The sequence below is a fragment of the Apteryx rowi genome, unplaced genomic scaffold (assembly GCF_003343035.1).
Source record: "Apteryx rowi isolate R43461 unplaced genomic scaffold, aptRow1 scaffold_595, whole genome shotgun sequence".
Classification (NCBI taxonomy): Eukaryota; Metazoa; Chordata; class Aves; order Apterygiformes; family Apterygidae; genus Apteryx; species Apteryx rowi.
Window position 1 is genome coordinate 30,855 of NW_020450866.1, and position 102,668 is coordinate 133,522.

Consider the following 102,668-nt stretch of genomic DNA (forward strand, 5'->3'; position numbering starts at 1 on the left):
GAGCTTCGGCATTCCGGCGGCGAGGGAGAGAGGAGGAGCCCGGCCGGCGTCGTAACCCTGCGCCGGCGGCTGTGGGCGGGTGCCCATCGCTCGGCGGCCGTCAGGAGGAGACAGCCCCGCGGCGGCGGGGGGCGGTCCCTCGGGCGGGCGAGGAGGTGGCGGCCGTGCGGCTTCTTCCGCTCGCCACCACAGTGCGGCGGCAGGGGGAGCGGCCCCCCGGGCTGGGCCGGGCCCGCGGCCCCCCGGGCGTGCGCGGCGCGGCCCGGCTGTTCCCTAGCGCGCCGCGCCGGTGCCCGCAGTCCCGTGAGGGCTGTCCCGCGCATTGCTGATAACCCCCCCGCCCCAAAAGTGATGGGCTAAGGCCACCCGCCGGAGTTGTGGCATTGGCCCAAGGATGATGGGGTTACAGAACATGGTAAAAACTGGGGGCTTTTCTTGTTTGCCGTGTAGGACTTTGTTTTTTATTTATTTCTTCTCAGGAGGTCTCAAGGTATGCTCAAGCTTTGCTCACCGCCCCTGAAAGCTGGAAAATGTTTTTTGGTAAGTGAAAGGTAGAGAGACTCGTTGGTGTAAGGAGATGGTGTGCTAAGAAAAGTCCTTTAAGTTTCAGAGTGAAATCGGAAAAGGTTGGAAGTTCCCCCAGAAGGATGGGGGAGAGGGCGTTTTAGTTTTAGAGCAAATATCTAAAATTACCAATACAGAAATTAGGGCTTGTTGTCTTTCCAAACTCAGGGCCCGGTTAGGTACTGAGGCAGTTTATTTTCTAACTTCTAAATGAGTGTGTCTGAGCTCTGCAAGAACTCTGTGCACTGCTTTAGCCACCAGTCTGTTGTCTAACACCACTACTTATGGGGCATCTTACCAGGTGGTGTCTGTACCATTGACTCAGCCAGTTATTTCATGTTTGCACTATGTTTCCATTTTATCTCTTGTAGTCTGTTGCCCTTTGCCATAATGCCAGATCCAGATCTTCAGGTTCTTAATACTACTAAAGTGGCTGCACTGTTACTCAGCATTGGCAGTCTATATCAAGTCTGCTAACTCCGTATCAAACTCCTATCATTATAGTTTGGAGGGGATTTAATTGCATATAGAAACTCTGAACAAATTCTTTCTACCAGGGAAATCACTCCTGATGACAGTGCAGAAATCCACTCAGTTTTGTTCATAACCATGTTTTACTGACCAGACACAGTTAAAGTTCTGTATATCATTTATTGGTTTGCTTAAGGCAACTTTTAAGAACTTAACTAAGAACTTATAGTTCTGTAGCCATTTTGTAATATTGTAATCTTGTAATATTAACAAAAGCTTTTTGGCTTTTAGAGCCCAAAAAATCCAGGGGCATAATAAATAAATAACTTTTTCCTCACTTTTTAATGCATGAATGCCCATTCTGCCACTCAGATAAGATCTACATATGAGCTTATAGCCTGCTCCTTGCTTTCCAGGTGCAGACAGGTAGCAGGCTGCAAGCCATATGAATGATTCTGGTGGCCCACAGCTTTTTTGACACCTGTTTTCTTGCGTAATACAAATGTGGGGGAGAAAAGGGTATTTTAGTGATGTGGTGGCACAAACATGCTATCATGTTACAGAATGCACAGTCTTTCCTCCTGTAAGCCAATGTATATACACTGTGCTTCCATATGCATTAGACTCATGATGGGATATATCAGTATTCTAGCCATGTGACTGACATATCTAATGATATCTGATAGAGCTGAGGCTTAGCGTCCATCAGTGGCTTCATAATAAACTAAGTAGCTTATCCCTGAAGAAAGGTTAGACACCAGTGCTCTAGTTCATCAGTAGATGAACATCAGTATGGAGTTTGAACTGTGAGGCTACATCTTCCCTGAAAATAATACACCTTTATAACAGATCACATGTGACATGTATCATACCTCATATTCTCTCTACGCATTCTCAGCTATTAGGGGCTAACAAAATGTACTCCAAATAATGCCACATATTGTGTGGACTGACTTAGCAAGGCTTAGTTGTGCTTGATGCAGTTTTCCAATGGTCAGTTTCAGCTTATTCTATTTTTTCCATAGCAGGTAAGCCTCTGGGATAGGTACAAAAATTCTGGCTAGATTTCTTCCTTTTACTATAGCAAGCAAGGTGTTCCTGTTATCATCTTGCAGTCAGGGCTTTTGCCAGTCCATTGTTTAGCAATCAAGATTTAGTTAGCTCAGAATAGTGCCCCTGTATTAATGGAATACTTTCAGGAACAAATCTAGAATTTATGAAACATAGTAATGAAAACTTTTCTCTGACAGTCTTAGGTAACTTAATAATATAAATAATTCACCCATAAAAGACAGAGCTGTCTCTGAAGTGCTGGTTATCTATTGTTTCTTTCTGGTTGATATGAAATATGAACTAGTACTTAACCAATGTAGTCACACATTCCTACTCTGTCGTATCTAGCTTAGTACTTGTAGGTCAGTGGATTGCTATGTCTGCACTCCTGAAATTACGTGCCATATAACTAGGCATAAATTTTTTCAGAGATAGTCTTCTATTAAGCTGAGATTTCTAAGTTACAGCTGGGGTAATGAGTATTTATATCCATAGGTTTTCATTAACTTTCAGTTTCTGGGTATTTCACTGTTATCAAACCTTTCAATCTAGTATTCCTGAGTAAAACTGTGCAAACATTAAAAATGTCAAAAATCTTATTTTGCTCAAAAAAGAGCAAATCTTATCTTGTCTCAGTAGAATTTAACTATATTATTGACTATAATAGTGGAGTTTTCACCAAATTTAAGCCTAACATGGAGAATTTATAAATCAAAGTAAATCTACATCGGGTTTGGTAGTTTATTCATATTCCTATTTTCTTGTTCTTCTGAACTACCACAGTGTGTGAGACACATTCATTTGTAAGTAATGGCATGTCATCTTAAATATAAAAGTGGCATCTCCCATCCTAGGGAGAATAACTTTTCTAAAATATTCTTTAAAGATCGTGAATTATATAGTATAATGCCATGTGTCACTTCTTTTGCAAATCTCAAATCCATTGCCATTGGATAGGTTGAGCAATTTAGATCTTTCTACTCCTTGCCTGTCAGAACTGCAGAATCACATTTTGTGGGATTTTATGGTAGGTTCTGGATTTAATACAGAATTCTGCAATAGTTTTTGGTTCAGATATTTTATTTTCTGTGCTTGTTTAACAGTTATGTCATGGTTGTTTCCTTAAGAATTAATATAGACAGCCCTGCTAGTCTCTGCATAGAAAATTGTTTATACTGAACAATACACACAATTTCCCCTTAAGCTGATGTCATTGCCATACACTTCTACTTGTTCAGTAACATGTAACGATAGAATTGAGCTTCCAAGTGGATGAACAGAACGGATTTCTTTAAGTACTGTTTACATGCAGCCCTGTCTGTGAATTACTCAAAATATTCAACTGATGAAAAGTTTTCATATAAATGTGAAGGGTCAGTTAGTTTGTTGGGAAATAACTTAATAGCTGGTTGATGGCTGGGATATTCTGACTAGAAGCTTCAGATAGTTATGATCTTTTAACCAGATCCTGAAGCTTTCCATGAAGAATGGGTTCTTATCTGCTACTAAGCAGGCAGCTTGGGGATTTAGTGGGGAGAAATAAAAGCAAAAAATACTAAAGAAACAAAACCAACATACTTTGCAAGTTTCTTTTCTGCCCTTTGCGAAGTAAGAGTAGTGGTTGCTGCAGGAACCTATTTCTGAGCTGTTTGCATTGCATGGGTTTTCCTAGGTAGGTGAGACCAAATCTTATCTGTTTCCACAGTGTAGTTACTGTGCACAGTTTATTCTCTCTAAATAGGCAAAAAACAACTGTTCATTACAGTGCACTGCTTGTGATCAATCTCTTATGAAATATCATGATAAAATGTGACCCAACTATCCTGGAATTAGTTTTGAAATGTGTTTTCCTCAGACTTGATGCAAGTTTAGCACAAGTGAGATACAGAAGGTCAAATGTACTAAACAGCTGATCCAAATGGTTAAACAGCTCTGTCTCCTCTGAGTTGAAATTGGTTTAACAGTGTCACACATGATACAATATACTCTTATTCTTGAGAAAGGGCATTCACAGAAGCATGCCATGTATATACCAGGTCCTTCCCCTCTCTTTTCCTTCACATAAAGACAAGGAATATTTTTCTGAGCACAGAAACTTTCCTTGATAGATCTCATTTCTCATGTCTGCTAATTTTAATGTTTGGCTAAAAGGTGTTAGAGTATTTGCTTTATTTAACTATCAAAAATGAGGAAACTAATAGCATGAAAATTCATTTTGTTCGCAAGAGAAGTGCGACAAAGAATTGTTAATGCTTTAGCTTAGAAGCACGTGGATCAGGCATTTTACATGCAAATAAAACAAAGTCCATTCTGATAAGGGATGCTATAAGGGCCACTGCCTCTGGCAGCTCTGGGATTCAGGGATTCTTCCTGCCTGGCTGCCAGAGTCTAGCCCGGTGGGCCCAGAGACCTGGGGAGGAGGGTCTCCCTGTCATGCTGCTTTCTGATTTTCAGGTTCAACCAGTAGTATGACCGAGTGTGTAACACACACGCACGTGCAGCTACACAGGCTTCTAAAAACAAGGCACTGTCTTCAGCAACACCTGCGTATAGCACCACCAGAACTCACGTAAAACATAAATACAGATAGCCAAGTCCCCTTCTTCCTCTCAGCTGATCAGATTTGAAGTTCACTAGTGAAAGCACACATCCTCACTCTCTAGATTCACAAACATGCACATACACAGATATGTCAAATATCAGTATGGCCCTTCTGTCCATCTAATATCCCTGCCCAGATCCTGGGCTCTCTTACCCGCTGTATGGATCTCCTTGCTGGCTAGTCCAGCTTGATGCTTGTGAGCAAACAGATGCACACACTCGCCCACTTGTTTCATAGGCACCCCCACACTCTCAGTTCCCTTGAATATCAGTACACACCCTCTGCCCATCTAATAGCCCTGTCTAGACCTTGGGCCTCCTACTCACTGGCTAGTCCAGCTTGAAGTTTGCTAGTGATTCATGCACACATACACCTATGTGCATCAGGTTAGATGAAAATATAAACATTATGGAGCACCCCACCACCTCCCCTGTAGCTGGCACCCATCACATGGGCCCTATGACCTGTGGTCCCCACTCTAGCTGCTGACACTGAGCTCCTCACTTTCCTTGTCCCTGTTTCCCCAGTAGCTGGCACTGTAAACTCCACATGCGAAATCCCTCGATACTTCATTATCAGCTTACCACTCTTGCTTTTGAGATTTCCCCTTCGATTTACTGTCAAGAAGTTGCATTAAATTCATCTACTTTGAAATAAAGTTTGAGTTTGACCCTGTGTAGGAGGAACTTACATTTTAAAGATCCTATAATAGATGCTTCATACTTGAGGATTAACTGTAAATCGCTATAAACAATACAAGAATATAAGGAAGCAAGAGGTATTTAACAGACTTATATTACAGGCTGAAACTTTACAATGACAGTAAAAACTGGTAGTATATTATGACTAAACTTTCTATTTTACTTTATTATTATGAGGAAACTTCCTATTTTTATTGTGCTCTAGTAATGACGGCCCTTTTTTCCATTCCAGTTGAATATTCCCATTCATTTAGTCCAATAAATTCAAACTACTCTGCAGTACCACTGATCTGGAAAATGTTCCTTGTCAGTTTGTAGAGACCGCATTTCACAAAGAGACAAAAAGAAAGGGACAGCACTAGGGTCAACATGAAAAAGACTAAGGTTAAGGTGCTGTTTGGGAAATGCCAGAATTCTGCAATGTCTCTTTCTCTCTTGATTGTTGTAAGAGCTACATTACTTGGAGATGAATATGTGTGAGTTTTTGCACATACTGTAATTTCAAAAGATTCAGGGACTACAGAACAGTGATGTATATAAAAGCTTTCTGTCCAGATTAGTATCTTTTTCTGCGTGATAACTGTATGATATTCACTGGATGTACATGGGCCATGGTCCAGTATTGGATATTTCTGGGGAAAATGGTATTGACAAAACACCTATTTAGAAAATTAATGAATGATCATAGTGAGGGGTAGAAACAAAAAACAACAAAGTGAGTAATTTTGTATATTTAATACAATAAGAATACTATTAATTTATTTAACAATACAATGAAAATGAGTATTTAATATGGAGTTGAGTACAAAGACAATGTATAATTTCATTATTTTTCATTACAGCTTCTGAGGCTAATGAAAGAGAAACAGCAATCTGATGAGGTAAGACGACATTCAACAAAACCTCAACGTTTTCAGACACCTTTGAGAAGAGCCACTGTTGTGCTTGAAAATTTAATATTATCTGCAGCACAATTTTAATCTTATTTTAAACTTGACTTTCGCTTTCTCCCCCTCTTTGCTGAATAATGAAAACTAAGTGTTAAAGATACTGCTACACTATAAGTAATTACTCTAGAAATGTAATGCTTTTTAGATGCACGTGTTTGTGTTTGGGATATTTGGCCAAGGATGAAAACAATGATCTGATTGCTTGCATGCTTACAGTGATATGCACAAGTCTGATGGATTAAAGGATTTTCTGAGGCCAGGACTAATATCCATATCTACTCAGTCTTTGTTTTTAAGCTGAGCTTTGTTTTTAGCATCCAAGCAGTGAAGGTTTCAATAGCTTTATAAAGACTTTAAGGATATTTAAATGCAAATTTTTAAATTGTCAGCAAATCTAGAAGACTAGATTTCTGATACTGAAGAATACATTATTGTAAAGCACACTCTATAAAGATTTTACAGGACTTAAAGGACACATGTTTTAGATGTTTTTTTTTCTGTGATAAAATAAGATCAGGAAAATAGTGAATATGTTCTGATTCCCAAAACAGTCTTTGCTCTCGGTATACTTGTTTTTCTACCACTTTCAACCTTTGTATATTGTATTAAGTTTATGCAACCTTAAAAAAACCTCAGAATATAAGTCTTTGCAAACAGTTGATAGCATTGCATGCGAAAATAAGGTATTTCTCTTTGCTATTATGAAACATGGAATTGGAGCATTTGAAAAACAACAATTCTAATTAAAATCCACATTCAGCTTCCTTTCTTCAGTGAACTGTTGTTGTAACAGTCTTTCCTTAGTATCTGCAAAAAATAAATATGATGCTAAAAAGAACTTTTTCTGACAGTGAAGTATTTGAAAATCATAACTGATTGCTGCACATCAGTAACTTCACTGATCTGGGATGGTGCTTTTAAATGCACTCTTTTAGTCTCTACACAAGAAATGTATACAATAACAAATGAATGAAACACACTACTAATTATCTCCTGGTAATAAACAAAGAAAAAGCAAATAGTAAAGCAAAAAGAAGGACCTCAGTGTTGAAATATTCTAGATGGATTTGGAACAGGTCTGGGTAGGCTTTCTGCTGTAGGATGAATTTGTTTTGTTTTTTATCTTGAGTCATTATTAAGAAAAATTGAACATTTTTGGTTAGTGTGTGTTTTCCTAAGTATCCATTCATTTCCTTCGGCTCCTCCAAAACAGGAAGGATATTAGTGAAAATGAGGATTTAAAAAAAAATACATTTTAACTAAATATTGTTTATGAGCATAACTTTAATTCTTATTTCAAAGAAAGTCTGTTAGTGCTGTCATTATAATAGTTTCTGACAACTCATTTTGTGCAGATTACAGGATTTAGTTGCAGAAGAGTCCAGAGCACCATAGGAAAAGTAAAAATTATATATTTTTAGAGCTTGAATAGGATTACTCAGTTAACAAAGTAAATGTGTCAGGTATACGTGTAACTGAATCTCTCACGGTATGTCTAAATGCTGACCAAATTAGTTATTTTAGGCTTACTTTAAAATATATTTAAATATATTTAAATATTTAGATTTATAATTTAAAAAATTATTATTAGAAGGAATTCACTTTGGGTGAATTGACTTCGTGAATTTAAGGACAAACCTTTTGTCATATTCCTAATTCAGCATGGCTTAAAATGACCTGCAAGGAGAGGAACAGTCTCCTCTTAAGCCTTACCTAAGATTCCCACTAAGGATGACATTCCAGAACTGTCTTTTGGAACTTGAAGTTGAACCAGTATTAAGAAAAGTATCAAGCATTTATGTACTGTCTTTATTTTTCACCTTTCCGTAGTTCAGATTTGAATGTAAAAATTCTTTTAGTTCTTAGTTTATCTTAGTTTTAGTTTTCTTTAGTTATGAGTCCTCATAAGTTAAGAGATGAGTTAATTGCATACGGAATTTGGGATGGAAAGTTCTCCCTAAAATAAATACAGTAATAGAAGTTTATCTTCTTTGCTTTCATGCGTTAGGTGAAAGGACTGCTTCTGGTGACCGAATACTAAACTAGATTAATACTGATTGCTTTTAGGATTTTATTACTTGACTGGTACATGTAGCAATATTGGAATTGTTAGTTGTATCATAACAAAATATTTTCTTGTAGCTTCCTTCTATTAAATGGCTTTAAAACCGTAAGTAGAATGATTACTTCCCATGCTGAATATTAATTCTAAGAACGGTGATATGAGTGATAAGCTGATGGGCTTTTGAAAACCTGAAGAACAAGAATCTGCCAGAGAGGCTAGATGAGACTAAGCAAAAATTTACAAGTTACATTGCTGCTATAAAAAATAAACAAGAGATGCTAGCTTCTGTTAATTTAGTTTCTCTTCATTGCAAAAACACATCATTGATCCAAAACTTAATAGCAGTGTTTCATTAAAGCCAGTGGAGGGCAGACTTGAACTGGGAGCTATTTTGGTTACTCTCAATTACATGAATTTAAAGTACCAGATAATCCGTCGAGCTCAAAGCTGGTGGCAATCTCACCAGTCCTTTACTATTCTAATTACACTTGTGCTGTATAAAAGCTTCTTTACAATTGCTGCTTTGAGAAAATGAGTGTTTTGCTATGTCACAGTAAGAACAGTGAATGTTTAAATAAAGATGCTAATATGGAAGTGGATGAGTCAGTGTATTAACAACTGTGTGTTATTCAAAGGAGAGAATCCACACTGCTTAATAGTTTATCATGTATATCTTAAAACAGTTTTTAAAAGCTAGTGAATATCATTATGCCCATTTTGTAAATGAAGAAACTGAGGAGTAGAGAGGTAGACTGGCAAGTTACCTATCTCAATGACCTGCAGAGGCAAGAACAAAATCCAGATTTCTGAGATCTAGGCCAATATTCAAGCATATCTTTTGCAAAAATAACCTACGACAGGCCTGACTCTCACAAATGTTATGGAAATAATCACTAACAGCCCAAATTGCTGCAGCTGAGGCGCTTACTCTAGTGAAATAGATAAAGTCTCTCGGGTAGGTCGTAGAGTTCAGGAAACCATTGGCTGAGCCTGTCCTGAAATGAGAATATTCTCCTCAAGAAGTTGAGTGATAATCAGATCAGATGGCCAAGGATCTTCATTAAAATAGTATTTTATTATTAAAACAAGTATTCTGCATTGTATATTCTGCATATATTTGTCATTCTTTTAGTTAAGTAACACTCTCTTCAAGGAATGAAAAGCCTGTCTTTGTAGACCTTTAAAACTGTTCCAATCACAGTACTAGGAAATGTATGGTTAAAAAACCAGTTTGCATACAGATGAAGGATTAAGATGCCCTAATAGACTGTTCTCCCTTCCCCTCATCATTAATTACTAGGATTTCAAATTACGAGAGGAACATTAGGCTTCTTGTAAATGGAAATGCACCAAGGCCACCCTATTTACTGTACTTACTGTCAGTAGCATTCATGGGATTCATGTGACTCATCGTTAAATACCCTCCTTCATTGACACTAAGTTGAATAGCTAAATATAGCTACTGTAATTTTATTTTATAAATATATCTATTCTGTTTTCTTTCTGTACTGCTTATGAGGTCAGTACCCATTCTAGCGGCTTTTTAAATTATAAAAATACACCAATTTTTATGTATAAGCTCTAGTCTAAATTGTTCTTTCTGTTTCTAGGAAAGACTGGAGGCATGTTGTTATGAAGCCTCCCGTGCCTAAGAATTCTATAAAGTATACCACAGAATGGTGGTATATATTGGTGTTACATATTAAAAACCCCATTCGTAGAGTGAGTGAGCACATTGCACAATGCATTTTGTGCTTTTTTTCTTATTGCTGATTTGCAGTGAACATCTTGGTTGACAGTGTGAATTAGTCATCAATGCATATGACTCCAATGAAAAGGACCACATTTAAAACCATAAGTTAAAATATGAATGAGTGGGCACTTAAAATTTGGACTTAAAAATACTGCATAACTACTACTGTGTTATTCATTTTTGGTATATTTCCAGATAAATCATGTTAAAATAGGAGTCAGAAATATCTGTCAGTGATTTAAAGTAAATTAAAGCAATGTGGCAGTTACCCCAAAACTTATTACTGTAAACTCAAGAAATTCATTCAAGATTAACCTTCAATGAAAGAAATCCAGAGAGAGAGGTTTGCAAGGATGACATTCAGAGAAGCTTTACTATGACCTGTCATTGACTCTTCAACTTGATTTATATTTAAATTTTCCTAAGTATTGTGAGAAGGTATGTAGGAATTAGTTACAAAGAGTACGTTTCAAATTCCTTTAAGATTTTTGATGACTTCTCCTTGTACTTCTTTATAATTTTACACCTCAGTCATCACAAATATTGACATATTCCAAATATTTATCACATCCATAGTTGTCAGAGGCCTGAAGATGCAATTATCTCAAAAGGGAAGAGAGATTCATTAAACTTTCTGCATAAGGTCTCCTCTTCTCAAAATGACCACTAATTGAAGACATTTATTTATGGTTATAGTAAACCACTGTATATCCCTTTGCTCAAGAAGAAGCACAGAAGATAAGCATTTCATTTACTAAAACTGTTGCTTGAAGAAATGTGACTCCCAGTGTCAGACTTCTTTAATTAATTCCTAACTATAAATTACTACCTGAAAATTTCCAAAAAATTATTTCATACTCCCAGGACAAATGATATAATTTTGGGGAGGATGCATATTATATAACATAGTTTAAGTCTAAAACTTAACCTTAATTTCAGAATAGCACCAATGTCTTCCATTCTGTATTTTCTAGATTTGTTGTATTTCAGTGTAAGGAGGCTTTAGCGCTTTTGTGTAATTCCATCTCTCAGTCCCTTGCAGCAATACTAACATTCTCCTCCTTCTCATTGCAATAGTACAGTATTTGGAAGAACTAGCACATTCAACAGCAAGAGGACAGCATCCATTTCCCCACCAGGTAAATCCAAGACCATCTTCCCAGCTTACAGGTGGCTTTTTTTACCTTTTGCTCCATGCTAAAAAATGACAAACTCTCCTTGGTAAAATTCTCTTTGTTAAAACCATAGATAAATCCATTCTGCACTCCTGAATTAAAGTTTTCTTAACTTGTAAGCTATAAACATATTTATATATTGTGTACAAATAAAAAACAGTGTTGGTAAAGCAATTATGTGAAATAAGATGTGTATGAAATTAATGTTAAAAATGTCCTGAATGTGGGGAAAAAATGAGTGGATAGTTGCACTGCATCACTTTCATTAGTTTAGTACACTGAGTGAAAGGAGAATTTTCCTTTGTAATTGTTATCTGATTATGTCTTTCAGTTAAAACAGTTAACAGTTATTTAGTGCAGATAAGCCAGTGCTTTCTGGGAATGGAAGGTGAAGTTTTTCTTGCTGTAAGCTTCACAGGCTTTACTGAATGGCACCACCTCCATGCTGATCTTTTCTTATAAAGATCCTAGCTGGTGTATCTTCTCCTTCTCTTGTACCCAACTCTCCCTTTTATTTGTAATATATAAATGAAATGTTCCCAAAAAATTGTGGTTTAAGTGTAGTGATATTACTACCTCAGAAGCTTAAGATGTCATTGCTATGTACACTCGTGTTTTTTCTGCTGAGCAAGCCCAACTCAATTGCATAGGGAGTTGCAGTTAATGCAAAACAATTGTCTTAGAGCAGTAGCTACTGCTGTAGGCAGATATCGCTGTGTGCCTGTGACAAAAACTAAAATAGTATTTCATTGGCAAAGTAGTATACTTAGTTTTGGATAAGCAGCACCTAAAGAAAAAAAGTTCAAAGGAATCTAAATATACCATGCATAAAGCTTGTACAATCATACTTGATCAAAATCAGTTACTTTAGTATTTTTGAATATGGGAGTTTTAATGACAGTGAAAAGATGCTTCTACAACTCTTGAAATGAAAACCTGCTACTATGAAGATGCCAGCATCCTTAAATAGGTCTTCAAGCTTCCTTCTTCCTTTTAGGAAATTAACCATGTTTATACTTACTGTAACATCTAGCAGGAAAACACCAGTGATTTCATCCATGTTTAGAACTTTGTCTACTAAGTGTGAATAGACTCTGCTTAAATTATCTTAAAATAATAAACACTAGTCTCGTTCTTGACATGCTTAAGCATCCAACAGTCCACTACAACTTCTGTTATACCTTCTGAGCCTCTATATATAGGAGTTTTTTTCCTCCCAGTTGGCTCCAAGCCAAAGGTATATCCATTTGCACAAATGCTTCTTAACCTTGTTCACAGAGCCTTTTTTTTTTTTGATAGTTTCTGCTTCTTTGTCTGTTGTATGCTTTTATAGTACATTTAGTAGTTGTGGACTTTCCTGCATAATAAACCTCAACATTAGAAAAGAAACACAAATTCTAGTTTGTGCAACATTATGGTTATATCCAACTTGGATAAACCCTGTGGATCCATTACATAGATCTCTACTACTTGCCTACAGACCAAGTGATAGATTAATAAATTGTTTTTATTTTTAAGAAGTTGACAGAGGGAAGCCATTTAAATAGCACTTTCTTGATATATTGTAAAGACTTAAGGTTCCTGACTTCAGTTCTCGGTTCTGCAGGGTAGCTTCTTCTAACTGTTAAAGACATGTTTTACAAATTTTGTGATATCAGATGTCACCTATAAAATTTTCTCATTATACTCACAGACAAGATTTTACTGAGTGGGTCTGAGACTGGTGCACTAGTTGTGTCCAAAGAAGGCCTTATGTTTGGCTGTGTTTTGCCTTCCTTCTAACCAAACAGGCTTACTGAGGCTGCCACTGCAGTATCACTCTTGGTGCAGCCCTGTCTACCTTATGCTCAGTGCAAGTCAAGCCTTAGGAGACTAAGGAAACTCTATGGCATATTTGCAAAAAAAAAAAAAAAAAAGAAAGAAAGAAAAGAAAATTTGGAGAATTTTTCCAATGTGAAAGGCAATTCCTATCACTGTAATGCTGCATGTCAAATTCCATGCTTCAAAAGCACAGAAACACTGGAAACTCAAATGACTTCTTTTTTCCAATCCATTTGTTAACTTATTTTCTCCTACGTTTGTTCTGAGAAATAGGTTAAATAGTGTAGATGGAACACTATCTGACTTTTAACTAAACGTATTTTTAATATAGTTGTCTTTAACACTGCAAATTTTAACTAGTTTAATATCGACCATAGTCTAGTTTTCACATCACTTTTCTTGTCATACAGGTCCAGAGTTGTAATTTCTATGTAATCAGAACTGTGCATTCAGTAGAATTAAAACATTTGTCTGCTTTATTCTGCTTCTTCTAGAATTAGTTAGGATTTCACAGCCACAGTTTACCTAAAATGCTGTTCTGATATCATGTATCATTAGCAGAGTCCTGCTTGTTTCTTTTTGTGTATTAGCCCTTCTGAAGGCAACTGTCAAAAAACATAAAACATAGTTTGTTTTTACTTGCACTGGAGGCAATGTGCTGAAGTACATTAATCTACAGACATAAATAACAGAATTAGCAACTTTTCTGATGAGAGTAGATTTTACTAGTATAACCAGGGAGCAGATATCTTACCAAAAAGCACCACTAGCACAGAGTACTGCTTGTATTACAAAACACATTTAGTTTAACACATTTTTATCAAAAAGTCAGCTTTTTATACCAGGTTTTCTGTATTTCAGATTTAAAAAATAATAATCTGAAATCATACATTACTTTAAAAGAGAGTGAGCAGTTATACAGGATGCTTTTCCTAAGGGATACAGAGTCACTCATGGGCAAGAGGCATTGAGAGAGAAGCCTGGTGATAAGTCCTTTGGGGTGTCCAAATACCTGTCTCAGGAAGACATTACTCTGGATAGAAGCAGTGGAATAAACTGTTAGATTAGTGCAGGTTTGTTCACTTTAAGGTATTGCATCATGCATTTGCAATTTTTTTCTCCCTCAGGCAGCTGGGGTTTTCAGGATATCCTGTTCATCTGCATCTCTGTCTTATGTCAGCAACATAAGAAAAACTTCTTAGCCTCAATATCACAAATGAATCCAGTTGCAGGAGGAAGAACAAGACTGCTAAAAGAACAGATTTCAAAATTCCACTTGCAATACTGAATAGCTAAAATAGGTCTAAGAGCCAGGAATTTACAGGCTCCTACATGTCAGTGTTTGGATAATCACCATTTTTTATAATAGCTAACCACTAAAGACTAATTAGTCACTTTACTGTGCTATCTTATATTTCAAAGTGCCTGATACTACCAAGTAGTAGTATGTTCTTACACTGGCTGCTAAATGCAGACTCACCCCTCTTGGCTCCGTACCCAGTGATTAGCACTAGCAAATCTCAGATTCAGGATTTAAGGTAAAGTCAAGATGTAGTCTCCTGTCAGTGTATAAATTCCATTGTTGGGCACAACCATATGCAGTAAGACAAGAACTGACCTCAGGAAAACCAGTAAAACATGAAAGTGGTGCGTGGATATACAGTATCCTCTTACATACCCTTTTGTAGGAATAAAAGTGTCAGCGAATGCATGTATCAGGCTGCTCTTCCCTGACTTTCAGAAAGTCTGGCAGCCCCCTGTCCTAATGGTGAATTAGATGCACCAAATAAGCAGATGAGATAAATGAGAATGCCCTATGCCAGAAGACCTCTACTGCAGACAAATATATTCATTAATCTTTAAAACTGCTCAAAAAGATGTTAAACAATGGATAGTTCCCTTTTCTCCCACTTACAATAAATTTAGAGTAGCAGCTTCCACTAATCCCAGTAGTAGTGGTGTGTTCAAATCTTCCAGCACACATCTTAGGAAATAAATGGTGTCAGTTTTCCATTTGTTTTTCTGGCAGTTGTAATTTTGTTATTTTTCTAGCCATTTATATGAGCCACCTCAGTGTTTTAATTATTTTATATGTACTTCATCATTTTAATAAGTCTGTGCTTCAACAAACATGAGGGGGTGGAGCCCCCAAAATTTTAGTTTTCTTTCACTAAGTATAATACTTATCTTGACATTGACAAGCTTCAATTACATTTCAACAGAGCATTCTTCTGCATGCTGTCAAAGACTTTACAACTGTGTGGCATTAAATGACATATTCTAGAGAGAATATAGCTCCTAATAAAAGGTGATCAAGAATCCAAGAATGAATCTACAGTTTTAGAGATTTGTAATAGAAATATTAAAGCTGGTATGAGTAAAGTATGAAAGGAGATGTGTGTAAGCACCAGAAGGAACAGCAGAATAGTGGGTTAAAAGAATGGCCTGTATTGGTAACAAAGGAGACTATTCCCAGCAGTAAAATCAAGGAACTGTTCTGTTTATATCAAGACCAACAGATGTGCACTGTGAAAAGGTCACGACACAGATGACCTGTCAGCAAAAGACTCTGCAACCAAACACCAAAAGGATGGCAAAAACATTGCAGCATGTCAGATATGCCTTTCCTTTCCTGTTAGCCAGTCACAAAAACACACATTGAAAACGAGGGGAAACAGACAATGGGTGCGAGTGAATGAATTCTATGAGAATGAGTGTGAGTGAGTAAAATCAACTTGCTTAAATAAAGATTTTGCAGTTACATGTCACCTTCCCCTTCCATAAGATCTGGCAGTGAACTTTGTCACACTGATTTCTGTACATGTTACAGTAATGTCCCATTGTTATACTATTGAACAGCCACTCATATTGAGGTCTGTATCATAACTCCCCCATAGAAGGGCAGAGATTTTCATGACTTGATCCATTCTTCTAAATGTTGTATTAATTCCCAATTGTGGCAGAATAATAAAACTGTATGGAAGTCTATATGCAAGTATATAGATGATCATTTCCTTGTCTCCTGAAATTTTTCTAATTGCCTGTTTTGCTTTACAAACAGGGATTTTGTACAGCATCTCATTCTGTGGGGTTAAAGCTTCCCTGAGGACCCCCATGTACTACTGTAGTAAAATAATCATAAAATCATCATTTAGTAGTTATTGGTAAAGAAGAGTTATTTCGTGGAAAAACACACAAAAAACAAAGGATTGGAGGGAAAAGGGAAGGATAAAGAATTTAAAAATATGGTTTAAATCCTTAAATATTATGTGCACATGAGGAAATAAAGTGCTGGCCTGACACAGGTATGGTATAGACTTGGCACAAGTTGCAGTACAACTCCAAGTTGGTAAAACCCTTGAATATTAGCTTCCAGCAACGCACACCAATCCAGATCCACAGCTCTAGAGAAAGAGACTGCTAGAAAGGTTCAGTTACAATGAGGCTGTGCTGTAACATGCAGAAGTGGAAATCTGGATGTGTCATTTCCTTCATTATCTTTGACAGGGTCCATATCAAGTCCTCTAAATGACATGGCTAAGGCAACAAACTACACTGCTTTTTGAGCTCCCCAGTAAAAATCTGGCAGAGAAGCAAGTATCATTGTCCTTCGCTGTCATTGCCGTAACATTAAAAGAAGCTATATAATATATATCTTGTTCTCTTGAACTGGTCGCCCGGAAGTCAGTGAGGTTCACAACCTTGTAATGTCTAAGTACTACGAAAGCCATCCTCTGAGAGGACTAAACATTAGATGTTACTTAGGAGCTAGCTTTATTTGATCTTAGACACTAATCACAGAAAGAGCTTAGAAGTTTTTTCCTACACAATTACGTATTCTTTCAAATTTAGCTTGGGCTTTTGCAGAAAGCGGAAAGACTTGGTAGCTCACCAGCCAGTTGGCCTCTGCTGTCCCAGAGACTACCATGAACCACTTTCTCTTAAGTGTTTATTGACAGCACTGCACTTAGAAGGCTTGCCACAACTGGTAACATGATTACCACTACATAACAGACTGCCTTACAGCAAATGAAGGAAAAGAGGGCAGATGCTAAGGAATCAATGCTACTTAGAAATTGATGCCAGGCAGTATTAAACAAAAAGGCCTGATAAATGTGAAAGCTTTCAAATTCAAATTAACTTTGGGGCTAAACACTCAAATGCTTTGCTATTGACATCAAAATATGAATTCTCTACCCAAGTAAGATGTCTTAAATCCAGAACAATCTCAAAATTGTCTTCTCTGGAGTTCCTCTAGATTTACAGAGATCAAAAGCAACAGCAGAACTTCACTCCGTATTTGTTCCTTTTCAGTCAAAGTTAGAAGGCTTGCCAAATTTATGCCTTGATATCTATTTGGCACATATTTTATCTCAATTCAAAAGGTGAACTAGGGGAAAAAGAAGCTGCTAAAAGAGCCTGGTTTGCCCAGAACCATGTCTGCCAGAGATTGTACATTATAAATTTGGTGGGGGGGATGGGAGTAATGTGCCAAAACAGCTTTAAACCTCTTTTGCCCCCTCACACAGCTGGACCTTTTATCATCAGGCTAGGTGACCCAAGGGATACTCGGACTCATGGTGGCCACCAGCAGTTGCCAGAAGTAGGACATGACCTGTCTACAAGGGAACACCAGAGGTACAGCCTAGCCTGGGTGACTACAGAAGCTGATCCCCTGGCTGTGCATCAGCTCAGGACTTACCATGCTCCTTTTGATCTCTTACAGCCAACCACAAGAGTTTTTGTGCTGCTTTGCCAAAGCAGATTATAGCAGCCCAGCACAGAGAAGAATCCACTTCCTAGATCATCACCAAGGATAAGGAGTCTTAATTCAGACATTACTAATTTACAGAGCTTGAGAATTACATTGTTAAAGTTTAATGAAGCTGTGAAAGTGGCCAAACGCTCACAGCCATGTCATATGTGCTTATTCTCAAATCTGTGTGAGCTCCTCAACATCTGCAGTAGGTAGCAAAGCAATAATAAGGAGTTGGAATGAGAGGCATTGCATAGGCAACTACCAAGCTGTGTAGATCTCATCCAGCTGTGTAACAGCTTTGTTTTAAAGTCATCAAAAAGGGGGTTGTTTAAAAACAAACAAGCACATCTGACAAACCCGATCAACTTCCTGAAGGCCCCATGAAACTGCCAGTGTAACCATATGATGTAAAAGAGAAGCTGGCCCGGGTGCCAGTTTGCAAGTGAAGCTCATAACTGTCAAAACTCCAATAGAAGCACATGCTGAGGAGAAGAGTGAAGAGGTTTGGGGTTTTGCTCTAGCAGTAGAGGAAAGGGCACTTTATCACCTGCTGATACATACAGGTTAAATATAGTTTGGCCACTTCAGCTGCAAGAGATGAATCTGAGAGAAGCTAATTGGAAGACAGGTGCCACTTAACAATTCTGTTTTGAAGTTCTTGTGAAGCAGTGATGCAAAAAAACATCAGATCTTTGTTCACAGGGGCAAGAATTCAGTTACATTCACAGACATCTTAAGGAGCTGACAAGACTGACCAGGAGATGGAACAGGAGATGCTACAGATGAGCAGCACAAAAAATTTATGTTCCTCAAGGAGAATTATCTAATAGGTAAAATACATCTGGGTTCTGCTATGATTTTGCTTTAGTAAATGCATTTAGAACTGCTGTAGTCACTCAAAACAATTTTCAGGAACCAGTTTTCCATCAAAAAATGTTATTTGTCAAAATCAACCCATTCAACAGGAAAAGATACATACTAGTGCTTCTGACATAATTTTTCTTACAAAAGTCCCAGTAAGGAATAAAGCAATTCAAAATGCTGGCATTTCTGTGGAAGAGAAGTTCATGCTCTCCAACAGCCCTGTGTAGAAGGTGAGTGTTTCTCAGATTGCAAGATCATGATCGGTTCTGGCAAGTAAAATACAGAACGTAAGAAAAAGCAGCGCTGGTCAGCAGCAAGACACTGCTTCCTGTGAGAAGGCCAGTGAGAAGAAACTGCAGTTATTGAATCTATGTCTTGACCTTAAAACTATGGAATACATTTAATTAGTGGGAGCAGTTTCATCCCTCTAGAGTAAGGTTTATACCACAATCAGAAATTGCAGTTTGTTGTCGTTTGCCTTACGGCAACATTTTGTACTAACTCAGAGGGAAAGCAACGAATTTGATAAACACTGTTAAAAGACTACAGTTTCTGAAAGCTTGCAGTCTGTCATGTGATGAGAAGAAATAAATTCCTTTTATGTCAAGCCTTAACACTGTGACTTCCATGTGAATTTTCGGTAGCATTAGTACTTGTCTTGCACTTTTTTTTAACCTGTTCACTTGGGATATTGCATGTCCCTTCTGAAATTCAGAGGAAAATCTGATAATATATTCTCGTGTATATTCTTTATTGTCCTTTTTAAATATTCTAGTAGCTACTCCATTATCTCTTGTTCACAGCATCTGCAAATTGCTGCTTCGGGCTGTCGCTGCAGAAAATTGGCCTCTCAAGTTTAGAGCCTCATCTTCATTCTCACACACATTTGTCATAGCTGTATCTGCACAGACCAGTCCTCAGACCTGAAAATGCATCAGGAGAGGTGGAGGAATAACTCCTATATAACACTAAAAGGGCACATTTGAAACATTTAGTTGCTAAGCAGCATTTTAAATCAGACACAAACATATTACCAAATAGAGAACAAACTTGTGAGAAAAGCAGACCTTCAAACAACGCATTTTGCCCATTTTTCAGTAAGCAACAAAAATTGCAAAGATTACAGATTAAAAGTAGCCAATTTCCAGATACCTGGAGAAATCAGCTCAATTTGGGATGGCTCTGCTTAAATAAAATAAGTATACAGAAGAATTGCACTTGGCAACAGCTCTTTTCCCAGTAATTCTGCTCTTGCTCCTGGTGGATATTTCTGCCACTTCATGTATTTTCTTTTACAGTAAGTAGCAATAGTTTAAAAAAAAAAATTTTTTACACACTAATATAATGCACTATATGTTAGATTCTGGTAGGAGATCAAGCCTAATTGTAATTCCTATATTTTGAATGAGGACTACTTTTATGTAACCCTGAAAACCAATCAGACTTCTGTAATGTATTTAACGCTTGGCTATACAGTTTTCAGATATAGCTTGTGCAGTGATCAATAACTTGACACGTTATTGTTGCGCAAGAGCAAGTGACATATAGCCAAGTATCTACACAGTATAATTAACCACTAATTTACAACAGAAAGAAGATAGACTATTGCATTAAATTAGCTAGACTTCTTTTTGACTGGCAGATGGCTAAGTGCTGAGTACTTAATATACTTTTTGTAGATTTTGTTCTCCACAAACATAATTACTGTAATTAACACAGATCAACCATGACAGCAAAGCTATCATTTCATTTATCAATACAGTAGCATATAAAAAGTAGGGATTTATCAGTTTTATTAGGCAGCTAACCAACACTTCCCTTTCATCATGCCTTACTTCATTAGTCAACATCCACTTACAGTACTTTTAGCAGAAGGACCAAAATTTTCATGTAGTTCCATATAATTTTATTCAGTTAATTCTGTCACTGTCTACATAACAGAACAAGAAATTTTCCCCAAGAAATAAAAATTGTGATGAGATCAATTCATGAAACTTCTATGTACACCTGCCAACAGGTACAGCAGTATGCAAAAAGTGATATACAGGTGTTTTATGTTTGCTGTTGAAGGAGAGACAGTATTTTTGTCACATGCTGTTTCTGAGGGCATTTGCTGCATATTAGTCCATAGGAAACAGACTGTGTGAGCACCCTGACCCTCCTTTTTGACTTTTTTCTGTTCTCCATATGAAAGCCCGCTATTGTAGATGCTCAGTATTTTATTTGACTTGACATTTTGATTTGCATGTAGTGTAGACTAAAAGAGGTGACTTTGACAAGGCTAGGAGAGCTTATGCTAGCTAAAAACTTGTCCACTGTGTGAGCTGATTTGCAGAGAACTTTAACAAATGTGGTCAAATTGGATCACTATGAGGCATCTTCCTTCTGACTGTTAGAGGGACACACACACACACACACACACAGTGACTTGAGGTGGAGTCACAAGTGATCCAGACCTTTGGATTGTAACCCTACCATGCTTCACATTGTGCATCCAAGTAATGAAAGCTGCCAAAATTAAAGTTTAATGCAAGTACTTGCTTACAGCACAGCATAGCAAAAAAGATGGATGCTTCCATTAGGTTTGGGTGAAGCCTCAAGGAAATTTAATCTGTTGTGATAATTGAAAGCTTAAAGGAGATTAGCCACTGACCTTGTGCTTCACTGCATTGTTGTTCTTTGTATAGGAGTCCACTATATTCAGACCACGTACCACGGCATCTAAATTAACCTATGGAGGTTACTCTGGTGTCTGTGGTGGAGAACGATAAACTGTTTAGACTGCATACTACCCAGGACTGCCTGCCCTTTCACTATCAATACAGAGAAGCAGTTGTGACACTAACTGCAGGGTTGTATCCTTACCATACATTTTGCTTTGGCCTTTGAAAGTACATTGCTATGTCCTTTTTCTGGCTGACCAAGGGATGGCAATGTCAACCTTCTTCAGAACTATGGAAAAACATTTTCTTATGGTTGCTAGTCTTGACCCCCCCTTTTCTGCACCTTCCCCTTTGTTCTTTTCTCTCTCTCTCTCTCTCTCAGCATCTCTCTCTCTCTCTAGCTAAGGAATCTTAACATGTATTTTAATTTCCTATGCAAAAGTTGAAATCAGTTTTGTCCTCTGGTAATTCAGTCCATCCCAAAGACTTTTTGATCCCACTAGATTTCACACTGGTTCCTTCATTCACAGGCACAAACTGAAACACAGGAAGTTCCATCTGAACATGAGAAAAAAACTTCACTGTGAGGGTGACAGAGCACTGGAACAGGTTGCCCAGAGAGGTTGTGGAGTCTCCTTCTCTGGAGATATTCAAAACCCACCTGGACATGATCCTGTGCAACGTGCTCTAGGTGACCCTGCTTGAGCAGGGGGGGTTGGACTAAATGATCTCCAGAGGTCCCTTCCAGCCTCAACCATTCTGTGATTCTGTGATTCAGTTCCTTACAGGCTCTCAATCCATAGGCTTTCAGTATGGTTTTTAAGATAGTTATATGCCCAATGCCAGCTTTGCATACAAGATTTCTCCCCTTCTTAAAATGCAAATTCTAGATACTCTGCCCCTTTGCATAAAGTTTCTTTGAATATTAGTTCTCCTGCTTTCTCTCAAGACAATAACCTTCACTGTCCAGCCATCTTCATTTTCAAAGATTACGCTTTGGAAATAAAAAGTCCTTTCATTCCAAGTCTATTTTTTATCATTCTGTTTATTTAAAAAAGAAACAGGTTATTTTCTATAACCATAGATTTGTAAGTGTTTGGTGCTTACTACATAACAGATGTGATACAGTGGCATGTTGTGTAGAAATACCAGAGCCCCATCTGAACAAGGTGGCTTACATACCAGAAGCACACTCACATCAGCATAGTGCCCAGCTAGGGCTAACTTCTTTTTCCAATTTTGGGAATCTACTTTGCTTGGCAGTATGCAACATAAAATTGCCCAAAGTCTAAAGTAGCACCCCCTATTCTTGGTTCAGGGATATTTTGTTGAAATCTGTCAGCTGTGACTTCCAGCAATAAGGACCTACAATTTTTGACAGAGTTTGCCTTCCAATCTATATCAAAAAAATTTAGTCTCTCCTAATGACAATTCATGTTAGTAATCCTCTGCCAAGATTACAAATCTCTGTCCATATTTATACCCTCAAAGGCTTAGAGCAGACCTGTAACACTATCCTGCTAAAATGTTTTTTTACAACCCTTTACCCAAGAGATTTTAGCCCAAAGACCATATTGTCATTTCTTATTCGTTTAATCAGCCACACCGTTAGCGTACAACACTGTTTCACCAACCTTGCCTTTATCAGTGCCTTTCCTCAGTGCCTCTCCATACCCCCGCTCCATTTATAAAAGCTATTCCATTGTGTTACTTCTGCAGTAAACAGCTTCATGTGAAGTGGTCTCAGTTACTTTGTCCTGGTATGCAATCTGCTGGCATTCCTGAAAAAAAAGAACTTCTAAGCAGCATCACTCTGGCCAAACCAGTGAGGCAATCTGCAATTTTTTCTATCACGACCTTTCTGAGAGTCAGATCTGCACCTCACTCTCGCTCTGGGTGGATAGATCACCTACACTACTGCCACAACGGACAGCTCTGCTTTGTAAGTTCTCCATCATGCCAGGCCTGCCCTTTCCACGTACCCTGTGAACCACGGCTTCCTGACTCTTCTCCTCGATTGATAACCACAAATCTTGAGATGCCTCCACAGCCTCCAATCCTCCATCCTTATTGACTCCACCTTCATATCAGACCTTTATGAGGTCAGATCTGATCAAAAGCCTTTGCACTCTCTTCCGTAAATTCTCTGGGATATCCACCTCATGGCTAATACATTCTCAGGGTTCTCTTAATACCATTGTTTCTTCCAGTTCAAGAGGCACATCAATAGCCAGCCTACTGGCCACCCCTTTAAGAAAGCAAACATTCTTCAAACTCCCACATTTGCTGCCCTTTTTTTGTTTAATCCTCTGACAGAAACATTCCAAAAGTTCTTGACATTTTGGCACCAGGTAGCAGTTATGTTTTTCTTGACATCAAAGCATGACAAGAAAATCATCAAGGCTTAAACATATAGAGCAGAACACAGCTGTCAATACTGCCCATACCTGCCCTTCTAGTCCCATGTTCAGTTATTTCAAAATTAATTTCCTATATTTGTTAGTGAGGTATGTAACAGCACTCAGGATCCTCTCCAAGGAGACAGAGAGAGAGATTTAGATGGAGGGAAGGGGCAGAGCTGTCTGATGGGAAGTTGCCTGCCTTTATAAGTCAGGCAGGAGTAATGGGAGAAAAGTTTTCCTCCAAATGCTCTAGTAAGTTCTCAGCTTTGTAGTCTCTTTCATTTGCTCAGCTGCTGCATTCATTCAAGACTGCCTACAGAGACAAACAGATACCGAGGAAGTGTACTAGACATTTTGAACTGCTTTTAAAGCTTCTGTTCTATTCTCCCATTCACCTTGTTTCCCACAGCTGAGTACAAAATGTGCTTTATACAGTGTTCCTTTTTTCAAACATGAAACAAAACTGTCCCTCAGCACTTGTACTGTACAGTGCCTGCTCTTATTAGAGTAGGAAGGAATAATTACAGGGATTATGAATTTGGTACTGAATGTCAAGGCGTATTAAAGCTGTTCAATGTCTCAAAATAGAATAAAGATTCTATACCCAGGACACTGTTTTTCCACCTTAAACTAAATTATGTCATCAAATGCTTTGTAAGTGGATCCACCTAGCAACTAATTTTGATAGCATATATAAGAAGTTACTCATCTCACAGTTACCAGAATGCTTCAAAACTCTGTACTCATAGGCATCACAGAGTTTTTTGTCCAATACTGCTCTCAATGCATAAAAACACTCTGTCATTCATTGAGAACAGAATTCACATATCATGCTGCAGTATGTACAGTGCAGGCCAAGGTTCAAGAAAAAGATGGATGACACGCTATGGGATTTTAGAGAACTGCATTGTCCAGTAATTTTTTCTTCAAGTTATTTGTCCATATGCACAGTTTATTTTGGGTAACATCAAAGCAGTGGATTAGTCCATTTAGAAGTAGGCTGTCAGTGTTTCAGGAGATCAGCAGCTGAAACCTTGCTTGGGCTCAATACAGTGACCAATCTGAGACTTCTGAAATTGTCTCTCCAGCTGGCCTTTTTAGAGATGTATCCAGCCTCGTGCTTTTCAATGCCACAGAGGTCTGTCCATGCAAAGGCAGGCTGTTTGTGAAATCCTGAGTTGGAGATGATTGCTGTGTCCTCCATCCTCACTGCTACAGCTGCACGTAGAACTTGCTGCAGTACAAATACTTCAGTATTAGCCTGTGGGCATTACAGTGCATTTGAACCTTGTCAGGAAGCTTGTTTCAAGCAAAGACTGAAGAAGCGATGAAAAGCTCTCCTGTCATTCACTGAGCAGGGGAGTACTTGAACGCCTGAAAGACATCAAGTTTGTGCTAGATTCAAGAACAATGTTTTTGTAGCTAGGTTTCCTATGTTAGTCGCAAGAAAAAGTAAGTTTTCATGGATAACTGAAAAATTTTAAAGATATAAATTTGATGCAGTGTGCAAGGCAGACAAGAAGCTCCTTCCCAGGCTGAGTAGTTAAGAACCAAGCCTCAGATTTGTCAGAGGATTCAGCTGGAGCACAAATAGGGATGTTTTAACGATGTTGCTGATGCTCTACCTTTAACCATTAAGCTGTTAAAGATATTGCATACTTTTAAGCGGGATTCTGAAGAAAGAATAGTAGAAATAGGAATTCTAGAAAGGGATTTGTGCTTTCCTTCTTCCCTGGTTTAGATATTTAGAAATGCAGCTATTTCATGTTTACTCAAATAATCCAAACAGATTCTGTTTAAATTGTAGCTCCTAGCATCTGTCCCCATTATTTCAGGCTGATCTTTAAATCCTAGCCAGCAGAACTATTAAATCGGAATCTATTCTTCCTAGACTTCTCCTTCCTGCTTGGAAGGCTTTTAATAAAAATAGGACAACTACTGACATTATTCAGAGCTATGATCTAAAACTTTTTTTGTGTGTATTTTGGCCCAGAACAGAGAGAAGTGGGATGTACAGATTCTGTTTAATAGGAAACAGTAACAAGGATGTAATGCTAAGCTAGTTGTTCAGAATAAGAGGAAAGTGAGAAATGGGATGAATACTTTTCAGGTGCCAGACAGGATCTTCCTATTTCAGAATGTGCTGAATCACTCTTTGAAAGTGTCTGTCTTTCTTTATTCAATATACAGGGAGCTGAAATGAGTAGCTTATATAATTAAGTATTTTGTTTTAAACAGCTGAATTGAGGAATATAAATCCCAACAAACTAACAAGGAAACAGTCTTTTGGGGAATATCAATGGCTGTTACCTTGCTAGAGTTTTTCTATTTTGCAATTTATAATTGCAGAATAGTCTGCTGAAAGCTGACATATGGTGTGACTGTTGGCTGTCACTTGATCCCAAACTGTTATCATATGTAATGATGTCCCAATTCAACTATTCAACCCCAATTATTAGCAGAGTCTGGACCACAAGTTATAAACAATAATGAAACCATAATGCATTTTAACACCAAAAATCAAAAGAAAAAATAATATTCTATCATGATACTTTTTGTCAACTTATTTAAGGAATAAAAGTGTGAGATCCCTTACCATTTATAATCAAACCAGTTTACTCTTTATAAATAATATCACTAGGAAAATACACTGATAATAGTACAACTTCTTAGTGCCTAACCACATTTTTTTAAATAGCATCATAGGTCATTGTCAACAGTGCCAGGCCAGATCTTTGTCAGCTCCAACAGTCTCTCCCATAGTTCTACGACCTCCATATTTTGGCTGAAGAGGAAACTGTATCTATAGATACAGATAATCTCTATCTATATATATAGATATACTTAAACAAGTCACTGTTCTGTTCCTACTTCAATAGAAATCAAAGATGATGATATTCAAGTTTCATGCATGAGCAAAGCATCTTTTCAGTGTAAACACTGAATGTTTGCTCACTATTTGGTTCCATATTTGTATTGCAGTAACATCAGAAAATCCCAGCCAAATTGAGGACTCCCTTATGCCAATACTTGACACCATTTACTTTGTTGTGCATAGCTGAGGTAAAAGCTGGTATGTCTTCTCACTTCATCAGAAATCTATCTATCTTTTCAAACTAGAAGGATCTACCATTAAAATCTGGACCCAGAAACTATATATGGAGGATTGCCTCTGTTAGTCAGCATTAATGACAGTTACAGTACTGTGTGACTCAATCTAACTAACTTCCACAGTCCGCAAGTTTTTCTATACTGTTAAATTTCAGAGGAGTCAAGCTAATGAATCAAACACCATGCAATGTAAAGGCTTGTTGTTACACAGCGATTTCTAGAGTCACTGTGACATTTTTTTCACTATCCTGAAATAGCCAGAAGCAGCCTGAAGTGCCTGGCAGCTACTTGTCATGAGAAGATCTGTATATTGAAGCTAAATGCAAAGTTTGTAGAAACAAGTGTCATTTCCATATCTGTTTCCTAATTGCTTATATTTCCTTCAAACATCCTTTTCAGTAAGAATTGCCTAGCAGACAGGCTTTTAGTTATTCTCATCCTCCTCTCAGGGCTGTTTTGGGGGTACCATTACATTCTTTTGTACTCCCTAGCACATTTCAGGATGAGAAGGGGTATTAATGATTATTAATGACTATTCCTACCCAAAACCATGTAAGATCCCATCCCAAGCATTCTCTTTCGTCCACTGTAACTGGAATAGCAAGTCTTATGTGCTCCCTGGACAATCATAGGAGCAAGGCCAATTCATATTTGTCAGAAAAAAAAATTCTTACCATGTTCAAGTGAAATGTTAAAAATCTGATATCTTCTTTTTCACCCATTCATATGAAGGGAATTGAGTTTTGCCCATTCAAAAGGATGGGTTAAAGTTTGACATTTGAGCTGAGAAAATGAAAAAATACGTAGAGTTCCCAAAACTTAAGATCTCCCACTGCTAGCATCTAATACAGCTCTTCTGTTCATACTTGTTTCTTTGCACCTTTACACCAGTCATTATGCTTAAAGGGGGAAGGGAAAGGAACCTTGAACAACATACAGGTCAACCCCTAGACTTCAGGGGAGCAGGCTTTGGCCTGCTCAGGGATCTCCTTGGAAGAAATCCATGGGAGACTGCCCCGGAGAGAAGAGGGTCCAGGAGAGCTGGCTGATTTTCAAGCATCACCTCCTCCAAGCTCAAAAGTGATCCATCCTGACAAGCAGGAAATCAAGCAAAGGTGGCACAGAGCCTGCCTGGATGAACAGGGAGCTCCTGACTAAACTCAGATACAATAAGGAAGCAAACAAGAGGTAGAAGCAGGGACAGGAGACCTGTGAGGAGGGTAGGGACACTGTCCAAGCGTGCAGGGATGGGGTTAGGAAAAACAATGCCCACTTGGGCATCAGATCTGACAAGGAGCGTGAACTGCACCAGGAAGGCCTCTGCAGGTATATCAGCAGCAAAAGGGAGGCCAGGGAAGACGCGGGCCCACTGCTGAATGGGGCAGGGGCCTAGGTGACAAAGGACACAGGAAAGGCCGAGGTCCTCAATGCTGTCTTCACCTGGTAAGACTGGCCTTCAGGAATCCCAGGCCCCGGGACCAGAGGGGAAGCCTGGAGCAAGGAAGACTTACCCTTGGTGGAAGAGGATCAGGTTAGGGAACATTTACACAGACTCCACATACACAAGAGGATGGGATGTTATGGGACACACCCACGAGTGCTGAAGGAGCTGCCCCATGTCATTGCAAGGCCACTCTCTATTACAAGGTCATGGAGATTGGGGGACCTTCCTGAGGACTGGAAGAAAGCAAATGTCACTCCTATCTTCGAGAAGGAGGATCCAGGGAACTACGAGCCAGGCAGGCTTACTTCTACCCTGGGAAGGTGAGGGAGCACCTGCAAACCATTTCCAAACATATGAAGGACAAGAAGGGAACTGCGAGCAGCAAGCAGGGATTTACAGACAGGAAGTCATGCCTGACCAACCCAATAGCCTACTATGATGTGATGTCTGGCTTGCTGGGTGAGGAGAAAGCAGTGGACATGCTTTAGCCTTAGTTTAGCTTTAGACTGTCTCCCATAACATTCTCAACAACAACACACTGATGAAATAGGGGCAAATAAGCAGGCAGCATGGTGGGTTGAAAACTGGGTGAACTGCCACACTCAGAGGGTTGTGATCAGCAGCACAGAGTCCAGCTGGAGGCTGGTCACTAGTGGTGTACCCCAGGGGGCAATACTTGGGGTAATACTGGTGCCATTCAGAGGGACCTCAACAGGCTGGAGAAACAGGCAGGGAGGAACCTCGCAGAGTTCAGAGGGCAATGCAAAGTCCTGCCCCTGGGGAAGAATAACCCCATGCACCAGCACACATTGGGAGGCAACCAGCTGGAGAGCAGCTTTGCAGAGAGGACCCTCCCTGGGGGATCCTGCTGAACAACAAGTTGGACACAGGCCAGCAATGTGCCCTTGTGGAAAAGGTGGCAACAGCCTCCTGGTCTCCAACAGGTTGAGGGAAGTGATCCTTCCCCTCTGCTCAGCCCTGGTGAGGCCACAGCTGGAGGGCTGTGTCCAGGTCTGCGCTTCCCAGTACAAGAGAGTCATGGACTCACTGGAGTGAGTCCAGCAAATCACCTTGAACATGATCAAGGGAGTCATATGAGGAGAGACTGAGAAAGCAGGATTGCTTAGCCTGGAAAAGACAAGGCTTAGAGGGGATCTTATCAATGTGTACAAGTAGCTGATGGGAGGGTGTAAAGGAGATGAACCCAGACTCTTCTCAGTGGTGTCAAGAGGCAATGGGCACAAACTGAAATACAGGAAATTACGTTTAAACATAAGGAAGAAACTCTTTCAGTGTAAGGATGACTGAGCACTGGAACAGGTTGCCTGGAAAGGTTGTAGAGGCTCCAGCCTTGGAGATGCTCAGAACCCGCCAAGACACAGTTCTGAGCAACCCGCTCTAGTTGACCCTGCTCTGAGCAGGACATTTGGACTAGACCGTGTGATGCTGTGAAAAGGGAACCCTAGTGTTAGAGAATATCGGACTAAGCTGTCTAGAATTAATTGCTTAGCATAACTTGCTTAGCATTAGTAGCTAAATTTGCTGAAGCCTTAGGCTTCAGGCTGTGAACTTTTACTTAGATAAGTAAAAGGGGGCCCCAGAGCCGGTTCAAGCTGGAGGGATAAAGAAGTTACATGGACAGCAGGAGTAGCAAACCTTGAAGATAAGAAAAGAAGCAGCCTACCTAGAGACAATGAAGGGGCCCAAGGAAGAAGGGGAAGAACCCAGACCTAACTATTACTGTTGGTCTAAATTATCGCTTAAGGGGTGGGGAATTTAGATTGTAAGGCTATAATTGCCCAGGGATTTCTTTGTTCGGGGTCCCTCTTCGGAGGCACCCAGCTCGAGCTGTAATTACCGCACGTCTATCATTAAATTTTATTTCTCTCCAATCTGACTTCGAACTTCTCCCTCAGCAGGAACCTAGGGTCGGACCCTGTTATGGAGGCCGGTGAGCCTAATAGTTTCCATAACACTAGCACCATTTCCATAATGTCAAGGTTGAGGGGACAATATGCTTTCTTCTTGTGCAACACTGAAAGAAAAACACTTATAGATCCAGTAGTAAAACCCTGGAAGGGGAGCCAGTGCTGAGTTCCTGCCGATCGCATCATTCATCAGCATCATGGACTACTTCATCACATCATTCACATTAAAGACTATTTTTTGCAGCTGTCCTTGTGGACATGTCAAACATAATAGAAACTGCTGGATAGGAGCACTAATGAAAATATAGCACAGATTATTGCTGTGTAAACTATCAAAAATAAAAATACTGTTATATTAAGACCATCATCACAACTATCAGAATTATACAAGCAGTGACGCATTACTGACAGCACAGTCCACTTCTGACATCAGCCAGTTTACAATTCACCTGTTTATAGATACCTGTGAGCCAGTAAGTGTTTATCAGCTGAGAGGTTTAGTCACGGTGTCTTAATTGACAAGGCTGTATTAGCAGAGCCTGTGTAAAACATGGGTATCCAGCATGTTTTAAGTAACGTGATCAATCTTCAGTGACTTCTAGATGTGTATAGTGAAAGCTGAACAAATGTATTGCTACCTAATGTGTATTTCAGCAAAACCTGTAAAAAAGAGGCAGAGTTTGCTACTGTACAAAGTATTTACAAAAGTATACAACTTCAGAAAAAATCCAGTTTATTTCATCAGCCAAAGTTTTAAACACAAAACACCACAAGTTTGTAGTTTATACACTAGGAATGTAAGTTTTCATGTATAATTAAAAAGAGGTTTTACTCTGTAAAAAAGTGAAATACTGCATTACTAAAAGTCTCACACACACTGCAGAACATGAGAAAGTGTAGCACATTCATTTAAACTCAGGCTCTCAGGTGAAGACTAACAACTATAAACTGATGCAGCTATTTCAGAGACTTTGGTGAATGTTAAGAAATGTACACATCTATTCAGCTGTCTTAGAAGTATAATTATACAAATACAAAAGGCAATATATTACACATCTATATATAGCATTGTAAGCCTCAAACATTGACAAAAGATGCCAGATAATTTAGAAATTTCTAAAATCATCAGAGAAGTCAGAAGAGACCTCCTTAGATAGAGAGAAACAGGGCTAAAATAGTAATATATTTCTGTACTTGTCAAATCTGTCAGGTATTGAATGACATTTTTCCCCCCCTCAGAAAAGCCATCGCAGCCCCAGAGGAAATGGTGAGAAGACATACACTCTTTGCACAAATGTTACAGGTTCTCAAAATGAAAGTAGTTCTACTCAGCTTTCAATACAGTTTTGCTAATGGTGCTGTTCAAAGCCATCACTGGAAACAGTTCTCTGATTTAAAAACAGTAAGGTCAGTTTTAAATGTCAGCATTAAACAGCTTCTCTTTTATTATAATTTGAGATGATTCACTCCTATTTAACATTTTTTCTGCAGAATGTTGCAACTATGTATGACATTTGGAACATATTTATCACAACTACCTACTATGGGGTAGCACAGAATATGTAATGTCTTAAGATAGTTTCCTTACACCTTTAAAAGGCCCCTACTTAATATACACCTTTCATTAATCAGTCTAAAATGATCAGATAATGCTCAAAAACCAAGAGCTTCACAATTTTATAAGTAGCAGGAAAGAATTGCCACCACTGCTTCCCTTCCCACCTCCACTCCAATCCTACACTAGAAACAGTGCAACACTCATCTTCTGGAAGTTGATGGGTATTTGGACAAAATAAATAATTCTGACCTCCCTCTCTGCCTGCCTCTTTCTTTTTTTTTTTTTTTTTGTAAGAAAAGAAAGAAGTATAGTTGAAAGTTCATTACTTACATCAGTAAAGAAATTCTTGGGACTCAATTAGTATCAACATGTGATGTCAGTTCATAAAAACATACCCATTGTATAAGTTGATCCAGAGACTAACGCACAGATATTTACATGAAGCCACACATGTATACAAGCAGCAGCCTTTAGTACCAATAAACTTTCCTTTTATCGTTTTATAAAAAGGTATGAAGCCTCATGTAATTTCAGCTATTATTTTGGATTCAAGCCAGACCAAGATTAGAATAATTAGCTATATAAAATAAAGGGTAAGCTAACTGTACTTTAATACTGTCTGACTTGAAGCCAACAGCACTGTAAACATTATGTTACATCTCTGTATTTTATGGCATTTTAGATACTTCAGAAAGCTAATGATTTATAGCTAAGTGGCTAGATCTTCCAAGTATTATAAATATCTTTTACACCAACACCCAGTCTGAAAGTGTCCACTGTGGAGATAATCGTGATCTAAAAAACCCAGTAAAACTACTTAGAAATAATAGTTCCTTAACACTAGCTCATGATTAATACTGTCACAAACATTTGTCAACTGTAATTTTATTTTTTATTCTAATTTTTTTCAATATAAGTTACTGTAAGGTATTTCAAAGTATTCTTAAATACTTTACTGCAAGAGCAGATCAGGAAGCAGTTTAAGTTCTGCAGGTTATTTCATCATAACATCTACAACAAATCTTAAGGAAAGGAAAAGCTCTACATTCAGAATAGTGTGTAGTACTAGGCAATGTCTGCTACCAGCTGCCTGAAACTCTTCCATTGCCTGGGGTTACGCACACTCCAGAGACTATTTGTATTAGTCTATTTTCAGTAACAACTTGTTTAACACCATCAATTACACCTTCCCATCCATTTTCATTAATTAATTCAAGAAGCTATAAGCTGCTAGTATAACATGAGCTGCTTAAGTCACTTGTGCTTCAGTTTAAATAAAAAAGGAATATCTAAACTTACCCCCAGGCAAATAAGAAAGTCTACTAAAATTTCACTGTTTGCTCTTTTACAAGGCCTTCTTATATTCTTGACAATAAGGGATTGCTACCTGTGGAAATCTGGTCACTTAGGAATGAACACGCATTGCATCTTCATCCTGTTTCTCCACTCATAATAAATGGTCTGTTTGTCAGATGGTCACTGCCACTGAAGTGCTTTTGTCAGCTGTTGCTTCTCCAAATCTCTGCATAAGCAGTTTTAATGCTGATTTTCAGTTATAAACCCAAGGTTGCAGAAGTTAGTAACAAATGAGGTCATCAGACTACATGAAGGTTTGAAGTTAAGTAACCTTAAACAGGCTTCTATTTTAGAATTTCAAATTAGAAAAATAAGAGGTATAAGAGATTAGCAATTATAATGCTAGTTATATTTATATTATATTTTCCCTTTGTGCTTGCAAGTTATTAGAAGTACACATCCTTTGGTAGTTACTTGAGACTAAGAGAATACAAGTTCATGTTAAACACATTCACACTCCTGATTTGCTTGATTCAGTGCAAAGCGTTCATACTTTATTTTCTACATGATACCACTACACAAGCACATTTCTTTCCCATTAATAGAAATATTGATGACAGTGACTTTTCACCAAGTAGCTTTGTGCCCAATATTTAAGAATCTGAAAGAAATAGAGACTGTCAGACTATTGGTAGCCTGAGAAGTGACTACTACAGCAATTCATGAGAACTCCCACCCACAAGTACTGCTACTGTGTGACTTTTGGCCCATTTTCAAAGGTGTATATACAAACTATAATGTATCTATAATGCAGACCCATAAGTATACAAAAGCATGAGTATTGCCACATGTACTAACTACTGTTACAAAAGCTGCCATAACAAACACTGAACTGGTGCTTCTAGTTTTAACCTTACACGTAAATGCAGCTTTCTTATGACTAACACAAGAAAGCGTTATGTTGTTACAATGCTGTTCCAAAATTTCATGCCCACACCACAAGGCTCCTACTAAATAACCTCTGCAGTTTCGCTTATGCCAGCTGGTAGCAAAGAGTAAAATCTCGCAAAGGGGATCTATTTGTTCCCATACTGTGCATTTGTAGAAAGCCGCACATCTTGGTCAGTGGCTAAACAACCAATTGATGCTTGTTAAATTGGTGTTACATGAAGCTGTAAACAATCAGGGGTATAAATAAAGTAAGAAGTCAAAGAGGTATTTTCCAAGCTATTAGAAGTTGATGCAAAATAATTGCAACTGTGTCTACTCATTCTTACTGTCAAATGGGAGCCAAAACATAAAAATTTATGGGCTTCAGGTTTAAGGTGGTAATATATAGCATATTAAGGAGCTTAATGCATGGTACCCACATCAGCATAAAGCCCTCAGATTTATTTTTCATACTGGCCAATTTAACAATGTCAATCTGTTGATAAAGTTATACTGATACTAGGAGGTCGCTGCTGATTGGGTTGTTTACTTGAAACGGGAAGATCTGTTCTTTCTGCTCCATATATCAGTTTTTCCTCCTGAAGACTACAAGCTGAGAACCTGTTTGCCTCTGTACCAGATACACCACCACGATTATTTGGAACTGTGACACCACTGACCTGTTCAAAAGATTTACTAAAAACAGTAGTGGTAGTTCTGGCCAAACTATGGCTGCCAGGTTTAGGCAGGGATTGGCTAGTCGTCAGTGTCAGTCTCTTCAAAGAGACAAGCTCTAGGTTCTCACTCATGGCTCTCTGAGTCTGTTTTCGTGACAAGTATTCTCTGCAGGTTTCCCCTTCTTTTTCTTTCCCTCCAGCTTTGCTTCCTCCAGATCTTCGCTGGCTCTTCCCTAAAAGGCTCTTGCTGCTGGTGTTGCTGCTGTTCGATAAGGCAGACTGACTTGTGCTAGAAGTAGCCCTAGAGTAAAATCCTTCATCAGTTTCAGATACTTCTATCAGTTCTTCTTGAATTGCTAAATCGGTATTACCTGCATGGTAGAATAAGAAAAAAATTAACATTTGACTTTCTCACATTTAATGATTTTATGATTACTAGATTTTGATATTTATAAGCATGAAGCTTTAAAGCAACAGAACAGAGAGCAAACAGAAGACAGAGCACTTACCTATTAAATTACATTTCGGAATACAATTCATTAGGATATAAAATTACAGCAAATAATGCTGCATTAATTCAATCAAGAAGCATGCCCACAATCTCATTTTGTAGTCATTTTGAAAAAAAAGAAAAGAAAAGAAATGCAGTCTTGTTAATTCATGCAAGGGATTAGAAACATATCAGAAGTTATTACACAAAACTAAAAAAAGTGTAAATCTTGTTTTGAGCAAGTGCTCCCATATACTATTTTGCAAAGCTCATTAATTATAAAGATATGTGATCAATGCCCCAGAACACCTAATACGGCACCTGCACAATTAGCAACCCAAAAATGCTTTAGGACTGAAAGGTCACCTTCTGCATCATAGGTCTGATGGTACGAGTTGGAAACTCGAGCACAGTGGAACATGAAAACTCAAGCACACAATGAAAAGTGAAATTTGGGGAAATCTGATATACACAGCAAGATGCTTTTCATGTCCATTTGGATAGCTTTCTTCATTCCATTGATCACTGGATTTTGTGAACCCAATAAATATGCTTAATAAACTCAAAATAATGTTGAATCTCACAGTGTAGTTGCTCCAAATTATCTACTTGTAAGTACATCATCATTGTCTGTGGCACAGACAAATCTGTGTGCAATACATGCATCTGTGTTATTACACATGCAAATATATTAACTGCATACTTTAATTCTCCAAACATGCAGCAGTGACCCTTTCAATCAACAGCGGTACCTTAGAGTGCAGCTACAAGTGCTCTGCTAAAACTGCACTCTGCCAGATGAGTTTATTCCATCCTCCATCATTTTTCTTACAGATTTTTGCCTCCTGATTTCTGGTATGCCTTTGCTGTCAGTTCTAGGATCTGTAGCTGTTTCCTGTACACCCTGTAAATGCTGAATATCATTCTCTGCTAGTGCTCTGCTTTTTTCCCCATTCCCGGTTCTCTCTCCAGCCACATTTGTGACACTAATCTCAGGTATGATAAAGTTGCCCAATTCAGCAGCATCATTACCATTCTCTGGTTGTTCTAGAATTGAAGATGAATAAGAAACAAAAAACAAACAAACAAAAAGATGTCTGAAACAAAACATGAAACAAAACCCCATAGAAATAGATGACTAAAGCATTATGAATTAAAGCAGATGTTCACATATTAACCTCTTGTTAATTAGCAACATTAGCAAGTATGGAATTTTACTTAATTTTTAAACTATGAACTTCAGTCTTCCAATTATTGGCCTGCACCCACATACTGGAAGTCCCACACTTGATCTTTCAAAATTAAAAGCTTTGAGTATCATCATAAAACAAACATTCACAGAATTTCAAATATCAAAGAACTCTCCGTAATTATGACTATCTTCTCAGCATCAACGTGCTAGAACAAAACTGTCTCTAAAGTTGTTATTTTTACAATGAAGTGGTATATCAACTTCATGTGTTATCACTTTAGACCAGAAATTCCACTTTCAGTCCACATGCAGTGTTGCAATGCTGCACAATGGTTAGCCTGATAACTAATACCTGAATCACCAGGCCAGCTCAAGCACACTTAAATTCCTTTTTTTTTTCATTTCAAAATCATTTTTAACCAGAAAAATATTTAAAATTAGGAAGTCTCTCCAGTTACTAAAATTAACTTGCTCAGATAAAATTTATGGAGTTTTACTCAAGTGTTTTGCCACTGCTAATATTATACCATAGATATTGATCTTCTCAGCCTTTCTAAACCTCTTACATGATCTTACAACTACCTTAATTTGCAATAAATTTATCTGTGTCACACAAGTCAGTTACTAAGCAACTCAGGGGAGAGGAGGGAAACAACGCAACTTTCTGCAGTGCTGGGGAAAAAAGGAAATTAAAGTAAAAACAACACAACTTGGTTCTAAGATTACTCCTTTTCACCTGAGGAAGTCAACAGCAGAAAATATACAAATGCTAAGCCTGGCTAAAAAAACGTTTTAAGACATTCTGAGATTCCTGCAGATGTGGCCAAAAAAATAAAATAAATAAATCACACTGCTACTCAAAGAGCAAGAATGACGACTACATGTAAGCCCAAGATTTTTAACAATAATGATGATGATAATGCAGTAGTTCCTATGAGGTCCTGTTAAAACAAATCCTGATCCAAGATCACTGTCTAAATTAGATGAAGACAGGTTTGAGAAAGATAAACTGGGGGGGGGGGGGAAGACCTTGTGGGAATTCCTAGTATATGCAAGTAACAAGTTACAATCCTAGCAAGCTGTCAGCTTCACAGTGTTTGAAGTATTTTAAGTGTCTGAAGATCTTTTAAAAAAGTACTCAGAATTGCTTTATCAGCACTAGCTCTACAACCACAAAACTGCATTTGATGACCTGGAGAAGAAAAAGAGAAGCCATCAGTTACAGGTAGTCACTGCACATCCTCCATGAAGATGTATACCACAGAAATACAAGCAAAGTAGAAGAAAACTATACACTATATACACTACATGTGTTATATACATAATTTATATACAAATGCTAGGGCAACAAATCTGACAAGACTGAAAGTGAACTAAAAACACAGCTCGGGCTAAAGCTCAAGTGAAACCCAGTGTTTTATCCATAACACAAGTCTTTCACAACTGAGGATTAAGGAAGGAACTTTAAGACTAGACTGTCAGTTTGCTTTGCAGATGACAGGAGTTTTCAGTACAGACATTTAATTGCCTATATGAAGTACAAAAATAAAGGAATTTATGATGAGATGATTTTACACAGCAGCAGCTCTAATGCTTTTCAGCTGGAGGGGAATCCCCTGCAGTGAGGACAGCTGTGCGGGCACAGTGTACTTCCAGTTCCAGCACGCTGCGCTGCTTGGCTTTTTGCTGGCCTCTGTGCTTCTCTTGGTTATTCTGCTGGGGATGGACACCATTGTCCCCCCAGTGCAAGAGCCATCCCCAATTTTACCTGCAAATGGTAAATATTACGATTCTTTAACTATTCAGTCACTAATGAAAATATCTATTTAATAAGTTGTACTATCTAATGGAAATGACATTAAAGTAGCTAACAGCAGCAATTAACTTCCTGATATTTGGCACCAAATTTAGAAGAGTTAAGAGTTTCCAATTTCTCTTCCTGCTAACAGCATCTTCTGCAGAAGTCTTTTACAGTAACAAAGGTAGCAATTGAGCACTGAACTGCAGCAGTAGAGACATTAGAAAGCTTTATGCTCTGCAATAACTAGTCACTAAAAAAACCCTTCAAAACTCCTCTAGGAAAGTTGCACTGCTGACACATGCACAATAATATAAAACTCATTTTACAGTTACCTATCACTAAAATGCAGCCAGTATCATTTGAATATTAGATATGATCAAAGTAGTATCATAATATCAAATACAGCTATATATTTATTTATTTATTTATACACACAGATACTTTTTTTAAACATAGGAGCAGAGGTTTAGTGAGGAGGGAAGACTGACCCTCTAGGTAAAGTGGTTGCATCTCACTGGGGTGAGGTACCTGTACTTCTGTGGCAACCTTCAAACCCCCTCCTGTTACCCCATCTGTCTGGCTATAGGCACCTTAGTTCAGCAGGTCTTCCCAGGATCCATATCCCCACATGCACAAGTTTACTCTACTAGAAAGAGTGTTTAGAGCAAGGAGCCCACACAGAAGAGTGGGCAGAAGAGAGTTTGCTTTCAGTTCCTACTTCTACCCAGAAAGGGCAAAAAAGCATTAATTAGTAGTGCCCAGCTCCAAAGAAGAGCGATGGAGGGTGCACAAAATCAAAGGCACAGCAGAGACTGAAGGAACAAAGGAATATATACATATTTTTATAGATATATATATATATTTTTTTTAAGAAGTTACAGATTTCATGGTAATAGCAATAATTATTTTGTTTGGTATCATGCATTTCTAGTTGCAATATCAGATTCTGATACTAGTACCTCAGCCATCACTGCTGTATTCCCACAGCTCTGTAACCAATCAACTGGAAAACTACTGAGGAGTTTTACTCAATACAATTATGTTTAATCTTTTAGTTAAGAGTTATTAACTACTTTTAATGAAAGGGAATACACTTTTCTCAGAGTTTAACACTGAGCTACAGGAAGAAGTCAACCAGAAATAGGATACAGGGTATCTCATCCCCAATTAACACTGTCTACCATAGCATCTACAGTCCTGCCCTGTGGCAGCGCTAAGACTATGCAATCCATGTCCTTCACAGATGCATCCCATCCTTATTTTTAAAAGTTTTAAAAATACCCCAAACAAACCTTCAGCTTCAGAGGATTTCTTTTTCAAGATAATACTGCTTCAGACTAGACAACTCTTGGGGCTTATTCTTCTGAGAAAGAGATATTAACATGCAGTGCTCAAGGCAATGTAGCAAAAGAGAAAACACCAAAAGACACTGCTAAATAGCGTATAGACAAAACTGAATAAATATGTCACCTTGAAAGCTACTGTAAATATGGTATAACATTTGAAGAAAAACACATTTGGAGTCAAGTTCTAGATGTGTTGTGTAGTACAACCAACTTTGGTAAACATATTTAATGATTACCAGCTGCTAAAAATTAATTCAAAAGATATTTCAATCATAATCTACCTTATTATTATGAGTGCCTCCAAACAAGCAAACTCTTCATCTAGATTGTAATTGAATTTTAACCACCACAAGCTCAAGCTGCATCTCTTCTACAGCCATGTCAGCATTTTGCATTTTGAATGATTTACAGAAGTATCAAGCTTATATCCCAAAATTATCATTCATTCTGAATTCCTAGAAAAAAAAAGTTATAACTATTTCAGGAGCCAACACTGTTTAAAAAAATAAAAATAAAAAAATCTCTCCATAGAGTCTCAAAGACTAATATCTCTAAACCTTGTGCAGTACTTGAATGTCAATCATTGTAATGGGGAAAAAATAACATTTAGTCATTCTTCTCTAGTCAATATCATCTTTTTTGCTATGTATCTACCCAGCATCTGCTCAGTTCTTTTTACTCAGTCACTTATGTCAGAGTATTTGTCTTACATGCATTATCTCTAAACACAGGAGTTTTTCCAGTAGCTCTTTTCTGGGCAGTGTCATACAAATTTTACATTAGTAAGGAAAGCATTACTAGAGCTTGCTTTATTTTTTTGTCCTTGCTTCTATAAATAACCACTCATTTAAGTGTTTATGTGCTTTACATACTGCACGATTTTCCTGGTTTTTCCTCCACTTGTGAATGGAAACAGAGGAGCCACTCAGAGCTTGTTTTTAAAATATGAACACTACAAAAATTGATGCCCAATCAAATCCTCTTTTTTAGGTTTACGATTTAGAAGCAAAACAATTCAACAGCACAAAATAATTTGCAGATAAGTGGTGGATAATATCAACTGACTCTATAAATCCCATTCATTTGTGAGTAGATGGATCCATTTTGCAAATGACCATTCCATTTACTATGTCTGTCAGAAGTTCAAATTCACAATACCAACTTGACTTTAAAAAATGTCTAAGTAACAGCTCGAATGAAAGGGTTACATGCAGGGTTGAGTATGACAGTAAGATTAAACAGTAAGTTGACGTTTTCCCAGAACAGACTTTGGTGGAGATTTTTAGCAAAGGTTAGCAAGATCTAGTGTCTGCAAATGGAAGTAGTTTTAAAAAATTACTAGAAAGAAAGCACACGCTTCTCAGCTGGAAATGCAATTAGCCTGTTGTAATCTGCAGTGTATTTGGTTTTTTACAAACAGTGATGGAAAATGCTTCCATCACTGGGGATTTTTTGCTTCAGGAAGTCTTGTGGTCCATGTAATGCAGAAGATCAAACTTAACCACACATAACCACCAACTTCATCTCCCCACCCACCCACACTCTAGGAGAGAGAACAATGATCAGGAGTGACAAGGTTTGTCACCTGATTTCTACCAACTCCAATACTCATTTTAATTCAAACAAGCATCTCTAAACACAAACCTCATTATTCTATCTGTATGCCTACCCTAAAGTTCTTTCTTTCATCAGGATTGTTGGGCATGGAAGCTTGTTATTAGGAATTTTGAAATCATGATACAATTCATTCACTTTAAAAGACTTCTTTTAAGTCATAAACAACAATTTTGTTAGTATTTTATAACAACATTTTTGAGGAGGCTATCTGAAGTGGTACAATACATGGAACATGCGCCATTTAAATCAAAACAAATTGGTGGTCAGTCAGTCAAAAATAACATAGGTTCAGTTTTAGCCTTTAAACTACCCTGTTTCCACAGCCTTCAAATTTACAACTACTCACACAAATTTTTTCCCCTGTCACTACACCAAATGATTTTTCCCCAACTAAATCCTGTGTGCTACCACTGAGGCAAGTCCAAAGTTTTCTCAATAACCCAAATAAAGTGTTGACAAGAGATTAAGAGTCCTTAATCTTGCAAACCTAACACTTCCTAAACACTGACCACTCCTTGCTTCAGTCATACTGACTAGAACTAGATTACACCACTGTTTCTCTTGACTTGTCCTGCTTTATATGAGGTTCCCATAAAACCCACCATTCTCCCCCATCTCTATAAATTCTACTGTTATTCTCATTTCTTTCACCTTACTGTTATCTGCTGCAGTGCACAATTGTCCTACCCATTTTCTCTTGAACTTCAAGTATCACCTTTACAAGAAGGCAATACTAGATCACCGGTTTTCGTAAAAACTCCCAGATCTCAGTATTTGCTAAAAAATCTGCATTCTCAGAAGGATGGCTCCAATACTGATTCTGTAACATTTTTTGTATTACATTTTTCTGTACTAACAAGAGCAAGGGGACACTTATTTTAACATGCCTCCGTTTCCTTTGGATAAGCAACATTCAACATCACTGATCCGTGTTCCCCTCTGTCACCTAGTCTGAATGAACATCAGAACCACCCAAAAAATAATAGCAGGCAAAATTGCTAGACTACAAAGGGCGTTTCTCCATTTAAAAGCTGATCTATCATACAGATTTTTGGCACTTAGCTAATACTCCTTGCTTAAGAACTGTCAGCCTGAAGAAAGGAAAATAAACACTAAAGGCTAAAATTCTCCTTAGAGTCTTAACATTTCAGTAATGAATTGCTATGGGACCTCACTCAGGTTAAAGATGCTAATATTTTAGCTCTTCAACTGTGTCTGACAGTTTTAAGCAGTTTTTAACCAAAATTATTTTCAGTTGATTATTTTAAGTTGCTTTGACCCTGGGCACCTTACTATTGGTACTACAACCAGTGGGTATCATTACTGCTCAGAAAGCTCAGTCATTATTTTAAAGACATTTTCTACCAGTATATGTATATGTATATGTATGTATATAAATAATTTTCAACACTTGGCTGAAGTATTGCTAGGTGCTTTATGACAAGGAATTTCATAGTATTTTTCTAAATACATTGCCTATACACAATAAAAGTTTATAGTGTGCATTATACAAGAAGTTTTTATGATTCAGCTTTAAAAGGCAGAATATTCTTTTAATAAGTTCAGTATAAATGTTCACTCACTTCCTTAACCTGTGATCAGAATTACTAGCTCAGGAGAGCAAACAATGAGAAGTTTCGATCTCTGGTTGATCTGCTGTTCTTCATCTGAAGCAGGTAGAAGTGGAATAGAATGTTTCTTTTTGCAGTACATTCAGCACCATCTTTTTTCACTTTTCACCACAGACCTGTGTCCAACTTGTTAGAATCTCTTATGCTAATCTGCCCTAAAAATAAAAATTTATCTGACTATATTTAAGTCCCAATTTTATTTACGTAATTTCAGACAGATGAGGTTTTGTGGTAAGAATACTAAATATAATAGTAAAGCTGTTACAAATATATTGGTTTTGCTTCAGGTACCATACATTATTGTTCAGAAGAAAACAGGAACATCAGCTTCTTTAAAGATTCAGTGATTTTGGAGAATTCCCTTGAATAGAAGTTGGTTAACAACAAACAAAAAACAAACATGGTCAAAGAAAGAAATAGAGAAAATAATGTCTGAACTGTATTAAGATTTCCATTCACCAGTTAAGAAAATAAACTCCAAACTGCTGTTTGCTTACTAGCAGCAGCAGAATGGCACATCCCACTTCATATATAATCGGTTTTATCACTGCCTCAAACCCATATTAAAAATCTGAATAATTCTCTTTAGAAAAGCAATCTCAATCTAAAGAGAACTAATGTATAATATTCACTCACTGAAGGCATTTTAATTAACAATGAAGATGTGCAAAACCCAAAACCTCAATATTATTTTAAATAGGATTAAAAAGCTCGGAATTCATTGCAAATAATGTTTCTTACCATGTCTTTTCCATCTATGCCCTCGGATAGACATGCTAGTCACAGCATTTCTTGATATTCTAGATGAAGTAGGTGTAATTTCAACCTGAATGCATCTTGTACCTTCTTTACTAGATTTCATGGCACTCTGAGGCAGTGAAGCTTTAATTGCATTAGCAACCTAGAACAGAATAAATGCAGATAAATTCTTAACAAAAAGATCCAAATTTTAGGAGAATTATGTAAGGGGATTCTTATTACTCCAAGAAGAGTACTCTGTATAATTCCAGTTTAAGTTCAAATAACCACACTAACATTTTGCTAACCACACTAACATTACACAGAGMWKSTWAAAAAAAAAAAAAAAAAARMCAGCTGCAATWGMCYGTCTCACAACKAAGTTRTATTTAAAATCCAKMACRCTATTTAAAGYAAAGTTYCTRGTTTYWATATGCAGYTATTACTCAACATKAACTTMRGCATGTTTCTGCATCTTTTAAACCTCCAAGACTTGGAAGTCTTCTAGTGTAAATGGCTTGTACACTAGGGAATATGGTAAAATAAAGAGCATGTTAAAAATGTGTCTGTCTATATACTTATAGGTCTAGCTATTCAGTTAAGCACAACTACATAGACCTTGTGGGCTTTAAGTTCCTGGCATGATGTTGCATCAGGGTGTGCATTCATCAGAAAAATTTAGTGGACTAAAAATTCTGCTCAAAGTTGAAATACAGCACCTACCAGCAGAGGTTCTGGATACAGTTCCAGCTGTGCTCTATACAAAATATCATCCATAGCTTTACGAGCCAGATCCCATTCTCCATTATAACTACAAAAATAAATTTATACATAAAAATTAGCACCCATCAACTGATGATCCTTCTGGGTCACATGACATCCACAGATTCAGTATTTCTTAAAGCTCAGTTTAGAAGTTAAACTGATTATTTCCTATTATGCCTGCTATCTAGAAGACTTGTTCTGAAGAGGTGTCCAAGGAGGAACAAGTTTTACTTTCATCGACTACCAGCAGTTAAAAAAAAAGACACAATCAGTTGTTGATCAACTAGTCATGATGTTTTCTGAACTTCAAACAGGATTGTTCTAACATTAGCAACACAGGAACATTTAAAAGATGGAAGTTTTAACATTTATTTCAGTTAATAAGAGAGCTTCACACATCAACATGACTATCAAAGTGTGAATGATATCAGCACTTCAAAGAAGCAATGGTAAGATTTTTTTTTTGCTTAACTAGACTGATGTCAAAACTATGCATGTAGAAATGTAGGCAGTAGACAACAATTGGAAGGTTATTCAAAGACTTTCACATCACCAGTTACACCGTTATGTGCTGTTCCATCCCTCTTTCTCCAATATTACATGGGTTAGTTCTGCAACTAGTTAGCTGAAGTATGTTCTCTTCTTGATGACCATACTACTAGACATACTCCTATTCACTAGGAAACAAAACATCTGAAAGGTGGTATGCCTACATGAATGTACAAATTAGGCTGACATTTCTTTATTTTATATGCGTATATAAAGAAAAAAAACTCACAAGGCATAATAAATCCCCGTTAGCATTTGCACCATAAATTCAGAAGAAACTGGAATCCTGCTATTTACTCCCTTGTACTTTCTCACTTGTTGGCGAGGATATCCACAGACACAGATTCTAAAGAAATCATTCATTTGTCATTAGTAAATAATGTAGAACCACCTTTCTATACAACATTACAAAGCCAAGTGTTTAATATACATTTTAATTACAATAGACCCACAGAAAGGTATTCAGCAACAACAGAACTAGACTACTACTCATTATGGAAGAAAGATATGCCCTCTACCGGCAGAGTTCAAACCCTTCAAAATACAACAGACAGAAGACGTCCTAGTCACTCATGTTACTTTTATACTGCAATTGAATAAGAAAAAAAATTGCCAGTAAGTAATTCTGAATTAAAAGCATTTGCTGCTGAACAGGAAAAAAAAAATTGTATTTAAGTAAATGAAAGTAGACTATCAATTATTATTACTCATAGACATTAGCATGTCATTCCATATAAAGCAAAGTCGCACACAAGTTTCAGAGCAAAGAGACCAAAGTATCATATTTATAAAATTATTATAAAATCCAGTGAAAGTCAGCTTTAGAGACTAGTTTTGAACCAAATTCCACATCAGGTTCTGTAGTCAAAACAGACTGGAAACCAAAGATACTGAGGGGTTTAGTATTCAATTCATTGACTTTTCAAAACAGCCAGCTTCATATTACTGAACTTCTGGAAAGATCTTTAATGATATTAATCAAAATATTCTCTTCTCCAAAGCATAGACTAAAAAGTTTAGTATCAGAAAGCTTCTTGGGGCACTGCTCTTAGATTTTTCTTTCGCCAGAAACAAAAAAAAATTTTTTGAGTTCTTCTTGTAAGATTGTATTGCAGTATCTTTCAAATTACATTTGTAACAGAGATTTCAGGATTCCCCCCATCTTTTTTTAAATGAATACTTTGCCACTAACTTAGCGTGCATGCATTTTTCTTCTCCCTCTCTATTCTGCAACTCATCTTCTGCTTTAGGTATTTACAATAAACAAACAAACCCCCCAGATCTGCAAGGTTCAGCAACCCTCCCAGTATGTACTTGGCACCTAGTACAACCTCGATTTGACTCTTCACACTCATTTCGCCGTATCTCCAAACGGACAAACAATTAAGACTTCATCAAGAAAGGCAGGGAGCCATGTCAGTAACAACATGCAAGGAAACAAGAACACTGCGTATTGTTTCTGAAGGAGTAAGATACCTACTTCACTGTATACACATCTGTTATTGAAGACTAATTCCCTAAGTCCTAGGCTTGTGCTGCCACTTATCAAGTTGGTCAACTGCTGCTCTGAGCATCAGTATTCAGTTAAAATTGTTACTGATACCTACAATCTTAGGTATGAATTTCTCAGACTGGCACAAAATGAAATTTAAGTGATTGAATGCAACCATTTAAAGCCATGTTTCTGAAAAACAGTTCATCTTGCTTTTGAATTTTGATTTTCCAGAATGGCCAAACACTTCAATTTGTAAATAAATGCAAGTTTTCCCTCTAAATTAGATACTGTTGCTGGCCAGAAACATACACTATTTAAGTACTTCCTGCATAATCATTCAGATTAACAACTCCTATTTTGTTACTGTTAGGGAAGGAATATACTACTTCAGATTATATTGTGACTTGTGTCAAACTACTCAAATAACTTAAAATTTTAAATTTTTAGAGACTAGAATGCAAATATACAAAGTTCATCTGCACAGTATTTTGACAGCTAGGCAAAACAAAAATGTTATCTCCAGTTAGTGAATCAAACTGGTTCTTCTGATAAATATTTTTAAGATGCTAGAACCACCACAGTTCATGCTCTCACATTTTTTTTTGTCCGTATATGGTAAAAATTGAAGCACAAAAGCTCCTATCTAATTCTCAGATGACATGAGCTAGTTACCAAAATTAACTAAGTTGAACAACCAAAAATAAATAAATAAATAAACATACATACATACTTTTTTTTTTTTTTTTTTTTTTTAAGGTATGCATCTCCCATCCCATATTCAACCTATTTTTGGGGAAAAAAAAAAAAAAAAATAAAAAAAAAAAAAAAAAAAAGACAACATTTTAGTTTCGGATATTCCATAATTTCTACCAATGGTTTGGCTCAAAGACTACTGTTATAGTCCACTAAAATAATATGCATTTCAGCATTAGGTAAAGCTGGGGGATGGAGGGAGGAGTCTAGTTTAAACAAATGTTTCTCTAGACATGAGTCTCTAGTTTAAACAAAAATGCTAATTTAGATTAAAAAAATCTAACTAGGTCATTTTTTTTAATGCAGATGTATGTATTTATGCATTTGCTAGATGCGATAGTGTAAGCATACAATAAATATTTTGGGAAAAATAGTGAACTCCCAGTAGGAATGTGATCAGTTACACCGATAAGGTTACAGAAAAGATCTTAATATAGCTACTCTATTAACACCAATATTGATCAATTTTAAAAAGCCTACTCTAGCCTGACTTACTTCCTATAAAAAGGCTTCAATGACACCAGCAGAACTGCTTCACCTTCCATCAGAGTAAGATAATTTTATGAAAACAGAGACTATCACTGAAAGTACCCAAATGCAGAAATCTGGATTTACAATACTTGAGATTAGCTCAAAGTATTTTGGGCTGCAATTGTTATCACACAGTAAGTTTAACCTTTGTAAATAAAATAAAAAGTACTAGAAGTTTGTGCTTCTTTAAAAAAGTATGGGTTGTAAAAAACTGAACTGGACTTTTCTAGAAGAATGCACCTTCACTGTACATTACTTCTTTTATAAAAAGAGATCTTCCAAAAAGAAACCTATAATCAGTATGGCTCAAAGCAATTAAAGAGTTATTCTACAGATTCTTCTGAGAATTTTGTCAGCTCCACATCCAAATAAGATAATGAGACATTTTTATTCTCTGACGCATTCTCTTGAATCCCTAAATTGCTGTCAGGTAGGAGATTTTCCAGTGAGTAGAGAAGCATGGATGCCAAAACAAGCAGGGAATGAAGAACTAAGATAACAAAAGTGAAATATTATAATATCAAATCATTCAGTATCCAAAGCTTCAACAGTTCTAACTAGAAAAAGGCTTGTCTGCACCTACGAGGAAGCTGTTTGGATTTTTTTGGAGGTTTCTTTAAATTATTGATGCCAAATATAATCCAAAGCTAGTCAAGCAGAATAAGCAACATCAGTCTCCTGTCTACAGTCCCTAGCTGTGAAATAATTCTCTACCTTAAATTTTAGATGACCGGTCTAACAAATTTCTTCCTGGAAAGACTCTTATAAATATTCACATGTTCTCCAGTACTCTCTCATCTCCTCCAGAGAGGAAAGAATCTTACAAGCATCCATTACCATTTTATGTTTGTGTGAGGAATCTGGGACCTTGGAGTTACGACTGAAAGCTACTGTAGTTGATTTCTGACTCTATCTTGGTTTTCCTGGGCTAACAAAAACATTCTAATGTTTTCCCTAACCCAAAGTCCACTTCCAAAATTCTAGAGATAGACATGTTCAGTACCATTTCTCCTTTTAAAAAAAGAAACAGATCAAAAGTAGACATTACAGTTAAAGCAGAGGTAATTTGTAAATATCCAAAATACATGCAAAAATGAACTTATTTCAAGATCCACCATACTTTCAAGTGAGTTTCAACTTGCACAGCATCCAAATATTTTTAATAAGCTTGCAATGCAAGATTTACCAAGATTTTAGAAAATATTTCTGATTTTATTTCATTAAAACACCTACCGCTACTATAATTAAAAACAGACATAATTCCCTCGATTTGATTTCTTTTACCATTTGACAGCACTGCATGTAAGTCACATTATGTCTTCCCTATTTTGAGATCTCAACTCAAAGTCACATAAGAGGTACTTTAAACAGAAATAATGCAACTGTAAACACGAAAAAAGTCAAGTTTACAAGCAGCTTTTGGGAACCTGAACTTTTTTTTTTTTTTAAACAAACTCAACCTGATTACATTTCAAGTTGGCAATGCCATTTTAAGTATAATCAGCCTACAGAAATTACCTTGAACAAATTTGACACAATGACTGAAGAGAAACTGCAGGCATGTAGCTTAAGGCAGCATTGTAACAGAGCAGAAGGAACGTCAGTACTTCGAACCTGGAGTTTACAAGGAACATTAGCGATTAGATGGCCAATTTTACTTTTTTAAAAGAAACAAAACAAGTTTACACAGAAATTTGCAAGAGTTTTATTTGAACAGACTCAGTACTGTATTTCAATAGTTATTGATAATTGAGTAGTTTGGGTCTGTAAGTTTTCTTCCCTTCATGTAGTAATATGTGCTCCTATTCTTTATGCATCCACAATTAAATGTGTTTAAAAAAAAAAACAGCATACACCTTAAGTCTGACTATACAAGTTGTTAAAATTCATTAATGATTCTCAAGCAAAATCTTACTATACAGTTTCACCTGTTCTGTGCTGTTAACATCTCCCTCTGAGGATGAGGTCCACTGTATACAACCCTAGACAAACCATGCTGGGATAAAGCTCCTTCAGTGAGAGCCATGGAGCCAATGCTGGAAGGCTAAAGAAAAAAGGTCATTCAGAACCTGAAGCCTTGCTACAATGCAAGTTAAAAACAGACAACTGATCATCACCGTATTAGTATATAAATTTTCAAGGGGTTTATGGTTATCTGACTACTTATTAGTCTTGGGTTTGAGAGATGATTTTACACCAAACAGGGTAAAAGGCTTTGGAAAAGAAACAAACAAACAAAATACTGGTGCATGGATATTATGCAGTTATTACTATTCAGACTTGAAAAGGCCTCAGAGATACCAGTCAGCAGTAATCAATTACATTACTATGTCATCATGCGAAATGTCAAACTAATTTTCACTTTTATTCCTAAAGAACAGGCCCCCAAAAGCATACTGTGTTTCACAATCAGTAACAACTTCATGTTTTAAAAGTCACTTACTTCATGATAGACTGAAGGTTTGGACAGAGACGGAATTGTGAAACTCAGCACTTTGCTATGACCCTGCTTGTCAACTATCTCCTGCAAAAGACAAGAGGCATCAAGGGTTACACAGTACTGCAGAAACCAGGCGTTCAGAAGTGTTAAATACTGGAAAAGAGCAAATGGATAAGGAAAACAAACCAATTATTATAGAATAGACAGGGATACTATCACAATCTGAATTACAAACTAGAAATTATCTCTTCATTTGCTTCCTAACACAGTGGTTTAGTTTTGTTTCTGAAAAATAACTGCAATACATTTGCTTTTAATATTCAAATGACTTAGCAAAGGGCACATGCATTTGCATAGCTATTGGCTACCTTAAAAGAGACTAACTGGAAATCAACAAATTTAAACTGTGTTACCATATTTTTAATTATACACTACTTGCTATTTGTGAAGGTTAATGCTCAATAATTCTGTTCCGAAAACTATTCACCCACAGAACAATGGTTCTATAAGCCATTTTTGGGGAAAACATTTTAGTTCTAAAACAAGTGCAGCCTCATACGGTTTGATAATAGCAGACATCAAAATATTTGCAAAAACCCAAGTTTAATAATTATATATTTAGACAGAGAAGAAAAAAGGAACCTAGGAAAAAAAGAATGGATGCAAAGCTTTAGGGAAGCCACTTTGCCGAAAGATACCACCACAATAGTAGATTGGCAGACTTCTCACTCCTAAAGTGAGTGGAAGACTAAAGGGTAAGGCCAAAAAGATTTGCCAGGGTATCACAGAAGAGCACTGAAGTACTTTAGAGCAAAAGCTTCAGAAATAAGAAGTTCTGAACTTCCAAACCAAAACACATGCAAGAACACTTTGCAACACTATTAGGATATACAAGAGAGAGGAATAGCAATTACCACAGCTATAGCAAAGAGTAGTATTAGTAACTACTGTCAAGAAGGCAATGGTATGTAGAGAAGGCAACATTCCAGTTTGTGGGAAGGATTATTGGCTGCACCTTGAAGGTTTGGCTTGCAGTTAACCTAACTTCCCCATCAAGCATACACTCAGGATCTCGAGGATGTCAACCAGTCTCTCATAAAGATCCTGATATTCAGAAAGAGATATCCTGTACAGTGTTTATTTAGATAGTATATTCCCTTTTTGACTCTCCCTTTCTGACTCCCCCTCTATCTTCTAGTACTGAGTTATTTATTAGTGTTTCCAAGGTTCCGCAATGCAGTTTTGTATTCCTAATGTTATCATCCAACGTTTTTTGTTTCAGCAACAGATTTCATGCATCCAAAAGGTGGAGATTGGAGAGGAGCTTCAATAAAGTGCCTCTTAACAACCCCTTCTCAGAAGTCACTAGGTTGAAGACTAACTTCACATACTAGTTATTAAAACCCATGTCTTAAAGTGGAATACAAAGTGTTAAAGGAATACTGAGAAGTATCAAAATGGCCTAGAGAGCTGTTCAGTCTGAACAGTCATACAGCTCCTCCGCTCTCCACATAAACCACTTACCCTTTAACGTAGCATTAGTGTGGAAAACAGTTTCCTGAACATTTGGAAGGGAAAAGAAGCTGGCTACATTCAAACTTTAAAATATTGACATGTCAAAATATTGACATTTCATTTTAATCTGATTTATAATTAAGTTTCAGGAGTAAATTTCAAGATCTGAAGTACATTAGAAAAACTGATACCTGCAGCCAGGAAAGCTAAAAGTCAACTGCATACACTACCTGCCTCTGTGAAGCCTGTTCTTCAGTTACATCTCCAAGTTGAAAGTAGAACAAACCAATTTGTGAACTTAACTTCAGCAGCAATAATTCCATATCCCCGACAATGTAGTGAATTTACAATTATTCTGAGCAATATTAAATTTTTCAACTTGCTTCAGAAAGAAACTGCAGAACTCAGTTCAGGATCTTAATTCCCCTCAGATTCCAAGAGATCACTGTACTTATTTACAGAAGAGTTAATATTTGTATCTAATAAAATAAGTATCTAAGCAGATCACCTATTACCTTTGGAATCTGGTATACTGAAGAACAGTACCATCCATATGTACCATCCAACCAGTATCACATTGTTTAAATTGTAAGTATTATATAACATTAACAGGGGCAAAGAAATCAGCATCAGTAACTTGGCACTACTTTAGCATACGCTTTCACTATGTGTTAGAGCAGAACAGGGAAAAATAATCATTTCCAAAAGTCCCAGTCTACAGCTTCCCACAGAAGCTTGCCGTAAAATTCCTCTGACCCCAAGCAACAGGAGATGGATGGCTATGGCAATAACTGATGAAGAAACTGCTCAGAGCTAAGAGAAGAGGTTACTGGACTGGTTTCAAGCTTAACTGCTTTATCCTAGAAGATATTACAAGCAATTATAGACATATCTGTTTTAACCATTTTAGATGCCTTTGTCAGGGAAATAAAGGAGTGAATCAGCTCTAGGCATAAGATGCACCATATGCTTTCCAGGAATGTTTTTCTTCTCAGCTATAATCAAGAATACAAAAAGCATGTATAGCCTGTATTCTGCCAATGCAGAATTGAGTATAAGGGTTCGGGTCTTTTTAAGTAGGCTCCTGGATGAAAATGTTTTCTTTAGCTTTGCACAAAGACATTTGAGGTTGTTCTGAGAAGAGGGATGGGGGATGATGCCTTCTCCCAATTTTCAGAATGGGAAGAGGAGACTTCAAATTTCATCATTGTTTCACTTCCCAAAAGGTCTTTCTAACACATCCAGAACACTCAAACTGCACCAAAAAGAATCCCAAAAGACATAACACTAAGCTTTTCATAATAGCCATAGAAAGATTAAAGGCATTTGGCCTTTAATAACTAAAATATGGTGCTCTTAAAGGTTCCATCATAATTCTGTTCTTCAAAGTCATAATTTAATACAAAACAGTATCTTTTCATATAAATATGAAAAAGATCTCACGTCAAGGTTATTAACAAAATGAAAAGAGACCTTTAAGTTCTCAAATCTGAACAATCTGTTCAAAAATCAAGGACAAAAAATTTGCTGAAAGCAGCATTTTGCAATTCCTCTAATAGTCAAGATACCTCAGAATACGGGCAACTACTTCAAAAGCAGTTCCTCTAAAAAGTCTCAAACAGCATGTATGTTTAACCACAATGTGTAGAAAAACAATTTTGTTTAAAGTCTGGCCCCTTCAGCTATTAGTGCATTACACTTCCCAAGAACCAGAAAAAGAGCAAAGAAAATATTCACCAAGATGAAAAAATCTAAAGTTCATGTTGTAGATTTCAGACTAGGGCATCACCTTCAAAAAACAAACTTTGCAAAAGTGCATAAGACAGTTCCCTCTATAGATACCTAATCACTTCATTTCAGTTCTGAAAAAAAAAAACTTCTCATTATTCCCCAGCAAAATACTCTATACAGCAACCCCAAAAAGCACACTAGTATTTTTAGGCCTGAATAATTATGTGCAAATACAAACCAAGTTGTAAACTCCTAGGAGAAGAGCCTCTATGCAACCACTGCTCTGCAAATCTCTGCTGGCTGAGACAGCAAGATAACACCACATCAATTCTGGTAGAAACTGCAATGTAAACCGTAGTAGTTGTTCCTCACCACTGCGATAGAACTCAAAGAGCTGATGGCAAACTGGCTCCAGAAGCTGAAATATAAATTACAATTGTTAAGGCATAAAACATTACAAGAAACTGCATATTGTGTGGAAGCAAAACCAATGAATCCTTTGGACAAAACTGTAAGGCTATAAGCATTACATTTTAGCTATTTGGAAGTGACTGATGCAGCAACTGCCCAAGCCGCACGTTACACACTTTTCATCCCTTATAACATACTTCCAGATGATGAAAGTGGAGTCTTCCATCCCATCTGAAGGAAGAATACCAACAGCTCCTTCCTCTCATTTTTGGCTCACTTCCTCCAGCCCCAAAGGGATAAATAGAGGATACTGGTTAGGACCATAGCTCATACTAGGCACTCAATATGTAAAACACAAGAAAAGTATCTGAACAGAAACTCTCATTACTCTAGAGCTCAAAAAGTGTACGCAAAAAAATGCTACACACTTTTACCTACCAAGTGAAAACAGCATAACACCCATGTTCAAAGTGTTACAACTAGCTAATTCTTAAATCTGCTTGAACTGTATAGTCAATCTTCATATTCATATTTAAATCTTTCAGAAACTTCTAACTATTTCTAGGTTTGAGACAGACAATGGAAAACCTGAAGAATTCTAAAAAATATTCTAAATCATGTATCTGCAAATAATAACAAATACGAGGACCCTATCATCTAAGAATTTTTTTTAAAGAGAATCTAAAGTCTTGATGCATTTGTATTATCAAACTTCACAAAATGAAAATCTGAGATTCCAGATGCTTCTAACTTTTTTTAAACCAACTCCAGCTAGTATTTTTAATAAATAATTTTTAAAAAGTCATTACACAAAATGTGACATTTCCAAGCTACAAATCTCTGAAGGACAGAAGGATTCAAATGTAACAGACCTAAAAAAAACGAACAAAAAACCCTAATCATTTAAGTAGTAGAACTTTGGGACAATCACAAACACAGCATTTTTTAATCTTTCAACATATGTAACTTGTCTTTGGAATATCATTTATGAAAATCTACAAAAGAAAAAAAAGCAAGCCAGGCTAAATGACTTGCCAGTTTAAAAGCAGAATATCAGCAATCCTTCTGGAAAACTTTACCAGTGCAAGTGCTTTCCTCCTTCAGCTTTTATTTTTCAGATAATTTGCGTGTTTCATTTAATGAAGCATCAGTTCAGAATGATGTGGTTGAACTTTAAAAAGGACAGAAATAGCTATGACAGGTATCCATGTTCACATCGTTATCTCAGTTCAGACAGCTTTAAGTCAGCGAGTTTAAATATGTAGTTAGTACAGAAACAGCTTTTCTTCCTCAAAACGCCATCACAACATGATAAAACCTAATATCAAAACACACTGATGAGTTGTTGCCCTTTCAAAATACAGTTTTACACTAGATCAATCGTAAAAGATATGAAAACCAGACTGAGACACAAGTTTTAATGCTAGAACAGAAGAACATCCTAGCAATTTCATCCTTGCTCCTTTTAAGTTGCATCCAAGTATGTTAGACAATCCAAACACTCATTCAGGCATTTGCATTAGGAAATAGAAAGGGTATTATCTAAAAGCACAACAACAGTGCTTTATGTATAAAACAACAAAAATATCTCGACTTTCTAAAGAAACAAACTTCCTCAAAAAAATGTAATGTTGGACTTAAGTGTCTATCCAATGAAGAAGTATCTTAAATTTTCATACCTACTGGAGATGCTGCTTGTATCAAATTACATTTTTCTCCATCATTTATGGCCCAACAATCTCAAAGCTTACTAACAAAGCTACTATGAATTGGCTGTAGCATACATAAGCAGTTCATTTTCTCTTAAATGTATTAATAAACCTTTGGAAATGCATACAAAAAAGCATATGAAAAGCAAACATGCTTTTGGAAAATGCACAATCATGAATGCAAAGACACATTGTTACTCTTCAAATGCTAATAAACAAATTAAACCCCCCAAAGGTGAGATTAAACACAATTTTAAGGTACAGATAATTGTCATATTAGAAGTACATATATTCAAACGTATCAAAAATGGGGGTGGAGGGTTGCTTGTCTGTTTTTATCTCAGCAGTATTTGTAGGGTTCATGCATTGATCCTGTCCCTTGGCATAACATGCACGAGATAAGAAAAGACAGCACATGTCCTAAACTACAATGCAGGTTATACAATGCAGGTAATAGATCTTAAAAGAACAGTTGAAAGGAAAGAAATTACTCATCTTTTTAAAAGTTTGCTTTTTGGTATTTTCACAATGTAGAAAGTTTCAAGCAGTGCTTTCTATAAAAATGTCAGATATTCAAGAGAACGGCCCAAATAAAGATTTTAGGACTGTTCTCTCAGGGCCTCACAACATTTTCACATGTTAGCACTGACTTTTCATTTCAATTCAAAGTTTCACTTAACAGGGAATTCTTTGATACCTTGCCCCAGAATTATCCCAAGAATCTCTTGAGCAGAATTATCAGGGCCTTGGCCACTCTGCTACTAAGGTCCATAAGAAACTTGATCATAGCCAAAAGTAGTAAGAAATCAAAGAATATATGTAAGTACCAACTGAAGGCTATCAACAGGGAGACTTCTCAAGATTCAATTACATGGTCACGTGTATTCTGAAGACCAGGCAGGCTTGAGTCAGAAGTTGGAATGACCCAGAATGCCTTTCTGAGCAACACAAAGAAAAGTAGTGGCATTTCTTCTCTACTGGAAAAGCTGGGAGTTTCTCTACCAGCAGCCCCTCTAAAAATGTACCTGTACAGGAAGTATTTTACCCTCTGCCCACTATTTGAAATTATCACAAATTTTCACAAGGTTCCTTATGCTATGTCTTTTCAGAAGAGGAATGAAGGACTTGAAAATTGTTTTAAGTAACACTGTTTTCAAATAATATTGAGGTTTTTGAGCATGCCTTTTCAACTCATATGCAAAGGTTTGTTAGATGGTAGAAAGGGAGACAATACAGTTACCAAGATCCAAGCAAAACCAGCTTAATCTGTTCTCATCTCACCTAGACACATTAAAAGAATTGCAGTCATGGAGTATGGACTATCCCTTGCACACGTGCAGAGCAAACCCACCCCCCAAGAAATTTCTGAGGAAGTGAAAGGGGTTTCTTTTGCCATCACTTCAGCAAATGTACATCTGTTGAATGGAGGCATAAATTTACCAGTGCTTAGAACAACAAAAAGCCCTAACACCTACACAATAACTTGAAAGGATTGCAAAACTACCTAACATCATCCTCTTGGGTTATCATAGATAAGCTTCTGATAGTTATAGATTCCCATTCAAGAGATGCTGAATTACAGAAAGAATTCAGTCTCAAACATCTTCTTAATTCTTTAACGTACTCCTCAATTCTGTACGCGAGTCCTGAAGCTTTTAAGTGTGATCCACAAGCTTAGCTATGATCTGTATGTAACAAAACTGATAAAGAGTTTCCGTCATACTGTCGTTGCTAAGAACGCATCCCAATAAAATTAGAGGGAAAAGCATTTTGTAGTAGTAGTTCTGAAACAACTAGTTGGAACACGATTAAGTAGCATACAAAGTCTTTTTTATTCTGCTGCCATTACATCAGACATGTCTTATATCAGAGACATCTGATATATTCACCTCACTTTGTGGTTCCTGAATTACTTTGTAAAGAGATGAAACCAGAGCACTCTTGTCCTTCAAGTTTGTAGCATAACTGGATATGGATGCTTCTGGCAGCGTCTGGAATAAAAATATTTATTATAACTATTAGAAAAGCAATTTTAGCATTAAAATATAACAGCTATTTCAACAATAATTTCCCATCACAAGTTTCTATTATCAGAGTTTATTATAAAAGTAAACTTGTTTCACAAAGAAATACTCAGTATAGAAATCACCATGTTTTCAAGACAACAAAATTGCCAGAAGACATGTTACATTTTATCATCATTCTGCAGGCAGTTCCATACAGAAGGTAATTAAATTGGATGGGAAATAGATGAAGAGCAACAGTTTCAGATGTGCAATCCTGCTGAACATACATAAAAATAATATATTGGCAAAACCAGAAAAAACTTCCCACTCCATTTTTGCTAATTTCAGGGGGCACACATGCACCTATTGTAAAAATTGAGTACTGATTTGCAAACTGCTAAGGAGTTTTCTCAAGTCTGACTGTACAGAGCCAGTGAGCATTATTACAGGATACATTGGCCACAATTTCAGGCTGACATAAACAGCTCTTCTCTAGCACTAAATTGGGTTCTTTCTGCCTGTACCTAAAAGGTTAAAGAAGCTGTACATTTAAACTTATTATTCCTAGCTCTTGTAATACTTTTTATCTGCAGGCCTTCAAAGAAGATCATACTCCATTATACAGATAGAAAAATAGAGAGTGATTTCCCAGTGTATCTGAACAGACCAGGAGTAAAAGTTACAGTCACGTCCCAGTCTTTACTCTAACCAAAACCCCTATATGCCATCCCTCTTCCAAAACACAACCAACATTAGGAGAAGTAAAGAATGGAACAAAACACCAGTGTGCAAGGTTTGAAATATAAAAAATAATAAAAAAAAAAAATCCATCATACTACCAGAATTTTCACAAATGGGATTTGGGTTTTGGTTTTTTTTTGTTTGTTTTGTTTTTTTAAAAGGTGCCCAACTTTCAACCCATTATATGAATTTGTAATTATTCATCAGCAAGATCGTTACTGGACAGAATGCTGAGGACTCATAAGACACTTCAACAGTAGCTTGAGACAATTGAGGAATTTTCTAATAATTCAAGACAAATTCTAGTATAGAGAAATAAGATTGGACTAGAATCCACATGGATCCATAATAAAGTACATTGAGTATGCTGTATAATTGTAGAGAAAAATGCAAAGTGTTCTTCCTGATACACAGACAGTATATGAATCTTCTAATCTAGGAGTTTCAAGACCACAGTTTGACCATGACCAAAAGTTATGGTTTAGTAGGCTAGAGTTACAAGGTTAAGCTTTAATTTCTATTTGTCAATTTTTTTAAAACTATTAAATCTAGGTGTTACATAAATCCACTTTTTCAGCTGTCAGCCAGAGTCCTAAGAGCAAGGCTTAGAGTACAACTCAGTAGAACAGGGCTGTATGACTCATCCCCTATTGAAGGCAGGGCCTATTTAGTAATTGTACTCAGAAACTTGTACCAAGTTTCAGATAGAAAATACTGAAGTACACCACATTAGAATAATGACACAAATTTACTATTTCTAATTTGCAACATTTTCCAAGCTAAGTAGCAGCATTTACATACTGATATCATGCTGGGAAGGTTGCTCTGAAGTAACAGACTACAGAAATTCTGGTTCCTTGCAGCTAGCTTATCCATCTGCCATTGTAGTTGCCAGACAGCAGCCTGACCAAGTTACTCATCAGGGCATGGTAAAATGACAGTTCCTTACTTCAAAGTTGTCTTCAGTACTGCTAAAGAAAGAACTCAGAAAATAATCAATACTGAAAAATATCTAGCTACTGTTTGGTGTATCCAGATGTTTTTCTTGCAGTAAAGGCAGACAGAGAAGACAAATGGTACCTGTAGTCTGCTTTATTTTTGAAGTCTTGTCTTATATTGTTTTTGCCCTCCTTAGAGCCAGGCCTGGTCTAACACAACAATGCAACAGCTGGCAAATGCAAGCTGCAAGGGAATTAAATTAGCATCTGCCTGTAAATGGTGTTTTGAATGCAAAAAAAAGAGTGATCAAAGTCAGAATAGGATATAAGAGAAGTCACAGTATTTCATTGACTAAGGTGAATGGTAACTATCACACAGAGTTAATTTTGAATGATAAAATTTAAAGAAGGCACTCTGGAAAGAATGAGAATGAATAACTTGTATATTCTGTAAAAGGTAAATGGCACACAAGTATCTGACAGACCAGTATTTTGGGTACAACTTGATAGCCTATAGTTCTTCATTCTCAGCAAAAAGTTGAAATAAAGCAAAAGGTTTCTGTGACAAAAATTATTTTACCATAGCCCATTGAAGAGTCCCCCCATTCATCCACAACATACATTTTCACTGTTCTGTTACAGTATGTAATCCCCAAGGGGACAAGAAAAAAGAATCCTTTCAAGCACAGATTTGTATATTTAATGTCATCTCAACAAAACCCAAGGTTAACATTTGTCTTCATTTTCTACAGCAATCAAGCACTCTTGCATCCTTTTCCAGCAGCAACTCAAATACTGCTACTGAATATCTGATATTACCTTGAACTCTGATAACCACTCCTCCACAACCCCTGTATCCACAGCTAACATCTTCCAACATCTGTTCCAAAACCTTTAGCCTGAAAGAATAAACAAAAACAATTTGTAAAAACTATGGAATTACTGCATTAAACAGAGCTGAACAAGATCAGGTTACTGTGAACATTTAAGGAATCTTATCTTGCCTTCACTTCTTAACATTTCACATGTTGACATTACTTTGAACTTTTATTCTACCTCACTTAGGCAAGCTGCTGGAAGCATTGAGCATAGGAATTTTCACATATAGCAGCTAAATTCCAAATATGTATTACGTAGGAAGCTCAATAAGTCAAAGATCTGCAGAAATGGCATTTTAGAAATGGAAAATATTACCTTCTCATTCTCAATTTATTTTTCAGCAGGACTCATGAGAAAATTGTATTAATTCAAAGAGAAATCATGGTTTAGGTTCCTGCTCCTCCTGACTTGGAAAGGGACACTGAAATAAAAGACTGAAGGAATGCCTTTCATTCCTCCCCAATCATGGTACATGCAAGACAACTAACCTGCTGCCTCAGCATGGAGCCCAAGATGGATACACTGGCCTAACAGTCCACAAAACCTCAGAAAAAGCAAGATCATCAGTACTAAACTTGAACACCACAGATTTCAAGTGGCTTTTGAAACCCATTTCTGATCTCCTTTAATATTCCCCTTAGTATTTTTAAAAACACTTTTAAAAATAACTGTTCTTTGGAACAGCTTATTTTGAAACAAAGAACAGCATATCATCAAGATACAAAGCCATTAAAGGTCAAAAAGGGCAGGCCATGGGGAAGGCTCCAGGGATATGTAAACTAATCAACACCACACATTGATTTACCCAAATTGTGATGAGGGATTTCAAACAAACAAGGATGAAATTAAATACTCAGCTGGGAAGGGACGGACACACTTGAAGTGTTCAATCACGTTAGATACCCCACCAAGTTTTGTTTTGCTAGTTTAAAATTAGTTATGAAATAGTGATACCCAAGTATGGAGTTTGTTCAGGAATGACAAGCAACAAGAGGGGAAGGGAAGAATTGCCTTGTATACATCACAAATACAAGCTTTTGCTTTGAGGTCCAGACTGCAATGGAATATATCCAGAGAATTTTAAGAAGTGTAAATAAAGGGAAAAGAACCAGACATGACTATGGTGAGAGCTCGCTGTCAGCCCTCCAAAGCAAGGGGGGGGGGGGGAATCAGCGAAGTGAGGCTTTACTTAAGGAGAAAGCTACTGAAATCTTTCGAGGCATTTGATGGTGAGGAAATAACTATTCAGATATGCACTGGAAAAGGAATAAAACAGGACAGGCTGTCCTGCAACTTCTTGAAACATGTTAGTACACAGTAATACAAGTAAGCAGCAATAGACTTCCCTGCTCACTAGCACTTTCTACCAGTTCTTTCTTCTGAAGTGGAAAGCAGCTTACATTACATAGCAGATTAATGATTATTCAAAAAAGGAAAAAAAAACAGCGGAATAAGAATAGTAAGACTTTAAGAGAAAATAAAGCAGGCTTCAAACTCTCCTAAGGTTTTAAGCAAGATTTCATGGCCAGTGATTATATGAAAAGCGTAGTTCAGGGAGCCTGACAGTTTCCTCAAGAAACAGTCATGAGAGAACAAGCACAGATTATTCCAATGAAAAGGGAGAGAAAAGAAAAAAACCCAAATGATAGCTTAATCATGAGTTCAAGTTATGAGCTCTTCAAATGATCTGAAATTCAATAAAGCAGCATACAGAAAGCTAGAACCATCTTAAGTTATTTAGAAGTACAAAATAGCTATGACCTATATGGACATAAGTTAGAAAGGCAAGCACACAAGATGAAACAACTAAGAACACACACAAAAAATATGAAGGAAATAATTTTGAGAGCAATCAGCAAACCACTCTTTATTCCCTCCTTCAGATTGAAAACTTCTTTGGAAAATAACATACCAAAGATTTGCTTCTGTTTTGGGGGTTCCGTGGTTTGTTATTTTAACCGAAAACACAAGAAAAAAGCTTATTGCAATTAGAAAACTGATATGGGTACTATGAGCAAGAGTAAGAACTCTCAGTATTACTGGGAAAGAATTTACACTACTAACTTTTTCACATGATCTCAGCCAAGTAAAACCTGAAGTCCTTGAGGAACTGACTAGGGCAATCTTCTCTTGCAACTCCTGAAAGATTTACAAGTCTGCACTAAGCCTAGGAGGAAAGTGATTTCTGACTATGAAAAAGGGGAACAAAGACAGACTAAGCAATTAAAAGCCAAATAGTACCGCATTTAATTTCTGGAAAAAAACAACAGTAGTAGCTATAAACACCTGTAAGATACAATGAAGTAGCAGTTCTATAAAAAGGTTTCTCCTCAGCAGGTAGAAGGTTGGGGCAGTTCAACCAAAAGGATTCAAGGAACATCCCACAGTCAAGTGAGGAAGGGGTGGACTGGGTTGGCAAGCAGAGGGTACACAGTGACATGGACAAGACAGACCTCAAACAGCAAAGCAGGGCTGAAAGGGGCCCACTTTAAATGTAAACATATAAATAAGGAAGTGCCTATAGAACAGCATTGTGGGAAAAGCTCTCCTACCTTTCCTGTGCAATCAGCATGCCAGGGTGCCTCTCTAAAGTGCCTGTACGTACCCAGCACGGGGAACAAACAGGAGGAATTCACAGGCCTGTGTGCAGCTGCAGGGCTCTGATCTCACTGTGATCAGAAATGTGGTGGAATAATTCACACAACTGGAGTGCTGCCATGGCTGGATCTTTAGGAAGGACAGACAGGGATGGGGAGGACAGTCAGATGCCTTTTATGTGAGAGAGCAGTGGGAGAGCATGGAGCTCTGCCAAGGGACAGATGACGAACCAACTGAGAGTTGGTCAGGATTAGTGGGCAGACTAGCACGGGTGATGTTGTTGTGGGTGACTGCTACAGACTGCCTCATCAAGATGAAGCAGATGGAGCTTTTTTCAGACAACTGCAGAAGCATCACGTTGGCAGGCCTTGGTCCTTATGGGGGACATTAATCTCCCTGGTATCTCCTGAAAGGGCACAAGCAATCCACCAGGAGGTTTCTGAAGTACATTTAGGACAACCTCCTAACACAGCTGATGAAGAAACTTATGAGGGCAGGCACTCTGCTGGACCTCACACCTGCAAACAAGGAAGAACTGGCTGAGGATGTGACTGTCAGGCACCATCACGGCTCCACTGATCAAGAGATGGTAGAGGATCCTGCGAAGAGGGAACAAGGCAAAAAGGGGATCAAAATCCTAGACTTCAGGAGGGCAGGCTTTGGCCTGCTCAGGGATCTCCTTGGAAGAAATCCATGGGAGACTGCCCCGGAGAGAAGAGGGTCCAGGAGAGCTGGCTGATTTTCAAGCATCACCTCCTCCAAGCTCAAAAGTGATCCATCCTGACAAGCAGGAAATCAAGCAAAGGTGGCACAGAGCCTGCCTGGATGAACAGGGAGCTCCTGACTAAACTCAGATACAATAAGGAAGCAAACAAGAGGTAGAAGCAGGGACAGGAGACCTGTGAGGAGGGTAGGGACACTGTCCAAGCGTGCAGGGATGGGGTTAGGAAAAACAATGCCCACTTGGGCATCAGATCTGACAAGGAGCGTGAACTGCACCAGGAAGGCCTCTGCAGGTATATCAGCAGCAAAAGGGAGGCCAGGGAAGACGCGGGCCCACTGCTGAATGGGGCAGGGGCCTAGGTGACAAAGGACACAGGAAAGGCCGAGGTCCTCAATGCTGTCTTCACCTGGTAAGACTGGCCTTCAGGAATCCCAGGCCCCGGGACCAGAGGGGAAGCCTGGAGCAAGGAAGACTTACCCTTGGTGGAAGAGGATCAGGTTAGGGAACATTTACACAGACTCCACATACACAAGAGGATGGGATGTTATGGGACACACCCACGAGTGCTGAAGGAGCTGCCCCATGTCATTGCAAGGCCACTCTCTATTACAAGGTCATGGAGATTGGGGGACCTTCCTGAGGACTGGAAGAAAGCAAATGTCACTCCTATCTTCGAGAAGGAGGATCCAGGGAACTACGAGCCAGGCAGGCTTACTTCTACCCTGGGAAGGTGAGGGAGCACCTGCAAACCATTTCCAAACATATGAAGGACAAGAAGGGAACTGCGAGCAGCAAGCAGGGATTTACAGACAGGAAGTCATGCCTGACCAACCCAATAGCCTACTATGATGTGATGTCTGGCTTGCTGGGTGAGGAGAAAGCAGTGGACATGCTTTAGCCTTAGTTTAGCTTTAGACTGTCTCCCATAACATTCTCAACAACAACACACTGATGAAATAGGGGCAAATAAGCAGGCAGCATGGTGGGTTGAAAACTGGGTGAACTGCCACACTCAGAGGGTTGTGATCAGCAGCACAGAGTCCAGCTGGAGGCTGGTCACTAGTGGTGTACCCCAGGGGGCAATACTTGGGGTAATACTGGTGCCATTCAGAGGGACCTCAACAGGCTGGAGAAACAGGCAGGGAGGAACCTCGCAGAGTTCAGAGGGCAATGCAAAGTCCTGCCCCTGGGGAAGAATAACCCCATGCACCAGCACACATTGGGAGGCAACCAGCTGGAGAGCAGCTTTGCAGAGAGGACCCTCCCTGGGGGATCCTGCTGAACAACAAGTTGGACACAGGCCAGCAATGTGCCCTTGTGGAAAAGGTGGCAACAGCCTCCTGGTCTCCAACAGGTTGAGGGAAGTGATCCTTCCCCTCTGCTCAGCCCTGGTGAGGCCACAGCTGGAGGGCTGTGTCCAGGTCTGCGCTTCCCAGTACAAGAGAGTCATGGACTCACTGGAGTGAGTCCAGCAAATCACCTTGAACATGATCAAGGGAGTCATATGAGGAGAGACTGAGAAAGCAGGATTGCTTAGCCTGGAAAAGACAAGGCTTAGAGGGGATCTTATCAATGTGTACAAGTAGCTGATGGGAGGGTGTAAAGGAGATGAACCCAGACTCTTCTCAGTGGTGTCAAGAGGCAATGGGCACAAACTGAAATACAGGAAATTACGTTTAAACATAAGGAAGAAACTCTTTCAGTGTAAGGATGACTGAGCACTGGAACAGGTTGCCTGGAAAGGTTGTAGAGGCTCCAGCCTTGGAGATGCTCAGAACCCGCCAAGACACAGTTCTGAGCAACCCGCTCTAGTTGACCCTGCTCTGAGCAGGACATTTGGACTAGACCACCTCCAGAGGTGCCTTCTAAACTCACCTGCTCTGTGATTTGGTATGGCTAAAGAACAACTAGGATTCTCAAGAAGGAAACCCATCTAGCTAAATGGTACCTCTTTCTAAGCAGCTCTGATTATCTCTAAAGGTATAACTGAAGATATGGATAAGTGGCCTCTAAATGGCATAGGCTTTGTGTCAAACCCTGAGATGAAGTGAGGCTTTCAAGCATAACACTAAGTGCTAACAACCACAAAAGCCAGTCCTGCTGCAGTTACTGAAGCAACAACCCCATCAGTTCCTACAGTATCACAAGATCTACTAGTTCTATTTCCATTCCTGTGAAGTAGGACCCTTGCCCTGCTACAATGCTTTTGCATTGCCCCATGCTTCAGCACGGTTGACAATAGTAACCATTCCCTACTAAGCCCCATTACAAGCACAGATGCCCGTTAATATTGAGCATTCAAAGCAAGAAACCCATGATTAAGATGTCCAGAGGAGTCCTGGATACGTGGATACGTGGATCCATAACTGGCATCATATTTACCAAACTGATAAATTAATTTTCACTTAGTTCTACTGACCCATTAAGTATTATTTTCAGATTAAAGACTTCCAGAGAACACAGGATTCATTTGATCAGCAGAAGTAATAAAAGCATCCTTGGCTGGCATTATCTACTGCACAAAGAACAACGCTTGAAGCTTTAATTATATATTTTAAAGCAAGTCTCTTTCTGGCATGCCAGGCAAAAGCATGAACATTGGACGTGAAAAGCTATAAAAAGACGAACCAAAATAAACAGGAATAAGTTTTGCTGATCAGGTCTTTGATTTTTAAAGCAGCTGAAACATTCCATCAAGAGTTAAGATAGCTGAGATATACAGAAGACACAGACTGCCCTTATTTTTATGCCCTTCACACATAAAAATGCATATACCCTTTTCAAGGCACTGTTTAACTTCAAGCACAAATACATTCACAGCAATACGCATATACTAGTGTCACAAATGAGAAATCTAATTTTATAATTCTTTTCCTTGAAGAGAGAGAGTAAGATTCTCTGCTAGACTGTTCTCTCCCTGGGACACACACACACACACACACACACACACACAAAATTCTAAACATATCGGGTATGTGTGGTCTATTAAAATGGGCTAACAATCTACTGTTTTGTTGAGAACTGCTGCATTTTGTGCTAGTTAAATAATAAACCAAGCTAAACTACAACAATGTATAGACCATTCTAGCAAGCGGACTGTTCTAAAGGCAGGATTAACAAGTTTCCATGTAGTTTTTCTGAAGTCTCTACAAAGTTCACGTACATACAAAAAATTAACTTAAATTGATTTTTGAAAATTAAGCAGGTCAATATAGGGCCTAAATTATAGCATCTGTTAGCATTTTATGGAACAAATTCCAACAGGATTAGAAGAAATGCATGCCTGGATTACACTTCCACTTGAGTGAATTCAACTGCAAGATATAGGCCAGAATAAGCATTAAGTGCCCCAGTCACTATAGAACAAAGCAGTAAGAAGTGAATAAAGTGGATACACACTACTAAAAGTGACCATACTTGAAAATTATATTGAGAGTGTACTTTGTAAATACATGACTACCAAAACCGTAACTAAAATTCAAACAATACAGCAAGCACTACACAGCATCTTCCCAAAAAGAGAGTCTGGTTTCAAGCTACATCAGCAAATAACTCCCTTTGAATAAACTGGCTTTTTCCCTGGCCTCTTCCTGTTGGTCTCCTGTGGGGAGTTCAGATGAATGGAGCTTGAGAATTAAGTGAAAAACAAATTGCTTTTGTCCATATACTCCCCACAAATCAAACAGCACTGACTGAAATTCATCTGCAGCTGTGAACATCCCCACACTCCTCATTCCAAGAGTTTAAGAGGCAGAGGCATTTTGATGCTGTAACAGTCTTCCCTTAGGGCAAAGAGGAGCAAGTCTCAAAGATCCAAATGATACCACAAAATTATCTGTGATGAGTTTCAGTAACAGATTATCACACATCCGTCTAACTTTTTTTAAAGACATCTGTATACATTCTTAGCTTATATCATATATGAGGTAAAGCAGCTTTAGGCAACCCTCTTTCATTACAGGTTATATCACATTACTTCCCATTTACCCTATGATGAAAGCATGCGTAGCTACTGCAGCCCAGCTAACACATGCCAAATCCATTCATGTGTTTTAGCCTCATGCGTTAAAAGCACTTTGGAGTATTTTCACAAGAATCTCACTTGGATTAGCAGCAAGAAAGAGGATTTACATTAAACAGTAAGTAACAAAACAGCTTCCCTAATGGATCACTTATTTAATGTAAACATACAAGCCATACAGCCCTTACTAATCTCTAATATTGGAACTAGAACACACTGTGGATGCAACTTTGAGCTCTAACATTAACAAGAATAAATCTAACTTATTATTATCTTCCACTCAAAGTCTACAATCCATTTTGATACAGCTTGAGGTAAGACTGTTCTCTGGATCTGTTCCCAAAGTAATAAGCAGCCTTGGAGAGCTGTAAATCGATCTTGTTCTATTCTAATACTATAATAAAACTCTAACATAGGAGATATCAATTCTTGCCTCATTTCAAGATGAGTGGTACATCTGGAATAACATATCAAGCAAGCGTATCTGAAAAGTGAGTCTTGTTTAGAAGAGATTTCTACCAAGTCTCTATAACTTTTTTTTCTTCCCTCCATTGCAGCACAAATACACCAGTAACTTACTGAACTTGTTGTGTTCAGTATAGAGAAAATATCTGTAATGCATCAAGCTTATGAAGGTGAAGCCAAGGTGAATGGCAAACTTACTAATGGATCCATCTACTTAAATGACTTCAGCTTTCCATACCAGTCACTTGAGGTTTTCTTTTTCTTTTTTTTTTATGTAATAGTATCAAACTGTAGCCTAGAATGAAACCACACCCAACACCACACACAGGTTGTTCTTTAAAAATAAATTCTCACTATAGGCGTCTTACCTGTTCTCTAGTAAAGCTACCTAACCTTTGCAAAATTTATCCACAGAACATGCGTGCAGATGAAATCTGGATCAAGTACCAGGAGGCTGGACTTGGATGAAGAACTAACTTAGAGTTCTGTGAAACTGCTTCACAGTATTAAGCATTAGTTAGTGGAAGTCAGAAAGATGGAGGAGAAAAAAAACACCACCCTAGGAGCCAAGAACAGCTCAAGTCCTGTCCTCTGGGAACCACCAAAAAGGAGGAAAAGCATACATTCTGACCTTATCTAATCTGAAAAGCATCTGCTTGAAAGTTTGTCCTATTTGCCCCCCCCCCAAAAAAAGACATTTTTTCCTTTGTCTTTGGTAAAATAAATCCAAGGGAAGTTTGGGGCAGAACATTATGATTTTTATGAACCACCAGTCAAATTTGTCAACTCATCCCAGAAATAAAAGTTTACTTTGCTTGTAAGGTGAACTCGTGAGCATTCTGTTACGATGCTCCAGGCCCATAAGAGACCAAATCCCTAGTACATGTGACTTGATCTCGTATTCTGCAATAGCTCATTAAAAAAGTAGGGAACGGTTAACTAGTACTCAACTTCTCCTACCCTTTGAAGTGGTAAAAAAAACTTTCAGTACAATTGTACCAGCTCTGCATTAAGCATCATGTCCACTTAAGGACTACAGTCTATGCTAATTCATGTTGCTGAACCCCTTCCCCTCCCAGCTGCTTTTGGAGGCAAAGGCCCTGATAGGCCTCAGAAAGTGGAACAGCACTCGGACAAATGTATTCTTGACTGAACTACCAAAGAAGAGAACATATTTTCCTGATGTTAATATTGATAGGTTAATATGTTTCCTGACAACAATGTTATTATATTTTAATGACAGTAATTTGTCCATTTATTATATATTTTCAAATAGGGTTCAACCTGTACTGTTCAAGCAGATACTGACTGCAGATCAACTTGTAGGTCCGTAACGGATAGCAAATTATTCAGTCTCTTGAGAAAAGAAACTGATGCTGCTCTGGACTCCAGAAACCACTCTGACAGGTTTTAGGAACAACAAAAGCCAGGTCTGATTTCCTGACATTCTTCAAGCTTGCACAAAGAAAGAAACCAAAAACCCATTGATCAAAGTCTGACAGTCACATGCTCTATTCAAATATATGATGCAAGCAGTGCTCAAGGACTCAGTATCAAATATTCTTTTCTAATTGCTACCTTAAGTGTAAAAGCAGGCAGTGTCAACAAGACAGCTATAGGTGCACTAAGCATCACTGACTCAGGCTCAAACAAATTCTTAAAATGACAAGATACAGCTGCTCAATGTCTCCCAACAGAAGAACTAACACACATTAGATGAAGCTATAGGTAATAGGCTCAAAACAAACAGAAGAAGTTACCAAAAATGTAATGTGTGTTGAGTCCCATGTCAGGGTCTGATGTCCCACAAGAAGTTAACATGAATGCACCTAATAAAGAAGCCCGGACACATTCAAGAAAATAGCATTCATCCACAACTGTTAAGTGTAAAAGCAGTTCCTCTAGTTCAGGAAGTCCAAGCCAGAAGTTGCTCCCCCAGAATACTCTCCCAACTTCCTATATCACTATACATCCTGTTTTTCTCCCTAGGCATCTATCAACAGCCACAATTAGACAGAGAAGCTTAAGAAACTTTGGTCTGATCCACAATGGTCAGTTTTACTGAAGTCTTCTTCACATCTAGGGTAGTGAACCTCTACCAAGAAATCAGGTTTGAACATGTTTGTTTCCACTGGTTTGTAAAAGTTACCGAGTCTTAGGAACCGAAATTGCAGTCAATTTGAATCTCGTGTTGCCAAGGGTGTTTTTCTGTTTTGCTTTGTTTTTTTCTTCCAGTCCATCAGAGCTAGAAGAAACCAGCTGATTTGCAGCTTGCAGTTTAGATGAGAACATGGAACACTAGCCTTGAAAAGTCAGAGGTCAACAGCCTTTTCCGTGACATACACTTAAAAAAGATTTCTCGACCTTGTGCATTTATGCTTCTTGAAAGATTTATACTTGGGATATGACAAAGTGATAGATACCCACCCATCAAATGGAAAAACTCCTCCTAAATGATATCCAAAATAAGTTTTTAAGATCACAGGGCTAACAAAGACAATACTCCTCAATTTCAGTTTTGTCAACAGCTTGTCTAACAAGCAAACAAAGAAAACAGTTATACTAAAGAAAACCTGTACATTAGCTAGACCATATACACACACTAAAAACAAAACCAAAAAACCTTAAATGCAGTTATTTCTTAGCACTACAGAATACTAATGCTTTGCAGCCCAGAAACCTACATGCACAAATACTTGGCATATCCAGCTATAACTCAGCCTTCTACATCTTCCAGCTCTGTCAGTAGGAAAAAAAAAAAAAAAAAAAAAGCAACAGTTGAGGTCACAACTCTATTTACAGTTCTGCTAAACAGTCGTTTGGGCACACATGATCCAAAACATTCCTGGTGAAAGCTTTCTGAGATCTGAAGCAGAGGGTGGGAGCCATATAAGCATACACTTCAGAATATTTTAATCCTGTTCTTTGACTCCTGGCAGCTACATTTGCTTAACTTCAGATTAGCAAGCAATAATTATAAACCACCTTTGTACACAACTGACCTTGTACTTACCCTTTACCAGCCAGCAGATAACTCTTCAAAGACAACCAAAGGAATCATGCCAACTGAACAACTCAGCGAGGTACAGAAATGATATTTCACATTGGTACATTCACTTGCATTTATACAAGTAATAGATTTGTATTGTTAAAGCTGTACAAAAGCAGCTAAGGCTTAGTACAGTGCCAAACTGGAGTAAGGAGACAGCTCAGAAAACTTCTACTTTTTCAGTCCTACTTTACCATGTCTTCTTTGCTTCCTTGTGCACAGAAGCACAGGACTGCCACACTGGGTAACTGCAAGGTCAATTAAAACTGACTACCTGTAAGGCAACTTAGCCTGGTTACATCCCGTTCTCCAGCTTTCAGAAGCCCCAGCCTGTTTCAAGGTATTTCACTTGCAGTAGATCAAGCGAATGTTATTTTTTCTATTGTCTGTAATATATCAATAGTTACATTTATTATAGGAAACTAAAATAAGAGCTACTAATTTTAAAACACCTGTTCTCAGCAGCTGAAATATTTGCTTCCTCTTTTGTTTTAGCCCATGCAAACACTCATTTACATCTTATTATATCTGTCATTCCTTAAAAATTTAAACCAGCTACTCTCAGATAAACAAAAAGATGCCTGATTGAAAAATCTTGTCTTAAAATATGTTTTTAGTTATACAAGACTAATTTAGCTAAGAGTTTAACATAAGCAAAGAAAATGAAAGTAAAAAGCTGTAACTACATGCATCATGAGGAAATAGGATTTAAATTACAGCAACATTAAAGGGACTACATCCACAAGCTTAACCAAACATAGCCGAAATGAAACAGAGAAATGTGTGAAAGCAAACAGTGTGCTAATACTACTCAAGTGGCCTCATACACACAGGTTTTTCAGTTTTTGCTTTAGCAGCAAAGTTACATACTATTAAGATAAAGGCATTTTCTTTGTACTGTGATAAGAAAGAACTAAAAAGCTTTAGTAAAAACTGTTTTGTATATATCAGCACTCCTATAACTTGTGTCAAGAGTGTCTGAGAGCAGCCAATACCACAGCATATGACACAGTGCTCTTAACACTTTTATAAGAGAACATGGTGCTGCAGAGGTTATCCACTTTCAAGTAATTCTGTATAAGCTTCCAAAGCAAACTATACTTACTGTTCTCATACTCTCTAGTTCCGCTAAGCCCAAAGTATGCTATATCATTATGAAGTTGAGAAGTTTTACTAAAACCCAGAAGATGATCTAAATTTAAAATAAGGAAGTAGAATAAATTATGGAGGAAGAATAATTAGTTGCAGCTTTTTTTTTTTTTTTTTTTAAACAGTGTTGCCTTGAATCAGCTGTCTTATCAAGAGAAAAAAAATAATATTTTTGTAGCAAGGCCATGAAGTCTAGTCTTTGCCTTGCCTCCTCAAACTTCAGTGCTATGACAGAATAGCTTTACTAGCAGTTATCAGGGAAATTCATTTAATCTAGTGTTTGTGAAGTCCATTTTCTGCAAGCTAACTTTAAAAACAAGGAAATTGCAAGTCTTCAAGTTAAGAGTTTTTTTGCCAAAAGTTTCAGCCACATATCAAAAAGAAAGGTGTCAAATAAGTCAGCAGTTGGCAAGACTGACAGTATAAAGCATGCATAAGTAGATGCTGCACCACGGCTTAAGAACAGCACCTAAGAAAAGCATGCAGAGAATTGAGAAGAGACTGTACTTCACCTCTGAGCATCAGCTACTAAAGGCACAAGACCTATGCCTTCTTCTTTTACAACATGCAGTTTTGACTAGAGCAAGTGGAACAGTCTTCATCTGGCAAATAGTTCACGAGTGACTTGTACCAGAAGGAAAAAGACTCAGCTCACAACGTAGGGACAGGAGTTTGAGCAGGCTCTTCACCTTCCAAGCATTTTTTAGCAGCAACCTTAAGAATGCAACACTGGGCCAAAACTTCCCAACTCCACTGATTTAGAATAACATTTCAGGAAATTCTGCCTATTTCCTACTCCCATTCTAGGTATCTGCTCCATACTTGGAGAGGCAGAGATGCCTACTCAAGTCAGAGGGTGACTTCAAGATGCTACACAAGCCCCAGGAGGCCCAGAAACCATGAAATTTGTATCAGCTCTTGGGACTTCATCTCAACAAAATCTTGCTTCTGCCTCCACAAAACATGGGGAGTTCCACAGACTGAGTATTAGGTTACAAGAGTTACAGGTGCTTCGGAAGTGACTCATTTTTATTTGGCTGAAAATTAGTTAAGTTATAAATTCTCAAAATGCTTTAAAGCAATATTATTAACATTAAGACCATTTAAAGAGAATTTTGTCACACAGTTTTGAAATCGTACTCTTCTTTGCCAGATAGTTGTACGTGCCCAATTAAGAGTTCAGTCTATAACCTGGACTCCTACTTTGAGAGTTTTTGTGAGTTTTAATGTACCCACAAATATGAACTGTCCTCTCAAAGCATTTCTATTCATAGCTTAGTCTAAAATATAGCATTTGAAACAAGCATGAAACTATACTTTCAGTGCAAGTCCTGGGATAGCTCAGTGATTTGGATGTCCCAGAAACAAGCTTTAAAGAATAATTTTGTATACTGTAAGAATGACCATTAAGGTGTGTTTACTTAGAGTAGGCCTACAACACAGTGCAACCGCATCATTAGACATGATCAAAGATGACTGCAATGGAAGGGCTTGATTTTATTTTCCCCTCCCTGAGCATTTATTTTAAATGAGCATTTATTCTAAATGAGTGCTATGATATTTCCCATCACCCAGGTCCACCAACTCAACAGGATTAGCTTCCTCAGTTAAGGTATTGTATGCCAAATATAGTCTTCCATTCTACCATTTCCCCAAAGATCCTGGGAGAAGAGTGCGACCACTGCTATTATGAATATATCACAGATGTTATAACAGAGAGATTTGCAAGGATCCACAGACATCTATTTTAGTAGTTTCTTTTGACAGGAAAAAAACCCTTCCTCCCTAAAGCACTACACAGAGCTGCATTTTTTCAGGACAGGGGTACATCAGTTTTGCTTTGAGTGGTTGGTGATTGCTCCCTGTTAAGTTACAGAATTTAAATGATCCATCAACACACACACACCAGTAACGCTATATTAACCAGCTTCAGGAAAAGTACCCTTTATCGCCCCATGGTAGTTTTCTGATCTTCTTCCTCATCCCTTCCCTTCCTCATCATCTCTCTTCCACAAGGCTATTTTACTCACAAGACTGGACACTTTAGTTTGAAAAGCATTTCAGAGCATCTACAGAGAACCCTGTGCAGTTTACATACATTATAAACATAGAAAAACATGACTAACTGAAATTTTTAAAAATTAACAGCACTACCCACACTTCAGTTTCATTCAGAAAATGACACATCTAACACATGAAACGCTCTATTGGCAGATATAATTTCAATGTTCTAGTGCAGACAATGTACGATCAACTTGAAGTCTCAGATAATTTACTATCCTATATTTCTTTTTTTTTTTTTAATTACAATATAGAGCAAGAAATATAAATCTAACAAAGCTGAGGTTATATAGGTTAGGAATTCTTCTAGAGGGACTCTTATTTGAACAAATTCAAGTACAGACTTCCAGGGTAAATTGCATCACCAAGTAATTTGCTATGGTTCCAAAGTTGTAACAACAGAAACTTAAGTGAAAGTTTCTAATGAATTTATATTGTTTAGACAGCAGCAAACGGTTTAAGACTAAAAATATGAAAGCATGCATTCAATTTGCTTGTCCTTTTTTTTTTTTTATTTGTATCCTCATTAAATCTCAAGATTTTTTGTGCTCAACACAGATCTGATTTTGTAAAAGCATTATATAGAAATGCTAGGTAAGTAAGTCTGAGTGTAAGTGATCAGTACTTCAATATTCAGTTAAACATTCAGAGCCCTGGGTTGGAGCACAGACTTGGTGATTTCGAGCCTGATAAGTATTTCCATAGCTTAACAAAATATTCAATATTTGTTTATATAATAATCTGAAGTATATGACCTTGGAACTTGATTTAGTGTGTTCCGCTTACAAATGGCAACTGAAAAAATCAGTTGAGCTGCAGACGTGATTACAACAAAACATGGAAACTGTCATTGACTACACATGTATTTGTGACACCGTGGACTCAAATGAACCAGAGTTGAATGACATCAATACAGCTTTACAGCCCTAAGAAGCAAAAGGTCACATTCCTAAAAATTATCATATCCACAGTTAGGAGGAGCTGCAATGAACCAAGAGAAAAACAAAAACAAGCAAAACACAGAAATATTATCATATGAGAGTAACTCATACTATATAAAATCTCAGCAAATGCACCCTTCTCCAACAGTGTGACCTTCTGTTCCGAGGAGGAGGTGAGGGGGAGTCAGGAGAGGCAGAAGTGCACAACACAACAGGATCATACATCTATCATTTAAAATCAGTGGGCATGTTTAAGGAACTGCTTAAAGAGTAAATGTGGCATCATTTGGTTCCTGATAGTTTCATCATTCAATTAATGTCCTATTCGCACTTTTTAGTCAGTTCCTCCAGCTTCTGTACAAGCTGGCACCTTCTTTTAAGGGTTCCTTCTTCCTCTGAGGTCAAGTATATCCTAATGCCATGCTGCAATTGAATTTATACACAACTTGTGTTTTACCACCTTGAAAAGCATTTATGAATCATTCAGTTAAATGACTTAGTCCTTTCCACTCTTTCACTGGATCACTGCGGCTTCATGAACTATCATCCATTCCTTTGCTAGAACAAGACAAAGTATCTAAGTCCACTAAAGGGAAATAAATCAAAGATTTCCATGATTCCCTTAAGGAATGAATGTATGCATTATGTATGTATAAGACTACATGGTTTACAGATCTCTTCTGGTTAAACTAAGTTTCAGGGTATAAAACTTATCTCCTGTTACAGCTTGCCAATATGAACAGTTTGGGATAATATCACAGCACAGGTAACTATTACACTCAAGCAAGAACTTTAGGTAACCAGTGTAAATGCACATGCTTCAGATGCTCTTAATATTTTGGCATAAAACAAAGGATAATTTAAAAAATATATATGCTAAAAGTCAATGCAGCAAAGAAATTAAAAGTAGCAGAGAGAGTGTCATGTTAGAGATTTGCTGAGTAGTTTAGATTAGCAAGCACTGGAAGAGCGGTTCTGCTATATTAAGCAGAAAAAGTCTAAGTTCTGTTGCTGAAGAGACAATAGAACTTGAGTTCAAGTCTTTAAGATGTCTTGACCATCTTCAACCAATTATAGATGAAACAACGGAACCCATATATTAGAAGCAACATCATTAAGTATTTTGCAAAATAGATGCCTTCTTCTTTATGTTTCATAGAGTAATGTGACAATTTGATCGCCTGAGGTATAGTATTTCATCACAGTACAAAAAACACAATGATAAAAATACCTGCCAATTACAGTAATGACGCAAAATGCTGCTGAGCAGACCAGTGATTTGCTCAGCCAGATGTGCCCACTAAACCACAAGCTGTAGGAGAATATTCAGAATCTCACTACCAAAATCCTGTCTAAAGTTGCTAGAAGGAACACTAAAATGTTGATTTAGTACTAAGTATCAAGAGCAAAAGAATTCCCTTCTAATGCGACTCCTCCCTATACTGCCAACAAGTTTCCCTTCTTAGCCCAACACAAAACATACAAAGTTGCAGTGTGGTTTTGTGACCTACTTCACCTTTGGACAACTGCTACATAATTTCCTTCAGCCGACAAGCACGGAGGAGTGTTGCTACGGAAAAAAAGTATTAATTTTTGTACCTGAAAACTCTATGGTCTACTTCCATAGACAGGTTATATTAATATAGTATAACAAGCATGTCTTACAAGATAGGCTGAAAATATTCACACTATCTTAAATTTTGAAGAGGGGGGCTGGCATTAAAAACTTTTAAACACACTTAATATTTGTTAGGTCAACTCAAAACTTTTTCCTGTGTCCCAATCATTTCCTTTAATATAGAAAATATTTTAATATTAAGCAGGATTAAAATACACAACAGTTGTCTTTAGGTATGAGAACAAGATTTGAGTAATTGAAGACAAACCAAAATGATTACAATACAGCTTTTTTCCATTAACCAAACACTCATGAAGTCCTTATGCTATCTATCCCTCACTTGGGTAAAATACTAACACTGTTGGACAGCTTAATCATTGAGTATTAGATTTGCTTAATTCTCTATCACTGATCAAAAATCTTCCCACTAGAATCTATTAAAGTTTTGCATAGACTGAAGATTTTAAAACAACAATTGCAATAAAAGTACAGTACCTAATCATGGTGTTTAGTATTAACAAAAATATTAAAATAGTATGCACAATTCATCAGGTTGAAGTTAATGCCTTGCTGAAACATAAATATTTATCCAGTGCAAACAGTGGGAAACCTTAGGAGACAGCATGGCTTTAAGCACTGAAGTGAGTTAATTAGTATCCAGTGTGGCTTCAGAGCATACTGTGCTATTTTTAATTAAAGGTTAGCTTCCAAATAGAAAACAGTAACAAAACGCAAAGGGTATCTTACCTCTTAATTAAGGCAGCTGTCTTTAATAGATATCAAAAGTGCCCAAAATACACAAAGTTTCCTTCACTAAATTTAGAATGAGAGCTCTTATTCCAATCAGTATGGAAAGCAAACACATGCACATCAGCAATAGGTGTGTTTTACTACTCAGCTATTATTGCCTTTACCTAAATTTCTTTGTTACACTTTGTTTGCTACACAGCATCTCTTATCATCAGGGGTTAGAGATGGAAGAATGCAAGCAAACATCTGTTTTGGAAAGATAACCCATTTCCAGTCTTTCTCCTAATAGTCAGATGATATGCAACTGACTCTCCTGCAATGCTGGTCATGTAAAATAAAGTAAGAGATGTATTCATGCATGCCCTCATTTTTCATGGCACTCTCCATACTGAGGAGTGAAGATTATTAACTATCTGCTCGAATTCCACATGCTTTTTTGATTCCAGTTCTAATAAATAATAGTCCTGATAACAAGCCTTTATCAAACCCACTCCCCTCTAAATGTGTATGACATTTAGAAGATACACTGAAGCCTTATAAACAGAGCCATTAATACAGCACACTGAAATACCAGCACAAATATTCTCCCATTTCTGGCACCACAACTACAACAACGGGCTACATGCAGGCAATTTCAGTACTCACTTGGGCTGCAAGATATGCTGCTTCATTCACTATCTTTCCAGTTGCAATATGTCAGACTACCAGTGCACGTAAGTTCACATGGGGATGAGTCCAAAGAAATAGCTGTAAATAACAACCACCTTATCAGACTAAGCCAACCTACTATTTTTATGTTGCTAGTCTTGAACATGGTCCTAATTAGGACAAAGACTTCACAATAATTTCATGAGAAGTACAAGAAAACACTTCATATCTGGCACCGTTTGTGATGTGTTGTATATTGAAAACTATAGCTATCCAATCTTTCAGATTTTGTTTTCTAATTCAGAAGAATTAGAGTCAGCATGCTAGCAAAGTTCCAATACTAACTGATAGAACTCGCATCACTTACAATAAGAAGAAATGCAGAAGCAAGCATTTTTCCTCTCAGCCTCATAGAAGGCTTGCTTTTTATAATTTTACCAATGCTTCCAAGTAACTTCAGATATTTAAAATGTCAGCTATTTACAAAGACGATCTTCAGAGCTCATGGAAGTACCTCATCTTAAATGTCTGTGTGTTCATTTATCACAACACTTTAGAGTCTAGGGAAGATCCTGGTCAACGCATGAACTAAGAAAACACTTGACAGGACCACCGAATTTGAGCACCCTAGAAGCTTTGAACACTGCCTTGCAGCAACTTGCAGTTGCTATGTGAAATATTTTCCACCTTCCATACTTTAGTACTTCTTGTCTTCAGCTACAGTGATCTGACACAGATTTCAGTCCTCATCCTGACACTACTTTGTTATCACCTTCCAAGATTATCTCAAGAAGTATTTAACAGAAAGTAATCCAATTTAAATTCCTATTAACAGATGCTAATAAAACAATGCTTTAACTCCAATACCTAATGAATCATTTAAAGACATTCTCCACTCGCAAATATGCATTTAGTACTCCACCATTCCGCTTAAGAGAACTGGACATTAGTTCTCCTAACTTCAAAGACCATAGAGCATACACAGTGAAGGTCATATCGTCATGCTTCTCATTTTCTATATAGCATGATAGGATCTCCTGCTTCAACTTCATGCATATTACTTCTGAAAGATAACTGGTAATAATATAAGTAATACATAAGTGCAGCAATATATTTAAGCACTGTTTGTGCTAACAAAACTACCTGCACATATTCTGCAGCAGACTTAAGTATAAGCTTTGGACCCAGTCTTGCATTTGCTAGACAGAAAGTAAGCCAGGTTAAACAGAGAGGGTATTTGCCCAAACAAAGGCTTGGGAATGAAACCTGGTGATCCAGCTAATGGGTTTAAGTCTAAGCTGTTCCCAACAGAGGCTTTGTACGCTTGCAGAGTGACCAGGTGATCTTTATAAGAGTCCAAGTGCTACTGCCTTTTAATATTCTCATCAACTTAAGCCTTGAAGCCTCATGCGAGTTTCATTTGAAAGCCTCAAATATAAAGTCCACTCCACAGGCCCTAACTCCCAAAGGAAAGTCTGGTAACTGTGACTTTTCTCTTGCAATTCATGCAGATTTCTCAAACTGTGCATCTTCCATACAACCTGAAACTAAACAGTGTCAAATTGGGATTTAAAATGTGTATTTATTTTATAGTTAAAACAACCAGGCATTGGCCAACAACTTGTAACTAATAATAGGGTAAATCTCCAGAAAGAACAAGGCAATTTTAATGTAGCATGTGTTAAAATAAGTCATAGGTCAGGAGAGAATCTAATGTTTACCTTAAGGCCATATTTAATGAAAATGCATTTCCTGACATGAACATGTCAAGAAGGTTCAATACATTGCTTTTGGTATTCAAAATAGTACACTAACATGTACTAAGAATTAGACTTTAACTCAGTGGCTATCTTTAAGTTCAATAGAGGCATACTATTTGCATCAGTATGCAGGGTCTCTTCTCACTGCTTACAGCCAGCCCCATAATATAGATGGTACATACAATTTACAGTGCCTGGCCTTGCAATAACTTATGCATATGCTTCTTCACAGTACGAGTCCTTACAAAATTAGAATACAAGTGACTTAACTATCCAGCTATGCCCGTGAACATGACTACCATGGACTCTCTAGAGTGAAAGAAAACCTCCCATTCATGAAACTATGACAGAAGTTCACCTTCGTTCTGCCTTTTTCCTTGTCAGAAGAACTTTGAGTAAGTTTAACTTGTATCTTAAAACAGCTCAACACCAAAAGCAAGTGAACTACCATAACTAATAATTCATCCAAAGCAATACTGAACTTCAAAATTGTCACACCCTCCCAATTAGAAATCCTGCCAGTGTCTCACATAGAGATTATCACAAAAGAGAAGAAGCTGAATTTTGCATCTCAAAGATGGTATTTCCATGCTATCTCCTTATACTGAAGGAAAATAAGTCCAAGAACAATGCAAGATGGACCTAAGACACAACTTTAAAGTATATTATTCTTACCCAAAATATTTTATTGCAGAAAGTGAAATAGACTGGAAGTTAATTTGAATAAGTTTTACAACACTACTTACTTCTCACAGTATAAAAGAACTTGCTGGGAGGTGGAGAGGAGGAGAAGGAAATAAAAGCAAGGCACTTGTTTGTGGAGGAAGGCATTCTGTGAAAAGTACAAACTTCTGAAAACAAGTTTTTTAGAAAGAAATGTCTAGCAACATTCTTGGAGGAGGAAAAAAAACAGAAAAGCCTTTAAATGCAATGCAGATAAGCAAGTACCAATATTGTCTACACTCTGCTACATAAAACTGTTTCTAAAGTGTCATTTGTTGCAAATTGCCTTTAAAAAAAATCTGAATCTGCAGCTAATAGAACTATCTAATAGCAACCATTTACTATTCTTCTCAATAAACTGGCAATTTTTATTAAAAATATCAGAAGATCAGCGCTAACAAGGTGTGTATTATCCTGGAGTATTCAAAATCTTTTGCTTGTGAAGGCAACCCTTTTCAGGAGCTTTTCAGGACAGAGTTAAAATTCAGTTGGAAGGGAAACAAATATGGCTTTCAGGATTACAGAGAATGAAACAAGTCCCCAGGGCGTTCCCTCTTCTTTTACCATTACATTTAAAACAAAAGGCACAAGACACGTTACTTCAATTTAACGTGCATGCAGCTGGAAAACGAACAATGAAACCTACACAGACACAAGCTCCTGCAGTCTGTGGCACTTCCTACTTAGGAACCTCAACCGCAAACTCAGCAATTTGAACTGTTGCTGCCACCTCTCACACACCTCTTCCAGTACACTGAAGTCAATGCAGCAGACAAAACATACAGGAGAGATCAGTTAAAACGTGTGTATTTTACGGCACTGCAAACAGCACAGTTCTTAACTATTTCTTAAATCTTCCCATGAGCAGCCCCACAGGGCTAGTAGAGCGAGCAGAAAGTCTGCTCTGAGGCACCGCCGTGTCCTCCTGCTCTGGGGAGACGAGCCGGAGCAGCTTCTTTGTCTCGCCTGCCGCAGGCTGCCAGCACTTCAAACTGTCTTTTCCAGGTTTTGTCAAGCGACACGAGTATTTTCAGAGCTGTTAGCACCAAGCCCCCCCCGCCACGCGAAACCGCGGCTTCCTCCCTCCGTCATCCCCGATCTTTGTGCGGGAGCCGAGCAGGAGACTCAACACGTGAGGACACGCGCGAGCGGCGAGGCGCAGCCGGGATGCCTGAAGCGCACCGACACGCGCCTCCTCCGCCGGCCCGGCGACTACTTGCAGGAAAGGAAAGGCGGAATCCGCTGCCCGGGGCGCCCGCCCGCGGCCCCGCTCCCCCACCGGCGCCTGCTCCGCGCCGGGCCCTCCGCCGGGCGCGCTCGGGGCAGAGACCGGGGGCGCGCGCAGCCCCGCCGCCGCCTCCCGCGGGGCCGCCCAGCCCGCCGCCGCCGCCGCTTCCCTCCCTGACCGCTGGGATCCGGCGCCCCCGGCAGCGCCCAGGGACCGACCCTACCCCCGCCTCGGCCCCGCCAAGGCAACTCGGCGGAGCGCCGCCCCGAGCGCCCTTCAGCCGCCGCCGGGGCGCTCGGACCGTCTCTTCCCTCCCTTCCTTCCTCCCTCCCTCTCAGCCGTGGCCCGCGCCCGCCGGGTAACGGCTGTTCCCGCCGCGCCCTGCGGGGGAGCCCGCTGCGGAGGAGGCGCCCGGGACCCGGCGCCAGAGAGGGACGGCGCGGGAGGGTGCTCTCTTCAGCCAGCTGTTAGTTGCCCAACGGCCACAACCGTCCCGGCGGCGAAGAGGGCTGCTCCAGCCCCGCGCGGAAAAAGTTCCCTCCGCGCCAGTGGCCGCTATTCAAACTCACCCCCGCCCGCCCAGCAGCGCCACCGTTACAGATCCGGGCGCCGCCACCGCCACTCCCGCTCACGGACTTACTCGCGCGCCAGGACCGACAGCGGCGAGGGCAGAGAGCAGCGTGCTGGCACCGCCCAAGCGGCTGCTGCCTGGCGGCGGCGGCAGCCAATAGAAAAACGAAGCGCGGTCACACTAGCCAATCGAGTGGCAGAGTGGGCGGTGTTCGAGCCCGCGCCCTCCTTTCCCCCAATGGGTGGTGGTGTCCCCTTCCGAGGGCGGCGGGGCTGTGTCAGCCGCGGGGCACGAGGGGGGCTGGGCTCCCCGCCGCGCTGCGAGGGCAGCCGCGGGGCGGGCGCCACCGGGGGAGGCGCCGCGGAGCTCCGCGCAGCTCGCGGCCGTGCCTCAGCCCCTCGCAGGCCCGGCAGCGTGAGAGGCGGCGACAGCCCGAGCATTGCCGAGGGAACGGGTGAAGACGAGTCATTGTTTCCCCGTTGGTGCTGAATCAGAAACATGACTAAAGCACACGGCAGCACCCAGCGAGCGGCAGGGAGGGCGGCAGCTCGCAGGGCGCCGCTTCCTCAACGCCCCGCGCCCGCGCTCCTTCGTGTGGGCCCGGGCCCGGGCCCGGCGAGCGCCTCGCCAACCGCCAACGACCGCCTGGCCAACGGCCGCCTCGGCCGGCCGCTGCGACGGCGCTGGGCGGGAAACATCAGCCTCGTGGTCAGAAGTGACCGTTAGGAGCGTTGGGAGTGCTGGGAAGGGCTGTATCCCGAGGGCATCCCGAGTGCTTCACTCGAGGCTGCCCCAAGGCACTCGCCTGAAAGCTACACCCACGTGGCCTCAACGCTGTCATACAAGCGATGGGGCGGGCGGTGGGGGGGGAAGTTAAGTGATTTAGATTTGTATTTTACAAGCAAAACGTTTGAAGTGATTGCTTACGTTCAAGGCCAGCAGTCAGGGCAAGATGCATTTGTTTTACTTCTGTCCTATTAAACAACATTTCCCCCACCCCCCACCCCCAATCCCACCTGAAATAATTGCTTGGAAATGAAAATTGGGATTATGATATAGTAATTAGAATGTAAAGCAAAATTAAGTCTTTAACTTTTACAGCCCTGACAAAGAGATGATTATACTAGCTGTAGTGACAAATCCTTAAGTGACATTTCTTAAATGAGAATACCTCATAATTTAGTTTAAAAGCTCCTAATTTTTATCCGGCATGTCTTTCTATTATTTATTTAGACATTGTATTCTTATCAGCTCTCTGAAGATGGGGCAATTACAGGCAAGCCTAATTGCACATCAATCTATGGCCTTTTTCTGTCATAAATCCTTTCCCCTTTTTGTAATTTTGAAGTCTTTTTTTTACTGACTTCCCACTTGTATTGCTCCAAAGGGTTAATTTGAAATAAAACTGAATGAAGTGTAATTAGCTACTTTTTTTTTTAATGAAGTTTGGTTTTTAATTTTTGTTATAACTGCATTTGCTTTGCAACTATGTTTTGAGGATTAAGTTTTAATCCTCAAAAGCACATACTTACAGTAATCTTCAGGATTAATAAAGATTAAATAAATCAGTAATCTAATTGCTATGTGGTGAAACTGAGGCAAGGAGCATGTGATTTGGTCAGTGCCAAAACAGCATGTAATGACAGAGTCAGAATTAGATCCACCAACACTTACCGTCGTTAGGCATTGCCCCATACAGTTACTCATTTAAAAGCCATAGTCTTCCGTACTTTACTAGTCTTAATCTTGTGCTACTCCATGCAGGTAGATACCTGTGTTCACACACACGTTTGCCGATTTCTGTGGAGCTCTGCACCTCAGAAAATGGAGGGTTCTATGCATTTATTCAAGATTTCCTGGCCATCCAGTACATGTACTTTGCTGTCTTTCTGTCTGAGCTATATCTTGACTTACACTTTTATTATTCATTTCCATAGGTATCCAGTATATCATTTTATTGCTAATAAAATGTATGGGTTATTTTCAAGGCTCATTCATAATACAAGTTATAATACATTAAAAATTTGCTTTTATAATACAAATGTCTTTCTTGCAAAATCATTTGTCTTTATAATACTCCCACTGTGTTATAGTCTACATTCATTCTGACATCAGTTCTTATGACAATGGATAAAATAGGTCTGTTTTCCTGAAAAGAAAGATGATATTAGTTCCAACAATGGTGTAAGGGAGTTTTATTATTCAACTACGGTAAGATAAAGAGAGACAGTTAAAGTGTATAATCTTAGGAACAACCAAATGGAACTTTATGAGTGACATAATAAATGTTATCTTTAGAAAGAATATACATCTGAATCAGAGCCAAAATGCTTCTCCTCTTTTTCACTGTGTGTATCAAGTATCTAAGTTTCTTTGCATTTCCACTGCTATTTCTTCCAACAATAGTGCAGGCATAAGTAGCTCCCATCAGAACGTGTTCCCCACCTGCTGGTTGTACCTATTCCCAAGATCTTTCCTGTTTCTGTGACCAAACAATCCACTGAATTGCCAAACTGATTCAGTTTGAAGATAACCAAGCAAAAAAAAAAAAAAAAAGTTATTTTAACATGGTTCTGTTCCCTGCTCTGGTTTAAATGCTCGGTCCTACAATTCTGGGAGCAGGGTGGAATCAGGAGCAAATGTTGGGAGTAGAGATGCAGCAGTGCAGAAGCAGTTTAAAACCAAATTTGTTAAACGGTATCGTATCATCAGTCCCAGCACACGTACAGCGTCAGGAAGGAGAATCACTACTGGATGTGAATGCTGTATCCTGATACTGATGTGGGTTCTGACATACATGACACGCTAAGTGATCCTTTAATTTTACTGTTATTGATGCATTATGATTCTCCTAATTAGTAAAAGCAATGATTCACATACAAATAAAAGGAAGGCAATTACTTCACATGCAGCATATAACATTTACTGACATTTCTACAATTTCAGGTCATGTTATCAAAAGAAAATAGCATATATTACTTCCATAGATTTTAATACTTAGACTATTTTGGTGCTTCAAACATTCTTACCCCATTGGCCTTAAATATTATAAATGCCCAAGATTGCGTGCATTTTCCTTTTACTAATATGGTTAATATTTCTTTGCTTAGATGTCCACATCATTTATTGCCTTTTAGCCTTATATGTGTGACCAGTTTTTTTGCCTTTAGAAAACCATTTCAAATTGCCCTATAAAGAGGAGCGTCAGAGAGAATCAGAACTTTTGTTCCACTTCTCCAGCAGCCCAGGCTGCTCAATGTTGTTTCAAAAACAGGTTTTCCAGGAAGCTATTTCCTTTACATTTCATAAAATATTCTCATTGCTCAGGAAAATAATTCAGAACCTACAACCTCTGCTTGTTCGACTATTTTTGGTCTGTGCTTTTCATTTTAATTTCTTATATTTAGATTGCAAGCTATAATGGGGTTGTAAGCTTCTTAAAAAATATAAATCATTCATAAATAAATACTTAACAACTGTAATCTGTCACGTGACCATTTTTTTTAAAGCTCAACTCAACACACAGGCCATCTTAAAAAACAGTGCATCTGGACCTCGGGAAAAAAATAGCAGTTATTTCCAGTCATCTGATCTCATACCAAATCTGTAGCCTATGAGACATTGAGGAGAACACTGTTTAGGAAGGGAGACAGAACTGCAGAACTGGGGTTTTGTTAGCAGTCTGTCACAGTTCCAGTGTCACAGTAACTGCAGTAAATGCATGCTGGTAGGTAAGTGGGAGTGCCTTGTTGGAGTAGCCCTTCTCTTTAAGTTAGGAATAAAATTTACTTCAGAATTAAGAGCAGTGCTAAGTCTTGATTAGAAATTCAGCTAGCATTTTCAAAAACATCCAGGACTCTTTCTCCTCCTATAGGGCTTTTGATAATTCCATTAGTTGGGACAACAAGCAAGTGTGAATTCATTCACTCAAGTCAGCAGAGTTCCAAGAGCTTTGTATCAAATGCAAAGCAGTTTGGAGACTACTAGTCTGACATATTTCAGAACAATTTTAATAACAACAAAAAAAAACTGAAAAAAATTGTGTAGTGTCCAGGAAGTAATGTTGACCTAGGAACAAAAGCAGATATTCTGAAATTTCCTTTTAAATTGAAGTGAAAAGTCAACACTTGCTACAAAACACTGGTTCTGCAATTTTTATTTTAGGAGAGCTGAAACAACTGACTGAAACAAAATATTTTGACATTGTCAGATGTTCAGTTTTGACTTATGGTTTTCCTCTTAATATTTCAGTTTAAACCATGAATAAAATATTTTGATAACTTTCTTGAAAATATAAATGAAACAGATACATTCCTGTAAAAAGTTTTAACTTTTATCAAATCCATATTTTGACAGAAAATTGCTCTAGTGGAAAGTTCCTTATCTGATCTTCCAACAAAGTGAAAAATTACTAACATTTATTTGACTCTGAAACACTTAAGACCTCACAGCCCCAGATTTCTTGTATTATCACAAGATCTCACAACCCTCGATTTTTTTATATTACCACAAAACCCTTTAAATGAAAAATGATCAAAAAAGAAGGCTTCAATAAACATTTTATTGATCATTTGACTGAATAGAGATCTTTCTAAAAGAACTTCAGATTAAAAAAAAAAACTATACAATGGCACAGAACTTCAAAAAACATTTCCTGTGCTTAAGTGATTATAAGTTTTATTTATTCTAAATAAAGACAGCTCTTATCTTATGCTTTTTGCTGACCTGAACTTCTTCTGGCAGAAAGGCCTTAGGTTTCTTTTTTTAATTTTTCTTGGCAAATCTTATACATTAGTATAAGGCTGCTGTAACTTGATTTGCTAATATTGTAGATAAATATTTGTTACAAAAATACCACAGTAGAATTAAAAACAAAGTAATTACATCTTTCTGCTATTCAAAGGCTTTCCAAAAGTTTAAATTCACACAACTCAAATTTAAAAACAACTTTGACTTGATAGAGCTTTTGAATACCAGTTTTCTAAGCAACATGTTCCATATCAGTGTTTTGCACTAAGGAAGGATGTTCTCAGCATTAGAGAGTAAAACATAATAACTCCTCTGATTTTGATTTTAAGGAGAAGTTACTGCAAGGTATCTGATAACAGAAAAAGCTCTCTCTTACTGTGCCACTAATGTAACATCCAACATGCTGAAAGGCAAAGTTAAAAAGCATATATAGCAACCACATGCTAATAAATAAATAATGAATAAACTATTCTTACTGAGAGCTAGAAGTCCATTACTTCTTTTCACACTTTCCTGAGAATACATTGCATTGGGGCTGAGGTAAACATTATCATCAAACAGAAGTTAAAAACACATATGCAGGTTTGTAAATGCAGCAGTTGACAAGATTAACAGTTTTGAGGGGAAAGACATAAATATTTCATCTGAGCAGTCCAGAATCCCAGAAACAAGCAGTCAGGGAAAGGTGGGAGAGGAGAAACACATGGAGATTGCTCTCGTGAGAAGTACAGCTGACTACACAACACCATGACTGAATTTCAAGTAGGAAAGACTTCATTTGGGAGCAGGGCTGGAGAAAGGCAACAGGAATCCACCACAGCATAGAGCCTCCTGTGAGCCCTGCAGCATATCACCTTTCTGCACCCTCTCTGCTAAATGAAATGCTAAAAGAAAGGCTGCTGACCACCAGGTATTTTATGCAACACCCCTACCTTAACATTAGCAGCTCAGTTAAAGTATCACAACTACTTTAATTATCACAGCTGAGCTGAATTTCCTCTTCCTGACCACAACCATTTGTGGTGCCCAAGTGGGGGCCTTTCCTCATTGCATAAACAAGGAGGAGTGATGGGAGCTGGTGAAGATGCCAAGAAAGAAAGGGGGGAAGGATGAGAAAAATGACATAAGGGAATTCAAGGATTCTATCACTGTCAGCTCTTCAGGCCTTACATGCTTACCAATTGTTATTCCTATAGATAATTCCTTTCCCAGCCCACATGTGCCTGAGCATGTTGATGGTTTAGTGAGTGTATGTATTTCTGTCTCTCGTTCTGCTGCTGGCCTACAGAAAAAGGAACAGCTCAGCTTACAGGGGCAGTCAGACACCCTGGTCAGCCCAAAAGCCGCATATCCTTTTAAGATGGTGCTTACAGTTGCAGTAAGTTAGCTCATGAATTGCCTCCCAGTGAACAAAACAAACCGTGGCTCACCTTGCCTTCCAGGGCACCCCATGCTAGCGGTGAGAAGCCCTTTTCCCCCTGCCCTAGTGGCCTGGGCTCGGGGTGAGCAGCAGAGCAGCTGCGCAGCTCCGGCACCAACCTCTGGTGTGCACAGGGCCAGCCTGGTTGCACTTGCCACTTCCTCCCTTGGCCTGCGGTTAGCTGATGCAGAGGGTGGGGCTGAGCTCCAAGCTACCAACTGACATTTTGTTGTTGCTTCCTCTTGGGTCACGCTTGCAAGCTTTGCCTTTGAATCACAAGACCTCGAAATGCATGCATGCACATATATAATGGAAGCTCATCCTTCTGATGTAGCTCCATCAGCCCCAAAACCAGGGCATTAGACTTAAGTCTATAAAGGGTGTGTGTCTTCAGCTAGCCCGGGTAAGAGGCCTGATGTCCTCTTTGGACACCCTGGCTCCAGGCCTGTCAGTAGACCCTTAGCACATATACAGTGGTTGGCTCCATTTGGAACTGGTGGAAGCTGCCTTCGAAAGCGGTATCAGGAGGTCTAGAGAGCAACATTTTTTTCACCTGACCCCATCCTACTCTCAGCTGTAGCTCTTTGAGGATGAAAGAACCAGCAGTGATCCAAAGACTCCATATTGCATGCAGTTCCCCTGGAAAAGCTAAGAGTTCAGCCATATTGCTAAGGTTTGTAACCCAGAGGGAGGATGATGTTTATGTTAGAGTGTGTAGGATAAGAAATTATGGGGTTAAGCTGCAACAAGGGAAACAGAAGGTAGGAGGTTCTGTTCTATCTGTACAAACAGTGAAGCACAGGACCAGATCGCTGCAAGAGACTGTGGAATTACCATCAGCTCAGTTTTTAAGAACAGTTTAGGTATCCTTGACCCTGCTTTAAGACAGAGATACAGTGAGAATTGAGTGATATCTCTTCACGAGTTATCTTCTGGGTTGTGATCAGCCACACTCACTTTTTCCTCTCAAAGTAATGGTTACAGATTGGATGTTTTAAGGTTTAAGTGAAACCCAAAGTGCTAAATTACAGTGTTACGAAATGCTTTTAGAATAACTATGAGAACACTGTTAATGGGTGTATAAGTATTCTGAAATAGAAATATATGTGTAATAAAAGTTAGGCATTTGAAGCAAAATCAGAAACTGACATGAGGCAGTTAGTTATCTTTTTTTTACCTTTTCTGATAGATTATTACTAAATTCATGTCCTGCTTTTATAGTTGATATCTACATATTTCCAGTTCTTAAAGTGCTACGGGGGGGGGGGGGTTATTGTTTGTTATTTTTATTATGAGCTTTGGTAATAAACCATCCTAAACTTCCTGAGAATGAAGACATGCTTCCTTCCCCCATATCTAGGCTACTTTGACAGGGCCCAGACGTGATGGTTAACTTATAAACAAGTGTATTCTTCCCAACCTCTCATCACTCTGTTTATTTTAATAGATGTTTGTGGGGCTTTTCTGATATCTTTCTGTGATGGTTTAACTTATTCAAAACACTCAGTCAGATGGGTGTCCTCGCTCTATCATTATGCTTCCTTAGGATTACAAATTTAGTAATACAGTTGAACACAGCTTTTCCAGGGGAAACTGCACGAAAGATGGAGTCTTTGGATCATTGCTGGTTCTTTCTCTATCAAGAGAGTCAGCTACTTTGTTTTGATGAAATATTTTGTTTTTCTGCAGGTAGAGATCCTCTCAACTTGGTCAAGGACAAAACTCCAGCCAACTTTTTTTAAGAATGTGAACAATGAAAAAAATCTTGCCAGTAAGACTTGCTTTCCTCTTGGTATGGGAGGTCACAGATCTGGTCTAATCATTTGGCCATTTTCCCTAGAATTTATAATGTTGATCACAGAGATGTATTTCAGTCTCAATGACCGTATTAAGGAGGAAAAGCAGACTCTTAAGTTAATCAGACCAACTGCTTTCTTGCTATCTACTTTCCCAAAGCCTGACATTTTAAAAGAAAATAACTTATTATTCATAGGGCTATTACCTAGAGAAAAAAGAACATTCAAATTATGGACTTATTATTTGATATAGTTGCACCCTGTTGATTTTTTAAGTCACTTACATTTCAGCTCAGCAGTTTTCTTCCTTCACATGGCTCAGCTTGTGCTCTATTCTGTCTGATCACATCCCACCATAATACCACTTTGCCATAAGAACATAGGTGTAGCACTAACTGAATATGTCATATATATCTATTGTATATCACAGATTTAATTTAATGTTTAATTTCAATCAAAATTGTTGAGACTTCCAAGGGGGGAAAAGACTTCTGGTATTTTTTTTTCCTAAGCCAGAACTTCATGATCTTAAACACCATTGTCTGAGAAATTCAGATTAGCATTTAACAATAACATGGATACCTCATTTTTCAAATTCTGTTGTAGGCAAGTACGTTCCAGCCTTGTACCCTTTGTGCATGGGAAAACTGCCAGGGACTGACTTGTCCCTTGCTTGGCTCTGGGGATTTGTATTCCATCTGACAGATTAAAATCATAGCTATTAATATTATAGGGTTGTAGATTTACTCACCACTAAATAACTCTTGTAAGACATATTGCTCTCTCAAACAGCTTTGAATCTTAAAACTGACAAGACAACCAGCAGGTTGGGTGCTGACAGGTGTGGCGAAATTCATTATTGGTAAAAATGAAGCAGGAGGGTTTTGTTTTTCCTTTGGAGAAATTACTTTTAAAGAGGACTTGAAAAAAAGTATAACAGAAAGCATGTGATGGCTTTGACAAAAGGGGGCCACATGAATGAAACTATATAGCTGAACAAAACAAGCAGTTGCCAAACTGAGCATTGCACATGCATGTCTGCATGTACCCGTCTGTATTTACGGACACCTTCACAGTGCAGAGACACCACCGCCATTAACCGAAGCTCTGTGGGCCCTGACTGGTGACTGGATCTTTTAATAGTCATCCTGCTTTTCAGTGCACTGTAGAAATGAAAGGCGCTCTACAAACACTAACCATGGAGAGAACTATCTTGTTTTGACAGCAACTAGGTCTACTATAACAAAGCTTTCCCCCAGCTTGGTCCATGAGGGTTCCTCACAAGTATTCCCAGCGGTATTTTCCATTGTCATGATGACATCTACTGGAGGGGAGAGGGTTGAACACAGATTTCTCCGTCCAAGCATAACACTTTTAACATTGGCAGGGTTGGTGCAAATTCACATATTGAATACTACTACTGTATTGAAATGTGTGGAAAGCAATACGATGATGCTGTTATTCTAAATATTTTAAAGTCCAGCTTTCTCAAAAGACACATGATAAAAAAGTGATTAGAAGAAATGATTCAAACTTTATCTACGATGCGTAACTAAATCTATAGATTAATAGATCTTTTTAAATGGTTAGATGAAAAAAGAAATAAACTTATTAAGTATATCTTTTCTATAAGTAAAAAACAAATAAGCACTAACTTCAGAAAAATACATGTTATGGCACTTTAAAGATATGTAACTGAAACATGGGTTTTGTTAAAACAAATGAGATATTAGAAACTGGTTATGCAAAACAGCATAATTTGTAAATGAAATATACGCAGTGCTTTACATGTTAGGTTTTTAATTTTTTCTACAATAGAAATACTGTATGTTTACTATATTTTTAAATGAAAAAATGGTATATATTCTTGCTACATTTTCACCTCCTATTTGCAAACACAAATATATCTTCATATTAGCTGAAAATAAGAATCAAGAGTTAATGTTTTCTGAAGCATCTTTTGTTGGAAATCAGTGTCTGCAATTTTCTGAAATAAAGCCAGAGTAGCCAACCATTCAAGATGCTTTCTCAAAATAAAAATTCGAAGGAAAGTGCGTTTGTTTTCCTTTAAACCCATTCATTACTGCTAGACTATGGCTGCTTCTTGGCAACCTCCTCCCAGCCTGAGGAGGTCCACTGACTGCACAGGGGATAACATGTGCCAAGTCTATCTATTGTCCTCTTGTTCAATCTATTCAGTCCCTTTTCAATGGAGAGGAGCAGAGAATTATGTTGGGGCAAATGACATACAGTAGCAAGGGCTATCTGCATGCTCAGTCCATGTCTGGGATGGAGAGGGTGCATTCAGATTCTGGCTGCTGCTACTAAGTGTGTTTACAGAATAATTTCCTGGGAAAGAAGTGCACACACTGAGCCAGATTCTGCCACCAAGCAAAACAAAAAGAGTCCTGGTCAAATAAACTTGCAGTCTAACACTGCCAAAGCCAGGCTCACTGGAAACCTAAAATAAGATTTTAATTTAACAGAAGAAGGTTGTTTGTCTTCCGGGGTCTCCCTTTCCTTCTGCTGTAGCAATAGAAATAATAACAGGTGGCTGCATATAAGTGGATGGTCTGAAATTAGTGAATCCTTCAGAGAAATCACAATATACAAGGTCAGGAAATTTTTCCATATGGAGGAAATGCACTGGAATAAGACAGACACGAGGATAGAAGAGGCACATGAAGGAATTGTTACAGTTGTCATCAGTGATGAGAGAAAATGTGGTGGAAAACAAGAGGAGAAGAAATGAGATAGCTGAGGCAGGCTAGGGTGGGTATCAGCAGGGCTTTGAAGGCAAGGCCCTGGATTTTAAACTTGGCAACAGGCAAAGAAGACACACAAGGATTCAAAGTGCAAAATTAGCTCTTGCTACTGACAGCAATGGAACATAATGTAGAACAAACTGGAAAGAAGCAAAGTATGTGGCTGGTAGGCCAACAAAGAGCAACATATATTATATGTGTTGAGCAGTTGCTCAGTCTACAGATGCATAGGAAGTCTGATATGCCCTTTTTCAGACTTCCTGTGTGCACTTGTCCTGGATTTCAAGATGCCTACAAATCAGAACAGCACAGACAAAATAATATGGCAGCAGATGGCTGCTAAAAGCAGCTATCTACTGCCCAAAGTATTAGGGTTGGCAGCCTAGAAATGTGCTGTCAATGCTTGGCAGCTTATAAACGTGCTGAAAGGTACTAGTCACACAGCTGAAAGAGCACCTCTCCCCCAGTAAATAATCTACCTCCATTTAAGAAAAAAAGATGCTTCAAAAGGATTTTACAAAAGAGTTCTTCAAACAACTCCATTTAACCAATAATTAAATTAAATTATGCTTTTAGGAAACACTAAGGCCTTTCTTTGAAAGACATCCCCAAACTAGCTGGAATAGTAGTTGCAAGAACTACTAGTACATGCAAGGCAACTATTTACCACCTCCTTTCATAAAATACTACCCTTAGGGGTAGCAGGAATCTATGCATCAAAAAGAACAAGGAGATGGTAAAAGGTAAAGTCACAGATAGGGAGTAAGAAGAAGATACAAAGAGAAGCACATGCTCCAATTCTTTGAAATAGGGGAAAGGTGCCTATTAACATTGCTATGCTTGAAAATACCTCTGACCTCTCTCTGAGCACATCTCTTCCCACGTCTCAAGCCTCTATCACGCTTTTTTTGCGATGAAATATTATATTGCTTCCGCTTTTAGACAGGGCCCTATCTGCACTTTCCAGATTATTGATTATGATTCCCTTGGTTCTTCATACATAACTTCATATTCTATATTTCTATTTTCTTTAGTGACAATAGTGGCAATGAATGGCCAGCTTAAAACCTACTATCTTTTACTGGCATATAAAAGCCTTTTAGATAAAGCATATCTTTAAAAGAGTGAAGAGATGTACACAGTCTATGCATATAATTGTTACGCTTACCATCCTCTTGATCAAGGAAGACTGGATTTATTTAAATTCTTTTTGCAATCTTTCTCCTCCTGTTTCTGTCAGCTCATCTCCACAGGGAGGTTCTGACAGGTGATCTTCCCCTCCCGTGTCTTCTCAAAGGGCTTATAACTGTTTCGACTTCTTTTGATCTTCAAGGTCACAGACTGAAGTTTGCTTCTCCTTGGAGACTGCATGCAGTGTTCCTGAATCTGCTAGTTTCACCCATTATCTTTTTAAATGTGCGCTTGGCTTTTCTTATGTGGGAACCAATTACGCGTTCTTTGTTTGCTCTTCCCACAGCTTCAGACTAAGCTAGACTGAGATGGGACACTCTCCAAATTCAGCCTGTACATAAAATATTTTCCCTCAGTGATCCAGACACATATCTTTCATAGAACTGTTGCATCTCAGTGCTAAGAATTTTATTTCCTCTCTTCATTTTTGTCACCTACCCATTGTAAGTATTCCAAACCAGTCATTCATACCGCTGAGAGTCAAGATCAGACTAAACTTTATTGTGACTGCACAAAGAACATTATCAATAGACCTTGATTGCTTATGTTGTATTACGCGCATGTCAGCTTTAGAAAGTCAGCCTTAGTAATCTATAAATACTTCATTGTATAACTTAAATGAAGATTAGAACTGTGAAAATTCTTATACTATCAATTTCTCACATATACAAATGTCAGTACAGAAACTCATATTGACTAAATTAAAAGAAGAAATACTTTTTTTTTCCTGAAAGATCCTGTTTACTTATCTACCATTTCAGCACAGTGAATGCAAACTCCTTAGACAGACACAACTTAAATGGGAAGAACTGAGTGCATCTCCCATGCAGCAGCCCTGATTAGTGAATAGGATCCAGACAAGCTGACCTAATGCAGACAGAGTCTATCAGAAATAAATTCTCGTGCCAAAGGTTAAACAACTTGCTCCACTGTACTTCAGGCATGACAGCACTGTTCTAGAAGCTGGTGCAGAAGCCACTGGAGATAAGCAGCCCCTTCCCCATTCCCATTTACAGTCTCCTTTCTTCTCAGGAGAATAGAAAAAATAACTCCTTGCAATCAGTGGTGACTGTTCTTAAGCTTGAACTTTTGCACTGCTGTTTTCTGCTTAACTTAGGTCTGTGTAACTTAGGTCTGTGTAACTTAAGGTCTAAGTCAGTGGGACCAATTTTTAAGGGCTTTGAGAGATCAAGCCGGAGTGCGCTGCATCTTGCAAGACTGAGGTTATTTTGAACAGCCCTTTGAACATTATAGTGGGGCTTCTTGCTGGTCATCTAGGGTCTGTACCTCTCTGGCACGTTTCATAGTCCCTGTGTTCTGGGATATTGCCCTTCTTGGGCCCCTGTCTCCTGTGATTCCCATGTGAGATGCAAAGCTTTATTTCACCATTTACAATCTCACACATTTCCATGATGTAGTTAGTTCTTCCAGGCAGACTCTAATCTGCTTTTAGGGTGAATAGCTGCAAGAATCATTTGCATGGCACTGAAGTAGCACAGCTGCTTGAAAACACACACTAATGCTACATGGGACAGGGAAAAATATATCCATCTAAAGAAAACCTCAGGAAAAATTTAGGTGGACAAAACGTAATTGTTCCACTAAAATTCATCCAAAACCCACCATGAGTTGGACTCACTGCATTACTAAGTGGTTACATCTCTGTTGATGTCAGTGGATTTGCAGCTGTTCACAACAACATGAATTTGGCCTTGGATCTAACAGTCCTGTTGTTTGTGGAGGAGGATAGAGAAGGGTTGTTTGGTTTAGATAAAAGTGGGTCAGCAATCATGTCATAGCCCCACTCACTGCCCAGTGGAAACTGGTAACTCGCCTACTGTATCCCAGTTGTATGCATGTTACTGTGGAGATATCTACATGTTACCACTGCTGAGAAAGTGAGATATTGTAGGTCAGTGCATAACAGTTATTGTCTGGCCTTTACGTATTCACAAAGATCTTGATTAATTTGTTGGAATTACACATTATTTTCTAAAGTGATAAAAATATATGCTCTTGAAAGAGCAACAATACTGTTCCCAGCATCCTTGCCATGCTAAGGCTAGCTATCAGGTGTTAACTACTATGAGTAAATACATAATGTTGCCATGAAACTGAAAAGCCTAGATTTTGTATCAGGTTTCTGGATCTTCTGGTGGAAGAGTGCACAGCACATAGCATGAGGAAAGGCTGCTCCTGGCAACATGTACTCACTCAGCGTTGCCTGGGCTTGGAGCCAGACAGTGTCCATAACCCTATCCTATAAGTCTATCTTATAACCCTCTATCTAGTGCATCTCATAACCCTCTCTCTGCCACCCCCTCTGCCATCCCGGCTGGGGTCAGCTGCCTGTGTGCCAAAGATCCAGCGTCGAACTCTGATACGGCCCAGCTGCACAACCCTGGCTCAGACTTCTGAGGAGACCCCTGGGTTGTGACATAAAGCTGTGAGAAAGTCTGAAGGGAATAGAGCCAGGCAATACAAAGAAAGGTAAAATTACAGAGGTAGGATTGTTGAATGGGGATAGTTAAGAGCTCCAAAAGGATCCATGAGGAAAAATACTGACAAGGGAAGACATAAAACCCTAAAGGCAGGGAAACAGGGAGCTACCACTGTCACTGGAGGACTCGATGAAAGAGGACAACTCAACAATCCTGAGGGTCTGTTCCAGGAAGCAGTCAGACCAGTCCATCTCCTCTCGACTGATGCCTGTCAGGCCAGCTTCAGGTGCCTTTCTGCAGGAGGTGAGCATATGAACACCCGTAGCTTGTTAAATCCTAGCTACCTTTTATGTGCATTAGCCAATAAATAATTACTTTATACTTATAGGCTGTGTTTGTCCTGACTACAGAGTCTCTCTGCACATGGCTAAATGCCCGAACACAGTGAACCTAAGAGGGTCAGTTACAATCTACTGCAGAGCAGCTTCCTTCTGAAACTGTTAATCATTCTTTTTTTTAAATCCAGCCTCTTCCTACCTGCAAAATAAATATTTGGTCAAATGAGCATGACAAATACATCAGTGTCATTCCAAGATGATCCCTCAAAACCAGTTACTCTCAATAGCACACTGCATTAGTAACACAGGAGATCATTACTCCTTCAGCAGTCATTTGGAGTCCAGGCTCCCAGGCTCTGAAGGTCTCCTACCTCTGAGGTGTAAAAAACCTCCAAAAAGATCAGCCCAGTGGGTCACTGTGGGGAGAGGAGTTAGAGGAGCTAGGTATTTTTTCATTTTCTTCAGCTAAATGGAAAAAATTACTCAACTTGTCTGTGTAGTCCCTTCCCTTTGCTAACTAACCAGTACTTTTTAAGTTTGTAAGTTCCCTTCTAAGCCACAGATAGTGAGTAAAGTTGGGCATATCATTCATTTTTGTGCAAGCTCCATACTGACACATACTTGCTATCTCAGGGATGAAGGGAGCAATAGGAACTATTTTAGCAGGCAGGATGGAATAGCAGCAATACCAGGAGAGCATTACAGCCCCGTGGGCCTATTCTCCATCCTCATGGGGTTTCACACATTAGGTCATGCAAAACAATTTTGCTTCTCCTAAGGGAACTCTACCGTTTGCTTACAACTTGTGGGCCACTCCCTCGCACATCTGCAACAAGCAGGCTCCGACATATATTTACCCTTTCTCAAACCTTTTTGTCTCATATTACCTCTCAGAGTAGGACAGCTAAAAACTGCCAAAGGGCTGAGAAACACAGCCAGCATTAAGTCCGTGTATGAATGGAAATATGTGAAAATCTATTTTACAATAGTCTTTTTCATGATACAAAAAGGGACACAGAAAAAAACATTCCACACATAAGTATGTGAATACTACTATCTTACCCACCAAAATTCATAGTGAATTCTCCATCCACCTTCAGGTTCCCATTAGAATTAACCCTGAGAAAATATCTTTCACATTCAAACAACAAGTGTTTAAGAAGGAGCAAAAGTTTTATTAGACTTAAATGATCACAGGCTCATGCTTCTTTTCTTACTTCACATAATCCAGAACAAACCATCACTGAAATGGCATTTTAATCTTCATGTGATGATAGTTTTAGCATCAACAATTCAAAATTAATTCTTGTTGTCATTAAAAAAAAAACAGATTGCTTCTAAAGCCATTGGGCAATTATGTAAGTAACACAATACTGTTTATAATTAGATATTTTAGCTGGATATACATGACTTGGTTCCAAGGAGGTGCCTCAATTGCACATCTCTTGAGGATGACTCATACATTTTTTCCTTGAAGGCATCCCATTCCAGGCAGCATTTGAAATGGAAAAATGTGATTGTTTTTAAAAAGTATATATAGAAGTATCATCACATTGTATTACTGGGATTTAAAGGTTGTGAGTTCCTTTAAATGATGATAGAATCCAACATTAATATGAAGACAGTTCTGCTATTTCATAGTGTGGTGGTACAAAAGTTTTTAAACTGTGTCCACATAAGGGTTTTCCCCTGACGTGGGCAATCCTTCCTTCTCCTTCATGTTGGTCTTTAAATGAGAAGCAACTCATTGGCTTATTCAAGTAGAGGGGATCCAGGTATATACCTTGTTTACCTTGGAAAATGAGTAAAAAGTTGTGAATTGGAACTGTTCTTACCAACTTTTGAAATCCAACATTTGTGAGCTCGCATTGGTAGATGAGATGGCATTAACTATGTGCAACAGCTATTGTTATGCTCCTTTTCTGTACCTCAGTTTAACTTGGGGTAAAGCTCACAGAGACAAAGTTAATTCAGATAAACTCACTCCTTGGCTTCATTGCTCCTATGGCCTTAAAATACTTAAATTTAAAGCTGCTAAGGTACAAATTCACATTGAAAATATTTACATTCAAAGAGTTCAAATACAACTTTTTACTGGAGGATCAGGTAATGTTTATTATTTTGTGAAAATAAATCTATGAACTGTTGAAACCTTAGTTATGGAGAGATGGACATGCTTTCTTGCACAAAAAAGCAGTTTTATCTATTGACTGGACTACTGCACAAACAGCTCTACTACTCCCTAATTCTGTTTCCAGTTCTGATGCTAACCTACTGTGAACTTAAACAAGTTCAGACACTTAAATACATAATGTCTGAATTCTTCTACTTATGAAGTGGATTTTTTAACACTGAGAGCCATCCCCAATAGGAGCTATTTAGGTGCAGCTGATCCTTCTTCTAGGTTTCTTACAGGAAAAGACACATTCTGAAGAGGGGAAGGCAGCATTTGGAGGCTGTAGCTACTTGAAGCAAGGGCAGAATGTGCTGCAAAAAGGACAGGGCTCTCCTACTGTATGTCATCATTTTAAGGTTGTGGTATTTAAAACTCCCTGGAAAGAATGCATGTTAAAATCTTTACCAAGTAGGTGTCTACTAACTTTAAGCAATAAAATCCAGAAAGGTAGGGTTTTTTTTTTTACAATTCATTCCCCTGTGGACTTTCTTTTTTTATTATCCTATGGTTATGACCTTGCTACAAAATCTCTCTCATTAGGGCTGCTTGCTTTTCTCTCTTCTGGACAAGGAAAACTAGAGCTTTTGCACTATCCCAAAGCTCAGCAGTCAACAGACTCCACTGGCCCAGCACCTGGCAAGCTCCCACAGGTCATTTCCAAAGGGCAGCAGACTGTGCTACCGGCACACAGCAAAGCCAGCCCCAAATCCTTATACTTCAGAGACTGGCTTGCTTTGTTTTGCTGCTCTATGGATACATTATTTTAACTTGTATGATATAATTACTGAATTGGCTTGAAGACACTGACACAAATATTATTTTTTCCTTGAGGAAGGGGCAGAGAAGTGGACTGGATTAAAGGTATTGCAGACAGCATAAATATTTATCATTCTTCAGACTGGAAAAGCCAGCTTAAAGAAAAAGTCTGGAATCAGTTCCAAACATTAGCAAAAACTGAGCAGATATATTCCATCTACAGCAAATGTAAATGACATAAGAACTTTGTGCAACACATCCTGTGGCAGAATTAACTTCATCCCGCCCACTGGCTGGGGTCAGCCAAACAGGGATCCAGAGAATCCTTTTCTTTCCTTCTTGCGTTGTTTATCTGTTCCCCAAAGGAGATTATTTTCAGAATATTTACGTGCATTTGTCACAGTTCCCTCCTTTGGCTGGCTCTGACAATAAATCACTCAAGAGTTAGCTAAAATGGGAGTGTGAACAGGGGAAAAGGACCACTGCCTGACAAAAGACATGTACCAACCTGGGCTGCCAGGACAGAGCTGCACTCAGTCATTAACCCCTCATGTTCCAAAACTCACCAGGGAAATACAGATGAGCTATATTTCAACAGCAGTGTAATTAAATAACATGAAATCCAACTAGGAAGAATGCAAGATGTACATTTTCAAAAACAAGTACTGACTTGTATCAAATTTTGGATATTCAAACTGCTGTCTAAAGTTGGGCACCCTAAAAACTGAGGAAAAAACTGCTCCTGGAGCAGCCCCCCTCTCCTGTTCCTTGACACAAACTTGCTGCTTTGAAATAAGCATTACTGCTTGAATTAATACCCAGTAAAAAAATTTCAGAAAACAAAGCAGTTATATGGTCTGAAAAGGATCGCTTCAGTTGAGGCTTCACTTGCAAAATATTTTGTGGTCCAGTTTTTTCAAGAAAACCAAGGGAGGCCTGAATTTTTAATGCAAAAAAAGGAAGTAAAAAATTAATTTCCTTACATCATGAACAAGCAAATAAAGTATAAATACATTTTAGTCTCTCTTCCCTCTGACTTTAAAGTTTTAATGCAACCTACATATCTATCAGAACAGAAGATAACTTGGAATATCAACCGATGTTGCAAGCCACAGTTCAGAGAGTTTCAAGAGAATGACAGTTTCCCCTTCCATTAGCACTGAAGTCACAGGTCTAAATGATGACAGGAATAAAAAATAAAAAAATTTCATTCAGGAAAAGGAATGAGACTGTACAAAAAGCACACCTGAAATCTAGAAACAAGCAACAAGAAAGCCTTAATTCAAGACAGTAAAACAACTATTCAAACCATGAAATCAGAAGGACTTCTAATAAACTGTATGGTAGGGAGTATCCTTGCCCAGCCCAAGGAAATCATTCAAACAGAATTCCCCTCACTCTGGCACAGCTCAGAAGGAATCACAAAAGATGGGACAAAAGGTTCTTTCACGGAAAAGACAGCTGGCACCCAGTAAGAACATGTTTCTTAGAAGACAGTTAAAAATTTACCAATCAAAACCAGAATATTGATTTCAAGAAGTCTAAGTTGTCCCACTGCTCTTGAGAGTACAAGGGAAAATACACTACTTGATCTCCTTAATGGATGGGGTCAGGTGTCCTGGCTAATGTGGTGATAAGCCCATTTTCTCCCTGAAGTTCATGCCTCCCTTGAGTATCAATGCTGCGATTTGTCCTGGCCCTCTTTTTGTTGTAACACCGTAAAAATTCTTGTACGTAGCTATATGGAGAAAAAGGTCTGGGGAACATGAAGGGCAGCCTTGAGCTTTCTAAAAATCTGGGATGAGTTAAGATGAAAAGAAGTAAAAACATTACAGTTTGGAAAGTATTTTGCCACTTTGTTAGATAATATACACAAGACATACATGCAGTCCATTTCAAAGAGTCAAACCTGCTGATAATCCCTTTCTTAATAGTATCCCCAACTGAGCATCTAGTTTCATCTTCGATATCATATGTCCTTTAATCCAGTGGTGTCTGATCTGAACGCTTGTCATTGAACTTTTTGCTCTCTGCTATGACATTTTGGCTCATATTTCTCTAATCCACATAATACCAATTGATTACACATTCAAGGGGAGAAATGGTTTGAAAAGCAGTGTTCATTGAATATATCAATAGAGTCTCATCTGAGCAATCTTTCTTTCATACTGAATGTGCCAGCTCTTCTTCAGTCAATATACACTAAACAAAGCCTGTTGCCATTCCCAAGAGTCACAGTCTTCTGTTCAATTTTGTTGTTTCATCCAGGCTGTCAGCTATATTCATGACAACAGCAACATCCATCGCATCCATCAGTCATTCATGTCAGTGTAACTAGAGGGCACTCAACTTGCCACAAAAGCCATCCGAAGGCATTTGAATCTTTCACTGTACTACTACCAAAAATAGAATCATAATACTGCTAAGCATCACAATAATATTAAATCTTTTTGACAGGATCACAGTGATTTTCAAAGGAGATGGCTTGATGCAGGCAAGAAGGATTTCTCTCTCCACCTCCCGATCTCTCTGGGAGGGGAGAAGGGCTCCCCTGGGAGCCTTCATTTCATGGTGACAGCTGCACTACAAGCTGGCAAGAGACATTCTCCATCTCCAGCACAACTCTCTCCTTCTTTCCCACTTTCCTCCTCGAATTCACAACTCT

At 38.4% G+C, this 102,668-nt stretch overlaps 2 protein-coding genes and 1 non-coding gene across 13 annotated transcripts in view; 1 reads left to right on the forward strand and 2 right to left on the reverse strand.

Moving 5' to 3' along the window:
- Positions 1–87, reverse strand: part of TOMM7 (translocase of outer mitochondrial membrane 7) — a 4,701-nt gene extending 4,614 nt beyond the window's left edge. Inside the window, exon 1 of the mRNA XM_026082838.1 lies at positions 1–87. This exon is cut by the window's left edge and continues 91 nt beyond it. Within this exon, the coding sequence (XP_025938623.1) occupies positions 1–87 (87 nt within the window).
- A 6,425-nt stretch (positions 88–6,512) lies between these two features.
- Positions 6,513–6,600, forward strand: LOC112974171. The gene has a single exon (XR_003256177.1). It is a non-coding gene; the product is annotated as a small nucleolar RNA SNORD93 (small nucleolar RNA).
- A 24,439-nt stretch (positions 6,601–31,039) lies between these two features.
- On the reverse strand, positions 31,040–88,639 carry FAM126A (family with sequence similarity 126 member A). 11 transcript variants are annotated; one of them, XM_026082825.1, is made up of 11 exons: positions 88,551–88,639; positions 60,006–60,085; positions 57,391–57,492; positions 53,620–53,799; positions 50,139–50,219; positions 49,624–49,739; positions 49,214–49,309; positions 45,146–45,262; positions 44,326–44,413; positions 43,606–43,765; positions 31,040–35,158 (listed from the first exon to the last, which is right to left on the reverse strand). In XM_026082825.1, the coding sequence occupies exons 2-11, from the start codon at positions 60,054–60,056 to the stop codon at positions 34,602–34,604; spliced, it is 1,548 nt and encodes a 515-aa protein (XP_025938610.1). In that variant the 5' UTR covers positions 60,057–60,085; positions 88,551–88,639; the 3' UTR covers positions 31,040–34,601. The 11 variants fall into 11 exon arrangements, with proteins under 11 accessions (XP_025938610.1, XP_025938608.1, XP_025938607.1 ...); XM_026082823.1 differs by lacking the exon at positions 88,551–88,639 and adding an exon at positions 82,441–82,487; XM_026082822.1 differs by lacking the exon at positions 88,551–88,639 and adding an exon at positions 82,370–82,450.
- Positions 88,640–102,668: the final 14,029 nt, after the last annotated feature.

Coding starts and splice junctions, on each gene's coding strand:
- FAM126A (XM_026082821.1), bottom strand. CDS start 59,124: ATGGATAAGCTAGCTGCAAGGAACCAGAATTTCTGTAGTCTGTTACTT. Junction 50,220..53,619: donor TCCTAGGAGTTTACAACTTG/GTTTGTATTTGC, acceptor TGTCTTTTGCAG/GAGATAGTTGACAAGCAGGG. Junction 45,263..49,213: donor TTGTGTCAAATTTGTTCAAG/GTAATTTCTGTA, acceptor TGATTTCTTTAG/AATCTGTGTCTGTGGATATC.